Source organism: Suncus etruscus, chromosome 6 (genome assembly GCF_024139225.1).
Source record: "Suncus etruscus isolate mSunEtr1 chromosome 6, mSunEtr1.pri.cur, whole genome shotgun sequence".
Taxonomy (NCBI): domain Eukaryota; kingdom Metazoa; phylum Chordata; class Mammalia; order Eulipotyphla; family Soricidae; genus Suncus; species Suncus etruscus.
Window position 1 is genome coordinate 51055911 of NC_064853.1, and position 140911 is coordinate 51196821.

At 45.9% G+C, this 140911-nt stretch overlaps 8 protein-coding genes and 2 non-coding genes across 10 annotated transcripts; 3 read left to right on the top strand and 7 right to left on the bottom strand.

The window, feature by feature from the left end:
- Nucleotides 1-17348: 17348 nt before the first annotated feature.
- Nucleotides 17349-28921, bottom strand: CATSPER4 (cation channel sperm associated 4). The gene is made up of 11 exons (XM_049775548.1): nucleotides 28847-28921; nucleotides 28646-28720; nucleotides 27916-28059; nucleotides 26257-26358; nucleotides 24577-24674; nucleotides 24286-24406; nucleotides 23749-23882; nucleotides 20001-20175; nucleotides 19129-19340; nucleotides 18711-18867; nucleotides 17349-17399 (listed from the first exon to the last, which is right to left on the bottom strand). Exons 1-11 carry the CDS (start codon nucleotides 28919-28921, stop codon nucleotides 17349-17351), a joined length of 1344 nt encoding a protein of 447 aa, XP_049631505.1.
- Nucleotides 28922-29932: 1011 nt separating this feature from the next.
- On the bottom strand, nucleotides 29933-39971 carry CNKSR1 (connector enhancer of kinase suppressor of Ras 1). Its single transcript, XM_049775549.1, has 21 exons — nucleotides 39920-39971; nucleotides 36807-36964; nucleotides 36538-36719; nucleotides 35459-35543; nucleotides 35043-35084; nucleotides 34853-34957; nucleotides 34090-34149; nucleotides 33903-33971; nucleotides 33543-33644; nucleotides 33397-33464; nucleotides 33206-33279; nucleotides 32971-33077; nucleotides 32864-32894; nucleotides 32349-32521; nucleotides 31505-31578; nucleotides 31278-31349; nucleotides 30986-31059; nucleotides 30776-30837; nucleotides 30599-30698; nucleotides 30332-30513; nucleotides 29933-30202 (listed from the first exon to the last, which is right to left on the bottom strand). The coding sequence occupies exons 1-21, from the start codon at nucleotides 39969-39971 to the stop codon at nucleotides 29933-29935; spliced, it is 2142 nt and encodes a 713-aa protein (XP_049631506.1).
- A 3951-nt stretch (nucleotides 39972-43922) lies between these two features.
- ZNF593OS (ZNF593 opposite strand) lies at nucleotides 43923-45082 on the top strand. The gene is made up of 2 exons (XM_049775551.1): nucleotides 43923-43967; nucleotides 44900-45082. Exons 1-2 carry the CDS (start codon nucleotides 43923-43925, stop codon nucleotides 45080-45082), a joined length of 228 nt encoding a protein of 75 aa, XP_049631508.1.
- A 460-nt stretch (nucleotides 45083-45542) lies between these two features.
- On the bottom strand, nucleotides 45543-46536 carry ZNF593 (zinc finger protein 593). Its single transcript, XM_049775111.1, has 3 exons — nucleotides 46303-46536; nucleotides 45926-45988; nucleotides 45543-45832 (listed from the first exon to the last, which is right to left on the bottom strand). The coding sequence occupies exons 1-3, from the start codon at nucleotides 46500-46502 to the stop codon at nucleotides 45691-45693; spliced, it is 405 nt and encodes a 134-aa protein (XP_049631068.1). The 5' UTR covers nucleotides 46503-46536; the 3' UTR covers nucleotides 45543-45690.
- A 1345-nt stretch (nucleotides 46537-47881) lies between these two features.
- C6H1orf232 (chromosome 6 C1orf232 homolog) lies at nucleotides 47882-52946 on the top strand. The gene is made up of 4 exons (XM_049775078.1): nucleotides 47882-47965; nucleotides 50229-50312; nucleotides 50433-50530; nucleotides 52583-52946. The coding sequence occupies exons 1-4, from the start codon at nucleotides 47882-47884 to the stop codon at nucleotides 52890-52892; spliced, it is 576 nt and encodes a 191-aa protein (XP_049631035.1). The 3' UTR covers nucleotides 52893-52946.
- Nucleotides 48642-48749, bottom strand: LOC126012324 (U6 spliceosomal RNA). Its single transcript, XR_007496839.1, has one exon. It is a non-coding gene; the product is annotated as a U6 spliceosomal RNA (small nuclear RNA).
- A 1743-nt stretch (nucleotides 52947-54689) lies between the features above and the next one.
- On the bottom strand, nucleotides 54690-57764 carry FAM110D (family with sequence similarity 110 member D). The gene is made up of 2 exons (XM_049774993.1): nucleotides 57721-57764; nucleotides 54690-55611 (listed from the first exon to the last, which is right to left on the bottom strand). Exon 2 carries the CDS (start codon nucleotides 55515-55517, stop codon nucleotides 54690-54692), a length of 828 nt encoding a protein of 275 aa, XP_049630950.1. The 5' UTR covers nucleotides 55518-55611; nucleotides 57721-57764.
- Nucleotides 57765-80145: 22381 nt separating this feature from the next.
- PDIK1L (PDLIM1 interacting kinase 1 like) lies at nucleotides 80146-94450 on the bottom strand. The gene is made up of 3 exons (XM_049774928.1): nucleotides 94434-94450; nucleotides 92199-92500; nucleotides 80146-82107 (listed from the first exon to the last, which is right to left on the bottom strand). The coding sequence occupies exons 2-3, from the start codon at nucleotides 92481-92483 to the stop codon at nucleotides 81367-81369; spliced, it is 1026 nt and encodes a 341-aa protein (XP_049630885.1). The 5' UTR covers nucleotides 92484-92500; nucleotides 94434-94450; the 3' UTR covers nucleotides 80146-81366.
- On the top strand, nucleotides 88053-88159 carry LOC126012935 (U6 spliceosomal RNA). Its single transcript, XR_007497277.1, has one exon. It is a non-coding gene; the product is annotated as a U6 spliceosomal RNA (small nuclear RNA).
- Nucleotides 94451-116652: 22202 nt separating the features above from the next.
- On the bottom strand, nucleotides 116653-117049 carry LOC126011374 (small nuclear ribonucleoprotein G-like). Its single transcript, XM_049775139.1, is given in 1 exon segment — nucleotides 116653-117049. A coding segment is annotated over 1 exon segment (231 nt). The 5' UTR covers nucleotides 117020-117049; the 3' UTR covers nucleotides 116653-116788.
- Nucleotides 117050-140911: the final 23862 nt, after the last annotated feature.

Here is a 140911-nt window from a genome sequence, read left to right on the forward strand (position 1 = left end):
CCAGATTCTGGAATATGAATAGATAACAATAGCAAAGGAAGAGAAGGAAACAGGGGAAAAGGGAAACAAGATATAACTCAGAATGGAACTGAGAGATAGCACAGTGGGCAGGGCATTTGTATTTCATGCAGCCAATCTAGGTTCTATCCCTGGGACCCCATATGGTCCCTCAAGCCTTCCAAGAGTGATTTTTGCACACAGAGCCAGGAGTAATCTCTCAGTGCCACCAGATGTGGCCCCAAAACCAAAAAAGAAAACAAACATACCCCCCCAAAATGGGGGCCGGATAAACAGCACAGGGGTAAGGCATTTGCCTTGCAAGTAGCCGATCTAGGACGACCGGTGGGTGAAATCCCGGCATCCCATATGGTCCCCCTTGCCTGCCAGGAATGACTTCTGAGCACAGAGCTAGGAGTAACTCCTGAGTGCTGCCGGGTATGACCCAAAAACCAAACCAAAACAAAAAAGAAAAGAAACAAACAGAAAAACTCTCATATGGAGTGCTGTAAATTTGGTTGGGGAGGCACACCCAGTTCAGGGATCACTCCAGTCAGGTTTTGAGAGAACCATGTGGGATGCTGGGGATTGAATCCAGCAGATTGGCCACATGTCAGGCAAACACACTGTATTATCTCTGGCCCCAAGATTTAGCTAAATCATATATGTGAAGTGATTCAAATAGTGCCTCGCATGTTGTAAATACTATGTATTAGCTACTATTATCTATTGAATATATATCTGACATATAAGTAAATGTATAATAGTTGGAAATTTTAGTTGTTGGTTTTCTGTTTTGTTTTATTATTGTAAGCCCTCAATAATAGTTTAGAGAAAGAATAAACAGTATTGTTAAGTGGTTATAATCTTAAATGGGCCTTAATTGTCCTGTGCCTCAATTTGCTCATTGATAAAAGGGAATAATACTAAAATCTGGATTCACTCAACAGATAGTTTCCAGTGTTTATGCACCAGGGATATAAGAACAGTAGGTCTGAGTTCACTGCACCCCATACTTGGGCACTGTCTGGAGAATCCTGGTAAGCAGCAGACACTTACCTCTCTTTCACAAAGTGGTAAGTAGCCTTAATAGCTCCCATCCTGGAGATGTTGGTACTGGCAAAGACATCATTGACCACTAGGGCAAATCTATCTGGATCACTGCTTGTGGCTCTGAGGACAACATAGAGAGGTGTGCCAAGGGGAACGGGTCTGTTTTCAAGCGGAGATGATTGCTGAGGGTCTGTGAAGATGCCCAGGATGACAATGGTGTCTCCAGTGCCTGGAATGTGGATGATGCTATATCTAAGAGAGACAAGAGTGAGAGTCTCACCATGGATGTGGAAGAAGTGACACAAATTTACATTTGCCTTGCGCCCAGGATCTTAGAGCCCAGGAGACCACAGAGAGTAAGGGAAAGAGATAAGAAAATTGTTAACCTTTAGCCTGGGTCTCCTAAAAAGTGAAGGACCACCTCAGAGATCTCCAGACCTAGGAGCTTGAACCCATTTCACCCTTCAGAAACTTACATTAAAAACCCCATAATGAGGGCCCGGAGAGATAGCACAGTGGTGTTTGCCTTGCAAGCAGCTGATCCAGGACCAAAGGTGGTTGGTTCGAATCCCGGTATCCCATATGGTCCCCCGTGCCTGCCAGGAGCTATTTCTGAGCAGACAGCCAGGAGTAGCCCCTGAGCACCGCCGGGTGTGGCCCAAAAACCAACCAATCAAACAAACAAACAAAACAAAACAAAACAAAACAAAACAAAAAAAAACCCACCATAATGAGGGGCTAAAGTTATACTACAGTGATTTTCTTGTATATGGCTGACCCACGTTCAATCCCCTGCATCTCATATGATTCTCCAAGCCCACCAGGAGCAATTCCTGAGTGCAGAATCAAGAGTAGCCCACCAGGTGTGGCACCTCCCCCAAAAAATACTATAATGCATTATTTCAAATAAGTCTCTTTTTCCTTCCACCAATGATTTGAACCCCAATCTGAGGGCGTGACTCCTGCCCAGATTAGAGGTGATGTTTGAAAACTCAGGCATCTCCGCAGAGCCCAGCCTAAGAGGCAGCAGGCAGACCACAACTCACGGGAAAGAGACCACTGGGAAGGGCTGTATCTGGCTGACATTCACCATCAGAGGGTATACACAGCTGACTTTCAGCATCCTGGAGTCAGTGTGGGTAAAATCAGGGAGAATTTGAAAGAGCTCAACCTCCAGAGAGTAAAGAGCATGGCTGTTGTTGGTCTAGGAAAAAGAGAAACAACTGTTACTGTCATATCCCCAGGAGGACCTTCCACCTCATTAGCTACAAATTATTTAATTGGGGGTGGCATGGTATTCTGTGGTGCTCAGGGAACCCACATGCAAAGCACGCAAAGCATATGCTCTAGCATTTTGAGTCATCTCTCTGACCCAAGTGGCTTATTTATTGTTTCGTTGGTTGGTTGATTGATTGGTTAGTTGGTTGGCTGATTGGCAGGCTGATTGGTTAGTTGGTTGGTTGATTGGTTGGTTAGTTGGTTGGCTGGCTGGCTGATTGTTTAGTTAGTTGGTTGGCTGGCTGGCTGATTAGTTGGTTGGTTGGTTGGTTGGATTGGGGGCTACTTCCAGTGATACTCTGCTGTTCTCAATTCTGGGGAGAGTGATGTTTCTCTTAATAGTACCTAGGAAACTATGTAAGAGCTGGGGACTGAACTGAGGTACACTGCATGCAAAGAATGTGCTCCAGCTCTTTGAGTTATCACTTCAAACCCCAAATTGCTTATTTAAATGAAAGTGTGACTAAATTTCACTTACTATGTGCTGTTTTGCCAGGCTCTGTGTCCTGACCACAACTCTCTGAGAAGGGTTCTGATATTAGTCCCAATTTACAGAAAAACAAACAGGCTTAAGAAGTTGAACTTTGGGGCCCGGAAGGTGACGCTAGAGGGAAGGTGTCTGCCTTGCAAGCGCTAGGACGGACTGTGGTTCGATCCCCGGCGTCCCATATGGTTCCCCCAAGCCAGGGGCGATTTCTGAGCGCATAGCCAGGAGTAACTCCTGAACGTCAAACGGGTGTGGCCCAAAAACCAAAAAAAAAAAAAAGTTGAACTTGTCTAAAAAAGTAGCAGTCAGAATTCAACATCTCTGACTCCAAAGTTCATGCCTTAATCTCTGTGCCAATTGTTCTCATATTTCAGTGTGCATTTTAGAATCCCTTGGGACAAAAAGCTAAAATACTCGTCTTAAAAAGTGCTAAGTATAGGGACTGGAGAGATAGCATGAAGGTAAGGCGTTTGCCTTTTATGCAGAAGGTCATTGGCTCGAATCCTGGCATCCCATATGGTCCCTTGGACCTGCCAGGAGCGATTTCTGAGCATGGAGCCAGGAATAACCTCTGAGCACTGCCGGGTATGACCCAAAAACCAAAACCAAAAAAAAAAAAAAAAAAAAAAAAGTGCTAAGTATGGGCCAGAGCAATAGTACAGTGGGTAGCAAGCTGCTTGCTTTGCAAATGCAGCTGACCCAGGCTTGATCCCTGACACCATATATGGTCCTCAAAGGCAGCCAGGAGTAGTTCCTGAGTGCAGAGCCAAGAGTAGCCCTGAGCACTGCCAGGCACAAGCCCCAAGCCATTAAGTAAATAAAAATTAAAAAGTGATATATCTGTTGTAAACCATGGTGTGACAAATTTTAAAAAATGTAATACTAAATATTGATTCCTAATCCAAGATTCAAATACCTTTTTGTATTTTATTGTTTTTATAGGACTTTTGAAAAAGTAAAATTACTGCATTTTGTTGCTAAATAAAGCAGTTTGTTGAGAAACCAAACACAAATTGAGTTCTAGGGCCGTAGCCAAAGACTTTGCTATTCCACTGAAACTGCTGACTAGTCCATAACCTAGGCAATGGCCCCATAAATCTCTAGGTGGCTGAACTAGAGAAGCAGTAGACACTGCAATAAAGTAAATCACCTCATTTAAAACTATTGAGTTAAAGAGATAATACAGCTTCAGGGCCCTTAACTTGCCGGCCTATCTGGGATCAGTACCACATGGGATCCCTGAGTAAAAGAGCCAGGACAAGCTCTGAGCACCACTGGATGTGACTCAAAAATAAATTTAAAAAAATTTTATATGCTTTATCTCACTCAATTTTTATAAAAGTCTCAGGAGGTTTCCATTTTACTGATGAGAAATCTAAAGCTCAGATTCAAGAGGAAGTATATTCTGAGTTTCACAGCTAGTGAGGAAAGAGTTGGTGTGTGCTCCTAACTACTCAATACGATGCTGCTACCTTTATTTGTTTATTTATTTATTTGTTTGTTTAGGTTTGGGGCCACACCCAGCAATAGTCAGGGGTTTATTCCTGGCTCTGTGCTCAGGAATCAATCCTAGTAGTGCTCAGGGGACCATATGAAATGTTAAAATTGTCTAAAAGCTGAGACTTGCTTCCATTATGGAGAATTCCTTAATCTGATGGAGTCACCAATATCCAGTATACCAACCCTGCCACCTTCCCTTCATCCCTAGCTGGTGGTCACTCCCAGCTGGAGAGACCTACAGAGAGCTGGAGTCCACAAGAACCCTCTTTCTTATCCATCATGAAGCCTTGAACACGGTGGCCCTCTTCAATCTTGCTGATACTGGAGCATCCTGAGAAGGCATCATTCCTTAGGATCCACTGATGAGTCATCAGGAAGCAGGTCCTCAGAAGCACCTCTATTGTCTGTGGCTTGCAGTGAAGGGTCACCAACGCCTTGGACAATTCTATAGGAAAGCAAGTGTTAGAATGGGCACCTGCCAGGAGCGATTTCTGAGCAGAGAGCCAGGACTAACCCATTTGATGCTAGGGGTTACTCCTGGCTAAGCGCTTAGAAATTGCCCCTGGCTTGGGGGGACCATATGGGGATTGAACCGCGGTCCTTGCTTGGCTAAGGCTTGCAAGGCAGACACCTTACCTCTAGCGCCACCTCACCATCCCCAAGATTTTTAACTTTGGGGACTGAGAATTTAGCTCAGTAATAGAGTACTTGCCTTACTGAGTTCTATCTCCAGAGTCACAATAGAAATGTATTTAATTGACTTTTTGTTTGTTTGAGGGCCACGCCCAGATAATGCCTAGTGGTGCTCACAAACCATATGGGGAAAATCAGGGTCAAACTTGTGCAAAGAAAGTGTCCTGTCCTCAGTATTATACTCTAGCCCCTTTAATTTAACAGTGGAAAATTAAAAGCTCTGTAGACAAGAAATAGTTTGTTTTTGTTTTTGTTTTTTTGGTTTTTGGGTCACACCCAGCAGCGCTCATGAGTTACTCCTAACTCTATGCTCAGAAATCGCTCCTGGCAGGCTCAGGGGACCATATGGGATGCCAGGATTCGAACCACCGACCTTCTGATTGCAAGGCAAATGCCTTGCCTCCATGCTATCTCTCAAGCCCCAACAAGAAATAGTTTTGTTTAATATAGCATTTACAAATTTATTTGACAGGGGTTGGAGAGATAGCACAGCAGTGTTTGCCTTGCAAGCAACCGATGCAGGACCTAAGGTGGTTGGTTCGGATCCCGGCGTCCCATACGGTCCCCTGTGCCTGCCAGGAGCTATTTCTGAGCAGATAGCTTGGAGTAACCCCTGAGCACTGCTGGGTGTGGCAAAAAAACAAAAAAACAAAAACAAAAACAAATTTATTTGACAGCTAAACTCACAATTTTAGTGAAATTCTACTTTGATTAAAAGTGATTTTTGGGAGCCGGAGTGGTGGTGCTAGAGATAAGGCATCTGCCTTGCAAGTGCTAGCCTAGGATGAACCTTGGTTCAATTTCCGGGCATCCCATATGGTCTCCACAAGCCAGGAGTAATTTCTGAACACATAGCCAGGAGTAATCCCTGAGCATCAAATAGGTGTGGCCCCAAAAACAAAACAAGCAAAAAAAGTGATTTTGGGGGGCAGAATGATAGCACAATCAGAAGAAGGTGTTTAACTTGCACATGGTCAAACTGGGTTTGATTCCTGGCATCCCATATGGTACCCCAAGCCTGCCAGGAGTGATTCCTGAGTGCAGAGTCAGAAGTAACCCCTGAGCATTTCTGGATGTGGCCCAAAAGCAAAGAAAACAAAACAGAAACAGAAACAAAACAAAACAAAAACATAAAAAACAACAAAAACCAAAAAAGTGTTTCTACTGAAATCGTATAGCAATGGTGTCCTATAAAATATATTTTGAGAATCCAAAGAATTTGGGAAGCACAGAAGGTAAGGTTATTCAAACCTGGGTTCAGTCTGTTGGTACTATTTATGGTCCCCTGAGCTCAGCCAGCAGTCATCTCTGAGCACAGTGCTAGGAGTAAGCCCTCAGCACCACTAGGTGTGGCCCCCAAACCAAAACCAAACAAGCAAAAACATTTTGGGAGACTTGGGAAAAACTGAACAAGCTGCAAGACATACTTTGCATGCAGAAGACCTGGGTGTTATATCAGTAGGTTATGGTCTCCTGAGCACTGCCAGGAACAACCCTTGAACACTGAGCCAGGAGTAGCCCGCAAGCACTGCCAAGTATGACCTCCAAAATATTTTGGAAAATACTGGCCCCTAAGGTTAACGTGGTCTAGTTTTAAATATAACTGATGCTTCAGTACAATATTGGACTATTCAGCTATACCAATAGAATGATAAATAAATGTTTTAGGGGTTGGGCCACATCTGGTGGTGCTCAGGGGTTACCCCTGGCTCCTTGTTTAGGAATCACTCCTGGCACTGCTCAAGGAACCTTAAAGGATGCCAGGGATCAAACTCAGCTCAACCAAGTGCAAGGCAAAGCGCCTTACCCACAGTACTATCTCTCCAACCCTACAGAAATACTTTTTTTTAATAAGACTTGGATATTTTGAGAGGCCAGAGAGAAGTCCAAACATGAGAGTAAATTATGCCTTTGAGGGTGGTTTGTGAAAGATCTGCCTAGAATATATGCTACTTCTGACTCAGTTCCTCTACCAAGCTCTAGAAGACCTCTCTTGGGGCTCATGTTTACCTTTGTTATATCATCAGCCCCTTTTCTCAGGAAGGTATAATCTCTGACAAGTAGCTTGAATCTTGGGGGTTGGGGCTGACAGATTGTCTGTTCTACTTCTATTATAGATTGAATTTATGTGTCCTCTCCAATCCTTTTTTTTTAGATGTGCCCTTACTTATGCGTAAGGGCTATTTCTGGTAGTGCTCAGGGGACCATGTAGTATTGTAAACTGAACCTGGGGCTCTTACACGCAAAGCATGTACTCTAGTCCTTTGAGTTATTTACATCACCCTCCATTTTAAAAAACTGTTCCAGGGATTAAAGTCAGAGTCTCACATTCTACTACTGAGCCATGTCCCCTGCCTGAGGTGGAGACTTTAGGAAGGTGAGGATGATGTCCTTATAAATGGTGACCTTATAAAAGAGACCTCTGAGAGCTCCCTTATCACTTCCACCAGAGAGAATAACTGTCTATGAACCAGGAGTAGACTTTCCCTGACTACCAGCTACCAGTGCTCTCACTAGAATTGCCCCTATCCACAAGAACTCTTTAGACACTTAAATCTGGACAACTTTACTGGCTTTCTACTCTTTAGACATAAGTTTGTCTGGGCCTTTGCACAATTGTCCATTCTAACTCCCTCTACTCTTTTTTTGCTGAGCTGACATGAGTTCCTCAGACTTACCTACATGAGCATAGTAGTGCTGAATACACATGCAAATACCTCCGGTGGCTGGGAATTCATCCAGAGCACAAGCTCCTCCTACTTCAGAGCTACTGTTCTGGATGTTTTTAGGGGAAGTTTTACTAGCCCCAGTCATGGTAGAAGGTGTCATTGTCTCTGAGGAACTGGAGGCTGTTAAATGAACATCTGGACTGAGGGTTGATTCCACTGGGTGGAAAGACGTGTGTGTGGCTGGACTGTGAGATATTTCAGAGACTATAATGGCTGTTGTTGGGGCTGTAGTTTCTCCTTCCTGTACCCCAGACATAGGTGTTCCAAGAGCTGCTGTCCCTGGGGTGGGGTAGGTTTCTAAAACATCATGGGTTAATGCACTTGCTTTCATAGGTAGAGATACTGTCTCATTGGTACTTTTGTTCAGTCTTGGGACTATCCCTGTGGTTGATTTCTCAGAGATGGTGGTCTTCATGGGTCCTGATGAGATAAAGCCATTTCCCAATGTGTTTAATGCTGTTGGAACTGTGGTCATGGCTGATGTCTGAAAGTCAGTGGACTCTGATGATTTCCATCCATTGGCTATGGATCTTGATGTTACTCGGGCTAATGCTGGAGCTCTCAAACTTTGTTCTGTGGTTCTAGCCATGTCAGATGAGACTATGCTTCTAGATGGTTCTCCTCGATTCTTCAAGGTGGAATCTGACAACTCTAAAATAGCAGTTTCTAATGTCTTCTCCAGAATCTCATATCTTGAAGTGGTCTGATCATCTGACCCAGCAGAGCTATTGGTTCCAGGTAAAGTTAGAGGAGAAGTAGGTGTTGTTTGCTTCAGGGATTCAAATGTTATCTTCATAGTTGCAGGTGGAATCTGAAGGGAAACTACAGAGAGCTTGTTTCTCCTATTTTTGCACATAGTTGTTGAGGTTGAACATAGCTTAGTACCTTTAGGTTCAGAGTTGTTTGTAGAGACTGCTAATTCTGACTCAGATGCCCAGTTTGTCATAATGCCTATAAAACAAACAGAAATCAATTTATCTATCTCTCCACCCATCCAGAACTTTTAGATGTACATATGAGATTCAATAAAAATTAATATTAATAAAGTAAGCAGTCATATGTGAATTTAGGGCAGTTTTATTTTCAGGAAGTCATAAAATATTTTGGGAGACAATATATAATCTAAAGAGGAGCCACCAGTTTCAGACTCAGGACCCAGCCAAAATTTAAAAGATATAGTCTTTCAGGAGACAATTCACTAGCATGTTCAAAGGTCCTGATAAAAGCTCAGAGAATGAAGGATTATAGCTGAAGGAGTTCAAAGTCTTTTTATCTCAGCTAAAGTAGCTTGGAAAAATATAAAATCTAGAGGGGACAGAGAGTACACAGGTTAAGGCATTTGCCTTACAAGAGGTCATTCTCTAGTTTATTATTCATGTTTTGGGGCCACACCTGGTGGTTCTCAGGGCTTATGCCTAGCTCTGAATTTAGGGGTCACTCCTGGTGGACTCAGGGTATTATATGAGTTGCCAGGGATCAAATCCAGCAGTTGCTAGACCTGTATGGTCTGTGCAAGACAAGAACCCTACCAACTGTACTACCTCTTCAGCCCCATTGACCCTAAATTTAATCCCTAGCATTCTATAGGGTTTTGAGAATAATTTGAGTTAGATTTGAAAATTGGAGGTAGGGGAACCCTATATAATTAACTTCCCAAAAATGTAGCCAGTGGCTTTGTTGTTCAGCTGTGCAGATCACCCCCAATATATGAGACTCAGAAGAAGACATTAAAAGCAGCTATTACTAAGGTATATCAGATTACACCTTGAAGAAACGGGGAGGCCCACCCAGAAGCATAATCTCATCTAGCATAGCCACTGTAGCTAAACCATAGAAGGCTGAATTCCATTCTGGAGTTACTCACATACCGACTATGAGTGTGTAAAATCTTTTTCTTTTACTTTAAAGAATTCTCTCTCTGAAGAAGCTCAAGGGCTGACTTGCAACATAATGGCGCCCTGAACATGGATCTGAACTCTGGACCCAAGAGAACAGCAATCATGGTGAGATTCCTGCTTTTGAGTTTGATGTTGGCTCTTTTCAATTGCAGTCAGCCCAAAATTTTGGGCTACCACGTGAAACCATTTTCAAATATGGCTGACACCCCTTCCGGGGGCAGAAGAGCAACTGAAACATGGGAGGTGGAAGCTTGTATCACCCCTATCCCAGACCCAGGCCCAGGCCCAGGACTGAGACTTTGTTACAAGAAAAAAAACCCTTGGCCTCCTCAGAGACTGATGGAAAGCCTAGATTGGAAACAGACAAGAAAAAAGACTGTATTTAGAATGGACTGATTTACTGAATCCGACTTACAGCTTGAATTTGGATTTCAACTTTGAATTTCGGACTGGACTTTTAGTTTAAACCACTTTGAACTCTTTTTTTTTTTTTTTTTTTTTTGGTTTTTGGGTCACACCCGGTGACGCTCAGGGGTTACTCCTGGCTATGCGCTCAGAAGTCGCTCCTGGCTTGGGGGACCATATGGGACGCCGGGGGATCGAACCGCGGTCCGTCCTAGGCTAGCGCAGGCAAGACAGGCACCTTACCTCTAGCGCCACCGCCCGGCCCCCACTTTGAACTCTTAACATCCAGATGCGCCCTACGAAAAAAGCTGCGGACAAGTTGCGTTGCAGCATCTGTGGCAGTGGAGCCAGCTTCCAAAGTAATTTCTGGGAAAAAAGCTGCTGCGATCAGCAACAGAAAATCTGTCCTGTGGCAGATAAGCCGCAAAAAGCTATGGATAGGCCAAAAATGGCAACACGTGAGGCCTGGCTCAGCTCCGCTCAGCTCAGCTCTGCTCTGGTAAAGTTACGTGGAAACAGTGGCATGGAAGCGGCTTTTTGCAGCGAGCCTGGAATGCGCCCTCCAGATCAGGAGCATGAAATGGCTCAAGTTAACCCAGTTGAAACCCCATTGAAGAAAGCCACGTGGAGACATCAGCGTGAAAGAAGATCAGCGTCTGGACTAATGGTTTTTAGGTGAATGGATTAAGTGGGTAGCCACATATTTTATACATAGTTGGTGATGGGATAAGTTTTAGTTAGTGGTGTAAAAAATTAGTTAAAAAAGGGGAGAAATAACAGTAAAGCCCAAATGAACAATCTAATTTAAAAACTGCCGCATTTAACTTTGATTCAGGTGTAGCTCTTGATTAAGTCAGGTTCTTGCCAATTTAAATGTGTTTTATTGTTTTCCATAGTTAATATTTTCAATTGCAAAATGTTTTACTGTGATTTTAATGTATTAATCTGTTTTCAAAATGTATGTTCTGTATTTATGCTTTTGTGCTTGTGTGTAGGGAAGGTTAATAGGAACAAAAAGTTCCCAAAAATAGTTTAAAGATATAGGAACAAAAAGAAGTTCCAGAATAGTGCTTGGTAGAAAGCAGTGAAAAAAATTTAAGTTACAGGTGTATGGTATATTTTGCAGAAATGTTGTATTTTTGAAAAAGGCTAGTATGTTAATTTTCACTTTATTACGTTGTTGCTATGGAAATATTACCTGCCTTTGCCTAAAGGCGGAGCCAGGATTGCAAAAGCTTATTATCATTCACTTATATTAAGGGAGGGGCACCCTGTGTTTAGGTTAGAAATTTTTCTTTACATTTTCCTGTGATGCACTTATGCAAACAGCCCTCTTTTATTATTGACTAGTTTTTCCTTTAATAATTGTAGACAATATTGTTTGTTTACTAAAAACAAACGGGGGAATTGTTGTGTATGTAAATATTTTAGGGGGTTATTATGTTACTGACCCTATCCTGATCGGTGATTGTGCCTACCCTAGGGTTTTGGCATTCTGCCCCCACCTTAGGGTGGTACCTGATTCTGCTTCCACCATTGGGTGGTATCTGATCCCACCATTGGGTGGTACCTGATTCTGGGGGATAAAAACAAGAGTCTGTGGAAGGCAAGAGGCTTTTGGCTGGAACTTATGCTGAGTCTTTGGACTTCAGTCTTGTCCACCAAATAAAGCTAAAATTTCCACAAGCCTGACTGTCTTCGAGCTGTTTACCTGCCGTTTCACCTCAGAACCGTTGGCTGAACAGGGTAGCAGATGCGTGCTCTGAGCTGGAGGGGAAAGACCTCATCCTTCATCCCTCCATCAGTCAACCTCTTCAGGGGCTGACTTGCAACAGTTCATATTTTCACACTGTGCCAAGCTATCTTAGTTGAAGCAAGCCAGGGACAGGAATTTTATTTATTTATGGTGCCTTGGACTAGAAAGTACAGGGATAAAAGTACTAGCCTTGCATGCAGCCAACCACAGTTCAATTACCCACACTATAAATGGTCCCAGGCACTTCAAGTATGGACATCAAGTATGATCCAATTCCACTCCTACCCCCCTACTTATTTTTGGTTCTGGAGTTCAAAGCTTTATACCAATAGAGTCTAATATTCTATTTCTGAACCATATTCCTAATAGTATGGTTCAGTGTATTAGATTAATAGGCTGCCTTTTTAAAATTCTCTGTCCCCTCATCTCATTCTAGGAGAGCTAATTTATCTTCTTTGGTCTTTGGTATCTTTATTTATTTATTTTTTTGGTCTTTGGTATCTTGATGTTTTTTTTACATTTTTTATTTTAAAAGTCTTTTTTAGATTTTGTGCTACATCCAGCTGTGCTCATAACTTATTTCTGGTTCTGTGCTCAGGAATCACTCTTGGAGGTGCTCAGGAGACGATTTGGAATTCTGGGAATTGGATCTGGGTTGGCTGCATGCTAATCAAGTGCTTTAGCCCTTACCAGCTCCTTAATGTCTTTTTAAATTGTTATTTTATTCTTGGGTGACACTTGAAAGTTCTTGGGGTTATTCCTGGCCATGCTGGTGAGGAGTGGACATATGGTGCTGGGGATTGAACCTGGGCTTTCTGCACATAAAGTAGCCTCAGTCCATTGAGCTCTCTTTATGGTGCCCTGGATGACTGGATGACTTTTTTTTTTTTTTTTGCCCTGGATGACTTTTTGTTGTTCTTGTTGTTGTTATTTTTGGGCCACACCTGGCAATGTTCAGGGGTTATTTTTGTCTCCACACATAGAAATCACTCCTGGCAGGCTCAGGGGACCATATGGGATGCCAGAAATCAAATCTGGGTTGACCATGAGCTAGGCAAATGCCCTACCTGTTGTGCTATCACTCAGGCCCCCAAATGACTTTTTTGATGTGAGTTCCCTACTGTATGCATATAATCCTAACATTAAATACATATTTGAGTGGGAGTAGTGCCCTAGTGATACTCTTCAGTACCTGGCAGGGATGAAGTAGTACAGGCCATATTCAGAGGTATTGGGGAAGGGGGTTGTCTTGTGAATTGGATCCCTGGGGTTTTCACATCCAAGGTATATATTTCATCCTTTTTGAACTAGTTCTCTAGTCCCTAAAGAGTTGTAATTTTTTCTGGCTGGGAGGGAGGGATTGAACCACACCTGGTGTGCTGGTGTGCTGGGTATCAGATACAATTCCCAAGATAAAACATAGATGGCCTAGGTAGAGACATTACAGCAGGCAAGGTGATTTTCATGCAGCCAATCAGGGCTTCATCCCTGGAACTGCATATGAACATCTGAGCCCTGCCAAAAGTGATCTTTGAGCAGAGTCAGGAGGATGCCCTGAGCACTCCCACCACACCAGAGGAGAAAAAAATTAAAAGATTTAACCCCGGGGCCGGGAAGGTGGCGCTGGAGATAAGGTGTCTGCCTTGTAAGCGCTACCAAGGAACGGACCTCGGTTCGATCCCCCGGCGTCCCATATGGTCCCCCCAAGCCAGGGGCGATTTCTAAGCACATAGCCAGGAGTAACCCCTGAGCGTCAAACGGATGTGGCCCAAAAACCAAAAAAAAAAAAAAAAAAAAAGATTTAACCCCAATATTATCTTCCCAGTCTTGAGAAATAGCTTTTTCATACAACATCTTATTTATTGCAAATCATTTAATATCATTGCAGTTGGAATAGTTTGGATACGGTTTGCTTTTACCTTGTTCGAGTTAAGGTACTGGTCCAATACATTGAATCTTTTACAAGAACTGAGATATTAAAAACAAAACAAAACAAAACAAAACAGACTCAAACCAGTAAAGACCTCTATTCAAGGTCACAAAGTTGAAATATTGGGGACACACCATCTGATCCATCAGATCCCAGAGTTCAGTGTCTTCCCTACCACTTTGCGCTGCCCCTCCAAAAAAAGCTTTATTCTTATGACTGAGCCAGTCCACTCTTCAGTGAGCCTGATTCAGCTATGCTGAGAATCACCCTTTGGGAACCTTTCTCATTCTCCTGGGCAATGGGCAGAAACAAGGTCACTACTTGTTGCCTTGTCATTGCATTCTTGTCAGCTGGGAAGGGATTAATTCAGAATACTAGATGTGATCCAGCCCAGGTAATGGACTCATTCTTCCCACAATCTATCTTTTTTTGGGGGTCATACCCGGCAGTGCTCAGGGGTTCCTCCTGGTTCTATGCTCAGAAATCGCTCCTGGCAGGCTTTAGGGACCATATGGGATGCCGGGATTCGAACCACCGTCCTTCAGCGTCTAAGGCAAATGCCCTATCGCTGTGCCATCTCTCCAGCCCCCACAATCTATCTTTGAAGAAACACTCACTATTGTCTCCAGTCTTGCCCCCACCCCAGGTCCTTCTACACCTTTTCCTTTTACCTTGCTCACAGCTAAGGGGTCACAATTAAGGATGAGAGCTGGCTAGGATGCACAGAAAAGTCAGGGGCCACAGATCTAGACTTATCACTGACATTCTTGTGACACTCTTGGTTCCTCCAGGACCCTCCCTTCACACAGTAAGGTACTTAGGTTAATTCAGAGGAGCCCTCAAAACTTTAGTAATTATGCATGCATTTGCAACAAAAGCTCAGGTTAAAACAAATGGGGGCTTCAAGTAGTATTCAAGAGGTTTGGGAATCCCACAGTGATTTTTAGCCTTTGGGGTCAGGGGATCCCACCAGTGATTCTTGGCCAACTGGGACATTGGATCAGCACCAGAGCTTAAGGATGTGATAGTAGTTTGGCCCTAAAGAGCTAGGTATATCAGGGCACACCCAGCCCTCAGAGGTGCTGAGGGGGTTCAGGGCCACATAAAGCAATGCTCAGGATGATGTCAGGAGCAAATCCGGGTCAGGCTCTTGCTAGGTATGTGCCCTAAATAACCACTTTACAGTTTTCCAGCCCCTAAACAAAATTATTTTGAAGAGTACTCAGTGGTACTCAGGGCTTACTCCTAGCTCTGCTCAGAGATCACAACTAGTACTTGGGAGACCATCTGGGGTGCTGGGGGATTGAATCTGAATCAGTCACATGCAAGAAAATTGCCCTCTTTTTAGCCCCTATTGTGATATTTTCTTTATCACAGCTGTCTGAATCCATCTTATCTCTGATATCTGCTTCATTGATGTCACAAGAATTAAAGTTTGATGTCTATGAAGCACTGAGTGTATAGCTCATTAAACAGAACCTACTGTTAGTAATGATCATTCCCTTTTGCTTTTCTCATTGACATTAGTAACCCCTTTCTGGGTGCTTTGCAAAGGATGCTCTGTCTCTGGCAAAAGTCATGAATTTATAGGATAAGAAGACATGCCATTTCCCAATATCTCCCAATTTTGTTCCAAGATCTCAGAACTTGGGTCTATGCTCCTCACTCATGTTCAGTGAGACACTGAGGTGGAGAGTAGTCCCTTTTCTGGGTAGAAAGGGGAGAGTTCCAAGTCCCTGGAACTTCTGTTCTGGGTCAGTTTGGGAGAGAAATAGCCTATAGAAGTTCTAAGCTATTGGTCTGGTCCATTTGGGAAAATTTCAGTAAGAGAGAGACAGACAAAGGGAGAGGACAGAGAAGAGGGCATCTTGAAGAGGATGGATTAACAGATCCAGAAGCCCCTTGGAGGTCAACTCAACCTCATGGGATTTCCAAGGCCTTCAAAAAGCTCAGGGATGGTAAAGGTCATGACATTATAAGCTCATTCTGTAAACACTATCTCATTTTCCTCCTCTTCTGGCTAGCTAGAAAAGGATCTCTGGCAGCTTCCAAAAATATATAAATAAGGAATATGTGTGTACTCACCAGACAGATTGAAAGTTATATCTTCAGGAAATAGCAGAAGCAATAGCAAAAGCCACAAAGCCATGACCTTGCAGATGGTTCTCACAGGTACAAGGAATCCTGGCTCAAACAGGAATACAGTGGCTATGACAGCTAGGCACTCTGGTAAAAAAAAAACCTTCTATCTTATGAGTATAACACTCAGCCCTCATGGTCCCACACCTATTCCCAGGGGGATTTTCAGGACTGGAATTTATGCTTATGGGAGAGGTGGAAAGTTTCCCATCAACTGCAATCAATGGACCTTTGGGGACTCTCATTCCAATTGGTGGATCTCCCCGAGGCCCTCAAGGCTCAGTATTTGTCAAATAGCTGAGTAGAACTTCTATCTTTCTTCCTCCCAATTCCAAGAAACCATGACTGATCTCATCAGTGTCCCAACTTATTTGACTTCAGAGCTGGAGATCAATCTTACTCTCTTCCCATTGCACAGATAAGGAAAATTAGACCCAGAGACTTTTCCACCAATGAGAATCCAAAGCTATCCTCACCTCTTCCTTTATCCTATGACTATCTTTGCTTTGTGCTTGGCTCAGGAACCTCCAATGGCCCTTGACAATCTCTAGTGTGAAAGGCCTAAAGAGGCCTCACAGGTCCTGAGTTCCCCAACAGATTTCATTCATCAGACCCATAAACTTCCACAGTCATCTTCCAGCAAGCTTCAAAACTTCTTTCCTCCAGGAATTCTACCAGTTATTCTTCACTTTTCCAGGATGGAGCTGCTTGTGTCTCCATGACTTGGTGACCTCCATCAGACTAACCAAGAGCATTCTCATTCATCTTCAGCCAGAAAGAATTGTGTAGTCTCCTCATGATGAGACTGATCCTTATGTCTGATCCTCATAATGGGTTTTCCCATTATGAGGATCAGACATGCATCCCTCAAAATTTAGTACCCTAGGGGTTCAATATTTTTACACTAAGTCATAAATTTTCTACATTAAGTCATAAATGTTCTCTCCCATTATATTGGATGATTCTGGAGTGCAGACAGTAATCTTCACACTACATGAAGAGGCGTTTGAGGGACAAGATTTTGCTTATTCACTGAACATCAGAGGTGGGTCCAAGGACAAGTTTACCCCAGGGATTAGATAGTCACCATTCACACAGCTGACTGAAAAACAAAACACTTTATTATTAATATGTAGGTGCATGGCTTCACTGGCCTCACCTTTTTATTTTTGGTGCTTGAGCCCATTTAGGTCCCATCTAACTCTGAGATAGAGCAGAGGGTCAGGGGTACCCATCCTGGGACAAATCCTGGCTTCCTTGGCCAGCACTCTCTTTCTGCTGTCATCCTTGCTGCAAGAGCTTCTGCTCTCATCCAGTATCCTTCTTCATCCTGGCTTCTCTGGGCCTGACATTCAAAGGCACAAGCCCCATAGATGCCACCCAGGCCTCTCCTCAGGCCAGGCTATAGCAAGTCATGCTAAGGACGCAGGGAGCAGCAGTGCTGAATGTGTGCTTGCAGACCCTTTGGCTCTGTCTTTCCATCTCAGGGGTTGAACTTGTTTTTAAGGAGCATATTTGTTGCAGATTCTTGAACCTGCAAATCAAGAGGCCTTGTTAATCCCTTTCACCATCATTATCAATTCTTCCTGATTCTACTCTCCACCAGCTTCAACAGCTGCCATGCAGGCCTCTCAGGGATTTTGTTCATTTGTTTGTTTATGGGCTACACACGGAGGTGCTCAGGGGTTACTCCCAGCTTTGCACTCAGAAATAACTCCTGGCAGGCTCAGGGGACCATATGGGATGCTGGGGATTGAACCCTAGTCTATCCCAGGTCAATTGCCTAAAGGCAAATATTTGCCCTGCCACTGTGCTATAGATCCAACCCCAATAGGGATTTTTTAGGAGGAGGGGCTGGTGGTGCTCAGAGATTACTCCTAGTGGGACTTGGGGAACATATGCAGTATGTGGTTGCAGGGGATCAATCCTGGGTTGGTCACAAGCAGGGCAAACACCCTATCTACTATATTATCACTTGACTCCCTCTTAGGGAAATGTTTTAGAGGTCTACCCCAAGTCTTCCTAATACCCCTTCAAAATTTGAGAGTTCAGGTTGTAAATATTCACCAGGTTTGAAACTATTTTACACTTGTCAGTTGGTGTGGGAAGTGAAGAAAGAAATACAAACACCCTAGCTGGTGTTACTCTCTTGAAGCTCCATCCTCTATTCTTGATTACTCTTATTTGGAGGCTCAGACAACATGGTATGGTATTCAGAGGATCAAGCAGTGCCAGAATTTAAATATTGGGGTTCCCACCTGTAAAGCCTGCACTCCAGCCTTTTGAGCCATCTTTCCAACCCCAGAAGGATGTTTTTTTTTTTTTTTTTTTTGGTTTTGGTTTTTGGGTCACACCCGGCAACACTCAGGGGTTACTCCTGGCTCTATGCTCAGAAATCACCCCTGGCAGGTACGGAAGACCATATGAGATGCCAGGATTTGAACCGCTGTCCTTCTGCATGAAAGGCAAATGCCTTACCTCCATGTTATCTCTCTGGTCCCAGGAAGATATTCTTATGCTTCCTAGCCAGACCCAAATTCCCAGTATCTGCCACTAGTCATGAACTGTGTTTGTTCAAGCAACTTTTGGAATGGCTCGGTTTCAAGGCATAGAAGCTGGCATTGACTTTAAGCAGAGAGAGCTGAGAGAGGGAGGAATTGCTGGAGCAGGAAGGGCAGGACCTAGGCAGATTGGCAGGTATCTCTAGGGTAGATGGGAATCTAGGGGGACCAGATCTTACTAGAGGGAAATCTGAACTAATGAGTAGACCTTGGGGAAGGGGCAGGGGCAGAGCTATGCAGGGCAAAGAATGTGAATGTTTATTGGGCAGAAGAGGGAAGCGCACCTTTTCTATGTTGACGAGCGCAGTGATCAAGTCTTGCTGCTGTGTCATGTCATACAACGACCCGCTTTCCATCGACAATCTCACTGGCAAATGCCTACGAAGCATCTCTTCCTCCTGCTCCTGGTTGAAGCGGATGGAGCGTACTTCTTCCACTATACTGGGGGCAGAGGGAGAGGGTGTTCCAAACATTGGGGGTGGAGAGGGGAGGAAGAGAAGAAGACTGTTCTCCCACTTTTCCTAAATGCCCACCCTCCTCTTGCCTTCTGCTCTGAGAGAACTATATGCACAGGAGAGCTATAGGAGGAACAGGCAACTTAGATTACAGCTGCTGAAGCCTCTAGGGACCCTCCCTGGGTAAGTCATGTAACCTCTTTGGGTTCTAGGGAGCTCATTATAAAACGGGTCAGAATCCCCCTACTTGTTGAGCTTATTGCGAATCTCCTTGTACTGCCTCAAGTTTTCCTGGATTGCTTCCAGCACCAAGCAAAAGTTGTCGCACTGGTCTTCCGAGAGATTAGGCAGGGCACTTTTCTTGAGTGGGGTCTGAGGGTTGTTTGATTGCTCTGAGCGTACAAAATCACAGTGCACCAGCTGCAGCTCCTCATTTTCATCCTCTTCTATGTTACCTCCCTGGGGAGGGCAATGGGGAGAGAAAATAAAGGCTCAGATTCACACCTCCCCCAGATTTCCTGCTTGGCTTTGAGAAAAGTCTCTGCACACCTGGGTTCTAACATCCTTCCAGCTCCAACCCACCTTAGCCTTCTTACTTTGTCCAAGCTCCTCTCTCACTTCTTGGGAAATTCTCAGCCCCTTTAAGAACTTAGTCCCTGAATCCAGTCTCTATTCCCTCCTCACTCCATCAGTCCATTTCAGTAAACTTGTAAAGCTTTATCTACATTCAGGTTGTAGCCCACAGCCTAGTTTGGGAAATAGTCCTCTCCCCCCATCCCATCCTTTGAGAACTTCTACCCCTGCAAGAATCATACCAGAGTTTATATGTAATTGTGTTAGTATGTCAAGTGCCATCCACTCTCATAACTCCCATAATAAATCCCATGAGATTAAAGATTAACATTTCCCATTTTAACAGAAGAAATCAAGACTTTGTGAAATGCCCTAAAATACCTAGCTGTGACATCTAGAAAAGTCATACCCCTCAAAAGTCTTTTGGTGAGGGACACCACCCACAGGTGTCAGACCTTTTGAATATGTGAGCATAAGCTGACAAACCTACATGCACACTCAACTCAGAACTCTCCCTTCTCCCACCCAACTTCCCCATCTTCTCACCTCAGTGAAGATGATTTGCTGCTGCTGCTCATGCTCTCCTTCCTTCATCATATGCTCCAGATTGGTGATCACCACAACAATCAACAGGTTGATGCCAATAAAGCCACCAATGATAATGAAGATGGCAAAATAGATAGCACCACCAATCTCCATTATATACTCCCTCGTGTTCATCCTGAAGATGGCAGGCAGAGACCCTATTAACTCTCTGGCCCTTGAGACCTCAATTTTCTCATCTATGAAATGTTGACACTATTCTAAGATCAACTGGGAAGTTTTGTAATTTTGCTTATGGGGCCGGCAAGGTGGCCCTAGAGGTAAGGTGTCTGCCTTGCAAGCGCTAGCCAAGGAAAGGACCACGGTTTGATCTCCCGGCGCCCCATATGGTCCCCCCAAGCCAGGGGCAATTTCTGAGTGCATAGCCAGGAGTAACCCCTGAGCATCAAAAGGGTATGGCCCGAAAAACCAAAAAAAAAAAATTTTTTTTTTTTTTTTGGTTTTTGGGCCACACCCGGTGACACTCAGGGGTTACTCCTGGCTATGCGCTCAGAAGTTGCTCCTGGATTGGGGGACCATATGGGACGCTGGGGGATCGAACCGCGGTCTGTCCTAGGCTAGCGCAGGCAAGGCAGGCACCTTACTTCTAGCGCCACCGCCCGGCCCCAAAAAAATTTTTGCTTCTGTTGTGCAGATGGAATGATTACTTTGAATTTTCTCAGCAACTACTTTGTGTTTTTTGTTTCTTTGTTTGTTTTGGAGCAACACAATGATGCTCAGAGATTATTCCAGGCTCTGCACTCAGGAATCACTCATGGTGGTGCTCAAGGGATCATATGGGGTGCTGGGGATTGAACCATGTGCAAGGCAAATATCTTCCCCTCTATACTTTCTTTTACTGAGCATCTATTGAATTGCCAGACTTTAAACAGGACTTAAGCCAGCCTACAAGGTGGGGATTCTATATATCAGCAGTATCAATCAAGTTTAATTGGTAGGCTAAATTCAATTCATTGTTTTCTTATTATAAGTAATAATTCAAGCTCAATATAAAAAAAAGAAATATATAGGGTAAAAATGCCTATCACTGTTAATTCCATATTGTAAATCTCCCACAGAGCATTTTCCCAACTTGCTCTCTCTCTCTATATATATACATATATTTATATATGTATATTTATCTGTATATATGCCAATCTCTGTGCTAGATGATTTATATAGGGCTTCTATGTGGTTTTCACAGCAATCCATATATAGTTAATACTGCATTGTAATTCTCATTTGACAGAGAGAAAACTAAGGCACAAAAAAGAGTTGACATTTTACAGCAGGTAAAGGCATTTGCCTTTTTTGGGGTGGGGGGTCACACCCAGTGGTACTCAGGGGTTACTCCTGCCTCTGCACTCAGAAATTACTCCTGGATGCTCAGAAGACCATATAGAATACGAGGGGTAGAACCCAGGGTGGAAGTGTGCAAGGCAAACTCCCTTCCCAGTGTACTATCACTCTGGTCCCAAGGGCATTTGTCTGACATGCAGCTGACCCACATTCAATCTTCAGCACCACATATGGTCCTCCACCAGAAGGTGATCCCTGAGCATGAAGTCAGGAATAAGCACTGACCACTGCCAGGAGTAGCCCAAACAACAAATGAACAAGGTATAATGGGAAAAGAGACTAAGAACAGGGGCTTGAGAGATAGCACAGGATAGTACAGCAGGAAAGGTGCTTGCCTTCCATGAGGCTAACCTGGGAGTCTGGTACTGCATATGGTCCCCAAGCTCTACCAGGAGTGATCCTTGAGCAAAGTCAAAAATTAGCCCTGAGCACAGTTGGATGAAAGAAAGGAAAGGAAGAGGGGAGGGGAAGGGAAGAGAAAAAGGAGAGGAGAAGAGAGGAGAGGAGAGGAGAAGGGAGGGGAGGGGAGGAGGAGGGAGGAAAGGGAAGGAGAGGAGAGGAAAGGAGAGAAAAAGAGAGGGTAAGGCAGGGGAGAGGAGGAGAGGAGAAGGGAGGGGTGAGGAGGGGAGAGATGGAGAGGAGAGGGGAAGGGAGGGGAGGTAGGAGAAGGAAGGAAGGAAGGAAGAGAAAGAAAGAAAGAAAGAAAGAAAGAAAGAAAGAAAGAAAGAAAGAAAGAAAGAAAGAAAGAAAGAAAGAAAGAAAGAAAGAAAGAAAGAAAGAAAGAAAGAAAGAAAGAAAGAAAGGAAAGAAAGAGAGAAAGAAAGAAAGGAAAGAAAGAAAGAGAGAAAGAGAGAAAGAGAGAAAGAGAGAAAGAAAGAGAGAAAGAAAGAAAGAAAGAAAGAAAGAAAGAAAGAAAGAAAGAAAGAAAAAGAAGAAAAAGAAAGAAAGAAAGAAAAGTAGGTAGAAAAGAAAAGAAGGAAGAAAAGAAAGAGAAAGAAAAAAAGAAAGATAAAAAAGAAAGAGAAAGAGGGCCTGGAGAGATAGCACAGCAGCGTTTCCCTTGCAAGCAGCCGATCCAGGACCAAAGGTGGTTGGTTCAAATCCTGGTGTCCCATGTGGTCCCCCGTGCCTGCCAGGAGCTATTTCTGAGCAGACAGCCAGGAGTAACCCCTGAACATCACCAGGTGTGGCCCAAAAACAAACAAACAAAGAAAAAAAAAGAGAGAAAGAAAGAGAAGAGAAAGAAAGAAAGCACTGCCAGGTGTGACCCAAAAACAAAACGGAAGGAAGGAAGGAAGGAAGGAAGGAAGGAAGGAAGGAAGGAAGGAAGGAAGGAAGGAAGGAAGGAAGGAAGGAAGGAAGGAAGGAAGGAAGGAAGGAAGGAAGGAAGGAAGGAAGGGAGGAAGGAAAGAAGGGAGAGAAAGAGAAGAGAGAAAGAAAGAGAGAAAGAAAGAAAGAAAGAAAGAAAGGAAGGAAGGAAGGAAGGAAGGAAGGAAGGAAGGAAGGAAGGAAGGAAGGAAGGAAGGAAGGAAGGAAGGAAGGAAGGAAGGAAGGAAGGAAGGAAGAAAAGAGGCAAAAAATAGAACTCAGGGGCTGGAGAGTTGCCACAAGGGCTAATTGGAGGCCTGGGTTAAAATTCCTGGCACACATGGTCCCCTAAGCACTGCAGGACTGTATCGAGGAATCCCTGAACATGGTCAAGAGCAGCCCCAGAGCACCACCAGGTGTGGTCTCAAAATAAACAAAAGTACTACCAGATGTGGCTCCCAAAACAACAGAATCTAGCTGCAGCCATCTATAACAAAAGTGACCTTGGGTCGAAGAATTCATAAAATATTCTGAGGCAGTTTGTTGGACACCAGTATGGGCTTTTAGGCTACTCGGCAATCTCAGGTACAACCACAGTCCTGTCCATTTAAGATCTACCGACCAGATGAACCCAGGGAACCAGCTGGTGGGAGAAATCTCCATGAACAGGCCTGGGTGGGAAAGCATGTGCTTTCAAGGGAAACAAAGCCTCAAGTAGACCACAGTATGGAAGGCCCAAGTACAGGGGTTTTCTCTTTCCCACTAAAAGTGTCTGGTATTGGTTAGAATGTGGTTCAATGTTAGAGCACATGTTTCACATGTATAAAGCTCTGGATTCCATCCCTGGAATGGCAATAAAATAAAATAAAATAGAATAAAGGCAACCAGGTACCCCTTCTATGTTTAGCTGATCTCATTCCTGACCCTGGAACCTCACTACCATGGAAACCTTTTTCCCTCCCAAGTCTGTTTTCTGTCACATAAAAACCCCAGCCCCTCCTTTTTCCAGTTGTGCTGGAGGTCTGTAAGCCCCATGGGCACTCACTGAAAAGAATCGTAGATGTCCACCCAACCATCCTGGGTCAAACAGATGAAGAGAGTATGCAGGGCAATCCGTAGGTTCTGGAAATGCTGAGGCAGAAATGGACCAAAGAGAGTGACCCCAAACACAGCAAACACCTGCCAGAGAGACCAAAGACCATACCTGACTTTAACCAAAGGTCTAGGAGACAAGACATGCAGATATCATGCAAATGAGTTCTCCAAGGCAGTCAGAGGAACTGTGGCCTGAAGATCTTTTCACCTTGTGCCCCCAGTGAATCAGGGACTTTTTTTTTTTTTTTTTTTTTTTTTTGGTTTTTTGGGCCACACCCTGTGACGCTCAGGGGTTACTCCTGGCTATGCGCTCAGAAGTTGCTCCTGGCTTCTTGGGGGACCATATGGGACGCCGGGGGATCGAACCGCGGTCCGTCCTAGGCTAGTGCAGGCAAGGCAGGCACCTTACCTCCAGCGCCACCGCCCGGCCCCAAATCAGGGACCTTTTTCAAGTACTGGTACAATTGGATATGGGCAGGGCACTAACCAGCATGAAGAAGAGGATGAGAGCTATGATATTGGCCATGTCTGGCACCGACTGCAGGATGACGAGGATGATCCGGGCAAGGGGCTTCACAGCCATGCAAACAGGTAGCAGACGAAGGACCCTACGGCAGAGCTTCTCAGGTGAGCCCCTTGGCACTTCCCATACCCCTCCTCCTCACTACCCTACCCAGAACAAAAAGGCAGAACTGGTTCCCAACTGGTTACAACCCCCTCCCACATCTTTCCCAGGGTCCTGACAATGCCCCTCTTTTCTTCAGAGTTCCCAACTCACCTGAGGGTATAGGTAATACAGATGGAATTCAATTCATTAATGAAGAATCCCAGGAGTAAGATAAAGACGACAATAAAGTTGAGGATGTGCCAGCCGTCCTGGAGGAAGGGGCGGGCCAGTACGAGGTCCAGCCCATGGTGCATCCTGGGTCTGCCCTTCCTACATCCCAAGGATGGGGGACTCGGTGTTTCATTTTAAGCAGGGCGAGTCATTGCCACTCACTGCTGTGCTCCAAGCATGACAGTGTACTTACTGTTCCATGCATGGGGCAGTGGCCATTCTGATACACACAACTGGCACCCAAGCTGAGTGTCCACCCTGGTTGGCATACTGCTAAACAGAGGCCTGCCCTACAGCATGGTGATCTGAGAATGTTGGAATGTTCTAGCCTTTATATGTTGCACACTGTAGTTTATCAAGGAAGGGGCCAGGGCTGAAGTTCAGCAGTAAACACTTCCGTTGTATGTCCTAGGATTACTCCCTGGCACCACCAAAAGTTTAAAAAATAAATAGATAGTTCCAGAGGCATAGGCAAATCTTGCCAGCCCTTTGTCCAATAAGAGACAATCATATACAAGTGAGAATGGGGCCAGAAAGATAGTACAGGGGTTAGGACACTTGCCTTGCATGCAGCTGACCCCATTTCGATCCCTGGCACCACATACAGTTTCCAGAGCACCGCCAGGAGGAACCCCTGTATACAGGGCCAGGAGTAGACCCTGAGCACTGCTGGGTGTGACACAGGCCCCCCAAAAAATATGAGTAGAGGTGGGAGAAGGAAAGATATGAAAAGTTCAAGTAAAACTACAAAAGAGAGGCCACTTGCACAGTGAACAAACAATAGTGTTCCCTCTGGCCAGTGCTCTCTTCTAGCTGGCTAACCTAAGAGATTCTCTTGTACAAGTAAGAAGTGACATTGGCACAAGATTAAAAACAATCAAATTGTCTAACAAGTGGTCTCTGATTAAAAAAAAAATGACAGCACATTTATTTGAAGGCTACAAAGAGAAAGGAGAAGGGAATCAAGACAGAAAGGTTGCCAGGACTCATTAAGTGAGCAAACTAGTGTTCCCAGGATGCCACTACTACATTAGGAAAGACTAAAAACATATACATGTTTGTGCATGGTGACATGCACAATATACTATAAAGAGATATATAAAATAATATAAATATAATATAATATAATAAAGAGATCACTGAGAGGTAGGAGTGGGAAGGGAAAGTAGTAGAAGCAAGAGTTCTGTGTGCCTTTCTATACAGGTTGAACTTGTATCATCAAAAGGAAAATTCTTCCTGCATCTCCTTTCCTTCCCATTGCTGTTGTTGCAGTGTGTAGGAGTCATATATTTAGCTGCAGTGCTTGTCATGGTTTGCAAATTTTAGCAGTGGTGCTTGCGCACATTTTATTGCAGTGCCAGGGATTCTGAATGGCAGGGCCCAGTGTACTTGGCATGTGGGGCAGTGGGGCAATGTTAAGATGAACTCATTACCACTAGTCTGCAAGACAGGTACTTTACCACGGAATTAATTCCAGACCCAATAAATGATTTTGTGCTTGAAGTGGGCTCCCAATGTCCAGAGGGCCTAGTATCCTCTGAATAAGGGTTAGGGTGGGGCTAAATGGGTGCAGTCCCTATGGAGAACAGGGATGAAAATTAGGAGGGCCCAGGCTCTTACCTTCCAGTAAATCCAGAAGCCATTTAACAAGTTGAGAATAACCTCACAGATAAGGATTGTCAGCACAATGTCATCTATGATAGAGAACAACTCATAGTGTTTCTACATGGAAGACAGAGAAAAAGAGGATCAGAGAGGTCAATGGACATGACTGGGGAAGGGAACACCCTTATTCCTGCTGCTTTTCTTTTGGTTTTTGGGGCATACATGGCAGTGGCGCTCAGGAGTTAATCCTGGTTCTGCACTCAGAAATTGCTCCTGGCAGGTTCGGGGAACCATGTGGGATGCTGGGATTCGAACCTTCATTCGACCGCATGCAAGGCAAACACCCTACAACTGTGCTATCTCTCTGGCCCCTCCTGCTGCTTTTCATCCTCAGAATTTTTGTTAAAACACATGCCATGCCAACATTGGGCCAGAGAAATAATACAGCAGGTAGGGCATTTGCCTTTTACAAGACCAACCTGGGTTCAATCCCTGGCACCACTTATGGTCCCCCCGAGCCCTACCAGGAGTGATCCTGAGTTCAGAGCCAGGAGTAAGTCCTGAGAATACCCAGGTGTGACCCAAAAACAAACAAAAAATTTTAAAATATCAGGATGAGACCAAAGTTAGTAGGACACACAGTCTTGCTAATTGCTGTTTCTTTCCTTCAATACTCTTCCTGACCTTTCTCAAGCTGGTCAACCACTCATATTTTACTTTCTGCTCTCAAAGAAGCCTTCTCTGATCCCCAGACTAGGTTCAAAGTCTTTGAATTTCCATGTACTATGTATGTGTGACATCAAACACCTGTCATGCTATGCTTACTAAGTCTGACACCAAACTGAGTCTGTGTGGTTCATTTTTGGAACACTGTAGTGAACACTGTGCCTGTAACCCAGTGAGTCTCTCTGTGTATGCAAACAGCATGCCTGGGACTAAGGAGATAGCACAGCAGGTAGCCTTGAATGAGGCTGACCTGAGTTTCATCCCTGGTCCCACATGTGCCAGGAGTGATCCCTGAATAGAATGAGAAGCTTTGAGTACTGCCAGGTATAATCTCCAATTAAAAAAAAATATCCTGGGCCTGGAGAGATAACACAGCGGCCTTTGCCTTGCAAGCAGCTGATCCAGGACCAAAGGTGGTTGGTTCGAATCCCGGTGTCCCATATGGTCCCCCGAGCCTGCCAGGAGCTATTTCTGAGCAGATAGCCAGGAGTAACCCCTGAGCACCGCAGGGTGTGGCCCAAAAACCAAAAAAAAAAAAAAAAAAAAAAATCCTGGGGGCTGGAGATAACATGAAGGTAAGACGTTTGCCTTTCATGCAGAAGGTCATTGGTTCAAATCCCGGCATCCTATATGGTCCCCCGTGCCTGCCAGGGGCTATTTCTGAGCAGATAGCCAGGAGTAACCCCTGAGCACTGCCAGGTGTGACCCAAAAAAACAAGAAAAAAATAATCTATACCCTTCTCCTCAAAGTGCCCTTCTGCCTGCTTCTGTTCACACTATTTTCTCATGCCTTTCTCTACAAACTCAATTCATTCCTCAAGCTCTTCCCTTCAATCTCTAGATGCCTGTCAGAGCAGACAGGTAGATGAAGAGCTTGAGTCCCAGCCTGGCAAGGCCTTGTCCAAGTCTCAGGCCATAGTGGGGGCAAAGGTCAGGCTGGAATCCCACCTGGCTAAGGAAGGAGTTGGTACGTAGTCCAATAGTGATGGCATTGACCACCAGCAGAAAGGCCACCAGCAACTGGAAAGCTGGGTGTTGGAGCAGTTGCTTGACATACATTCGAGTGATGAACTCCTGTATGTCCCAGGCATCCTAGGAGAGGGTGGAGATCTATTTCAGGCCAGTGTCATTATAGGATATTTGCACTCAGTGAGCAGGAGTTGGGGGAACTTTTGAGGGTGAGAAATAACCTGGGCAGATATCAAGGAATGGGGCCATCAGCATAGCAGTCAACATGCCAGGTAACAGTGGGTCACTGCTGGGGAATCTGTGTCAGGTAGCTGCTGGTGAATGACTGCTACTCCATCAGGGTTCCAGAGTGGGTACAGCCAGGCAGTTACAAACACATATGAGGGGGTTCCAGGGGTTGACTGCTAGAAAAGCTCATCCTGGGTCTGGTTATAAGGCAGAGGGGGGTATTTCTTTTTATGGGGGGGATGGTCACACCCGGCAGTGCCCTGGGGCTATTCCTGGCTCTATGCTCAGAAATCTCTCCTGGCAGGCTTGGGGGACCATATGGGATGCCGGGATTCGAACTACCGACCTTCTGCATGCAAGGCAAATGCATTACCTCCATGCTATTTCTCCGATCAGAGGGGGTATTTCTGAGGACCTGCTGGGTCTGGGGCAAAAGGTCACTGTGGGGTGAGGATGGCTACAGCCCTTGGCTTGTCCTTACCTTCTGTCTCATGATGTCATGGCGATTGATGAGCACTTGCTCCTCTAGCCTATTGTAGTGCTGGGGAGTGGCCCTCTGCAAGGGGGAGGAGGGCTCATCAGTGCAGCCCCTGCCCCTCCAGGCTCCACGGGCCCTCAGATGCCTCACCTCTCATCCTGGGATGCCTGGTGTGGATGGTGCGGCCAGGCAGGGGCCACCTACCATGCTGGCAAGAGGTTTCATATAGGTATTGGCATCCGTCCATTCCTGCCACCAGGTCCTTTTATAATAGGTCATGGCTGGCTAAGTCTCCACCCTCTCTTCTTTTCAAGAAACAATCTTGTTCCAAGGAGTCCTGCTCCCCCTCGTGGTGATATCATAGAGGCCCCTATTACCCTACTGTCGACATTCCATCCAGGAATTCCAGCCCAGAGCCTTGGAACTCAGTTCCTCGCATTGACCCTCCTTGATACCTGGTACCCATGAAGGAAGTCAGAAGGAGAGGGGCTGGATAGGGGTCAGAGGTCAGAGTGTAGTGAACAAGTCAAACGAAGGTCTTAACTGGATGACAGGTTCTTGCCTGGGATCCAGGAGCTGAGGTGAGAAAGAAGAGACTCACCTCCAAGGACCTCCTCCTAACAGATGTAGGAGTTAGGAGGCACTTTTCCTCATCATCCATTCCCTCCCACCACCACCCCATCCTCCAGGTCCTCCCACCCTGCCCCTTCATGCAAGGGAGTTTACTACCAGCAAAAGCTGGTCTGTGTCTCATGTCTCCCCCAAGAGTAGGTCAAGAAAAACACTCTGGTCTCTAAAGGGCCAGGAAGAGACAAGTGTGAGTGGGAGCTAACTCTAGCCCTGAGCCATGCACCATCTTGTCAGGCACAGGACAAACTGGATGCCACACAGGAGACTGGATACTTGGGGTACTGACCTCTCTGAGACAAAACTCCACTCCAGTTCCCTGGGGGAGCAAAGTCCTGCTTCAGATAGGAAAGTCAAAGGCACACGGAGACTTCTTTATAGGAAACTTGATTTTATTTGACTTAAGTAACTCAGGAAGGGAGATGGGTGAATTTTGCCTCCACAGGTAAAAAGAGGTGGGACAGGGAGGCCTTCCTGCTGCTGCTTTGGCAAAGGAGATGGCAGCACTATTTAATTTCACTTAATCACATTCCAGGCAGAGAAGAAACAGCAGTATCTCCAATAAACGGATTTGGAGAGCCTGGATGCAGTCCTAGGATGCTCCGTTTTACATGTCAGAGGTGAGCACAGAGGCAGTCCTTGGAGTGAGGGTATTGGCCTGGGTCAGAGGTCAGGAAGTGGAATGTCGCTCTCCGAGGCTGGGAGACTAGAATGGGGGTGCTCCTCAGGGTCGGAGGTCAAGGAAGGGGAAGTATGTTCTCTGGAATCAGAGGTCAGGGCTTGGGCATTGCTCTCAGCTTGCCCTATTCCCCAGGATCCCAGGCCCTCGGAGTAAAGCTCCTGGTTCTGCTCCTTCCACCGCCGGAACTTCTCTGCTGTCAGTGCAGGGTCATCAAGCACCTCCTCCAGGGCCTGTAGCTCCTGCAGTTTTGCCTGTGGAAGAGGTGGGGCTCAGTGCCAGGATCACCCAGAGTGGGCAGAGCCCAGTGCTAGAGTGTGGGCCCCACACCTGGTTGAGAAAGTGGCCAGACCCAGGCTATGCCCAGTGCCCCCCCCAATGACCTTGAGTGTGCTCTGCAGTGCGCGAACACGGTGCGCCCGCTCATTGAGCTGGGGGTCTCGGTTGCGCCTCATGAAGGAGCTCCGCCATTGTTCATGAGTGAGAGGCTGCTGCTGGCCCAGGAGGGATACGCCACCCTGCTTCAGTCCCCGCACCATGCCTTCCAGTGCACCTTCACTGTTGTCTGGTGGGAGGTAGCACAGTGCAGGCTGAGCATGTGCCCAGCTGGTCCCTACCCTTCCTCTCAGCCCCCAAACCCAGTGCCACACCTGCTGAAGGGCCCAGAGAGTTCCGGGGGCTTCCCTGAGTGGGACTAGCAGCAGGGCCAGGGTCTCCAGGGAGCTCACTCCACATGTGTGCAGGGTTGGGCTGTGGCATGGTGGAAGGAGAGGAACTGTTAGTCTGAGCCTCATGCTTTGCCTGTCACCAGATGGCTCCCGACTCACCGAGTTTGAACGGGACCCAGTCTCATCATCAGGGTCTTCTGCTTCTGTTTCACTATAGCAATCTGGGGTGAGCAGGAGAAGCAGGGGGAGCCCACTAAGTTTATTTAGTTGGGAGAATGGAATGGGGCCTAAGAGTTCCCAGCCCCTCTCCCAGAAAAGGCAGAGGCTCAGGAGAGACACCTTTCTCCACCTCATGTGGTATACCCATACCTTCCTCTCGGTGCTGGGAGGCCTGGCTTAAGGACTGGTACTTGGAAATGCAGGTAATGAGATGGCGTACCCACCTATGGAAGGTCAAAGACTTCAGAGTGCTGCCATTATGGGCTGCCAGGGGCTTTAGCCCATGTCACCCTTCAACTGAATCCTCAGAGCTGCTCTGAGTCCATTTTGTAGATGACAAAACCGAGGCTGAGAGAAATAAGATCCCTGCCTAACAATGCTCAGAGAGCTGGGATTTGGGGCAAAACTCCCCGACATCCTTTGAGAATTGAGGGATACTCACATGCTCAGATCTGTCAGGGTGTCAGCAGCAAAGATGAAGGGTTTGTATACATTGTGGGTGAGCTGGAACACACTGACAGGGAAGACAAGGGTGTGCTCAGCCCTTGGAGTGGCATCCAGAACCCTGAGAGACTGTGCTAGGAGCCCAACCACTTGCTGAGCTATCACACACAATCTGTACCCCCACCTCTCTCCTTACCCCACCACCTGCCAGGCCCCACGACTCACTACTTTTTCTTTGAATCTTGCCCACTTTCCAAACTGTAGTTGGAGACATTGATGAGACCCTCAGCCTTCTCATCCTAGGGAGATCACAGGGTGAGGGTTAGATGGAAAATCCCACACTCTGGATGCCCTGGTGGGTAAAGGAGGTAAAGGGCATGTGCTGGACCCCCTAGCCACATCTATCAGCAGGAGTGGAATCAAGGCTATGATTTCTCAGGGAACCTTCCACTCCCCAAAGTGGTCACATCAGCACCTAAATGTTTGCACAATGAAGAATTCACTGAATGAATGGCCCAATGCCATTCACAAAAGCAGAAAAGGAAGGAAAAATGGGCAGAAGAAAGGACCTTACCCCTTCTGCCCCATCCTTTCCAGCTGTTTCTGCATGCAGAGGTCTCCTTTCTCAGCCCAATAGGTTCCAGTTTGACAGATGGGCCCAGATGGGAATAGATTTGTATCTATTTCTTTTTGTTTGTTCCTGGCTCTATACTCATATGTGGTGGTGCTCAGGGGACCATATGGAATGCCAGGGGTTGAACACAGGTTGGCCGAGTGTAAGGCAAATGCCCTACACACAGTGCTATCACTCCAGTCCCTCTATTTTTCTTTTCTGCGGACCATACACAGCAGGGCTTAGGGATTACTCCCATTTCTATGCTCAGGGATGATTTCTGGCAGTGCTCAGGGGAATATAAATGGTGCTGGGAATCGAACCTAGACTGTACATACAAGGCAAGTGCCTACCTTCTCTACCATCTCTTTAGCTCTCAAGACAGTGGATGTTTTTCTGAGGCAGGGCTGGGGCAGGAGGTGATTCACTTTCTTACCAGTGTGTGTAAAGTCTCACCTGGGGCTGGCGGTACCAGTAGAGCGTGTGTCCCTTGAGCACAAACCAGCATCGGCGCCAGCGGGGGCCCATGAAGCCCCCAGGTGCCTTGCGCAGCAGAAGCCAGCCATCACAGTCTGGCCGGCCCAACTCCCGGCATGATACCCGCCGGCGGCTCAGCCGAGTAGACATGCCTGCAGCAGTACAGCAAAGGCTTACTTAGCTGAGGGGCCCTCAAACCTAGACCCTGGGCTCCACAGGCAACCCAACTGACATTACAGAGCCCTGCTTTGTACTTGGAAGGGCCTATTTGTCAGCCCTCAAGAGGGGATGACCACCACTCTAGAGTGGAGCAAAGTGAATGGAATGGGTAGGGGAAAGATCTGGGTTTGTCAAAATTGAGCTGTTTCCAGGAGAAACTATGTGAAGTACATGTCAGGCTAGTGTAGTGGGTCTGGCCTTGATTTGTCTTGACTTCAAAGAATGCCTGATCTGGGAGACCCCCACCCTCCCCTCTACTCAGGCATGTCTCATACCTTTTGATTTCTTCCGACCAGGGACAGGACTCTGAAAGGTGGGGAAGAGGTCAGAGAAGCATCTGAGCAGAGCCACACACCCCTCCTCACTAAGTCCCAAAGCTTACCCTGTTAGGGGTTTTTGGGAGCCCCTGGGTCTCTGCTCCCTGTGCTGGGAATGAAGCTGAAGGCGAAGGAGAGATTAGCTGGTGTTGGGGGTCAGAACAGATTGAGTCTGTCAGGAGGCAGAAGGGAGAAGATTCATGAGTCCAATCTGAGGCCAATGGTGAGGGGGTGGGGGACAGGTCAGGTACCTTACATGACCTGCTTGAGGCATCTGCCTGGCTGGGGTTTTGAAATTACCTGTCCAGGCAGGGCTGGGCCCGGGACTCGGGTCTGAGGTCAAGTCAAAGGCAAAGACATTTTCGGACAGGGTGCTGGGGACAATAAAAGAGAGAAGAGCCCATGGCAATGCTGAGGATGATGTGATGGACACTTGGGCCTGGGCAGGGCCTCATGGACACTACAACCAAGATGCACTGGGGCAGGCTTACCTGGGAGAAGGAACTGCAGATGGAGATGGGCTCCTCAGGAATGGGGAGCTGAGGGTCTGATGGGGAGTCTAAGGAACAATCAGAAACAAGGTGACGGAACTGACAAGAAGATCTGTGAGCAGGCCAGAGAGGAGCAGAGGCAGTACCTGAGGGGGCGTCTCTGGCACTGGGACCTTCTTCAGCACCAGGCTGGACCCAGCTGGTTCCTGCAGTAGTTCTTTCATCACATTTTCATGAGACCAGCCTACCTGATGACAGGACTAGATGGTACCAGGTAGGAGGTCCTGAGGCAACCAGCTACCCTCCCACAAAGAGTCTCAGCCTCACCACATTCTCCAGGAAGACTCTCTACCTGAGCTCTGTTAAGCCCACTGACTTAGCTTGCAGGAGGCTGTTCCGACAAGACCAGGAGGCTGGTCTCTCCTAGGGAACCCTCCCTAACCTGAGCCCTGAGCTCTTCTCAGGATTTCTTTCCTTCCCACCATATCCCTCTCTTCCTCACTAACCACTACTTGCTCGTTGATCTGGACAATCTCGTCTCCAGGCAGAATCTGCAGCTGGGAATCAGTGGCAACCTGTTGTTGAAAGTGGGGATCAGAGGGTGCCCTTTCTTGGGCCTTCCAGTTGACTTAGGATGGCTGGTGAGGAGTTCTGGGGATGGGCAGTGCCATGGGAAGGAGGCAGGTCTCTCACCTGGGTGCCCACTTGAGATACAAAGTGCAGGCAGTTGCTGGTGGTGTGAACTTCTAGGCTCTGCCAAGGCACAGACTACGGTCACTGAATATGTAGAGGTGAGGGGCCAGTGGACAGGACCCCTGCGAGACATCAGAACTATAGGTGGGGACTAGGCCCTCATCTGGATCCAAGCTGCCACTTCTCCAAAGTGTTGCCCTCCAGAGAAGGCCAAAGGGAAGCTTTAATGATAACCTTAGAGGCATGAGTGGGACCAGGACAGGCTGAGGCCACACTTGGGCTCTGTTCTTCTCAAATGGTCAAAGATGAGGGGCCAGAGAGATAGAACAGCAGGTAGGGCATTTGCCTTGCATGCAGCTGACCTAAGTTCAGTCCCGGCAACCCATCAGGAGTGATCCTTGAGCATAGAGCCAGGAGTAAGCCCGGACCAGTGTCAGGTGTGGCCCCAAAACAAACAAAAACAATGGTCAAAGGTGAGAGCGTCAATGTTTCTGTCCTCTCTCTCCTTTCATCTTCCAAGTTGTGTCCCAAGTCTGAAATGTGTCACCTGAAAACCACACCAGCCACAGTCCCTCAGAACCAGAGAAGGCTCTAAAGGACAGTGAGTACCCAGTAGAACCTTCTGGACTTGTGAGGGTTGACCCAGCAGGTCCACCTTCACTGAGTATGGAACCAGGCCTTTGTGGGCCCCCAGAGCCTAGTGCAGGCACAGACGAGGCTGTTGAGAGGAGACAAAGTGAAAGAGGTGAGGGGATGGGCTCACCAGAGGGTCATCCAGTTGTACTCGCTGGAGAACAGCTCTCTGCTCCAGCAACTCCTCAGGGCTGCAGCTCAGAATGGTGTGGCAGATCCCAATTACATGGCTGCACTAGGGGAAGGAAGCAAAGAGTTCTAGCTTTAATCCCTGCCACCTCTCCATACCACCCCAAGGCCCTCTACCTTGCCCAGCTCACAATCTTCAGCACTCTTTTCTCCTTCTCAGCCGCGGGGTAATTCTGAAAGCAGAGTGAGAAAGCAGGGACTTACCCTAAGAAAAAAAGGTCTGTCTTCCCTAAAGGAGGGCTAAATTCTGAGCCCGCCTGAACCTCCTGACCCTGCCCCCTTCCAGAACTATAGAACCTCAGAGTTTTAGCTCCAGGAACTCACCCCACATTCCCAAAAATGCCCAGAAATCACTGCATATGCCTGCCCCACTTCCAGAGGACCTAATTTCCCAAGTTACCCCTGCCAGCTAGGAGGCCCCAGCAGCTCCATACCCAGCAGTAGGCCTTTGCACCTCCTCCAGTGCCTCTGCTGATTCACAGGTTATAAAAAGTTCTGGACTGATTTGGTCTCTATAGCCCAGCCAACTCTGGCCCAGTTCTCCTACCTCTTGCAAGACTTGGCTTATCTCCTTGCACAAATTCCCAATCTCCTGGCAGGCTGAGAAGTCATTTAACTGAGAGAAGAGGTACCTGTTAGGCAGAAGGATGGAGCACAGGTTATGGAACTATACTTTATTTACTGGTGTGTGTGTGTGTGTGTGTGTGTGTGTATGTGTATGTGTGTGGACTGTACTTTATTTACTGGGGTGTGTGTGTGTGTGTGTATGTGTGTGTGTGTGTCTGTGTGTGTGTGTAAACTTGGAGACCATATGATGGGAATTGAACTCAATTGTCCTACCAGATGTATTGTCTTTCTGGCCCAGGAACTGTGCTTTTATTTATTTTTTTTTTACTTATTTACTTATTTATTTATTGTTTTTGAGCCACACCCGGTGACACTCAGGGGTTACTCCTGGCTATGTGCTCAGAAATCACCCTTGGCTTGGGGAATTATATGAGACGCTGGGGGATGGAACCTCGGTTTGTCCTAGGCTAACACAGGTAAGGCAGAAGCCTTACTGCTTGTACCACCACTCTGGCCCCAGGAACTGTGCTTTAAAGTCAAGTCACAAGGTCATCTGAGACTTGGGGTTTTTTGCTTTGATGGATTTAATTTGGGGGCAAAGGAGATGCTTGACATGGATAACAAATTAACACAGGATTAAATTATGTCAGGTGCCTAGTATGTGCCAGGGCCTGTTATGGGAAAACAGACATAAAATACCTAATTATACCAGTAATGATTTCTTTAATCATTTCTTTAATCACTGTGAAATGGAGAAAGTTTTTGGTGTGTAGCAGAGAAGGCTTCCTTAAGGAGGCAACATTTGAACTAGAACCAGTAAAATAGACAGCAGCCAGTGAAGGGAGTGAAGAAACTTCCTTGTTAGTGTTGATCTGACTTATCACAGTTTTGGATTGAGGGGGGATCTTAGGTGTCTCAGTGTCCTTGTCCAGACTCAATTAACTTCTGACCTAATTTACTACTTGTAAATGAGAGTTCAGTTCTGATTTTCTCTCCCAGGACCTGGAGAAGGCCAATGATGAGAAGGTTCCCCAAAGCCCTGGGAGGAGCACAAGATACCTGTTGAGCCAGGAGAGAAGGGTCTGGGCCGCATGTACTAGCTCCACAGCTGCGCTGAGGATGTCAGCGGGGGTCTCAGCACAATCATCCAGGCGGTCTTGCACTAAGCTCTGGAAAGTCTGTGTCCTTTCTAGTAGCCCCTGGGTCAGGCTTTGCAGGTTCTCTGTCTGCAGCCCCAAGCTCTATCCCAGAGAGAGGGCAGTCACGTCTTTCTCAGCAGCAGCTCTATAGGCAACTCCCAGGGATGTTTAAGGGGTCCAAACACTTACCAGGGCCCGGAGCTGTTCTACCCCATCCAGGATAAGCTCCTGGTGGCCTAGAGGCCACACAGTCAGAGCCTCAAGGCTGCGGGGGCAGAGTTGAAGCAGGTACTTTCCAGGCAATTTCCAGTCCTCAAAGGGATAGTCCTGCAGGCAGTCATCAAGGCCTGAAGGAGAAGAGAGCAGGGTTGGAAGTGAGAAGGAATTTTGAGGCCAGTTCTTCATCTTGCCTCTCCATTTGTTCCTAATAGCAATCCTGAGACCAAGGCTATGGGCCCAAAGGCCCATTTTACAGATGAGGTTACTGAATTAAATAGAATATTAGGGTTAGAGAGGTCATCCAAAGGGCTAACATTGTTTGATCCCTGACTCTGCATGGTTCCCAGAGCACTGGGAGTTGAACTGAGAGTTGCTTCCATCACCACCAGATATAACTCAAAATAAAAACAAAAATAGGAGAGGGCCATGAATGTGGCTCAGTGGTAAAGCACATACCTAGCACATATGAGTCCTAGTGTGTTCCTCAGCATCACAAAGTTTTTTTTTTTTAAAGTGGAGAATAGTCTGCTCTTAATGGGTAGTCCCATAGCAGCACACTCACTACATTTGTTAGGAATACAGTCTTTTTCTGAGCAGGTGAAACTTGGAAGTGCTCAGGGCTTACTTCTGGTTCTGCACTCAAGGAATATTCCTGACTTACTTCTGGCAGGGCTCAGGGAACCATCTTGGGTACCAGGGATTGAACCCAAATTAGTTGCTTGTAAGACAAGTGCCTTACCCACTGTACTATCTCTCCAGCCCAGGAATACAAATTCTTGACTCCACCTCATATCCTCTGAATCAGTACTCAGTCACAGGCAGAGCTCAGTAATCTGTGTTTTAACAACTCCCTCAGCTATTCTGCCACTAGTGAAGCATCAGACAACTATGGATATGAAGATTAAGGGTCAGGGCTTTGAAGACAAGGAAACCCGAATAATAGCATTGAGCAAAGAAGCTAATTGATGTGCTTCAGTATCTTCACCTATAAAATGGAGACAAATAACTCCCCCTTCTTATCATCTGTATATATTAAATAACCCAACACACAACAAGCACATAGCTCATTGCCTGGTTCAATTCAGATGGTCAGTAATAAACATGTTATTATTCCTTAAGTCTTTTTTTTTTTTTTTTTTGTGGTTTTTGGGTCACACCCGGCAGTGCTCAGGGATTATTCCTGGCTCCAGGCTCAGAAATTGTTCCTGGCAGGCACGGGGGACCATATGGGACGCCGGGATTCGAACCGATGACCTCCTGCATGAAAGGCAAACGCCTTACCTCCATGCTATCTCTCCGGCCCCTATTCCTTAAGTCTTAACTAGGTCACCACTTGCCCCTCATTTCATCTGAGCTCAGACCTCAGCCTTCAGACTCTAGGTGCAAATGTTCAGCTGTGGACACTCTTGTCAGAGTCCAAGCATGTACCCTTCCATCTGTGCTGCTCTTTTAGTTCCTTCACTCCCTCATCTCTTACTTCCTCCACAAATGCCTCTACAACTCCCCAGAAACTAGGCTGGAGTCTCTTTCATAGTCTCCCCTATGCACACTGTGCCTCTGTAATCCATAAGCATCAGTAGACACAATAGAATTTTTTTTTTTTTTTTGGTTTTTGGGTCACACCCGGCAGTGCTCAGGAGTTACTCCTGGCTCTACGATCAGAAATCACTCCTGGCAGGCTTGGGGGGGGGGGGGATACTGGGATTTGAACCACTGTCCTGCATGCAAAGCAAATGCCTTATCTCCATGCTATCTCTCCAACCCGACACAATAGAATGTTTATGATGTATTTAAGGGGTTTGTGGATAATAACACATTTCAGCCTCACTGCTAGGAGTTAGGGAAGATAGTTATCCCCATTTTACAGATGAGAAAACTGATACAAAGAGGTTAAGTAGCCTGTTCACTAGGTTGTTTATATAATACATCTGCAGTGCTCAGGACACCAGTAGTGCCAGGAAGTGAACACAGGCCTTCCCCATGCAAAGCAAGTGCTCTAGCCCTTTGAATTATTTCTCTCGATCAAACTTTTCTTTTTTTTTTTATTTTCAATGCAGGGATCAAACTCAGGGTTCCAGAACTACAAGGCAAATGCAATGCTCTGGTACCAAGTTGCATACCAGGCTCCTTACTCACTCTTCAGAGGAATCCTTTTTCTTCTAAGCCAGGTTCCTTCAATAGGAAAGTACGTGTGAGCAAGAGCTTCCACATCCTCCTGGTGTGCCATAAAGAGCACTGGAATGGGAATTCGCTAACCTATTTACTCCAAGGTTAAGGCATTTAAGCAACTCCTTTCAAGTACAACATACTGTGCTACTCTCTCAGAAAAGGCCCCACACTGAAGGAGACACACAGGATACCTGCCATGGTGGCCTTGTTTTCTTTACAAGTGTAGTCACTTCTCATTCTATGGGGAGGGAAACCTGGTCTGATGCCTGCCCAAAGTCCTGCCTCACCAGGCTTAGCAGAGCCTGCTCTGGCAGACTCTCTGTCCCTCTGGGAGGAATGCCTCATTACCCTCCCCTTCCAGCTGCTGGCCAGGTCCTGCTTTCTTGAGTAGTTTGGGCTGTTTCATGCCTTCTTCCCCTGCCCCAATCTGGGCACCAGAGCTTGAAATATCTCTTTTGGAGACTTAGGTAGGTCTATCCAAGCCCTTGGTTGGGGTTTGAGTTTTGGGGTCAGGCTCTCATTGAGAGTCTAGGCTCCACAGGCTGTCAGGTTCCAAGGTCTGGGTAAGCCACAACTAGGCCTGTGTTTCAGTACCTGCTTCCAAAATAGAATTGTAACAACCCACTGGGCCCTGGGGCTGAAGGAAGATGAAGGCGATTAAGTGGGCGTGGGTCCCTCTGTTACACAACTGCTCCGTCCCTATCGCTCTTCAGTTTCTTGAGATGCTAGTGTGATAAGGGACCCTCCTCGGTTAGGTTTTCTGGATCAATTTTTTCTTTCTTCCTAGCACCATGACAGGCGCTTATAAACATTTGTTGCTGACTAACCAACCGATTAAGTCGGCAGATCCATTTTCCTTTTCTTTTGCCCCGTCCCAGCTCCCCTCCAGCCCAGCTCCGCCACGGCCCACCCACCTCTTAGCCAAGCTGCCACCTTCGTGGGGGTCCAGGTCGCCACTGGCTCCATAGCCAAGTTCGGCCGGCCTCCGGGAAGGGCTCCGTCGGTCCCGCTGGCGTAGGAATTTCCGCTCCCGGAGCCCAGCCTGGGCGGGGCGGGCTGGGCCCTGGGCGGAGCCACTGGCCTACCTGGGTTACGTAACTGGCCAGGTAAGACTCGAAGACAGCCATTGGCCCAGTACCTGTCCGCCTCCTGCCCCGCCCTCAGCATCCCAAGGAAGCCGGTGGCCTCGCCTCTGGGCGGCACCATTCCTGTATGACCCAGGCGACCTCACAGATAGCCTGGGATTCCACTCAGGAATTGCCTCAAGGGGCAGGGCAAAACCCTGACCTTCAATATCCTCGAAAGAGGGGCCACAGGGCCAGACATAGTACTGAGGATAAGGAGCTTGCTTTATTTGCAACTGATAGGATAGGATTGGATCTCCAGCCACAGTGCCCCTTCCATCCCCCTAACAGAATAACCCCTGAACATAGCGGGCTATGGCTCAAACACCTAAGACCTCCCACCCCCCACGAACAGAATGAGCAGTGAATGCAAGCAGCAGAGATTAGGGAGCTAGAGCAGGAGGTATAAATCCCAGCACTGTTACAGCTCATTACCTGTGTGACCAGGGCTTTCTGCCTGAATCTGGCTTTCTTGTCTATACGAGTATTTGTGTCTATCTCAGGTTGCACACTACAGAGTACCCAAGGTAGCAGCTTACAACCTTTAGAATAGGGCTTTCAGTCCCTGTGATTTTGAACCATCGTTCCTTCCGGCAGTCTGGAGAGGCCTCCAGACTCGTTCTCAGAAGATTTTCATTTTACTAATCAGTCTGGCTTTTGGAACCACAACCAGCAGTGTTTGGAGGTTTGTTCCTGGTACTATTGGAGATTAAACCAGGAGATTCCACATGCAGAGCACGTATTCTGCCTGTAGAGATTATCTTCCTGGCTGTCAACATTTTAAAGTACAAATTTATGATATAGTAATGTGTCTTTTTTGTTTGCTTGTTTTTGTTTTTGTGTCACAGCTGGCAGTGCTCAGGGCTCTAAGCTCTGGCTCTAAGCTCAGAAATCGCCCTGGCAGGCTCGGGGGACCATATGGGATGCCGGGATTCGAACCACCGTCCTTCTGCATGCAAGGCAAATGCTATCTCTCCGGCCCCAGTAATGTCTTTTAACATTAAATAAGATTAGCAAGCTAAATTCTTCTTCCCCAATATCAGTGTGCTGACATTCATCTTTAACTCAGTTATCACTGAGGAGTTACTACTGGCCATGTTGGAGGACCATATCTGGTGCCAGTGATCAAATCTATACCATGTCTCTAGCCCCCAAACCAAGGGTCAGGTGATGCCCTAAATTCTGAACTGCAGTTAAGACTTTATCTTGGAACAAGATTTACAGTACTGCTAATAATATTTATAGTTATTGCTAATAATGTCATTCTTGGACACAGAACTGGCAGGAATTCGAAATCAAGCAGGCCAAATCTTGTTGTAAGTCTAACTCTTATATCTCTCTGAAACTTTTCCTTTATAAGGGTCACACTTAGCCCTCAAAGCTGTGAGGGCAGCCTTAAGTATTTTGATAGCAATTGCTTCAAAGAGATCAAGAACGTCTTCCCAGAGCCTCCACCCCCAGACCTTTCTGTATTATCTAGCTCAGAATGACAACCAGCATCTGAGGATCCAGCCTTCGAGCTCTACTGCCATCTTTCCTATAGACCAGAGATTCAAAGTCTAAATTGGGAAGCTGGAGAGATAACTCCAGGGGTTTTGCATGCAGGAGGCACTCAGGGTTCAGTTCCAGCCACTACAGAATCCTAGAGTACCTCCAAGAGTGACCCTGAAGCAGAACCAGTAAAGTGCGGCCTGCATGAGAAGTTTGGAGCCTGCTGCTTAACAAATGAAGAAGCAAGGGCAGCTAGCTGGTTATCTAGGTTCTTGTTGATGACTGAATGGGATCTCCAGAACTGGCTAAATGCCAGAGGACCCAATTTATATACAAAATAATGAAACCTAATTGCAGGGACATTTGTAAACTGAATTCAGATCGAAGGGGGTAGTTTTGATGGGGAGAGCCATTTTCTTGGTTTTGGCTCCTATCATGCCTTCCTTACATTGTGTCCCTCTAGCCTGCTCCGCCAACACTTTGCCTCTTCTTGCAATTCCCTGTGGCCTTCCAGAAAAGTCCAGTACAGACCTGTTTCCACTACACTTATCTTATCAAATGTTACCTTGCGTTGGCACAAGATTTAATGATGAGAACCCAGCCTCTGCCCTCCCAGAATGCTCAGTTCCACAGGGGAGAAAGATTAGAACTCAGGCATTCTACTAAGGGGATTGGGACCCAACAATAACAAGCTTCTACTCTGTGCCCAGCACCTGAAAGGGCAAGGAGTCAGTAAATGCTGCAATCTAAAAGGGAGATGGTTATCAAAGTTTTTTTCCCCATTTGCTGTGAAATTCTCAGAGGTGGGGCCCGGAGAGATAGCACAGCAGCGTTTGCCTTGCAAGCAGCCGATCCAGGACCAAAGGTAGTTGGTTCGAATCCCAGTGTCCCATATGGTCCCCCGTGCCTGCCAGGAGCTATTTCTGAGCAGACAGCCAGGAGTAACCCCTGAGCACCACCGGGTGTGGCCCAAAAACCAAAAACCAAAAAAAAAAAAAAAAAAAAAAAAGAAGAAAATCTCAGAGGAAGCAATAGGTCACTAAAGAAAGGAGGCCATATCCTACTCACAGCATGTCCTTATTCTATTCCCAGTAGGCTGCTGCCAAGTTTGGGGGTGTTTTTCCATTCTCTGTACTTTACACACTATTCACCATGTTTTATTTTCCCTTTGGAGACATCCAATACCAAATGGAATAATTCATATCAATTGTTTAAAATGGGGGCCAGAGAGATAGCACAGCGGTGTTTGTCTTGCAAGCAGCCGATCCAGGACCTAAGGTGGTTGGTTCGAATCCTGGAGTCCCATATGGTCCCCCGTGCCTGCCAGGAGCTATTTCTGAGCAAATAGCCAGGAGTAACCCCTGAGCATAGCTGGGTAGCTGGGTGTGGCCCAAAAACCAAAAAAAAAAAAAAAAAAAAGTTTAAAATGATACCTGAACAGCTACTATATTTCATGGACAACCCCTCCTCCCCAGCTTGGTGCTGGAACTCTGCTAGTGTCAGCCATGTCAAGCATGAGTTCAGCCACTGACCTACATTCTTAGCCCACGTAGCTTTCTTAATCAGCATGTGCAGATCACCTTTTATTACTATCCTCAAGGATTGAGAGGAACTATCTACCGGAGCTCCATGTTAGGTTAAGTAGTAAAATATAAAAATCAGGAAGCATCACTAAGGGCTACAGCACATATTTTGCAGGCCTAGGTTTTATACCTGACATTATCTGGCCCTCCAAAAACTTCTGGGAGTGACCCCTAAACACAAAAGGAGTAGCTCCTGAGCATCACTGGGTGTAGCCTCAAACAAAAATGAGATGCCCCAAGGTAGAAGTGATTGGTAATATAGAAACCAGGTTAAAATGGCACTGTTTGGAGGGGTGGGCTAAAAAAGCACTCTCCTAATCCTTGCTGAGCCATCAGGACATTCAATAGAGATGGGGATAGAACCAGGCTAAGCTGTAGAACCCTGCCTGATCTCATTGGCTGCTGCCAGGCAAGGCTTCCCCTGCATCTCCAGACTGGCATCCAGTGCATGGGGGGAGGCGCTGCTCAGGCCTGATGCTGATTTCTCCTGACAGCTGCTCCTGAGGCCAGCAGGATGAGTGAGAGAGGGGGAGGAACCATATTTAAAGGTCCCACTGTCCCGCCTCCTACCAGACCTGGAAGGGCTGGCACTGGTAAGCATCCTGAGGCCGTGGCTCTCACGCCGATGCAGGCAACCACCTTAGTACCTCATTTCAGCTTTTGTAACTAGAAACACCCTGTTCTCTTTCCTTCTAGCCAGGAGTCTCGTGCCACCAACCATGCGTTTTCGATGCTTCACCCCTGGCTACTTCCGGGTACTCCAGGTAAGTACCTCTAAACAGTGCAAGAGGGGCTGGAGAGATAGCACAGCGGTAGGGCGTTTGCCTCACATGCAGCCAATCCAGGGCAGACGGTGGTTCGAATCATGGCATCCCATATGGTTACCCGTGCCTGCCAGGAGCGATTTTTGAGCACAGAGCCAGGAGTAACCAAGTGCTGCTGGGTGTGACACCCTCCCCCACAAAAAAAAAAAAACTAAAATAAACAAGACCAGACATAGTATGGGAGGTAAGGTACCTGTTTCGCCCATGACCAACCATAGTTTGATCCCCAGCACCGCATAATTTCCCCTGAGTACTGCCAGGAGTAACTTTTGAGCACCACTGGGTATGACCCCAAAACAAAAACAAAATACCCAGGACTAAAGAGATACTATAGTGGGTAAGGTATTTGCCTTGTACACCACTAATTCGATCTATGGCATCCTGTATGCTCCTGGCCAGGAGCAAGCCCTGAGCACAATTGGATTCAGCTCCAAAACCAACAACAAAATGTCTCTAAGTAAAAGTACCCCTAACTGAAAGGTTCAGGCACGGACCTGTTTTGTTTTGTTTTTGGGCCACACCCGACAGCAGCACTCAAGGGTTATTCCTGGCTCTGTGTCCCCGGTCATCTGCATGCAAGGCAAATGCCCTTCTGCTGTACTGTCACTCTGGCCCTCTGGCCCTCTGGCATGGACCCTTTTATCCCTCTACTAGAGTGGGGTTGGCATCCCACAACAGCGAGGCTGTCACATTCTCTGCCGCCTGAGCAGCCAAGGCCTAGATAGGCAGTGAAGCGAGAGGGATTGGGGTGGCATCTCCCTGGGGCACAATGGCATTCATATCTCCTTCACAAAGCCTGTACCTTTAACCGTTCCCATCCCCGACTTCACTGGTTTCAACTGATCTCTCAAGTGCACTCTGTGTACCCCCAGATGCAAGTAGATGGGGAGCTAAAGGCAGAGCCCCGGCGGCCATTGGCTGGAGTGATGGCTACACTGCTAGCTGTGTTCGGGCTGAGCAGCTCCTGCTATGCCGTCTGGAAGATGATAGAACAGCAGCAACAGTCAGAGGCCCACAATGATTTGGGCAGCCGCTCACCTGGGCTCTGGTGGTAGGTGACTCAGAGGGGATGAATCTGGGGAATTCCCTTCTTTTCTGAAGCCAGTCCCTGTCTTTATAAAAAGCTGATGAGTATTTGAGTATTCATTTTCCCTCTCCTCCATCCCCATATAGCTCCCAGCTTAGATGCCAGGATCCCCACTTCTGAAAAGGCAAAGAGGTAGATCCAAAGCTGGACTAATGGAGAGTAAAAGCCCTTGAACCCTGTAGTCCCATAACTCAAAGGAGCTGGAGTTTAGGGCAGTAATCATTTTGTTGTTGTTGTTGTTGTTATTTGGGGGGGTTACACCGGTGGAGTTCAGAAGTTACTACTGGCTCTGCGCTCAGAAATCGCTCCTCTCAGGCACAGAGGATCGATCATATAGGATGCTGGGTTTTAAACACCCTACCACTGTGCTATCTCTTCAGCACCTAGGGCAGTAATCTGGAGTTTTCAGTCAGAGACCAGTCAGCAGCTGGTTTCATCCAGTTCCTTTATTGGTGGGGAGTGCACGCAGAAAGGAGAACCACTCTCCAAATCCAGAGTCAAGAGGTTGACAAGTCTCTCCAGCCACTAGCACCACTGTTCATGAGCAAATTCTGTGCCCTGTATCCCCAGGCCATGTCAGGAAGATGTATCCATTTCTGGGATATCAGTGGACACTTCTGTGGGCACGGCTAGTCGTTGGGGGGGTATATAGGAACCCATACCCGCTGCCCTCTCTGCTTCTTCTTGACTGTAGGGTTCCACACTCAACTGCTTCAGCCTGCAAGAAAGAATAGGAATTGGAGGCTGACCAGATGAGAGCTCTGCTTGCCTGTCCCCATCCATTCATTAATCCTCTCCTACTCCTACAAACCTTTTCTTGTGGTCTTTGGATCGGAAGTGGGTCTTCAGGTTGGCAGAATCGACGAAATACCTCCTGTAAGGATGGGTGGTAAGGAGAGTGAGGAGGTGATGCCCCTCAGGTGTGCCCACCTCCCTACAATTATCTAACTTAATTCCTCGATGACACGCCCCCATCAGAAGGGATGGAAAGAGGTCAGACCCATGAGGTAAGACCTCGCTTGCCCCAGGACCTGGATATCAATCACATCCCAAGTCCGTCGCACAGACCCTTCTCTGGCTGGGTCTGGCTGGGTCTGGCTGGGTCTGGCTGGGTCTAGCTGGGTCTAGCTGGGGCTGTCTGTCTGGGTCTGGCTAGATCTGGCTGGGTCTCGCTGGGCGAAAACTCACGCGCAGGCCAGACAGCGATGGAGACCGTCCCCTGGCAGGTCCGGGTCGGGCACAGCTGCCGGATCTGGCCGAGTTCGTGTAGGAGCCTGGGGCCGCAGCTCGCGGTGAATCTCATCCAGGTCCGGCCGCCGCCGCTTCGCCTTCATCTGGCGGGCCAGGGAGTGCGCTCGGTGCCCTCCTGTGCGGCGGGAGCGACCCATGATCAAGAGCGCCCGCCGGGACGTAGAACGCCAAGCCGCGTGCACACGCGTCGACTCTTCCGGGGTCGTCGATTCGTCGATGACGCCACGGACAGCTCGGCCCGACCGCCTCTGATGACGTCACTGGCGCGCCGTGCCTTGAGCGCCACCAGGCGGCCGTCGGAGTTAGTGCCGGAGCGGGTTGGGGTGGGGGCGACTACTCGCCCTTGGGCAAGCTCTTGGGGCCACCCAGCGTCGCTGGACTCTGCTCCTTGTCCCTTTTCCTGGTTCCTGGTTCCTGAATCTTAGATAGACCCCCGAGGTGGAGATGGGGGGTGGGGGAGAACATGCTTTATCTGGAATTATTTGTGGGAAGCGCTGAAAACGTGATGTGAATAAATTTCAAAGGGAAGGAGAGTGAACGAGTTTGGAATGTTGGCACCCATAGACCTTTCCGAGACTTTTCTGAGAAAACCATCATCACCTTACTCCTCAGTGCCCCTGTTACTACTGTGGCTATCCTGTCTCCAGCCATCCCTGGCTACCTCTGTGAGGGGACCTGTCCAGAGGTCAGGTGCACAGACAACCTGCATTCAGCTCCTCGTTCGTCTTGCAGGCCGCTGCACCCCACAGAACAGACCCTTTTATCTTTGTTCCACGGTCACTGATTGCAAGGGTAGAGATCATGGGGGGGAAGAACCAGACTGTCTTTCCTCATCCTCGGGAACCTGGGCCCTTGCATGCTGTCCAGAGGGGCTCAGCAATAATTCAGGGCCTCCAACTCCCTGGAACCTGTTGCCAGGAAACAGGGAGGCTGGCACGTGCATCCCTGGGGAGAGGAATCAGTTTCCAGCCCAGACAAAGCCATGAAATGTAAGCCCACAGCACACAGAGGGTCTGGGGACCTCCCACGCTGATTCCCACAGTTGAGTAAGGACATGGGGTGGGAACTTGCTAGAGTACAGCTGGTATGACTAGTCATAGGACCATTGGTATGCGTCATGAGTTCAAAGGCTCTGTAAATGCATGTTGTGAATGGAAGATAAATTTTTCTGGAATCTTTCCAAGAGATCAAATTCAAGTACTTCTAGGTCCAGGAAGGAGGCCTGTGGAGAGGTTTTCATTATTAGTGGCCTATATATGGGTCAAGGCAAGGGACAGTGGCAGCAAAAGCTTGCTCTACCCTCCCTCTTCTCTCCCAGACTGCTTAGGATTGGGTTTACCTGTTGGGCACTATGCCAGCTGGGAAGGCTGGTGCATTTTTAATGAAGTGACCTGATCCTTGGAACAAGCTCTGGGCCTCACCAAGTTCCCAGAGGCAGAACTACTGCCTCTACCTCAGAACTACTGAGTGCCTCTACCTTTCAGCACCTGGGTGTCAGGCCATTTCCCTGGCAGCCATGAACCAAGCCTTCTGGAAAACCTACAAGTCCAAAGTGCTACAGACCCTGAGTGGGGAATCTGATGAGGACCTGGCAGAGGAGGTGGGTATCATCCACACTTGGGTGGAGCATGGGCAGAGGGACAGCAGATAATGACAGCTATAAAGGGCCCAGCAAGAGCACAGGATATGGAGAGGCATATTGATGTGGAAGAAGAGGGCACATTCAGGGATGACAAATGGCATGTTGTGCTATCAGTAAGCAGGAGAATTGAGAAAACTGGGAAGATTGGAAAGTCCCAGAGACACATTCCTGCTTTCCATGGATCTCAAGCGTAGCCTCCTGGAAGGTACCTTAGAACCAGAGGGCAGTAGCCACAGGGGTACACTAACAAACTTTTTGTTTGTTTGTTTTTTGGGTCACACCCGGCAGTGCTCAGGGGTTACTCCTGGCTCTATGCTAAGAAATATCTCCTGGCAGGCTCGGGGGACCATATGGGATGCCGGATTTGAACCACTGTCCTTATGCATGCAAGGCAAATGCCCTACCTCCATGCTATCTCTCTGGGCCCTAAACTTTCTTTCTTTTTTTTTTTTTTTTTTTGGTTTTTGGGTCACACCTGGCTGTGCTCAGGGGTTACTCCTGGCTGTCTGCTCAGAAATAGCTCCTGGCAGGCACGGGGGACCATATGGGACACCGGGATTCGAACCAACCACCTTTGGTCCTGGATTGGCTGCTTGCAAGGCAAACGCCGCTGTGCTATCTCTCCGGGCCCCCTAAACATTTTTTTTTTATTAACGCTTCACGAATTTGTGTGTCATCCTTGGGCCATGCTAATCTTCTCTGTATTGTTCCAATTTTAGTATATGTGCTGCCAAGTGAGCACCCCTAAACTTTTTAATAGTCCATGCTGAGCAGAAATGGGGTGCCTTGCTTTGCCTTGGGAGAAAATGAGCCTCCTGGTACCAATGGGAGGGAAATGGCACCTATACTCAGGGTCACTGTAGCAGCATCAGATCAGAGTGATCCTGCCTGGGACTGACTAGATAGTTCAGAAGGTAGGGAGTATGTCTTGAATGCAGCCTATTAGGGTTCAATTCCTGGAATCCCATATGGTTCCTCAAGCCCTGCCAGAAGTGAGCCCTGCATTCAGAGCCATGAGTAAGGCCTGAACATAGCTGTGTGTGACCCCCAGAGTGGTCTCTTCCATTGTGTTTGTCTTGACATAACAATGGAAAAGCCTCCAGATAGATATGGCCAGGGTAGGCACTAGGGTGTGTGTGTGTGTGTGTGTGTGTGTGTGTGTGTGTGTGTGTGTCTGTCTGTCTGTCTGTCTGTCTGTCTGTCTATCTGTCTAGACAAGCAGTGTCTAGGTTGGGCTTATGCAAAAGTATCTGTGGGTCATATTTGATTGGAATCTGGCCTATGTGGGATCCCAGGAAGGTATGTATGCAGGTGTGAATTGCTCATAAGTGTGTGATGTATGCGCATGTGGGCCAAAGTCAATGCCTCTGTGAAAGCATGAACTGGTGCTGTGCTAGTGGTGACTGGTAGAGGTTTTATGTGCTGTGGTGGGCCTCTATGCAGGTATCTGAAGTTGTGCAGGTCTGAGTGGCTATGTATGGTTCTTCACAGTACAAATATTTGTAAAGGGAAAGAGCTGTAATTAAATGGAGGCATGAACTCATTACAGGTTTGTCTACATCAGTAGGTCTGTTTGTTTTGGGGGATGTGGGGAGCAGTGTGATAGGCTGGTATTGTTTTCAGGGAAGCCTATAGGTCCTTACTGAGGAGTTAATTAGACTGACAGCCTTATGTACAGGTATACCTTTGTTGTGGTGGTTTCATTTTTTTGTTTCTTTTTCCTTTCTTCCATCCTTCTTTCTTTCCTTTCTTCTTCTTCTTGCTCAAAAATCGCTCCTGGCTTGGGGGACCATATGGAACATGGGGGATTGAACTGTGGTCCATCCTAGGTCAGCCGTGTGCAAGGCAAATGCCCTACTGCTGTGCCACCACTCTTGTCCTATCTTCCTTCCCTCTTTCTTTCCTTCCTACCTTCCCAGTGTTCAGGGCTTATCCCTGATTCTATGATCAGAGATCATTCCTGGTGGGGCTCAGGGGACCATATGAGGGTGCCAGGGATCAAACTCAAATTGCCCACATGCAAGGCAGATGACCTACTGTATATCATTCCAGTCCCTATTCAGCTATACACATATGTGGAGGGTTAAAGGGAACTACTTGTGTGCTTAGTTTTGTGGAAGTTGGGATGCTGGAGGGTTATAATTGAGCTAGCATTGGGGAATGGGAAGGAAAGGTTCATTTCTCTGGGTCCCCTCTCATATGGGGTGGGATCATGTCCTAGAGGGAGAGCCCAGCATTAGTGGAACCTGAGACAGCAGAACCTGCTGAAGAGGCCTTCAGTCCCATGTCACAGCTGGCCCGCAGGGTAAGTTCTTTCCATCCTCTATGCTACAATTCAAGGCCTGGATGAGACTACTGTGAATCCTAGGGTAGGGGGTGGGGGGGAGGTTGGAGGGCTCCTTTCCTGACTCATAGTTTCTCCTAGGTTCAAGGTGTTGGGGTGAAAGGTTGGCTGACAATGTCATCTCTGTTCAACAAAGAAGATGAGGACAAGCTGCTACCACCAGAGTCCTGTGCTGACCAGTATGTATGTGCATGGGGGGAGATGGGAGTTTGGTATAGACCTAAGGGCCACCCTTCTCCTAAATTCTTTCCACTTGGCTTGCTCTTTCTTTTCTTTTCTTTCTTTCTTTTGTGTGTGTGTGTGTGTGTGTGTGTTTTGTTGTTTTGGGGCCACCCCTGGTGATGCTTAAGGGTTACACCAAGCTCTGTTCTCAGGAATTACTCATGGAGAGTAAATCATAAGGGATGGTAGGGATCAAATCCCAGTTGGCCACGTACAAGGCAAATGTCCTATCCCCTCTACTATCAATCCAGCCCTTGTTTTCTGTCTTTTTTAATCAGAGGAAGTGGGTAGAACCAGGCTTCCAAGCTTTCTGTTTTATGAAAGAGGCCAAATCAGAAAATCTGAGAGATTAGGTGGACGGGATCATCTCCCTAGATAGAACAATGAATAAACTAGAAAATCTGTAGGAGTTTGAAGGAGAGGGTGCTTAGGGTTAGTGATTTCTTTTTTTTTTTTTTTTTTTTTTTTTGTGGTTTTTGGGTCACACCCGGCAGTGCTCAGGGGTTATTCCTGGCTCCAGGCTCAGAAATTGCTCCTGGCAGGCATGGGGGACCATATGGGGCGCCAGGATTCGAACCGATGACCTCCTGCATGAAAGGCAAACGCCTTACCTCCATGCTATCTCTCCGGCCCCTGGGTTAGTGATTTCTAAGTACAGGTCTATATCCTATCCTCCAGGACCAACCTTCACAGGCAGGTGCAGGCTGAATCTGTACTTGCAGAGTAAATGCCCCAGTTTAGGAACTAACCACTAGGGCTGGGGCAAGGACCTGTCTTCCTCCAAGTTCCACTCCTACACCCTCTCCCCCTCTATCTTTCTTTCCTAGATTTCAACAAACCTTTATTTTGGGGGGCACACCTGGTGGTGCTCAGGGGTTCCTATTGGCTCTGTATTCAGAAATCACTCCTGGCATGCAGGAGTGGGATGCCGGAGATTGAATCTAGGTCAACAGCGTGCAAGACTCATTGTACTATCGTTCAGGCCCCATCTTTCAACAAATCTTCAGACCTTCATCCTCCAATATCTTGGCTCTTCCTTCGTTGCCCTTTCTCTCCCCCATATCTCCTTTCCTCCCCCCCCCCATATCACTCCATCTCCCATTTTCCTGGTCTCCTTTTTGCTCCTTAAGAGTCGGTGCAGTGCCCAACCCACCTCGCTTCTCCCTGGCACCGTCCTGGACACAGGATTCCATACCCCTCGTGGCTCTGCTCTCCCACGCTGTTGCATTTCGCCCTTAGGATGGGCTTGGATGGAGAAGGATGGAGGCCTTTATTCTTAGGCCATGGCCACGTGGCTTCATCCCCCATCAACCGGCGGGTCTGGGGTCCAGGAAAGCGACAAGTATTGAACTCACTCACAGGCAGGCTTCAGGAAGCATCAACTTTATTCATGCCCTATCCACCACATGTGTGGCCTATATCATAACCTTTTAAGTATTCAGCCATTCTTAGCTAGCCCTGCATCTTAACTCCTTTCAGCCATCTTCCCTTTGACCTCCATGCTGGCAAAAGACCAAAAAGCCAAAAAGGGCCCTCATCCCCTCTGGTCAAAACCTTAACTACCCTTTCCAAGACCCTTCCCAGGAAATGGGCGGGGTCTTGTAGGTATGGTCAAGTTACCTAGGAAGAATAGGTGGGGGGGGGGGGGGATGAGGCTTCACCACGCCTCCCCCTGTGCTTCCAACCCACCCCTACAACCCAGTTTCCTAGTCTCGGATCTCGGGTTTCGCTACTCCTCCCAGCTAGCTCAGCTCCACTAATCCCCAGACCTCTCTCCATCTCCAGCCACTCTCGCCCCTAATCCTCCCAGATGTCGTCCCATCCCTCCAGGAAGCCCTGACCAGCAGCTGCAGTTGCTCCCACCAGCTCCTCTAGTATCCCGGACCCGACTGACCTCTCTAGGGTTCCCTGGACCCCAGTCCTGCTCGCCCCCGACCCCACCTCCTCTCCCTCGCCCCTTGCGCGGCCTGCTTGGGGGCAGACCCCTGACTCGCCCTGTTTTCCCGCAGCCCGCTGGCGGCGCGGCCCGCCCCGCAGGCAGCAGAGGTGCCGGAGGCCGAGGCTCGCGGGCCGGGCTTCTGGGACGCGTTCGCCAGTAGGTGGCAACAGCAGCAGCAGGCGGCGGCGTCCATGTTGCGCGGCGCCGAGCCAGCGGCCGAGCGGGACCCCGAAGGGAGCGAGGCGGCGGCGGCGGCGGCGGAGGCGGCTGCGGAGCACCAGGAGCCGCGGGAGGCCGACCCCGCCGCCGGCTTCAAGTGGGGCTTCCTCACCCACAAACTGGCCGAGATGAGGGTGAAGGCTGCACCCAAGGGCGACTAGCGGGCCACCGGCGGAACTGGGCACCCTTCCCCCCGTAAAACACCTTGGCCCACATTCCGTGTGACCGTGTGTTTTTGTCGAGACGATAATGGAAGGCTGTTTTTTGGGGGGAGACAACCTCAGGACGGGGTCCATCCGGAGGGGTCCTCGTCTCTCCCCCTAATAAATGTATAGGGAGAAAATGGCCAAAGACTGCCCAGATGTCAGTTTGATCGGGCGTACAGCTTTTTATCAGGAAGCAGGGAGCCCCAGTAGGATGTCCGTCCACCTCAATTAGAGATGTGACATTAGTGTGTGAGCTGCCCAGCAGATCTCACACCAGATGACAGGCCAGACACAAAACTGTGGCTTTATTTGGGATATGAGAAGGTGAGGGCAACCCCGGTAGAGGAATCCTTAGGAGAATGAACGTACATCTATAGTCGTCATCGAAGGAGTGAAGAGAAAGGGACAGCGAATGTGCGGGTGTTCCATGTGAGGCGAGGAAGGTGGGGGTCTTGGGTGTGAAGCAAAGGAAGCTAGTGGAAAGTTATGAGGCTCCAGGCTCCGGGTTTGGTTGGTAAAATCCTGGATTAACCTGCCCCTTTATACTGTCCTCGCTCAACCATTTATACCGAAAGGGGGCAGCAAACCTCCAGAAATTAGGGGAGTTTTAGGGCCCCAGATTTCTTTACTTTTTTTTTTTTTTTTTTTTTTTGGTTTTTGGGCCACACCCTGTGACGCTCAGGGGTTACTCCTGGCTATGCGCTCAGAAGTTGCTCCTGGCTTCTTGGGGGACCATATGGGACGCCGGGGGATCGAACCGCGGTCCGTCCTAGGCTAGCGCAGGCAAGGCAGGCACCTTACCTCCAGCGCCACCGCCCGGCCCCTTCTTTACTTTTTTTACTTTTTTGTTTGTTTTTGGGCCACACCCGGCTCTGCGTTCAGAAATCGCTCCTGGCAAGCTCGGGGGACCCTTGGGGATGCTGGGGATCGATCCCGGGTCGGCCGTGTGCAAGGCAAATGCGCTACTCGCTGTGCAATCACTCTGGCCCCAAGGCCCCAGATTTCTGAAACTCCCCTCCAAATTACTCAAACGCCAGGTTCCCGCTGCCCAGAGTCAGTGGCGCAGACCTTAAGAACCGCGTAAGTATTGAATGGACCGACAGTGACCATAACGGCTGCCATTTCTCTAGCACTTCTGTTGCTGGCTCTGTGCCACGAGTTTTACGGTTTTCTCCAACATTTTGATTCGATGGGTGCAGCTGCCCTTCAAAACCCAGCGCCCTTGCCTTGCACTAGGCCAACACAGGGCGGACCCCTGTTCGATTCCTGGCGTCCCATAGGGTCCCCCGGAGCCTGCCAGGAGAGATTTCTGAGCGTAGAGCCAGGAGTATAATCCCTGAGCGCCTCCGGGTGTGACCCCAAACAAACCCAGCGCACGCCCACCCAACCCAGTCCGCAACGTCTCCAACAATCTCCCGAAACTTCAAGAATACCTTGACTTTATTCAGCAGGTTTTTCAACCTTCCCGGCGCAGTTTTCACTCATCCGACCCGGCCACAACGGCGAGGTGTGGAGACCTTCCCCTCCCGCTGCATAGTCTGTGCCTGGAGCTCTGTTCTCAGGCATCACTCGTGGAGGAAAAACTCGGGGTGTGGAGAGTTTGGTCTCTTGGCCCGGAAAGCCGCGCGCGAGCCAGAGCGAATATGGCCCAGAGGCCCCCGGTGCCTCCGAAGGGGCCGTCCCATCCGCGCCCGCTCCCGCCCCGGACACCCCAGGCGTCTCCGCAGGGCCCGGGCTCCCCGCCTGCGACCCTCACACCTCCGACTCGCGCGGCGAGCCCCGGGCGCGCTGGCATCGATAGAGCCACTGGATGACGCGCGCGTTGCGCTCCACCACCGACACCTGGGGCCGCCCGTCCCGCGCCGAGCCCGCCGCCTCCGAGCCGCCGCCGCCGCCTCCGTCCGCGCCGTCGGGCCGGTCGGTCCAGCCGTCGCTGGAAGAAGACCAGTCGCTGGCGTCCTGGGAATCCGGCGGCGGCGGCGTCCCGGGCTGGGGGCCGGGCTCGGCGCCCCAGCTCTGCGGAGAGAAGCGCTCGGCGCCGAGCACCTCGACCAGCGCGCGCTCCAGGCCGCAGTAGTTGAAGAAGCGCTCCTTCTCCGACAGGGGCAGCGAACACGTGGGGCACAGCGCCCGTTTCCCCACCACCCCTTCAGGGGGCTCTTGGGGCGCGACCCAGTCTCTGGGAGCCGCGGGGCGCTCGGCTGGGCTCGGGGTGCTGGAGGCGGCGTCTCTAGGAGAGCCCAGGAAGAGGCGCCGCACCAGGCCCTGGCCCTTGGCGTTCTCTTTGTTCACCGACGCCTTGCAGTCCCGCTTCTGGCGGTAGAAGATGAGGGAGTCGGGTCTCGGCAGCCTCCGGCCACTGCCCCGGCGGGCGGGTCTGGGCGTCCTGGGCGATGCGGGGGGTCCCAGCTCATTGCAGGGGTGCGGAGTGAGCGGTCTGGGACTCCCTCGCAGGGCCGGCTCCTGGCGTCGCGCTATCAGCTGGTGCGTTTTGACATACTTGGCTTTGTCGGCCTCTAACCTCTCCACAGCGCTAGGGGTGCGTCCTCTGGATGGGGTGTAGGGAGAGGCCATCAGCATCTTAGTGAAGCTGGACGGGATAGCGCCCCATAAGCCGCCGGCTTTAAGGAGCTAGTTGAGGAGCCAATAACAGTTGGCTGAGGTTCTCTGGGATCTGCAGGGAAGTGAGAATGGTCAGGAGGAGAGTAAATGTTTTTGCACCATTCTTGCAGGTGCAAGAACTCTTCATTTTCCATCCACTTCTACCAGTCAGCCCATCTCTTGCCCAGAACAGAGGCTGGGTTTTTCCTCACCCCCTCAAAGACATTGGAGAGAGCTCCTGACTACTCAGAAACATTCCCCCTTTGAGGGTGCCCTTATCACGCCTCAGGGCCATGCTGGGCATGCAGGGCATTTGGAAAAGGAAATGGCACTGGTCCTGCTCAATTCTCGAAAATGACTTCTACCGGAAAAAATACTTCTTCCCAAGCAAGCAACTTGGAGTCCAAGACAAGGAGGAGGTTTCCCCCGACACAGGCTGGTTCCAGCAGGGCCCACCCTTCCCGCCCCCAGCACTGAGGTCAGGGACAGAACCACAGGGTAGCAGTCTCCAGTAATTGCAGCCAACAGTCCTGCCCAGACTCAGCAGAGTCATCAAGGAAGGAGGGGGTGACTGTCACCAGGTCACCACGTCTGTCTGCTACCTGCCACTGGCACTGTCCCTGCCTTGAGAATTCCAAAATGCCCAACTGAAGACCCCACATTATCAATTTCTGCATTTCCATTTCGCAGAAGAAGCGAGGACCCAGAAAATAGGGGATCTCCTCAGGTTTCTTCCTCAGGGAGAAGGGGACAGAGCTGGAACCCATGTCTTTTGTATCACAGTTCACAGCTGGTTCAGCTCAGTTCTCTCCCCTGTCTGTAAGATCTTCCCTCTGACGTTTGGTATCTATTCCTGCTATCCTAAAACCAAGCTTTTTTTTTTTTTTTTTTGTTAGAGATGCGTCCTAAAAGTTCTCCCATAAATGGTCCTCAATAAGCAGAACTGCCAGGAAGCAGGGAGATAAATCAAGTGGTGGAGCACTTGACTAACTTGCACTTTGAGTTTGATCCCAGCACTTTTATATCCTCCAAACAAGGCTGGGTGCAGCCCTGTACCATCAGGTAGGTGTTACGCTGATAGTTGATGATTGACCTAAGCAGCATTGATTGTCACAAGGAGCACCAAACCATGAGTACCCTCCTCAAACATCTGGGATGGCTCTATGAGAAAAAAACAAACAAACAAACACCAATCTATGCTCCCAAGAATCTACCCTCAGGGTCCTGCTCTCTTCTTCTGAGACCCTTCAATCCTGTTCCCCTCCCCCTTCTGCTGAGAAAGCTGTAAATCAGGAGCTGACAGGACAACAACAGAAGGGGCCACCCACATGGCTCAGCACACCTCACCCTATCCTTGCCCTCCGGTCCCCTATTCACTATTCAGCTGATTAGATGAGGGGCACACATAGGAACAGAACATCAGAAGCTAAGGGGACCCAGATTTGGATTCAGAAGCAATGAAGGAACAGAATTTCCCCAGGATGAGGAAGGGGTGTGCCATGAAAGCCTGAGGGCTAAGATTTTGCCAACCCTGCCCCCAGCTCACCCTGTTCAGCCTCTCTCTGTACACACACACACACACACACACACACACACACACACACACACACACACACACACACACACGCAGGCACAGGCACACACACACACAGACACGCACACACACACACACAGACACACACAGACACCCCCCCCACACACACACCCCAGTCCTCTTCCCCCTCCACACACATACCCATTTGGTGCACAGACAGTTAGTGATGAGAAACCCAAGCAGCCCAGATATCCTGTGCCTTCCTCCTGGCTCCACAGTACCAGGCAGGCTAACTGGTCAGAGGCCAAGGTTTGAGGAGGGCACTGAGCTTGACTGACCTCATAGTACCCTCTTATTCCCTCCTCCTTTCCCCAGTCTTGAGCAGGGATGCTATAAAAAGTCCCTAAACACAGGGACCAAAATAGCCCACTGTCCTGTCTCCTCCCACCCCAGCTTGCTCTGATCCCAACCACCCTCTGATCAGGTCTGGCAAACCTCCTTTGCCCTCTCTTTCTTGCCCACTTTCTTCTAGTCCTGGACGAATGGTCTGAACCTAGCCCCAGACCCTAACTATGAAAGTGGGCCGAGGGACTCTGTAACCCCCAGCCTCAGCCCCCTCGGCACTGGGCTCCAGTGTTCCATGCTCACCTCTGCAGGAGGTTAAAAGCTGGGCTCCATGGGTAGGGCCAGACTGAGGGTGGCAGGGACAGCAGGGACCAGAAGTAACTTCTGTGGCTGCCTAACCTCACTCTCCACAGGAAAAGGCCAGAGTGCCTCCACCCCCCCCCCCCCAGATTAACCCTTGCCTTCCTGACCCGTGCTGCCCTGCCGGTTAACTCCTTCCTGATTTGCCTCTGTGCCAGAAGATCTTTGGGCCTGGGCCAGCAACTCTATTTCACACATGGTCACACAGGCCCTGACAAGCTCAATGATCTATCAGGAGGCACACTGAAATGGGGTCACAACTAGGACCCCTAACTAGGGGTCAGAACTAGGGGTCAGAAACCTGGGGTGCGGACAAGGGTCAGGGCAGATAAACTCAGCAGGTTGGCTCCTTGGAGAGAAGGGGAAGCAGAACACGGTTCTATCTGCTGGGCTTTTTGCTGGATCACAAGTTTTGACCTGTTTGGGTTCCAGGAGTGGAGTGCCAGATCTGCCCTTCCTAGGGATGAAGCCAGGAATTGATCCCTCCAGGCAGAGGTGTGGTGATGCCTGGAAGTGCACAGGCCAGCCTACCTCAGGTCTTGACATGAGGTATCCCCAGAACCCATTGGAGGATCCTCTGCCCACGTCCTGTGGTTGTGTGAGTGTGTGTGTGTGTGTGTGTGTGTGTGTGTATGTGTGTGTGTGTCAATGGAACTGGCTGGGAAAGGGGATGAGGGAGACTGAGCCCCCAATCTCCTGTGCCCTCACTGGGGACTTCTAGAGCTGGCCATTACTTATCCACAGTATCTTGCACCTCCCCTCTCTGTAAAAGGAAAAGGCCAACACTCAATGCTCATAGAGCAATACCAAAGGGCAACCCTCTCCCCTTCCTTCCTTTCTAGCTCTTTTTTTTTTTTTTTTTTTTTTTTTTGGTTTTTCGGGCCACACCCGTTTGATGCTCAGGGGTTACTCCTGGCTAAGCGCTCAGAAATCGCCCATGGCTTGGGGGGACCATATGGGATGCCAGGGGATCGAACTGCGGTCCTTCCTTGGCTAGCACTTGCAAGGCAGACACCTTACCTCTACGCCACCTCGCCGGCCCCCCTTCTTGCTCTTTTTATTTCCTTGGAGTACTGGGGAGAGATTCCAACATTTCATGCATTTGATGCAAGCACTTTATGATTGGGTCCCAACTTCTTTCTAGCTCAAGTTCATTTTCATTTCTGACTTAATTTTTTTAAAAGACAGGTAACCAGGTGGCAGGTTGGAAGGTAGCTGGATGTACTCAAAGCAACAGTCTCTTCTAGCCCTTTTTTAAAAGGCCCTTTTAAATATATGCAAAACACACTAATGGCTGTGATCTCTTGACTTCTCTCACACCACTCCTTTGACTCTTCCAAAAACCCTAGACAGAAAGTCCAGGAGCCCACCCCCAGGTTCACTCTAACTATGCACCCTCTGCCTGTCAAGTACTGACTTTAAAAGTCAGAAAGTCTATCTATTCCTAAAAGATTTCTATATATTTTTTTAATTGGGGGTAGGGAAATTTAGAACTACACCCAGCAGTGCTTAGGTGCTATTCCCAGTTCCGTGCTTAAGAAGTCATTCCTGACAGTGCTCAGAGTGGGGTCCTCCTGCTTGTTTTGCTGGCACGCAAGCTGTTGAGTATCTTTCCTTCCTAAAATATTGCTTTTATTTATTTACTTATATCGATTTTTAGAGGACTACACCTAGCAGGGCTCATGGCTGACTCTTGGCTGCGTGCTCAGTGATCACTCCTGGCAGTGCTCTGGGGACCATATAAGGTATTGGAGACTGAACCTAGGTTGACTGCTTGTAAGGCAAGCACCCTACACATTGTACTATTTCTCTGACTCCTGTTTTTATTAATTAATTTATTTATTTTGGTTTTGGAACCATACCTGACAGTGCTCAAAGGTTACTCCTGGCTCTATGCTCAGGAATTACTCCTGGCAGGCTCAGGGGAACCATATGGGATGCTAAGAATTAAGCCAGGTCTGCTGTAGGCAAGGCAAGCACCTATGCTATCGCACCAGTCTCTAAAAGTTGATTTTAGAGAGGTGACTCTGAGACCACTCTTGACAGTTCTTTGGGGGCCATGGTGCTAGAGATGGAATCCAGGACCTCACACATGCCAGGCATATGCTTTACCACTTGAGCAGTTTTCCTACCCGTTGGAAACTTTTATTTCCTAGATAAAGGGAGCCATTTCTCTGATAGTTTCATATTGTGTTGTTATAGACAGAACCTTACACAATGCTTTTATGTACCTTATCACAAAAACTACCTTGGGGGAGCAGTTTTTTTTTTCCCATTTAAAGAAATGGACACTCAGCAAAGGTGAAATAATTTCTCCATGCTCACACAATGTATAACAATATCAGCTAACTTCTATTGAGAGATTAATATATTCTAGGTGCTGTTCTGATGGACATCCTCCAAACAAGCCCATGGAAATAGGCTCTTTTGTTCTCTTAATTTGATAGAGGATAGTTGGAGTTTGCTGGTGGTAACCTGGGGTCTGGCCACAAGGGGTTAAAGCAGAGAGTCTGGGCAGGGCCAAGCTGGGATGCTGTCAATGACAGGAAACCTGGCCTGCAAGGAGGGGGAGGATAGGGCTGTTGTGTCTGAATTGATACAACCCCCATCCCTTTGATTTTAAAAGAGCATCCGGGCTTGGCTCTGTGGAAGAGCCTGCTTGTGGCTCCTTCTTAGACTTTTGCTAGGAGTCAAAGTCAGATACTGGGTTCTAGTAAGAGGGGATTCTGTTGCCTCTCGGCAGTCCCTGATCTGATGAGAAGTGTCCTCAGGAGCACTCAGAGATGGAAAGTGTTGGTAGAAGTGCCCCACAGCTTCAGTGCCAGGGATATAGCCTTTCTCTGCTAGCAGAGCAGAGATATGGAAAGCAGCCTTGGCGGTGGGTGGATGGGGGAGAGGTGAGGAGGTGATGAGGGAGCACTACAGTCCTGGGTCTCTTGTTTTCATGTGTGGCACCAGATCATTTTCATCTTTCTGTTCCTGGTTCTCTAGAGATCCTTTAAGTGATTCTTCCAGGCCCAGGTCCAGACAAGGGAGGAGGCCAAATCTAAGGAATGTTTCCTTCCTATTTCCCAGCTCATTCCCATCCACCTTGAGGATAGATTGGAAGGAACCTGAGTCAGAACCTAGTTTTTCCAGAAGTTGGGGGAGGACGAGGAGTAAAGGGAACAAGGAATCATTTCTGGTCAGTGTGGGGATGGTTAGCCAGACTCTTCAGATCAGTTTCAGAACTAGCCCCACACTTGGCACCTGAAGAAATGTGTGTACCCCTCCATCTCCAGTCAGCTAGGACTGCCACACCTGGGTTGGGGAGAGGCCTGGTTTGTTTTGTTTTGTTTTGTTTTTTTGGGTCACACCCCGTAGTGCTCAGGGTTACTCTGAGCTCAGAAATCGCTCCTGGCAGGCTAGGGGGGCCAAATGGGATGCTGGGATTCGAAACACCGACCTTCTGCATGCAAGGCAAACGTCTTACCTCCATGCTATCTCTGGGGCCCCAAGAGAGAGGGCTGGTTTTAAAATATATTCAAACAGGGGGCCTCAAGCAAGAGTTAAGGCTCTGCTTAAAATAGACAACAGCTTTGTATCAGCTTTGGTGAGGCACAAAGTGGCTGAAACTACCTGGGTTTGAGGGCAAATGTTAGAGAAGTGGGTGAGCCTCCCTCTAGCAGGACCCCTAACACCTTACATTTAAATCTTTTCTTTTCACCCCTGCAGTCAATCTTTTGTTCTCAACCCTACTGTCTCACTCTCAGCTGCCTTCAGCAAATCACCCTGGACACAGGGTCAGCAGATAGGTCAAATGCAGTTTGGCTCAAGAGACTCATCTGGGGGTGGGGTTCTGGAAGGGGTGTCGATTTGAAGGAAGATCACAATTCCTGTGGGAGCAGAGCTGACATGACAGGAACAGAGCATGAATTCTGGGGAGAGGATATTTCCGGGTCTGGCCAGTAGATGTGGGGGGGGGGGGGGGAGAGGGAGGTGGCAGGCAGGCAGGCAGGCAGGGGCTTTCAAACAGGAAGAGTTCTCCAAGCTAGACCTGGAAGGGATTTGGGGGTGTGGCTTGGAGGACAGCTTGATGACTGAAGAGCAGTGGGGGGACAAATAGTGGGAGTAGCAGAATCCAGGAGTCACTAAGGGACTCGGGTAGGGGCTGTTGAGGCGGGGAGATAGATGCTTGGGAGGGTGGAGAGCGACTTAAGAAGAAGATAGAGGGGCCGGAGAGATAGCATGGAGGTAAGGCGTTTGCCTCTCATGCAGGAGGTCATCGGTTCGAATCCCGGCGTCCCATATATGGTCCTCCCGTGCCTGCCAGGAGCAATTTCTGAGCCTGGAGCCAGGAATAACCCCTGAGCACTGCCGGGTGTGACCCAAAAACCACAAAAAAAAAAAAAAAAAAAAAAAAAAAAAAAAAAAAAAAGAAGAAGATAGAGTGCTGGGAAGGAAGGGGTTTTGAGAAGAGATGGCCTCGGTGAGGTCTTGGGGACCCTGAGGAAAGGCAGACTCAGAGATAAAAGGGCTCCAGGGGCTGGGGAGAGGGGGCGGTTTCAGGGGCCGGTTCCCCAGCTACCCCGCAGAGATTAGAGCGACTCAGCTCGCGTTTGGCGCTTTCCGGTTCGGAAAGAATCTCAGCACAACAATAGCCGGACTCCTGTGCCCTCTGGCTCCGCCGGGTGTGGTCTGGGCCCGCGGGCGCCCTGCACCCCCTGCCCAGCCCGCACTGGTGGGGGGCGGAGCGGGGAGCTGAGAGCACGAGGTCACCGACCACTTTTTCCTGAGCACCCTTAGGTTGCTGCGGAACTCCGGAGGCTGATGTTTCCTGGCCCCGGGGCCCGTAGCTGGCTGCCGCAGATGTGGGTGCCCAGTTCCGGTGCCCGCTCCGCCCGTTCTCAGCGCGCAGTGCTCAGCCCGCGGGTTCAGGCGGCCCGGGGACAGGCGCGCAGCCCGAACGCGCAGCCCGCTCGCCTTGAGCCCGCGCCAAGCTGGGCGCTCGGCCAGCTTCGACGGCGCTACCAGGCCCTCGCCGCCTGTGGCCCGCCCTTTGTCCGGCCTGTGGGCTCGGTGCAACCCAAACAGAAGCCTGGCCTGGAAGGGCAGCCCCCCACGCCTGCCTAGCCCTCGTCTGGTCGCCATCAGTGCCCCTGCCACCCGGCAACAAAAACCACCGGTGTAGATGGAATCAAGTAGGGGACAAGGGGCCAGAACAGCGGATTAGGTGTTTGTTTACCTTGCACTCAGTCGCCGGGGGTCCATCTTTGGCACCCCACATGGTCGATCCACTGAGCCCTCCAGAGTGATCCCTGAGCGAAGATCCAGGAGTAAGCCCTAAGTACTGCCGGCTGTGGTCCCCCAAAACATTCAAGACAAAACTGACTGTGTTGGGGGACATAGGGGCTTCTCATGGAACCTCTTTGTCCTGACAAAATATACTGATATTTTTGTTAAAGGGCTAGCGGTATTTTTAAAGAAGACGGTAAAGATTTGAAAATGTGGGGACCCGAGCGATAGTATAGTGGGGAGGGTGCTTGATTGCTTGTGGGCGGACTAGGGTTCAATCCTTAGCACCCCATAAGGTTCCTGAGCTCAACAGAAGTAAACCCTGAGCACTGGCAGCTGTGGGCCACAAAACAAACAAAAAACGATCAGAAAATGTTATAAACTGTGTTTTTATTCCATAATGTCTGTTTTTCTCATTTTGATTTTAGCAAAATGACTAATTATGTTTACACTTCGAAGTGATTTGTTGCACTGCTAGTAATACCTAATTAGACGATCTCTTTTGGGGCCGTGTTTTTGTTTTGTTTTGTTTGAGCCACACCCAGTGATGTTCAGGGGTTACTCCTGGCTATGCGCTCAGAAATCACTCCTGGTTCAGGGGACTCTATGGGACGGTGATAGAACCCAAGTCCGTCCTGGGCAGCCATGTGCAAGGCAAACACCCTACTGCTGTGCTATCGCTCGGGCCCCAAGGCCGGTTATTTTTAATTTGGTTTGGAAAATGTTCAGTTTAGTGAAACTGCTTCCTTGAAGTAATGGCAACTGGAATTAAAAAACAAAAACAAAAAAACCCGGGGTGTGGGGCCGGAGAGATAGCATGGAGGTAAGGCCTCCTTTCATGCAGGAGGTCATCGGTTCGAATCTCGGTGCCCCATATGGTCCCCGTGCCTGCCAGGAGCAATTTCTGAGCTTGGAGCCAGAAATAACCCCTGAGCACTGCCAGGTGTGACCCCCCCCAAAAAAAAAACCCCAAAAAACAAACAAACAGACAAAAAACCTCAGGGTGGTGGTGGCTGGAGCAAAAATACAGTGGGTAGGGAACTTGCTTTGCACGTGGCCAACTCAGTGCTGAGCCCCAGCATCCTATATGTTCCCTTAGCACTGCCAGGAATGATTCCTGAATGTAGAGCCAGGAATAACCCCTGATTATAGTTGGGTATGGACCTAAACACAAAAAAATATTGGGGTTTCCATAGTGGTTTAGGAGATCAATTAGGATATACCCCGAAGTGCTAAGGGATTCATAAGGTACAGGGCATCTGGGAATCAAGCTTAGGGGCCTGTGCTTGCCAAGTTTGTGTTTCAGCCCTTTGAACTATATCATTGGCTTCTGAAAATAAGATTTATAAAACAATAGTTAAATTTGGAAACTAACTGGAAATGTTACTTTATATCTTCCAACATTTAAATGTGAGTGGATGTATACTCTTATTAACACAGAAAAATTAGAAATTTCTGGATTTTTTTCTTTTTTTGGTTTTTCGGCCACACCCTGTGACACTCAGGAGTTACTCCTGGCTATTCACTCAGAAATCACTCCTGGCTTGGGGGACCATATGGAAAGCCAGGGGATGGAGCCTCGGTTTGTCCTAGACTAGCATGCACAAGGCAGATGCCTTATGTCCTGTGCCACCGCTCCGGCCCCCTGGATATTTATTTTATAAAAAAATTTTGGGCCTTTTGGGGCCACACCTGGCTGTCTGTGCTCAGGCTTATCTGACTCTACACTCAGGGATCACTCCTAGAGGGCTCAGGCATCATCAGACATCAAATCCAGATCAGCCTCAGACAAGACAAGCACTTTACCTCATCTGGCAGTATATTTAATGGAAAATGTAAATCCTATGTCATAATTCACCATCTCATAATGCAGAATATTCCTGAATGTTCCTCAGTCTTCTGATACTGCTAATACACTGCTAGAGATAGGACCAGGAAAACGGCTTTCAGCATTTTCTTATCCATGAATCTGTTGCATTCATGCACTGAAACGAGGAGTTTGACAAGTTAATTATATTTTTCTCTTTCCTGAGTGCTCTCACCAGTCTTTACACACACCAATATCAGCAGCCAGGAGCATTGTAAAGCTTCCTGGCATTTGACTGGAGTCTTTTGTTTGGAAGACATGGGAGATGTGGAGATGTTTCCTGGGGGTGAAAAGTGCTGAGTGTTAGAGCAGCTGCTGAGGGTCACAGCCAACAGAACACCAATGCACATATAGTGTTTAATAAATTATTTAACTAAATTATTTTAATTTATTAAACATTAGTAGAAATTCTGAGGGTGCTTTTGACACAGGGGGTCTTTCTGGCCTGTTCTCAAGTTGGCAATAAACTATGATTAGGGCGGTGCTGTATCTCATTGGACACATCCTACAGTGGGGATCTTCCTTGCATAATGATGGGGGAAATTTCAGAAAAGAGGAAAAGAGGGAGGTGAAGGGCTATGAAGACTTGCTCCAAATTGGGCATTATCACCCACGTCCCTAATACCGTTGTGGTATTATAACTAGTGCCCTCATTTTCCTAGCACTGTGCCAAACAGAACCCCTTGTCTTCTAGTCGATTTACCCTTCTAGGCAATTTATTTTATTTTTTATTTTATTTTTTTTGTTTTTTTTTGGGCCACACCCGGCATTGCTCAGGGGTTACTCCTGGCTGTCTTCTCAGAAATAGCTCCTGGCAGGCACGGGGGACCATATGGGACACCGGGATTCGAACCAACCACCTTTGGTCCTGGATCGGCTGCTTGCAAGGCAAACGCCGCTGTGCTATCTCTCCGGGCCCCTTCTAGACAATTTAACCATCTTTCTCTGTCAGAAGGCTTCTGCTTAACTCAGAGGGAGGTATTTGATCAAGGGCTCTACCAAAAAGGCTGCCACCTGTCTCTGGCTGGAGCACTTTCACATATAGATGGTCATTTAACTTGGTTATCCAGAGTTTTTTGGTTTTGTTTGTTTTTTGCTTTTTGGGCCACACCCTGTGACACTCAAGGTTACTCCTGGCTATGTGCTCAGAAATCGCACCTGACTTGGGGGATCATATGGGACATGGGGGGATTGAACCTTGGTCTGTCCTAGGTTAGCGCATGCAAGGCAAATGGCCAACTGCTGTGCTATCACTCCGGCCCCTATCTAGTGTCTTTGACTGGGACTGCTGAGACCAAGCTTCTCTCTCTCCTCCTGTTTAAAATTAATTAACTAACTAATGGGGGCCACACCTGTTGATGCTCAGGGGATACTCTTGACTCTTGCTGGGGGACCATATAGGATGCCAGCTGCTTACAAGGAAAACATCCTATCCACAGTACTATCTATTGCTCTCTTCCAGTGGCTTGCTTCCTGCCTGATAAGAATGTGAGAAGACATTGCCTGAGGAGCTGGAGGACAGGGGCAGAAGCACCCCAGGGATTGTGTGAAGAGCTGTCTTGTGATGAAGGCAGTGTTAGATTGGCTCACACTGAAAACAAACCTGTAAGTCATCACAGCTGAGGTAGCCAACACATTTCCTCCTGGGTTGCCTTTTCCAGATACTTAGAAACAAACAAACTGGAAGGAAAAATAATAATTTTCTCCCAAAACCGGATCATCTTCATCATAGCAGTGTTGATTTATCTCCATTTTGACCATCTTTCTACTAATTTCTCAGGTATGGAGATCAAAATACTTCCAGTTTGGGGCAAGGTTGTCCTGAAAGAGCAGTGACTATCATAAAGAGGTAGGAGACCAAAGCTCTGGTCTGACTTTATCAGGAACTCACTTTTGAGTTGGGGAATTCACTAACCCTGGGGCTTCAAGTTCTAATCTGTTATGAGGAAAGAAGCTTAGACCAGGGGTTTCCAACTGTTATACTTCGAATACATTTCAGTGGCTACATAAAATTTACAACTGGGGTCCTTGTCTCCTGCTTGGAAAACCTAATTTAATAGGCCTGGGGTGGATTAATGAAGACTTCTCTTCCATAAAATGGTAGTGCTAGTAGGAATATTGGAGACAGTCCATCCCATGAAGTTATATTTGCCCCTAATCCCACCAAATATATTTCTCTGAACTGTTTATGGGAAAATAGATTCGAGCAGAGCAGGGACATTTTGGGAGATCCCAGTTTTGAAGGAAGGAGAAGCTGCCTGTCTGTGGCAAAGCAGTCAGGAGTCAGCGAGAAGAAAGGCAGCAGTCATCTGGTAGCTTCTGAGGCTCAGTGTTCCTTACAGCCCACAGCTTCCAGGGCAGACTCTCAGGTGTCTAGAGAAGCCTGATGCAGGGCATTGATTTAACAAACCCAGTGCCAGGTTGGAGTAGTGAGGTTTTACAATCTCTGCATCTCAATTCAACTGGGGAGAGGTTTTACTCAGATAATACAAAGTGTATCTGGGATGGGGCCTAAGAATAGTATGGTGAAGAAAAAAAAAAAAAGAGTAGTATGGTGGATAGGGCACTTGCCTTGCACCAGGCCAATTCCTGTCACTCCACTCTATGCCATCCCCCAAGTCTCACCAGCAGTGATCCCCAAGTATGGAGCCAGGGGTAAGTCCTGAGTACAAAAAAAGGAAGGAAGGAAGGAAGGAAGGAAGGAAGGAAGGAAGGAAGGAAGGAAGGAAGGAAGGAAGGAGGGAGGGAGGGAGGGAGGGAGGGAGGGAGGAAGGAAGGAAGGAAGGAAGAGAAAAAACAAAAAGGAAAGAAGGAAAAAGGGGAAGAAAGAAAAAGGAAGGAAGAATAGGAAAGAGAGGGGAGAGAGAAAAAGAGGGAGAGAGAGAGAGAAAGAGAGAGAGAGAGAGACAGAGACAGAGACAGAGACAGAGACAGAGATGTGGGTGGCTCACCTAGGACATACCGCTGTTTGATCCTGCAGCATCCGATATCGATATGGGGATATGGTCCCCCAAGCCAGGAGCAATTTCTGAGTGCATAGCCAAGAGTAAACCCTAAATGTCACCGGGTGTGGCCCAGAAACCAAAAGAAAATAGAGAAAGGAAAGAAGGAAGAAAGGAAGAAGGAAGGGAGGGAGGGAGGTAAAAAGAAAAAAAGTCTATGCAGGTTTGAGCAAGCTATTTCAATTATATCCACCAGGGGGCAAGCGTCACCCTTCAAAAAAACCTCTTGGGGGGGGAGGGGGAGGGGGCGGGGGGCCACAAAGTAACACTGGAAAGGTAAGATGCTTTCTTTTCATAGGTCCATCTGGCACCCCATATGGCTTCCTTGAGCCCTACAAGGGGAGTTCCTGGAGTGCAGAGTTAGGAGGAAATCTTGAGCACTTCTGGATGTGCCCCCCAAACAAAACAAACAAAACACAAAGAAACCCTCCAAACAAAACTACACATTCTCTTTTGAGTATTCTTAGAGCCAACTGCCTAGGGGTCCACACTACTGGGCCTCACTAGACACTTCCTGGACATTCTTAGTGCTGCTGGCCCACCTGGTATCTGCTCCAATGGCTATTTACCTTAACACTTGGGGCTTTATAATACCAGTTAGCAGGAAAGCAGCAATTTCCTCATTTATATTATTCCTGTAGCTTATGAAACATATTCACACACATTCTCATTTGGTTTGCTAAACATCTTCATGTTTTAAATCAATATATATATATAAATTTTAATGTCCAAATGTTGGGTGAGGCCTTCCTCAGCAAGGTGCCTCTAGGCTAGGCCCTTTGGCCATCGGGTTTGAAGATGTAGGATAACAATGGAGAAATAATTACAATCAGTCAGTTAAAGTTTCATTGAAAAACTAAACAAAACAAACAAACAAAAAAACTTCGGGCCAGAGAGATAACATGGAGGTAAGGTGTTTGCCTTGCATGGAGAAGGATGGTGGTTCAAATCCCAGCATCCCATATGGTCCCCCAAGCCTGCCAGGAGCGATTTCTGAGCACAGATCCAGGAGTAACACATGAGCGCCACTGGGTGTGACCCAAAAAACAAACAAACAAACAAAATTATGTATTATTATTTAAAAATTCTACTTCTCGGGCCAGAGAAATAGCATGTTGGGTTACTTATCCTACCCTAATCAATACATTAACTTATATTAAGACAATAATAGCACAGTGTAGGGCATTTGCCTTGCAGGCAGCCAATCCAGGACCCATGATGGTTCAAATCCCAGCATCCCATATGGTCCCTCACACCTGCCAGGAGCGACTTATGAGCGCAGAGCCAGGAGTAACCCCTGAGTGCTGTTGGGTGTGACCCCAAAACAAAAAACAAACAAAAAAATCCCACTTCTCTCTGTTGATACTGTTGCAATACCAGGGAGTGATACACATCAGTCAATGGTGTGCATTTGGTTGTGGTGCTTACCCAGTCTCATGTCTTTAATTACGAGTGGTTGCACACATGCTTGCAGGTGGTCGCTCTCTACTGTGTTTATCCACATTCCAATGGTAGTGCTTTCTGGGGCTCACTTTCCTGGTTGTAATGTTCACACATATTTTTGTTTATTAATTTTTTACTTGCCACACCTGGTGGTGTTCAGGCTTTATTCCTGGTGGAGTTCAATGGAACATATGGGGGTTTTAGGGATTGAACCTGAATCAGATATGTGCAAGGAAAATATCCTGACACTGTATTATCTCCTTGGCACTTCACACATCTTTTTAGTTCTAGTGTTCATACATATCCAGTTACAGAGAAGCTACAAATTATTTGTAGTGGGAGGATTGCAAAAGTAGAGGAGTTACCAGCATTGTGCTTGGTGCATGGGGCACAGAAGCACTGGGATCAAAATCATGGCTTCAGGTTGGCAGGACAGGCACTTTAGCCACTGAGCCACTAATTGGCCCCCTATTATTAATGCCTAATGTCAGTCTCAGTAATATGCGACTGGACACACTGAACTCAGGAAAGTGCTAAGTTCACAATCAGTTTATTTTGTGTGTGGTGTGCTTGTTATTATTTTGGGGTGCTCAGGGATTACTTCTGGTTCTGCACTCAGAAATTACTCCTGGTGGGCTTGGGTGACAATGTAGGATGCCGGGGATTGAACTCAGGTGGGTTGTGTGCAAGGCAAGTGCCCTACCCACTGTAATATCACTCTGGCCTCCACAATAATAGTTTCATATCACGAAAATATACAAATTAGAACTTGTCCTTCTAGAATTATAAGCAAGGATAGAGCCACACAGGGAATAGACTATGAACACTCCAAAGGCAAAATTTCTTTACTCTTCAGATTTTTTTTTTTTTTTTGGCCACAGCTGGCTGTGCTCAGGTTACTCAGGGCTCTGTGCTCAGAAATCACTCCTGACAGGTTTGGGGACCACATGGGATGTCGGGGATTGAATCTGGGTTGGCTGTATGCAAGGCAAACATCCTACCCACCGTGCCATTGTTTTGGTCCCCTCCTCAGATTTTTACCCTCAAACCTCAAGAGTAAAACCACTGGGCCCGGAGAGATAGCACAGCGGCGTTTGCCTTGCAAGCAGCTGATCCAGGACCAAAGGTGGTTGGTTCGAATCCCGGTGTCCCATATGGTCCCCCGTGCCTGCCAGGAGCTATTTCTGAGCAGACAGCCAGGAGTAACCCCTGAGCACCGCCGGGTGTGGCCCAAAAACAAAAACAACAACAACAACAACAACAACAAAAAAGAGTAAAACCACTAGGAAGCTCCCCTGAGCTTTGTTGGATAAAATCTGGTTGGGAGTGGGTTATCTTTCAAGTCACACTGGTGAACTCTTCTACTTCTCCTGAAGCTAGGAAAAATACCTTTTCACTTCAGAGATCCAGTTCTTATCAGAACTTTTCAGATTTTTCAGTAGTCTATGAGAGAGAGAGAGAGAACAGAAATTTAGAAGTATTGTCAACCCTGTGGCCAGCTAACAAAAACAAAAAAAAAAAAGGAAAAAAAATGGGCACTTTTAGTTAAGATCAAACCCATGGGACTGGAGTGATAGTACAGTGAGTAGGGTGCTTACCTTGCACATGGTCGATCCAGGTTCAATCCTCAGCATCCCATATAGACCCCAAGGACTGACAGGAATAATTCCTGAATGCAGGCAGGCAGAGACAGGAGTAACCCTGAGCACAGCCAGCTGTAGCCCAAAAAACAAAACAAAACTAAACAAACAAAAAAACCCAACCAGACCCCCCCCCCCCATCTATACCCATGAAGCTTTTACAGGACAAAGAATCAGGCAAAACTTCATGTTCAAATTGTGGGAATTTAAAAAAAGCTCAGTCATTCCCTTTAAGACCTCCCAAGAGAATGGGGAACAATGCTGAGGTGAGTGAACCCTGACATTATTTGGAGGCTGTAGCTTAGGCCACACCCAGTGGTTCTCTGGGGCTACTCCTATTTGTACTCAGGGTTCATTCTTGGGGTGAAGACTGTATACAAGTGCTATAGCTTTGTACTATGTTCAGATCCTGGCCCAATACTTTCTACAGTATTATTCCACTTCATCTCCTCAGTGTTTGAGTCAGGGATTCTGTCTATTTTGTATCTGTGAGAAACTATGGATTAAGATGTTAGGGAACTCAAGAATGTCACACAGCTAGTAAGAGGTAAGTGGTGTCTGACTTCAAAGTCTGTGTCTTATCTGTTTCTGACAACAGCAATTTCCAGCCCTGCTGCACTCAAATATATGTGTATTTATATACATATATACACAGAATCCAGGAGTCACTAATTGTTTAACTGTTATTTAAGTTTTTTTTTTTTTTTTTTTTTTTGGTTTTTGGGCCACACCCGTTTGACGCTCAGGGGTTACTCCTGGCTATGTGCTCAGAAATCGCCCCTGGCTTGGGGGGACCATATGGGACGCCGGGGGATCGAACCGCGGTCCTTCCTTGGCTAGCGCTTGCAAGGCAGACACCTTACCTCCAGCGCCACCTACCCGGCCCCAAGTTTTTTAAATTAAGTATAAAAACCTAGAGAAAAGTATACTCTTTTTTGGGGGGTAGGGTGGGGGGATGGGTTAGGTCACACCCTGTGGTGGCCAGACATCTGGCTCTGCTCTGAAATCACTCCTGGCAGGCTCAAGGAATACTGGGAAATAAACCCAGGTCAGCTTACTGACTATATTATTTCTACAGCTCCACTTTTTTAAATGGTGAATCAAATTTAGGATTGCATACTTGTAAAACACACATTTTATCACTGAACTACATGCCCAGAAAATACTGAGAAAAATTTAAATGCAGCAGCTTGACTTCCCCCTCTTCTCAATCCCCACCCCCACTTTGTAGGCCATATCTAGAAATACTGGGAGTGCCATGGATTGAACTAATGGATTTTATATGTAAATTAGCTTTACCCTTTTATACTATCTCCCCAACCCAGTCTGACATTTTAGTTTTTGGAGGGGAGCCATAACTGTGGGAATCAGAGCTACTTCTGGTTCAGTGCCGGGTGGGTTTGGGAACTCATTCCTACTGGTACTCGGGGGACCATGTGGTGTAAGGGACAGAACTCAGGCCTCTTGCCTGAAAAACATGTTTCAGTCCTTAGAGCTAACTCTCTGGCCCAGCTTGATGAACTTTTACAAAGTAAACACACCAGTTTAACCAGCACCCAGATTAAGAAACAAAATACCGTAACAGGCGTGGGGGAATATCCGTCTTTCAAATTGTATAGCGCTCACAAAATCATGTGGTCTGTCCCTGGTACATGACAGGACATATACTTGCTAGTAGTCTGCCAGAATTGTATGGCCTAGGAATGAATATCCCAAATTCCAAATATCCAAATGGGGAGCCTGAGAAATAATACTGTGGATAAGGCATTTGCCTTGCATGTGGGCAAACCAGATTTGATTCCCAGCAGCCCAGGTGGTCCCCCAACCCCACCCAGTGATCCCTAAGTACAGAACAAAGGGATCAGCCCTGGGGACCGTGGGTTATGGCACAGCACCCCTCCTCTCTATTTTTTTTGGGGGGAAAACCCCCAAAAGTTGACTGCTCCTACCTTAAAAGTCTCAATGATGGCCCATTTTTGAATTAGCAGTTTTAGTATAGATACACTCAGTTATGGTGTTCCACAGGCAAAAGTCCAACCCTGGGAAACCTGGGTTGCTGATGGAAATAAACCAGGCCAAGCTTGAGAGGGTGAAACATGCATGGTCTGGCAACCTCATGGAGGGAGAGAGCTGTCCATCAAACCATTCAATCCACCCCCAAGCTGAGGGTGGGTCCAGTAAGACAAAGTACCTAAATGGAGCTAATGCAATTTAGGTGGATTTTTACATTTTTATTTATTTTGTTTTTTTTGGGTCACACCCGGCAGTGCTCAGGGGTTACTCCTGGCTCTATGCTCAGAAATCGCTCCTGGTAGGCTCAGGGGACTGTATGGGATGCTGGGATTCAAACCACCGACCTTCTGCATGCAAGGTAAATGCCTTACCTCCATGCTATCTCTCCGGCCCTGGATTTTTACATTTTATAAAGCTTTAGGTTTAGGTGAAGGGTAGAGGCAGCTAGGGTGGAAGTCTTTGTATAGGAATAAAATAAGGGAGTGGCCTAAAACTGTGGACCTTACAGTTCATTATCTCCTAACTTGGGGGGGGGGGGGATGTGAGCTTCCATACCCTCTTGAAACATTTTCCTAAAGAGAGGATGCAATGCCTTCATCAGATTATTTTAAAGATTTAAAGCTATAACCAAAGAGGAATTTTTTGAGAATCTTTCCATTCATTCATTCAACATATCAAAATCAATATAATGTCTGTCATTTGGGAACTTTTTTTTTTTTTTTTTTTTGTGGTTTTTGGGTCACACCCGGCAGTGCTCAGGGATTATTCCTGGCTCCAGGCTCAGAAATTGCTCCTGGCAGGCATGGGGGACCATATGGGACGCCGGGATTCGAACCGATGACCTCCTGCATGAAAGGCAAACGTCTTACCTCCATGCTATCTCTCCGGCCCCATTTGGGAACTTCTTGTGCCAGATACTAGACCAGAACTTGTTATGTATTATTTCTTATCTTTACAAAAGCCCTGCAATAGGGAGCAAGAGGTTAAAACACTTGTCTTACTTATGGCTGTGGCCAAGGCAATAATTTGAATCCTGGCCTTGTATGTGGTCTCCTGAGCACTGTCAGGTGCAGCCTCTGAATACATAATCAGGAATGGACTCTGAATGCTGCTGTATATGCTGCACTGCTGCTCTCCAAAGCCCAAAAACTCCCAAACAATAAAAGTTCCCACAATGTAAAAATCCCCATCTTCGTTTTGTACAGATATGGGATTTGAGGCTCAGAATAAAATGACTTGCTCAATGCCATATATTAAATAGATTTTTGTGACTCTAGTCCTGCCACGAAAAAGGCGGTGCTTCTGCTGCTAGAACAAGGTGCCTCTGGTATAATTAAGTTGCATAATTTCTGTACAAAATGAGCTCAGCTTGAAATACCAGGTTAGAAAGGAAATGAATTTACGAATCCAAGCAATTCCACGGCCCCCACAATTCTCTCTGACCAATGAAAATCATTGCAAACCGAAAGAACTGCTTTTAAAAGAGGCACCTTGCCCTCAAGAGGTGTGGCTGAAAGTTTCCTCAAGTGCAGTTCCTGTGGTATTATCTAACCACAAACCAACTGTCATTACGTGGCACTTTAGAGGACGTTTATGATTGGTTGGCCAAGAGAGCAACATTTGAATTTAAAGAAAAGACCAAAACATGAAGGGTCATTACTTCCTCGAGACAGATAAAGTTTTGTTATTAGATAAAACTACAACTGGAGTCAGAGATTAGTTACTAAAGCCCTGTTCTAGGGGGAAAAAAAACATCTGTTAACAGGTGTTTTCACTGTTAATTTTCTCAAACAACTGAAACAATATGTTTAAGTCATGTGAAAGCATTTTGTAAATTATAATTACAAAAAGGCTAGTAAATACAAATTATTTAGTTTGACTCATGTTAAAAAACATTTAAATAAAAGCAAAATATACCATCCCTTAAGGACTATATTAGAAAGTGGCAGAAAAAGCAGCCACAGACTTGCCCTCTCAAGCCCATTCTCCCTTGATCATGTATTCTTGTTTGTTTTTGATTTTTGGGCTGCACCCAGCGGCACTCAGGGGTTACTCCTGGCTCTTCGCTCAGAAATCGCTCCTGGCAGGCATGAGACCATGTGGAATGCCAGGATTTGAACCGCCATTGGTCCTGGGTCCACTGCTTGCAAGGCAAATGCCCTACCACTGTGCTATCTCTCTGGCCCTAGAGCATGTATTCTTTCTTTTGCTCCCTTCTCTTCCTAAGTAAATTCCATTCAATAAAAACTGTTCACAGAGGCCGGAGAGATAGCATGGAGGTAAGGTGTTTGCCTTGCATGCAGAAGATCGGTGGTTCGAATCCAGGCATCCCATATGGTCCCCTGAGCCTGCCAGGAGCAATTTCTGAGCATAGAGCCAGGAGTAACCCCTGAGCGTTGCCAGGTGTGACCCCAAAACAAACAAAAACAAAACAAAACAAAAAAACCCCAACAACTTCATACACAAAAAGGCAGTCACACAATTCCTGATATTTAAACCCCCCCCCATTGTTGTTCTGCTGTTTCACTGAACCACTACGTCCATGCTACCTATGGAGAAGGCATACATAAACCCAATAAAAAAGTGTCAGCTGACTTTGAGGGATCTTACTTGGTACCAGAAATTAAATTAAATCTGGGTCATCCACATGAAGATGAGTGCCTTACCCACTGTACCATCACTCTAGCCTCCAGGTCTCTCTCTCTCTCTCTCTCTCTCTCTCTCTCTCTCTCTCTCTCTCTCTCTCTCTCTCTCTCTCTCTCTCTCTCTCTCTCTCTCTCTCTGTCTCTCACACACACACACACACAAATTTTTTTTGGGGGGTGGTCATACCCGGCAGCGCTCAGGGGTTACTTCTGGCTCTATGCTCAGAAATCACTCCTGGTAGGCTTGGGAGACCATATGGGATGCTGGAATTTGAACCAGCGTCCTTCTTCTGCTTTCAAGGCAAAACGCCTTACCTCATGCTATCTCTCCAGCCCCCCTAATTTTTTTTTAAAAGAGAAAAGGCCCATGATTTCAAATTAGATTGAAAAACTATACTCAATATACTTAAATCTGAGTCTGCGATGCATCCTCAGTTAAAAAAAAAACAAACCAGTACCTGGGGGCTGGAGAGCAGTAGGGTGTTTGTCTTGCACAAAGCCGATCCAGGATGGACCCTCGTGCCTGCCAGGAGCGATTTCTGAGCACAGAGCCAGGAGTAACCCGAGTGCTGCCTGGTGTGATCCAAAAAACCAAACCAAACCAAACCAAAATGGTACCTTCCCCTCCCCCCCAACAAACCAAACAGAAGGGGCTTGAATGATAGTAGAGCAGGCAGGGTGATTGCCTTGCCAGCTTTTTTTTTTGGGGGGGGGGGGCACTCCCAGCTGCACTTAGGGGGTTACTCCTGGTTCTATGCTCAGAAATCAATCCTGGCAGTCTTGGGGAACTATATGGGATGCCGAGGATCAAAACTGTTGGCCATGTGCAAGGCCAATGCCTTACCCACTGTGCTATCACTCAGGACCCTTTTATTTTTTTTGGTTTTGGCCTTGCATGCCAACCACCTGGGTTTGATCTCTGGTATCATCTCTAACACTCCATATGGTCCCAGAGCACTGCAATGAGCAGAGCCAGGAGTTAGTCCTGAGAACTGTGGGATGTGGCTCCAAAACAACAAAAATACTGAAAGAGGGACCAGAGTGGTGGCACAAGCGGTAAGGCGTCTGCCTTGCACGTGCTAGCCTAGGACAGACCACGGTTCGATTCCCCAGCGTCCCATATGGTCCCCCAAGCCAGGAGTGATTTCTGAGCGCATAGCCAAGAAAAGGAGTAACCACTGAGCTTCACCACCAGATGTGGTCCAAATACCAAAAAAAAAAAATACAGAAAGATAAATGTATAAATTTTATTTTAGGCAATGCAAGTTCTTTTGACATACAGAATACATTAAAATGTGGGGCCAGAGAGATAGCATGGAGGTTCGACATTTGCCTTGCATGCAAAAGGATGGTGGTTCGAATCCTGGCATCCCATATGGTTCCCCGAGCCTGCCAGGAGTGATTTCTGAGCATAGAGCCAGGAGTAACCCCTGCCAGGTGTGACCCAAAACCAAAAAAAAAAAAAAAAAAAAAAAAAAAAAATTGAGAATTTGAAATGTGAAAACTCCCTATTCAATCATGTTCCTTAGGAGAATCTTGTTGGTTTTATTTCATAGAAAAGGCGATAGCCTGAGAGATAGCATGGAGGTAAAGTGTTTGCCTTGCATGCAGAAGGTCGGTGGTTCGAATCCTGTTATCTCATATGGTCCCCCGAGGCTGCCAGGAGCGATTTCTGAGTACAGAGCCAGGAGTAACTCCTGAGCGCTGCCGGGTGTGAACCCCTCCCCCCCCAAAAGGCTATAAATGACATTTTTCCAGGTTTTTTTTTTTTTTGTTGTTGTTGTTTTTTGTGCCACACCCGTTGATGCTCAAGAGTTACTCTTGGGCCCAGAGAGATAGCACAGCGGCGTTTGCCGTGCAAGCAGCCAATCCAGGACCTAAGGTGGTTGGTTCGAATCCTGGTGTCCCATATGGTCCCCCGTGCCTGCCAGGAGCTATTTCTGAGCAGACAGCCAGGAGTAACCCCTGAGCAATGCCGGGTGTGGCCCAAAAACCAAAAAAAAAAAAAAGTTACTCCTGGCTATAGGCTTAGAAATTGCTCCTGGGGACACACACACACACACACACACACACACACACACACACACACACACAAGAAATCACTCCTGGCTTGAGGGACCATATGGGATGCCAGGGGATTGAACCGCAGTCCATCCTAGGCTAGCACTTGCAAGGCAGATGCCTTATTTACCTTTAATACCACCGCACTGGCCTCTTTTTCTTTTTTTTTTTGGTTTTTGGGTCACACCCGGCGGTGCTCAGGGGTTACTCCTGGCTTTCTGCTCAGAAATAGCTCCTGGCAGGTACGGGGGACCATATGGGACACCGGGATTCGAACCAACCACCTTTGGTCCTGGATCGGCTGCTTGCAAGGCAAATGCTGCTGTGCTATCTCTCCGGGCCCTCTCTTTTTCTTTTTTTGCCACAACACTAGGAATTACTCCTGGCAATGCACTCAGGAATTACTTCTTGTGGTGCTCAGTGCACCACATGGTGTTGGGGACTGAACCCAGGTCAGATGAAAGCAAAGCAAGCATCTTACCTGCTGTACGTTCAACACTGTTCAAATTTTATACCCGCTATTTTACGAACTAAGAGCCATGAAAACATCAATGTAAAATTATGATTTTTTGAAACTCACTTTATTAAAAAAAAGTCATGAACAATAAATTACAATCATTTTCCCCTTTATAAATTCTTCATAAAATATATCTGACAATTTTAAAAGAAAATTTCAAAAGTTGCTTTCATTTTTGAAGTGGTGATGACATTTTGACCATTTTGTCATGCTGGTGAATTATTTTGTAGCTGCTACAATAGTTGGATTGATAAACATTTTACAATTAAAACATCAACAACAGCAACAATGAGAAAAAACAGACCAGAAGGAAGAACTATTCAGTGTGCTATTTATCTGACACTTAACACTTTATCATAACGACAAAGTATCCCTTAGCACCAAAAATCTACAGGAACCCCATCTAGTGACAACTAGTGCAAAATAACATTCTAGGAACTAACTGTACAATCTCAATTTTAACTGGCCACAGCCGCCTATATTAAGCTTATTTGAAATATTTGGTCTTTTTCAATTAAGACAAATTTCATTACAATATAGATCATGGCAAGACTCTGAGGAATAATTGTTTATTGAGTACCTATTATGAGCAAGGCACTATGCATAAATTCTTGCTTTTATTTTCCTCTAGCAAATGCCTAAGAATTTCCAAAAATCATGCCTCATCTTTTCTTCCTCCCCCACCCCCCTGGTCTTTGGGCCACACCCAGCAGTGCTCAGGGATTACTCCTGGGTCTGCTTTTAGGAATTACTCCTGGTGATGCTCGGGGGACCATGGGATTGCTGGGGATCAAACCCTGGTCAGCAGTGCAAAGCCAGGAGCCCTAACTGCTATATCATCATCAATCTAGTCCCTCATCTTTTATTTTTTACTCCCAAAAAGAAAAGGCAGGTGGCTAGATTTTATTTATTGTCATTTTTTCAACTGTTAGTGCTAAGCACAGAGTAGGTACTTAATAAATACCTCCCAACTGAAAGAACACAAAAAGACAAAAAAAATAATTACTATCATTTTACTTGGTATTTATAGGTTATTTTAAAATACAAGAACTTGAGAAAGTTTCAGAAGCTTCCTGATTACCTCATACTCTACTGCTAGAGAAACATCTTTCAAAATAAATAATCGTTAACTATTTAAATGAGGCAAGACCAAAAACTATGAATGTCGGAAACCATAACTCCAAGCACAGGGCTATTTGGAAGGCAAATGAAGCACTGGGGCACTGTTACCTGAATCATGACTCTTGGCTGAAGTGTTACAGCTATTGACAAGACATTATAAAGACACTATTTCTAGTAAAGTCAATCTCTTAGCCAACTCTGCCACATCACTATACATAATATAAAGGGTCAATTATCATGAGGAGCCAGTATATTTCCACTTCTAAAAGATTCCTTATATTAGCTTGAAAGTAATGTCAAAGTATATATTTTTTCAGCTTAAAAGGCTTTAATAAAACATTTCAATCTAGACTGAAAATTCATTAAGTAATGTGGTCTAAAATTTCTCCCCTTTTTTGTGCTTTTTTCCCAACTATCTTACCTTCCTTGAACACATTTTAATTGAGGACAAAATCTGATTGCAATATTCCAAAAATTGTGAAAGTTCAAAATAGCTGAGGAGACTATGCAAACTATCAACAATTTCAGTATTCTAATCTTTTCCCACCCCTTACTTTTGTCCAGAGTCTAGTATTTTATAAAAATTAAACTAGATACAATGGTCTTAAAGTTAATGTTCTATTTTAGAAAATCTTTCCTTAGATTTTTAATTATATGCATTTTCAGGAAAACATATTGGAGAAAACCAATTAGCGTTAAAGTCAAATTGATTTCAAGAATGATTTGTTTTTTAAAGACAATATTTAGTGATTATATAAAATGGTTATCTTTTTCCTTGAAAGAATATAGTTGATATATTTTACCCACTTGCTAAAAACTGGATAGTATCATCTCTTAACTTTTTAGAAGAAGGTGATGAGCATGTAATATAACCAAATCACTACTATTTGTCTCAACTTAGACAAAACATTAATGTCAAAATGAAAGAAATTCCAGTGAATAAACAAGAGATCATTCCAGGGTAGGCAATATGGAGTTCATTTAGTTTCTTAATGTTCTTTAGTTTCTTATGCTGAAACTTTAAGTCTTAAAATAAAAAATTGATTATCAAGTATCATATACAGCAAAGTTTTCAGAAACATAAGACTTCTATGTTCAGATTTATACCAGATTGCAGATGTGTAGGTAAGTACTGAAGCAGTGGTTAATTGACTACCTGAATATTTGGTTACTTACCTAAAGAAGATCTGACTGAATCATCAATATCTGGCTACCACATATGCATGACTAATTCAACTCCTGCAGCTATAGGGCAATGGAGAGTGCAAACATACTTCAGCAGCTCTGAACCACTCAGTTTCATTTGTTTAACTGGATAGTTTTAGCCCCTTCAAATTGATGTCTTAAAAAAAGAGCTGTATATTACAAAAATAAAAAAAAACTAAGCATGATTTTATTAGAGGGAGGACCTGTGTTAAGAAAATGAGGGAAGGTTCTTTTATTTTTTAATCACTGATTTCACCAGCAAATTTCATAAAACCAAATCTACACCAAATAATTTAAACAGAAGTGGCATTTTTCATGTGGAATGCAAAATGCACACATTCACATACTTACATATACATAAATATATACATATATGTTTCTTTTACAAAGCTTTAAAGGTCGCATTACCAGCATGCAAACCTCTTCTTTCCATGGAAATTCCTAATACTGACAAGGAATGACTAAAATACTTAGAGACATATTTCCAGAAACTGTACTCTCTTCTCTTCTTGGCTCATAAGAGAATTTTCCTGCCAAACTTCTACTAATGATCATAAAAAAAATTACAACCACAGTGGTAATGCACACTTAAAACATACTAACAAAATGGCCATCTTGGACTTAAAAAAAAAAAAAAAAAAAAAAAAACGAGCAGAAAAAAAAATCTACCCCACATTATAATCCAAACCCTTTGAAGGTGGAATTCAGTTTTTGATATTCATTTTCAGCCACATTTTGTTGCATCACTGTTTAAACAGAAGCAGCATATTATCCAAGATATTGGCAAATAAACTGTGTGTCACGTTTCCCAGCTACTATCTTTAAATGCAATTTGTACTAATCTGAGTTCTAGTTCAAAAGCATCTGGACGATCCTGAGGGTTTGCAGCCAACATTTCCTTAATCAGCTGTTTCATTCGCCCATTCATAGTCTTTTTCTTCACAGGAATGAGAAGTTCCATTTTGGGATTTTCCAGAAGTGCCTCCCCAACAGGCACAATCTCAGTTCCTTGCTTTACATAACTCCCCAAGAGTTCTTTTTTTGTCTCAGTGTCTATGAAAGTTATTCTTTCCAGCATCGCCCAAATGATAATCCCCAGAGCAAAGATGTCAGCCTTTGCTGTGTAATGTCCCTCCCATACTTCAGGAGCCATGTAGAAATCTGTGCCACATGCTGTGGAAAGGAAACACTTGTTTACACTGACAGGTTCTTCTGGGTTCTGCCCAGAGGCTGAACAAACTTTACTTAGACCAAAATCAGCCACCTTTAGTGTGGGTTCCAAGTCACTGGTATCTAACCGGCTTTGCGAAATCAGGATGTTATCAGGCTTTAGATCTCGATGAATGATCTGGTTTTTATGTAAGAAAGCCAGGGCACTGCTCAGCTGAAGCATAAAGCTGGTATTAGTTTTACGACTGGGTTTCCTGGACAACAGATACTCATTCATATCTCCTCCATCACAAAAATCCATCACAAACCACAAGTAATAGGCGCTTCTGGGATCAAAGGCAATCTCTCCTTTTAATGAAGTCTCTACAAGCTATAAGAAGGGGAAAGAAAGATTACAATCATCTGCTAGTTTATACAGTCCAGTACTTAGAAAAGGTAAACTGACTAAATTAGTCTCCAATTTAAGTGGTAATTTTAACATTTTATTTGTACAGCGCTCTTTCACTTGAACATTTTATCTTAAACTTCAGTACTTCAAACTGTCACTGTCTCTGACATAAACATATGCTAAATGTCCAAGTCAAGAAAAAAAGGGATTTAAAGTAAATTTGTTCTAAAAAGTGTCCAACAGACGTCATGTTTTCTGCACTTGTCATGAAATCAGTTATCCATCTAGCTAACTTCATGAAATGATCCAAGTATCAGTAGCTAGGGCTGAGAGATTGCAAACTGAGGTATAAACATCAACTAGAAAATTCTATTCAATGAAACTGCCTGAAAACATACTTCTTATTGCTAATAAATCAGGATAAAACGGATATGGAACAACTTGTTACAGAAATAAACTGCTCCTGCAAACAATGATACAGTAAAGATTAGTACTTCATAAACTTCTACAGACAGTATGTAAATATCTTGGTTATTCCTATCTGTTGATAAGTTCTACAAGAGTTTATGCAAATAAAACTTGCATTCATATATAAAAATTCAACCCCATGATTTTTCCATTGATATAAACTAAAAATTTAGAATGTATCATTGCTTGTTATTAATTATAACTGTCTTTTTGGGGGAACAAGGGGTATACCTAGTGGTGCTCAGGGCTTATTCCTGGCACTGCACTCAATGATCACTCCAGTGGGGCTTAAGGGACCATATGGGGTACTAAGTATTGACCCATGCCTGGGTCAGGCATGTACAAGACAAGTATTTTACTCATTGTATTTTCTCTGATCCATATAATTGTCTTTTAACCCAACCTAGAACTCAAGAATATTACTTAACTGAATATAAACCAAAATTCTAAAATAAGGGCCCGGAGAGATAGCACAGCGGCGTTTGTCTTGCAAGCAGCTGATCCAGGACCTAAGGTGTTTGGTTCGAATCCCGGTGTCCCATATGGTCCCCCGTGCCTGCTAGGAGCTATTTCTGAGCAGATAGCCAGGAGTAACCCCTGAGCACCGCCGGGTGTGACCCAAAAACCAAAAAAAAAAAAAAAAAAAAAAAAAAATATATATATATATATATATATATATATAGGTAAAAACATTTGTTGTATGTTGTTCTTTTCAGACCCAAGAATTAAACAGAAACTCAGTAAGAAACCAGAGTATCTGAATTGCTAATTTTACATTTAAGTTTATCAGGACTTCCCACTCATTTTAGTGGGCAAAAGAACACCTCTAAGGGACCCAGAGAGACAGCTTAGTGGCGTTTGCCTTGCAAACAGCCGATCCAGGACCAAAGGTGTTTGGTTCGAATCCCGGTGTCCCATATGGTCCCCCGTGCCTGCTAGGAGCTATTTCTGAGCAGATAGCCAGGAGTAACCTCTGAGCACCGCCGGGTGTGGCCCAAAAACCAAAAACCAAAACCAAACCAAAACAAAACAAAAAGAACACCTCTAAGTCATCTTCCGTTGTGACAAATAAATGATTGCTAAGCATGTCTTTTTTTTTGGGGGGGGGGGGCCCACACCTGGCAGCGCTTAAGGTTTATTCCTGGCTCTGTGTTCAGATATCGCTCCTGGCAGGCACAGGGAACAATATGGGATTTCAGGATTCCAACCAATGTCAGTCCTGGGACAGCCGCTGTGCTATCTCTCTGGCCTCCAAGCATAGGTCTTATTTTACAGGTTGCATATTCGCCAGTGAGATACAGAAAATTAAAGAGCAGGGGCCAGAGTCATGGTACAGTGGGTAGGGCATTTGCCTCGCATGCAGCTATCTCGGGTTTGATTTCTAGCAACCCATATAATCCCCTGAGCACAGCCAGGACTAATTTCTGAATGTAGAGCCAAAGTCATCTCTGAGCATTTCCAGTGTAGTCTCCAAATAAATAAACAAAAAAAAAAAAAAAAAAAAAAAAGAAGAAGAAGAAGAAAAATTTAAAGAACAATTACGGGGCCGGAGAGATAGCATGGAGGTAAGGCGTTTGCCTTTCATGCAGAAGGTCAGTGGTTTGAATCCTGGCATCCCATATGATACCCTGAGCCTGCCAGGAGTGAATTCTGAGCTTAGAGCCAGGAGTAACCCCTGAGTGTTGCTGGGTGTGACTGAAAAACCAAAAAAAAAAAAGAACAATTACACCATTTTTTAAACCAGGTACAGTTACTTAATTACAACCAGAACCCTCTCTCTTCATTTCCTCTTGTCTTTTTTTTTTTTTTTTTTTGGTTTTTGGGCCACACCCGGCATTGCTCAGGGGTTATTCCTGGCTGTCTGCTCAGAAATCGCTCCTGGCAGGCACGGGGGACCATATGGGACACCGGGATTCGAACCAACCACCTTAGGTTCTGGATCGGCTGCTTGCAAGGCAAACACCGCGGTGCTATCTCTCCGGGCCCACATTTCCTCTTGTCTTTATGTGTAAAAGAAAACTTTTTAAATATCTTTGAGCAATGTAGACTGGTTTAGAATAAGGCCAACGAGTAAATATTTTGGGTCTGACAAGCCACAATGGTGTCTTAAAATTTCAATGTATTTTTCAGAGCATCTGACCTTAAGACTACAGTTTCAGGGTCCCCTGGTTGAGAGCTATAAAGCCTAATCTGCTTTCATGTGTAAAGAATTGATTCTCTGGCCTAAAGCCTTTCAATAACTTCCATGTTCTCTCTCTCGGTTCTTTTTATTTTTGGACTACACCCGGCGGCACTCAGGTTCTGCTAGCTCTGAGCACAGAAAGTACTTCTGGCAGGCTGCATAGAAGGCAAATGCCCTACCCACTGTACTAGCTTTCAGGCTCAACTTCTCTATTTTCTTAAAATACAGTCTAAGCTTGTTTTTTTTTTTTTTTTTGGCCCACACCTAGTGACGCTCAGGGGTTACTCCTGGCTATGTGCTCAGAAATCGCCCCTGACTTGGAGGACCATATGGGATGTCGGGAATAAAACCACGGTCCGTCCTAGGCTAGTGCATGCAAGGCAGATGCTTGCGCCACCGCTCTGGCCCCAGTCTAAGCTTTTTGACATGGGCAAATGGGAATCTCTTAACTTTGATCACTGCTAATCTAGCTCAATTTAAAACAATTTTCATCATACATCTTATTATCTTCTTCCCAGAAAGTTTTCTAATTTGCATGGCTAACTTTTCTTCATCCTATATATTTGTTTACATACTTGTTTCTAAATCCTGAGTTCCAAGATTATGTCAGGTTCCCTATTATATGCTCCTGTACCAAGAGCCTTCTATTAATGATAATCTTCACTAGTATAGCCTACAACATTTCTAAGCATGAGACTGTCTAGTTTAATTTTTGTTGTTATTGCTGTTGTTTCTTGGGCCACAACCTGTAGTGCTCAGGGATCACTCCTGGTGGGGCTCAGGGGTCTATATGTGGTAAGCAGAGATTGAACCTAGGCTGGCCTCATGCAAGGCAAGCATTCTATCCACTATACTATCTCTCTGCCTTCATTTTTTCTGCCTCTTTTTAAATTTATTTTTTTAAGGTCAGGATTTCTGCTCTTTGGAACTAATTTAATGATTTCAACTGATAATAAAAAAGGTCTGAAAAAACAACGGAGAAAAATGTTTTTACTGAGAACTGGAAAACACAGGGACTGTGGTTACAAAGACTTAAGAAATGTGAATTATGGGCCCGGAGAGATAGCACAGCGGCGTTTGCCTTGCAAGCAGCCGATCCAGGACCTAAGGTGGTTGGTTCAAATCCCGGTGTCCCATATGGTCCCCCGTGCCTGCCAGGAGCTATTTCTGAGCAGACAGCCAGGAGTAACCCCTGAGCACTGCCAGGTGTGACCCCCCCCCCCAAAAAAAAACTAAAAAAAAAGAAAAAAAAAAGAAATGTGAATTTCCAGCCCGGAGAGATAGCACAGCGGTGTTTGCCTTGCAAGCAGCCGATCCAGGACCTAAGGTGGTTGGTTCGAATCCCGGTGTCCCATATGGTCCCCCGTGCCTGCCAGGAGCTATTTCTGAGCAGACAGCCAGGAGTAACCCCTGAGCATCGCCAGGTGTGGCCCCAAAACAAAAACAAACAAACAAAAAAGAAATGTGAATTTCGAGAAGGCACTTTCTAATAAATATTGTTAATAAATGTCTAGTTAAGTAGGTCCTTAGTAGAAATCATCTTGGGGGTGCGGATGGGAACACACTCTGGGGCTCAGAGCTTACTCCTGAGTCTGTGTGTAGGGATCATTCTTGGCAGGCCTAAATGACCATATGTGTTGCACCACCAGCAGGCTGCTTGCAAGACAATGACCACACCTGCTGTACATGGTCAAGTTCAGAAAAAAATCATTTTAATAATCAGTTACTGAGTTCTTCCTACTTGTCAAGGGCTTATCTGTATCGCCACTAGTTTTGACAACACCAAATGATTTGTACCTTCTATAGGTTTTTTTCTGGGGGGGTTGGCCACACCCAGTGGCACTCAGGAGTTACTCCTGGCTCTGCACTCAGAAATTGCTCCTGGGGCTGGAGAGATAGCATGGAGGTAGGGCGTTTGCCTTTCATGCAGAAGGACGGTGGTTCGAATTCCAGCATCCCATATGGTCCCCCGAGTCTGCCAGGAGCAATTTCTGAGTGTAGAGCAGGGGTCTCAAACTCAATTTACCTGGGGGCCACAGAAGGCAAAGTCGGGGTGAGGCAGGGCCGCATAAGGGATTTCGCTTACTGAATATTTGCAATAAAAAATCGTATCAGTAAGAAAAAAAAAATCGCATCAAACATTTGCATACCCCGAATGGAACTGCTTGGGGTATGCGAATGTTTAATTTGATTATTTACTTTTTTGGTTTTTGGGCCACACCCGGGGTGCTCAGGGGTTACTCCTAGCTGTCTGCTCAGAAATAGCTCCTGGCAGGCACGGGGGACCATATGGGACACCGGGATTCGAACCAACTACCTTTGGTCCTGGATAGGCTGCTTGCAAGGCAAACGCCGCTGTGCTATCTCTCTGGGCCCGCGATTTTTTTCTTACTAATGCGATTTTTATTACGATTATTCGGTAAGTGAATAATCGCGAATACTGCGATATCTGAAGGCCGGCCGCGGGCCACAAAATGCTGTATGGAGGGCCGCAAACGGCCCGAAGGCCGCGAGTTTGAGACCCCTGGTGTAGAGCCAGGAGTAACCTGAGCGCGTCCAGGTGTGACCCAAAAGCCAAAAAAAAGAAAAAAGAAAAAGAAATTACTCCTGGCAGGCTCAGGGGGGACCATATGGGATGCCTGGAATTCAACCTGGGTCTGTCCTGGGTTGTCTGCATGCAAGGCAAATGCCCTACCGCTTTGCTATCGCTCTGGCCACTCTTCTATAGCTTTTTTTGGGGGGGTGGGTGGGTGGGCATACCTGTAGATGTTCAGGAGTTAGTCCTGGTTAGAGCACTCAGAAATCGCTCTTGGCCTGGTGGGACCATATGGGACGCGGGGGGTGGGGATGGAACCACAGTCCGTACTAGGCTAACACTTACAAGGCAGACGCCTTACCTCTAGCACCACCACTCTGGCCCCTTCTATAGCTTTTAAAGGAACAGGAGATTGGGCTATACCTGGCTATACTGGTAGCTGGGGGTCCTCTCCTGACAGAACCTGGGCCTTTGTGTTGTTTGTTTTTGGACTATACCCAACTGTGCTTAGTGGTTCCTCCTGACAGTGCTTAAGGGACCATATTAGGGTGTGGGGGATAAAACCCAGCTGGCTGCATGCAGAGCAAACACCTCACTCACAGTACTACACTCTGATCCAAATCCTGGCCTTTGCATGTAAAGCATGCACCTAACCCACAGAGCTATATTTTTGGTCCCTATTATTCCTATCTATATATAAAAATAGATGTTAGGGAAAGTTGCTTCATCCAAAGCCATACAGTGCTCGCTTCAGCTGCACATATACTAAAATTGGAACGATACAGAGAAAATTAGCATGGCCCCTGCGCAAGGATGACACACAAATTCGTGAAGCATTCCATATTTTTAGTTCAATAAATATTAAAAAAAAAAGCCATACACTAATATAGTAAAAAGCACTGAAAGCTGAACACGTCTATCATGATGGGGAGGGAGCAAATAGTATGGCAAGTAGGACATTTGCCTTGTATGCAGGCGACCCAGATTTAATCTCCTGCATCCCATTATAATCCCCTAATCCTGCCAGGAATGATTCCAGAGTGTAGAACCAGAAGTAACCTCTGAGCACTGATGGGTGTGGGCCCACGACAAAAACAAACACAAGATGACAAATTGTGTTAAAGAGAAAGATGCTTTAGGGCAAAGTTTAGACCCCTAGGCCCTTAGTACTGCTGGATAAGACCTCCCAAACTAAAACAAAAAGGTGTTTATCTTAAAAACAAAAGTAAACAACTGAATCAAATCTACAAGTACTCAACAACATATTAAACACTTGAAAATGCAGCTAATAGAGCTGAAGAGATACAGCTCCTAGGGTATATGCCTTGCAATGTGGACAACCCCGGATTTAATCCTTAGCATCCCATATGATCTCCTGAGCCTGCAAAGAGTGATTCCTGAGTAACCCTTGAGCACCACCAAGAGTGGCTCAAACCTTCACACACCCTCTACCATAGTTAGATTAATACTTTGTTTTGGGGTTACACCTGGTAGTGTTCAGAACTTATTCTTGCTCTAAATAGATTCCAGGTAGTTCTCAGGTAATGATATAGGGATTTAGCCAGGGTCAGCTGCATGCAAGGCAAGAGCCTTACTCATTATACTATTTCTTAGTGCCCCCCACACTAGATTTAAGAATACTATTGGTATTGGGCAGGAACAATAGTACAGAGGGCAAAATGCTTGCCTTGGACATGGCCGACCAGGTTCAATTCCTAGCATTCCATATGGTCCCCTGAGAGATCCCTGAGCAGAGCTAGGAGTAATCCCTGAGCACTGCCCCCCCCCCACAAAAAAAAAACAAAAAAGAAAACTATTAGCATTATAGGTTATTATATGTTTTTGCTTTTCATCTACAAAAGATACATGCATCTTAGCCTCCTTATTTCAACACAAAATGCAAAGCTCAGAAAGGTTCTATCAAATTAAAAGAATTAGTAAAAATGCTTCCAATACTTTCATTCAGTGAAATTTACTAGTAAACTCATTCAAAAAACAATAAATGAGTAGAGGCAAACAGTTGTATTTTATCTTTATTCTCTTTTGTTTGGGTTTTTGGGCCCTGCATGGAGATATTCAATAACTCAGCATTCTGTTTAGGTTGCTCTAAGTATGTTCAGATGACTAGGAAGTGCATAGGATCAAACCAACATCTACTTCATCATGCAAATCATGTGCTCCAATCTGTTAAATCATCTTCTTAACCCTTGTATTTACTATCCTAAGATTAAAAACTTCATGCAGTTTATAGTGCTTATTAAAACTGCAATTTTATATTTGTTCATCTTATGGTGAAACTTTGAATTTCTATTTACAAAGCTTAATGTTGGTGTTTTCCTCTTGTTCCCACTCCAAAGGTTTTGTTTTAAAAATACTTTATCATAGCCAGAGCGCAAGTGGTAAGGCATCTGTCTGCCTTGCCCGAGCTAGCCTAGGATGGACCATGGTTTGAAAACCCCCCACCCCAATCCCATATGGTCCTCCAAGCCAGGAGCGATATCTGAGCGCATAGCCAGGAATGAGCGGCACCGGGTGTGACCCCTCCCCCACCCAAAGAAACCTTTATTATCTGGATGGTAAGTAAATTCTGGATTTATACATATTCACGGAAGCATTCTCATCTTCTTTCCCAAGGATAATAGAATTAAAAATGGTGTTGTGGGGGGGTGAAAAGATAATAAAAGTGGGTAGGGTACTTGCCTTGAATGTGACTGACCCAGGTAAAATCCCTAGTACCACCCTCCGAGTACCCCCAGGGGATACTAAGTAAAGTCAGGAATAAAATCTGAGCACCATCAGATATAGGATTTCCAAAAGAGAAACTGCTCTGGGTTTTAAGTGGTTATTTTTTGTTTTTTGTTTTTTGGGCCACACCCGGCGGTGCTCAGGGGTTACTCCTGGCTGTCTGCTCAGAAATAGCTCCTGGCAGGCATGGGGGACCATATGGGACACCGGGATTTGAACCAACCACCTTTGGTCCTGGATCGGCTGCTTGCAAGGCAAACACCTCTGTGCTATCTCTCCGGGCCCTTAAGTGGTTATTTTTGTTTGTTTGATTTTGGGCCACAACTGGATATGATCAGAGTGTACTTTTTTGTTTTTGGTTCTTGGGCCATACCTATGGCACTTAGAAATCACTCCTGGCAAACTTGGGGGACCATATGAGATGCAGGGGATTGAACCTGAGTAGCCTTTGTGCAAGGCAACTACCTTACCTTCTGTACTACCACTCCGGCCCCCAGAGTTTACTTCTGATTCTGCACTCAAGGAAAGTGCCTTACCCACTGTACTATCTCGCCAGCTCCTAACTGGCTATGCCTTTTTTTTTTTTTTTTGGTTTTTGGGTCACACCCAACAGCGCTCAGGGGTCACTCCTGGCTCTACGCTCAGAAATCGCTCCTGGCAGGCTCGGGGGACCATATGGGGTGCCAGGATTTGAACCAATGACCTTCTGCATGAAAGGCAAACACCTGGGGCCAGCTAGATAGCATGAAGGTAAGGCATTTGCCTTTCATGCAGAAGGTTATTGGTTTGAATCCCGGTGTCCCATATGGTCCCCCGAGCCTGCCAGGAGTGATTTCTGAGCATAGAGCCAGGAGTAACCCCTGAGCGCTGTCGGGTGTGACCCAAAAACCTAAAAAAAAAAAAAAAAAGGCAAACACCTTACCTCCATGCTATCTCTCAGGTCCTAACTGGTTAGGTCTTAAGTATCTTTTCTTATTAGTGATTATAGAGCTAAAAGATATTCTGCTCAATGGCAGAAGCAGAAGCCTTCTTCAAAAACAGTGACAACTTTCTGTTTTCCTATGTTAGTCTTTTCCACAGGTTTACAAAAGAATAACCTGAAGGTGAAAAGTAATTTAGAGGTTAAGAGAACACACATATTAGCTGACAGATATTCTTAGGTTCAGGTCCCAATTCTGTCATGAGCTAATTCCTTATCTATTCTAAGCCTCAGTTTCTTCATTTGTAATGATGATAATAATAGTACTTCTCTCATCTGCTTGTTCTGAGCAACTGCCTTTAAAGCACTTAGCACAGAATATGTAATTGAATAGTAACCTAATGTTAGCTAGTAGTACTGTTAATGATAGTCAAATGCTAAATTTTGAATTAACTAAAACTGTATAGTAAAAAAACCCAAAGACAGATTTTATGTTCAAACAGGGATTTATAATGCTCAATTGCATATGATGTTACTACAGGCTGTAGAATTTTTCTTCCTTTAGCCTTCTATTTCAAAAAATACTTTAAAATAAGTGAACTAGTAGTGTCTATTTTTGATCACTTTTCTACCTCACATGCACCATTCTGGTGCAGACAGACTTATCAAGTATCATGGCAAAATATGTGGTTTATGTTATTTTTAAGTATTTATATCACAGATTTAAGTAAACTGTTTTAAAGCATCTACTTATTCTTAACCCTTAACACATAAACCCCTAGAGAAACACCTGTTTTTATCTTTATTTTTGGACCATATTAGTGATGCTCAGGGGTTTCTCCTGGCTGTCACTCAGGGTACCATATGGAACACCAGGACTCAAGCCCGACTCAAGTACGTGCAAGGCAAGTGTCTCATCCAATGTATTATTGCTCTAACCTGCCTTTAAAGGTAGCTCATCTGGCCCTTTGAATCCTCTCTTGCTTATCAATTTATGCTAAATCACTTCTTTTTGGGAGGTGGGTTGGGTCACACTGGCAACACTCAGGGGCTACTCCTGGCTCTGTGCTCAGAAATCGATCCTGGCAGGCTCGGGGGACTATATGGGATGCTAGGATCAAACCTGGGTCCTTCCTAGGTCTGCCATATGGCAAGGCAAACATCCTATACTATGCTGTTGCTGTGAACCCCAAATCATGTCTATTTCTTATTTATTTACATACCTGTAAATAAAGAGAAGAATTAGAGCCGTGAGACATCTTCTGCACCATCCCATCTTTTTGCAGGATGCATTCTTCCAAGTGTATCACATTTGGATGTTGGCTCTTGATACTGCTTAGTGCCCAGAACTCACGCAGGGCTAGTTCAACATTTTCAGGTGCATGGCATCGAATTTTCTTCACAGCCACCCTTGCAGAGGTCTTTCTGATTACTGCTTCATACACAACACCGTAACTACCTCGACCTACCTCCCGTATTAGATCGTACTTTGGCTGGCTACTCACCATCTTCAATGTCAAGGTTTCTGAAAAAAAATCAACAAAGTGCTATGTTGAAATTAAGTATATCTACCGGTTTGTATTTCTTCTTAGGTATGGTTTGGTAATCATTTGCCTCATTGTTGGCCATAATTGAAAGTAGCTAACACTGAGATAATACCATGATCAAGACTGCTCCACTTTATAATAGTCATTCAATCATCAAGTGTTATGAAGTAGATACTACTGTGATTTTATCATAGGTTAAATGACTGTTTAGCTAGTGACTGGGGGACTGGGACTTAAAAACAAGATAGCTGGTTCTGACATATTTTCTCCCTTTTTCTTGGGGAGAGGGGTGTTACATCGGGGGTTACTCCTTGCTCTGTACTAAGGATCATATTCCTGGCCTTGCTTAGGAAACCATATTGGATGCTGGAATTGACCGTGGGTAGACTGAGTGCAAGGCAAGTGCCCTACCAGCTGTACTACTGCTTTAGCCCTTAACATCCGTAATTGTAACCACTCTTGTCTCTACTACAAATCGCTTCAAAACATTGTTATCAATTAAATAAAAAAACACTTTGGCCCTATTTACTGATCATGAAAAAGCCATGAAAACTCCAGCTTCTTTACAGAAATGATACACTTATAAAAGCTTCCAAGAGCAGCAGAACCTCCAACCCAAAACCCTTCAGTTAGAAAGGTAAACCCTTGTGTGTGTGTGTGTGTGTGTGTGTGTGTGTGTGTGTGTTATACTTTGGCAAAATGAACCAAAGGCCTGTATAAAACTAAAAAAATGATTCGCTGTTCTTACTATTCAAGAAGTTGGTGACCAAGCTTGAACTTGGTTCCTTTATGTAAAATGCCTCATAAAACCAAATGGCAATAAATACTCCAGAGAAATGTTCTTTAAAAACAGAGTGGCTTGGGAAATGTGGTTAACCTTTCTGTTCTATTTAGACAGACCTGGGTCACTTTGGCCAACAATAAAACTGTGTTACGTATGGAGAATGTGGAAATCCACTGAACCAATCATTCATTTAGGAACAGATATCCAGGTCCGAGAAGGAAATACGGGGGCACAGAATCCAGGTAACATTGAGGCGCCTCCTCATCCCCCCAAAGGCCGGTCCCCAAAGGCTCCGAGCACCAGAAGGGGGGGAGGGCAGAGACAGTTCTCACAAGTAGTAGCCCCCAAAACCAGGGAGAGCAACCAGAGGCTGCACCATCTTCACATCACTTGATACCTCGAGGAGCAGCCCAAACCCCTCGCTCCAGGGGCTGGGTAATTTGGGGGTACAGCGGCTTGGCTGCCCCCAGGGAGGGTCTCCAGGAGGCCACTGGAAGCTCCAGGCAGAGGAGCAGCTTCCTGCTCCCACTTCCTCTCCTGTGGCGGGACAGCCCGCCAGCCCGCAAACTTCTACCGTAGTTGCGCCTGTGCGCGGCCCCGCCGGAGAGAAGCACGCCCCACAATCGGGGATCCCCAATTCCGGCTGCGCTTTGGGGGTGGTTCTCTTTAGGGAGTCCCCTCGGCGCTCAGGAGAGGGCCCGGGCCCGAAGGGGGTGGGGGCGTGGCAGGAAATCCCGGGGCTGCCGCGCTTGGGGGGCGGCCTCGGCCTCGGCCAGCTGAGGGGGCGCCCGGAAGGGCCAGCGGGGGTCGAGCAGAGGTGCAGCCGACGCGGCGCCTCAGGGCCGCGCTCATTGGCCGACCTCCGGCCCAGCCCGGTGGGGCACGCCGCGAGGCCCCGCAGCCGAGGAGCCCGGCCCGGCCCGGCCCGCAGCGGCGCCGGCTCCTCAGGGCGGGCGGCGGAGGCGCGACAGGAGGCCGCGGCGGGGGGCGAGTGGCCCGAGAGGGGCGGCGCGGCCTTTCTCCCCTCAGGAGAGGGCTGACGGGCGCTGCCAGGGCCGTGACAGGCCTCCCGGCGCGCGCGCAGAGGACCCTGGGCGTCGCTGCTCGGGCCGCCGGGCCGGATTTACCTCAGGCTAAGCGCCGCCGCTTCTCCCTCTCACGGGCTCTGCAGGCCGCCATTATCGGGCTGGAGCGAGCTCGCGCCGCACAGCCGCCGCCGCAGCCTCCAGTCAGAGGCCGGCGCGCGCCCCCGTGGTGCGCCGGACACACCCCCGGACGCCGCGGGACACGCCCACTTCCGGCGGCCGTCGCGCGTGGCGGACGCGCCTTCCCATTGGCCGCGCGCGCGCGCCCTCGTGCTCGCGGCCGGTCGGCGCCGGCTGGCTCCTCCGGCAGCTGTGACGGGAGTGAGTTCGCGGGAGGAAAGGAGGGACGGAGGCGCGGAGGCTCCGGGCGGCACGCTCCGCTCGGTCAAGCTCGGGGGCGCTCCCGCTCCAACCATATATGGTCAGATCCCGCCTTCTCCGCGACTCGCGGGCTGAATTGAGCGCGCGGCTGAGGGGACGGGCGGATGCGCGTGCGCGTGCGCGGCGCGGCCTCATCCCTCTGCCCCGCCCCCTGCCCACCTCCCGCGCTCCGGGCAGCTGTGTGTGTGTGTGTAGGTCGCCGTGGTGTGTGTGTGTGTGTGTGTGTGTGTGTGTGTGTGTGTGTGTGTGTGTGTGTGTGTGTGTGTGTGTGTGTGTGTGTGTGTGTGTAGGTCGCCGCGCCTCGCCGGGGTGCGTGGTCCTCCTCGGCGTGGGCCGGGGTACCTGAGGGGGACGCGCAGCTCTTTGGCGGATTCACGGGGAGACGGGACGGATGGAGTAGGGGAGCCTGGCTCGCACCTTTTGTCACACTCTGAGCCCTGTTTGCTGGCAGCGCTGTCCCTGAGGCGGCGGCTGCGGCGCGCGCGGGACCCGGTGCATCTTCTGGGAAGACGCTGTCCCCTGCCCGTCGGCGCGGTGGTATCTCCCTCCCTTAAAGAAGCCGGGGCCCATTGTCCTCGGGCGAAGGAAGACCCCCTGTCTGAGTCGGGGCGCCCCGCGGGCGTGAGCGAGAAAGCGGCTGCCGACGCCGCATCTGGCCGCTGCTCCCCCCACACCCCTGCGCGGCGCTCGTCAGGGCTCTTTGGGCGCGAGAACTGCGAGCTCGTCGAGGCCAATGGTTAGCGATCCAAGCTTCGACGCCAGTGGTTCCGAGGGACTGGCACCCCACTTAGTTGTTACCCCGATATGAAAACCAGCACCTAACGCACCGATTAACTTTGCACCCACTTTGCCAGCCAAGCAGCCACCGCCCTCCCCGGGTTCTGTAAGGCATGAGGAATCCCTGGCGTAGAGCTCAGTTCTAGCGATCAGCCGTTCTCTACTTTGCCCTCCCTTTCCAGCTTCATTTAAATCGCCTCCTCCGTCCTAGAAGCTGGAAGGGTAGTTTATTCTTTGAGATTTTTTTGGTTTTTGGGTCACACCCGGCAGCGCTCAGGGGTTCCTCCTGGCTCTGCGCTCAGAAATCGCTCCTGGCTGGCTCGGGGGACCATATGAGATGCCGGGATTCGAACCACTGACCATTCTGCATGCAAGGCAAACGCCTTACCTCCATGCTATCTCTCCGGCCCCAGCTTATTCTTAAAGAGTGAAGAAGCACACATCTACTCTAAATGAAAAAGCCTTAGGGGGTTGCTTGCCTTGAGTCCCACTGACCTGGAATAAAAGACACCTCCTCCATTCCCAGCCAGTCTCTCAGTAATCTCTGTCCTGGTGCCAGATTACAGGTTTCAGAAATCTGGGGGATACAGAAAAACAGTTTTTGAGGTCTACCCTTGAAAGTCAAAGGGGATGGGTGGAGGAGAGCTGTGTAGGCAGCCGGCTACAGAGGGGGTCGTCTATCAGAGAGGCTTCTTTTCATTTTTATCTCTTGAAATATTTTAGAATCATTCTTTTCAGGCACACTGCAGAACTTGGACTGGAAAATACGCTTCCACAAATATAGATTGACTATAATTGGCTATGATTGTCTATGGGGTGGTAAAAAAAATTGTGTTGTCTTCATCTTTAGATCATCACCATCCCAGGACCATATTGTTGGGCACAAGGACAGGGTCTCTGTAAAGAAAGCTCAGAAAAATTTTTTTCAGGGTAAAAGTGCCCATACTTATTACATTATATCACTATTCAACTCTGTGCCTGATGCTAGACTGAATTTCTTAGGGACAGAACCTTGTCAGTGATTCATCTTTTCAGCCTCGATCTAATACAGTATCAAACTACACCTGAGGATAGCATTTTCATATACTGTTCGTGGGAAGACTGAATAATGTAACCAAGGAATAATACTATAGCCAGTTAAAAATAGCAATGTATAATTTTCAGAGACAAAAGAGAGGAGGGCTGGAAGTTACTTCATGAACCTCACCACAAAGAGTGATGAGTTTAGTTAGAGAAATAACTACATTGTGAACTATCCTAACAATGAGAATGTATGAGGGAAATAGAAAGCCTGTCTAGAGTACAGGTAGGGGCACGATGGGGAGGAGGGATATTTGGGACATTGGTGGTGGGAATGTTGCACTGGTGATAGGGGTGTCCTCTTCTATGACTGAAACCCAACTGCGACCATGGTTGTAGCCAAGGTGTTTAAAAAAAAAAAAAAGCAATGTAACCAATAAACTAACCAAGGAAATGTGGCAATACATAACCAGGTTAATATATATTCCTCCTTTTCCTTCACTGTAGTTGTGGTGATGGGCTGGCTCAACTGCCGAATTCTGGTTCTTGTCTGCATTCTGCTTTTAAAGTTCATCTTGGGTTGTACTGTCCAAATTCTGCTTGGAATGTTTTTCAGGGCTTTCTATGGTGCTTGTATGTTGACCAGAGATAGAAACTAATCTCAGGAGATCTTGGAGTGCCCGTTATCTAACCTTCTGCAGTCAAAGCATGCACTTAAGCCCTTTGAGCTATCTCCCTGGCCTTGCTAACACCTTTTGCTTTGTTTTTATTTTGGGGCCACACCCAGTGGCCATCAGGGGTTACTCCCGGCTCTACTCAGAAAGTACTTCTGGTAGGCTTGGGACCTATATAGAATGCCAGGGATCAAACCTGGGCGGGTTGCATGCAAAGCAAATGCACTACCAACCATTGTGCTGTCACTCTGACCCTCAGCTGACACATTTTTAATCATGTAATTCTCCAAAGTCTACACCCTTTAGTTATGTTTATACACTCCTGCCTGTGGGTCTCAGATGGTAGAGCTGCTAGGAAAAACAGAAATGTGTACTCGGCAGATGTAGTGGCAGCCAGGATTGAACTCTGGAGAAGATATGTTCTAAACTAGGGCTTTTTTTTTTTTTTTTTTTTGGTTTTTGGGCCACACCTGGCGGCACCCTGGAGTTACTCCTGGCACTATGCTCAGAAATTGCTCCTGGCTCTGGGGACCATATGGGATGCCAGGGATCAAACGTTGTCCATCCTGGGTCAGCCATGTGCAAGGCAAACGCCCTACCCCTGTGCTATCAAAACTAGGGCTTCACTTACAGTTCATATTAGCTCAGTGCTTCTCAATTATTTTCTGTCATGCCCCCCAGGAAGAAAACATTTTTTGCACCCCCTGCAGGACTGTAAATAGTGTCTTTATTTAAAAACTTTAACCTGGGGCCGGGCGGTGGCGCTAAAGGTAAGGTGCCTGCCTTGCCTGCGCTAACCTTGGACGGACTGCAGTTCGATCCCCCGGTGTCCCATATGGTCCCCCAAGCCAGGAGCAACTTCTGAGCACATAGCCAGGAGTAACCCCTGAGCGTTACTGGGTGTGGCCCAAAAACCAAAAAAAAAAAAAACTTTAACCTGCAAAACAAAAAAAATTTTTTTTTGTTTTTTGGGCCACACCCGGCAGTGCTTAGGGGTTACTCCTGGCTCTCTGCTCAGAAATAGCTCCTGGCAGGCATGGGAGACCATATTGGACACCAGGATTCGAACCAACCACCTTAGGTCCTGGATCGGCTGCTTGCAAGGCAAACACCGCTGTGCTATCTCTCCGGGCCCTGAGCTGATTTTTTAATCAGAGGTGATGTCTGGATTAATGGCTACAATGAGCACGTTTTGCAATGCATAGCTTTTCGAAGCGAGGTTTGAAGCAGGACACAGCAACTCTCAGCTCCAGAGACATACAGAGACATAAACATGGGGCTTAGCTTGTTATGACAGTGTTTGCCGAGGTCAAACGTGCCCCCCTTTATGGAGCCCAGGGGGGTGCCCCATTTTTTGAGAAGCATTTGTTTTAGCTTGAGGTATACAGCAGAGAGAATGCTGCCAGAAATACCATAGAATTGTTACAGGTTTGATTTTAAATTTTGGTTGCTGTACATTCAGAAACCTATTATTGTCGCCTTTTTTTTTTTTTTTTTTTGGGGGGGGGGACACACCCGGTTGCTTTTAGGAGTTGGTCCTTGGCAGGCGCAAGGACCATGTGGGATGTCAGAGATTAAGCCCAGGTTGGCCATGTGTACAAGGCTATATACCTGCTGTGCTATATTGCTTCAGCCCTGTTGCCATTTTCTTTTCTTTTCTTTTTTTTGTTTTTTGGGCCACACTTGTTTGATGCTCAGGGGTTACTCCTGGCTATGCGCTCAGAAATCGCTCCTGGCTTGAGGGGACCATATAGGATGCTGAGGGATTGAACTGGGGTCCGTCCTAGGCTAATACACGCAAGGCAGACGCCTTATCTCTAGTTCCACCTCTCCGGCCCCATGTGGCCATTTTTCTTGAGCCCCATGTTCAAGTTTCTTGGCCCCATATGTTATCTGCAGCTTAAGAAACTAGGCTCTAAGCCACTGATCACCTACACATTTTCTTTTTCTTAGTATTCATAATCAGATCCCAATTCTCTAAAATCTGTCTAAATGATGAATTGGTGAAAGAGCAAAAGGTGTATGCCCAGGTTACTTATTAAGCTTTTATTGTTTTGTTTTTGTTTTTTGGGCCACACCCGGTGATGCTTGGGTTGCTCCTGGCTATGCGCTCAGAATCGCCCCTGGCTTGGGGGACCATATGGGACACCAGAGGATCAAACCTAGGTTAGCACACGCAAGGCAGACACCTTATCACAGGCTCATTTATTAAGCTTTTGGGTCACATACAGCAGCGCCCAGGGCTTAAGTCCTGACTATTTTTGGGAGGGGGTCACACCTGGTGGTGCTCAGGGGCTGCTCCTGGCTTTGCACTCAGCAATAGCCCTTGGCAGGCAGAGAGGACCATATGGGATGCCGAGATTTGAACCACCATACATGCTGGGTTGGTTGCGTGCAAGGCAAACGCCCTACCGCTGTGCTATCTCTCTGGTCCCCTCCTGACTAAGGGATCACACCTGGTTGGGTTTGAGTGATTGATCATATGTGGTGCCAGGATTGAACTGGGTTTGGCTGCCTGCAAGGCAAGCAACTTACAGCTGTACTTTTTGCCCCCCTGGCCCCTATGAAAGTAATTTATCGTAAGAGGGGAAGTTCCAAATATTAATAAAGAACTGTATGAGTAAATTATATACATATAAAGGGTAGTGGTATGCAGCTAGTAGCAGCTACATGCAACTTTTTGTTTATTTAAAGTGGGGCCACACCCGGCGGTGTTCAGGAGTTACTTAAGGCTCTGCACTCAGAAATTTCCCCTGGTAGTCTGTGAGACCATATGGGATGTGGGGATTGAACCCAGGTCGTTTGCATGCAGGCAAATACCTTACCTGCTGTGCTTTCGCTCTGGCCCCATGCAACTTTTTTTGTTTTGTTTTGTTTTATTTTAGGTTCACACCTGGCAGCGCTCAGGGGTTGCCCCTGGCTCTATGCTCAGAAATCGCTCCTGGCAGGCTTGGGAGCCATATGGGATGCCAGGATTCGAACCACCGTCCTTCTGCATGCAAGGCAAATGCCCTACCTCCATACTATCTCTCCGGCCTCCCACACAACATTTTTTATACTAGTAAACATAAGATGACTTAATATAATTTAAGTGAGATAAGCAAAATACTACTGGTGTTTATAATGTGTTATCTTCTGTGCAAAGTACTGGGAAGACTAATATGCGTTGATTACTTATGTTTAAAAATAAATAGTGGAAGAATAAATTCCAAGTTTTGACAAATGTTTCTTGGCTGCAATGATAGCATGACGGGTAGGGCACTTGCCTTGCATGTGACCAACTTGGCTTTTATCTCTGCTATCCTATATGGTCCCCAAGCTCATGAGGAATGATTCCTGAGTGCAAAGCCAGAGTAAGTCTGAGCACTGCTTGTTATGGCCCAAAAAGAAAGAGAAAAAATGTTTCTTACATGGGATGGAGAGGACAGGGATGAGATTTTTTTGTTTTGTTTTGTTTTTTTGGGTCACACTCGGCAGTGCTCGAGTTACTCCTGGCTCTATATTTCCACACACATAGGGGGGCATGCACCAGACGTGGCTTTTGCCTTCCTGGTGCAGTGTCTAATTTTTCCTCCCAAGAATTATTTGTCAAAAGGCCCGTTCAGAGAAGTCAATTATTGACCCTTTACGTGAATTATTGGCTATAATTCTATGACATTACATTTTCTCTTTATTTGAATTTTGTTCCTTGTACAGAAATTCGGCTTTAGCTTCTCTTCACTCACAAAGGAATTTCAGTACCAAAGCCCACCAAAAGCTCCCCTCTGGCTAGTCTATTTGTGAATCATATTTCTAGTATAACCTGGCATCAGCAATTTGTTTTTCTGAGTCTAGCTCTATGATGGTAAACAATTATTTCTGTCCCCCCAAAAATCTATTTTCCGGTAACTATATAAACATAATAAATATTTCTGTTTCTCTCCTCCTGGTTTCTTGTTAAACCTGTTTTCTGCTTACCCAAAAACACTTCCACCACCAACCTCCAGCAGGGCTCTTCCTCACCTATAGGATAGTCATTTTGATATGTAGATTCTAGGCCTGGTCCCCATTGTGCTGCTTCTCCTACTCTTTGTTTTCCCTGACAACACCCTGCAGACCAGAGCCCGTGCTTAAAATGTCATCAGCTGAAAAATAAATTTGTCTCTTGTCCCTTGGACATGGATCCTCATATAATGCACTTTTTGTGGTCTCATTTATTTCATTATTTCATATTTCATATTTGTACGCTTCATGTTTCCCGCCTATTTCTAGTGGGAATTTATCTAACCCACTAAGGATTTTTTTGCTTAGGGACGCTAACATGTCTGCAGCAGCTCTATGCTCAGACATATATGCTCGCTCCTGGCAGGCTCGGGGGACCATATGGGATGCTGGGATTCGAACCACCATCCCTCTGCATGCAAGGCAAACTCACTACCTCCTTCTATCTCTCCGTCCCAGGGATGAGATTTTTTTTTTTTTTTTTTTTTTTTTTTTGGTTTTTGGGCCACACCCGTTTGACGCTCAGGGGTTACTCCTGGCTATGCGCTCAGAAATCGCCCTGGCTCGGGGGACCATATGGGACGCCGGGGGATCGAATCGCGGTCCGTCCTACGCTAGCGCTTGCAAGGCAGACACCTTAACTCTAGCGCCACCTTCCCGGCCCCAGGGATGAGATTTTTATGCATGAAGCCTATATACTGCTTTGGAACCTTATGTTTTGTTTCATATTTATAAAACTAATGAAAAGAACAAACCACTCATAAAATGTAAAACAAATGAGCCATCTGTATAACAGATTGGCACACTACCTACACAGAGAAAATAATTTCAAGTTTCTTTGTAAGTATTATGACTGCATTTCCCTGATCAACCATAAAAAGCTAGAATTGCATGCAAATATTAAATTGCATTGATTAGACTTGTTAGTAGTAATATTGATACTGCTTTTTTGGAAACTGATTAAGTATCAGCTTAAGATAAAGCAAATAAGTATATTAATGGCATAAGAAATGAAGATTTTCCATACTTGAGAAAAAAGTTATGACGAGCTAGAGAGATAGTAAGGCACTTGGGTAAGGCCTTGCAGGTAACCAAGCCAGAATCAATCCTGAACACCTAATGTTTCCTGAGCCTGATAGGCATGAACTGAGTGCAGAGCCAGGAATAAGCCCTGAGCACAGTCAGGTGTGGCTCCCAAACAAAAAACAAAACAAGTTACAAGTATTAAAGAAGTTCAGGATCATCTTAGACCTAGTAGTAATATGAAGTATCTTTTTTCCCCCTATGATGTCTTTTTTGTTTCCCTTGGGGAGGGGGCAATCACTGATGGTGCACAGAGCCTATTCCCAATTTGATTGTCATTCCTGGTGGTCATTTTGGGGGTCATGCTGTGCTTGCATAGGGTTTGAATATTGGCCTCCAGCATGCAAAGAATGCACTCAGCCACTATCTTGTAGGCCTTATATTTTCTGTTGATAAAAGGGCCTAGAAACCATAATTAATTCAATAACAAGAGCATCCTTAATGTATAAATGTGGTCTCTAAATACTATTTTATTATTAAATTTTTCTTTTTTTACAAAAAGAAATTCAAAGAACCTTTGATAAGTGACTATTCTAGATCTGGATTAGGAAAATAGAAAAAAATAAGTTTGGGTCATCTTAAACCTTGAAATCAGGAGGCAATCAAGAATGATTGGGAAACACAGTCGTCATATCTGCATGGGGTAAGCTCCATAAACTCACTCTGTTCTCAAAAGAGATATAAACCAGGACATGGAAAATCCTGGGTACATTGGCAGAGCAGCTAAAAGCTGACAATCGGGAGGAGGAGAGGGCAAGCCAACCCCCACACCCTACCGAAGCCACACCTGCCCTATCCATCACCCATAATCGCCACATCACCTATGGCCCTGTTTCACCACTCTACAATTGTCTGCAGAGACACCAATCTGATCAAACTCCAGGTATGCTGTTATTTTGGCTGATATCACCAGGACTTTTGTTTTGGGGCCACACCTGGGGTGCTCAGGAATTACTCCTGGCTCTGTGCTTTGAAATCAGTCCTGGTAGGCTCAGGGGAGCATATGGGATGATGGCGATCAAACCTGGGTCAGCAGCATGCAAGGCAAATGCCCTATCCACTGTGCTATCACTCCAACCCCTCACCAGGACGTTTTTAGGTTGAGTGTAGAAAACCCCTACCTTCTCATGTTTTGGGGAGACCTGGCAGTTGGAGACACCCTCACAAAAGCAGTATCAGTATTAGTGCCATACCATGTGGCCACAAATGAAACCATGTGACAACTTCATTTGTTTATATCTGTCATCCCCATAAGAACACACCAATTTAGATGGCAATATGTAGCTGAAGTCACTTAATATTCAGAAAAATGAAATAATTGCAACAAAAGCGCACTAAACCCTCTGCCAATGACAATAATTTTATTGGTGATACAATGATTTTAGCAATTTTTTTTCACTGTACTTTTTTTCTTTTCTTTTGACTTTCTATTCTTTTTTTCCTTAATAATTTGCTTTCAGGGCTGGACAGACCTGGGTTCGATCTCCGGCACCCCATATGGTCCCTCAAGCCAGCCAGGAGTGATTTTTAAAAATTTTTTTATTTTGGGGCCACACCCGGTGATGCTCAGGGGTTACTCCTGGCTGTGTACTCAGAAATTACTCCTGGCTTGGGACACTGGGGATTGACCCAGGTCTGTCCTGGATCAGCCACATGCAAGGCAAACGTCCTATGCTGCATTATCACTCAAGCCCCTAAAATAGATCATTTTTTAGATTATATTTTGGTTTTAGGACCACACCTAGCATCTAGCTCTGTGCTGTGGGATCACTCTTTGTGGAGCTCAGGGTACTGTATGTTATGTCTGGGATTCAACTCTGGAATTCTCATGCATGCCAAGCATCTTACCTATCTACTTTCTTTGTGGACCATCTAAGAAGTTTTATAAGGAATCAACTAATTACTGTGAATAATGATAAAGGAGAATAATCACTTATATTGGGTTTTCCTTGGATTATATTCCAGGTAACCAAATATAGGTCAGATCCCCTTTCCTTTCCTGTCCTTCCGCTTTTGTGGCTGTGATGAACTGGGATCACTCCTGACTTAGTACATGTAAAGCATGTTCTTGACACTGAGCTGTCTTGTCCACACTCTTTACCCAGTTTTAGGGATGACTGACCAAACCAACTAGTGATTATTAGGGGGTAGGAGGCAATTCTAACTTTGTTACAATAGAATTTCTTTCTTTTTTTCTCAAGTACAGCCTCTTTATTATTTAGTAAAGCAGGGGAAAAGGTCCACTGACAGTGACAAACCAAGTGGGGACAAGGGGGGGGGGGAAGGCAACAGGGTTGCATAGGCTGGGGATAAACAAGTATGTTAGGGAGCACAAGCTGCATGACAGGAACGAACCCTGGGAAGACAGTAGGTACAGCAACAGGCAGCACTGGGTAGGGAGATGGGAGGCCTGGTGGGTAGGCAGGAGAAAGCACGGGCACTAAAGGCATCATCAGAGGCAGAATGGAATGTGGCACTACTACGGGCACTTGACTGGGCATCAGAATCAGCATGGGCACTGCACTGAGCACTGGGACCACAGGCACTTGATTGGGCATTGGGACCACGGGCCCTTGATTGGGCATCCGGACCATGGGGACTTCATTGGGTCTGGGCCCTTGACTTGGGCATTGGGGCCACGGGCACTTGATTGGGCCTGGGACCTTGACTGGGCCTCATCTGTGTTTGGTCTGGTGACTGAGACTCCTCAGTTTCTCCCCAAATTGCCGATGACGCGATTGCTCTGGCTCCTGGAGTAAGGCATGATTCTCAGTCTTCTCAGCTTGGAACAGCGGTGCCTAAACCAGATCTCAGTTCTTCCGTCAGTCACATTCATAATTCTTGCAAGGTCATTGTGCATGACCAAGCAGGGATACGGAGTTTGTTCAAAGATACTTTCCAGTTCTTTCAGCTGTTCTAGAGTGAAGCGCTGCCTGTTTGGGGTGCTTTCCTGGGTTTGGGTTTTCTGCTGCTGAACCCCTGTCATGGCCCTGTTGTATTGTCGTCATCATTCTTAGAATATTTGCCTTCCTCTTTCATCTGCTGAACCCCAGCCATGGACATGGCCTCGCTGTATTTGTCATCCTTCTTAATGGAATACTTGCTTTTCCTCTTTCATCTGCTGTTCCTCTGGACGTCGGTTGTAGCTATGCTCCACTTTAAGATTATCACCGTCATCTCGGCGGTCTGCCACTTGCCTGCAGAATCATCTTCTGGTGCTGGGTCTGGGGACGTGGATTGGGGTCCAGCGCTGCTTTGGCCCCACTGCCATGTCCGTCACCTTGCATTGCTGATTCCTCTTCCTCCCCTTTGTCTTCAAAACCGACATTGCGAAGTATCTGCTTCTCCAACTGCTCATACTGGGCGTTGTAGTTAGGGCCACCTTTCTCTGAGTGGTCGGGGGCTTCCTCGGTTTGGAACTCTGCTGCGGCCGCCGCCGCGCAGCCCCCTTCGTCATGCTGTGGCTGGAACCAGGACATCCGAGTCAGGGACATGTGACCTGTGGCAGTGGCAAGAGAAAGCCTAGAATTTATTCCTTTATTTATTTATTTATTTATTTATTTATTTATTTATTTATTTTTTGTTTTGGGCCACACCTGATGGGGGCACTCGGGTTACTCCTGGCTCTGTGCTCCGAAATCGTTCCTGAGAGGGTTGGGGGACCATATAGGGTGCTAGAGATCAAACCTGGGTTTGCCTCGTGAAGGCAAACGCCCTGATCATTGTGCTATGGCTAGGCCCTTAACGTAGAATTTCTATCTCTGGTCTCTACTCTCCTTCCCCAGCTGGGGGAGCCCTAGCCCCATCTTGGCGATAAAGAACCTCCATACGGAGGTCCCAGCTCTGGCAATAATATGCTTTGTAACCTTGAACAGGTCTCTTAGCTGTGACTCCAGATCGCCCCATTTGCTTAATGAGGCTGAGAAGCTCTTTGATAAAGATCTTATGAACTCTTATACACTGATTCTTTAAATTTCCAATATTGGGGAGCCAGAGTGATGTTAGAGTTGTAGGGTGCTTGCTTTGCATAAGTTGACCCAGTTTGATCCCTGATGTCCCATGTGGTCCCCAGAGCCCTGTAGGAGTGATCCTTGAGCCTAGAACCAGAAAAAAAGTAAACCTGGAGCACCACTGGGTGTGCCCCCCTCCAAAAAAATTCTCCAATATCTACTACGACGACGACGACGATAGAAATGTTCTTTTGTTTTGGGGTCATACCCGGTAGTAATCAGGATAATTCTGGCCTGCACTCAAGGATCACTCCTGAAGGTGCTTGGGGGACCAATAGGGAAGCTGGAGATCTAACCCAGGTTGACACGTGCAAGGCCAATGCTCTACCCACTGCACCCCCCTTTAAAAATATATACAACTTACAGTTTATTTTTTTGGGTTATAGCTGGTTATGTTCAAGAAACATTTCGTGCTTTGTGCTCAGGAATCACTCCCAGTGGGTTCAGGGATCTGTGTGGGACGCTAGGGATCAAACCCTGCTTGACAAGGTTTACCTTGCATGCTTACCATGCATGCAAGGTAAATGCCTTATGCACTATACTATCTTTCTGGCCACCTGAAGATTGAAGTTTTTGATCCAGGCCACAGAGAAGTGATTCAGAGGGCCATGAAGGTCACATGCTAGATACAGTTTTAATTGTTTTGCCTTTGGGTACAAGGTATCTCCTTGAGTACCTAGAAAATCTTGGTAGTTAAGACCTAGCTTCTTATCCTCAATCTTGGTGTTGAGAGCTATTGCTTGGGAAAACAAGGTCCTGAGAGCATTTCAAAATGAGGATTCACTCAGTTCTCCAGCAGGAACTGAGATGTTGAAGCTCAGTTAGGCCACTTTGTTTCTTCTGTCCTCTTCTAGAAGCTTCAATTACAAGAGCAGAAGTCCTGGGGCCGGAGAGATAGCATGGAGGTAAGGCGTTTGCCTTTCATGCAGAAGGTCATCAGTTCGAATCCTGCTTCCCATATGGTCCCCTGTGCATACCAGGAGCAATTTCTAAGCATGGAGCCAGGAGTTTCCCCTGAGTACTGCCGGGTGGGACCCAAAAACCACACACACACACAAAAAGTAAAACAAGAGCAGAAGTCCAGTTCAAACTGACTACAAGAGAATGATTGACTCCAATACTTGAAAAGAATGAAGAGGGGCCGGGCGGTGGCGCTCGAGGTAAGGTGCCTGCCTTACCTGCGCTAGCCTAGGAGACGGACTGCGGTTCGATCCCCCGGCGTCCCATATGGTCCCCCAAGCCAGGAGCGACTTCTGAGCGCATAGCCAGGAGTAACCCCTGAGTGTCACCGGGTGTGGCCCAAAAACCAAAAAAAAAAAAAAAAAAAAGAAAAGAATGAAGATATAAAGTCTAACTTCAGGAAAGTTTTGATTCAGCAGCTCTCATATCACTAAAGGCTCAACTATCTTTTTTTTTTTTGTTTTGTTTTGTTTTTGGGCCACACCCGTTTGACGCTCAAGGGTTACTCCTGGCTATGTGCTCAGAAATCGCCCCTGGCTTGGGGGGGACCATATGGGACGCCGGGGGATCGAACCGCGGTCCTTCCTTGGCTAGCGCTTGCAAGGCAGACACCTTACCTCCAGCGCCACCTACCCGGCCCCTCAACTATCTTTTTTAACCTTGCACGATTTTTCTATATGCTGACTCATGGGCACAAGTGGTCAACATTGTTCTGTGGATTTCGCCTCATGAGTTTGCATCTCATGCAACAAGAAGGTCAGCTTCTCCATGCCTCAAGCAACAGTCTGTGATCTTGTTTTGCTTGTCTAGGGTCATGAGTCCTGTATTGACTCAGTGCCATGCCTCGAGAGTATGATGCTTATTGACTTTGTTTAAACAAAGAGACTGAAAGACAGCTAGCACACCTTGCTTCATATTCTTCTCCATTTAGCTAGAGCCTGTCAACATGCTGGGTACCTAATTCAAGTCAAGGACTATTTAGTGACTATGCATGAAGCTGTGCTAACTGCTGATGTAAAAGTAGTGAACAAAACAGGATTCCTGTCTCTCCTACTCTAGTAGTGAGGACACACTGGAACAATAGCTGAAAAATAAGATTTATGCCAGGAGAGATTCTATGAATTCAGAGAAGGGGACTCTAAACTGTTCTTACATGAAGGGAAATGAAAGGATTGAAGTGACACATTAAATGGGACTGGAGCCATAGAACAATAGTTGGTAAGGCACTTGCCTTGTCATAGGTTCATATCTCTGATGTCCTACATGTGGCCAGCACAGCCTAGAAGTTCAGTTGTTAAACTTGGCAGCCCTACTATCTGAAATCCCTGAAACTTCCAGCATTTTCTGGTTCCACCATAGCCAAATGTAAGTACGTAAGTATCTTAATAATGGGGTGCAATTGTAGTGAGTCTTCAATTAAAAAAAAAAGATGTGTCAGTACCACAGCCAGACATACAAGTCCTAGTGAGTGTATGTGTGAAAACCACAGTGATCCCTTGTATCCTCAGCAAGCACCACAACTAAAACTTTTGTGCCTAAACTAACAGGTGACACCTTTCAAATACCACAACTAAAGGAGCACCCTGATGATTATCATGACTACGAGTGTAGAAGCACTGCAGTCCACTGTGTGGTCTCCAGCAAGCACCAGATGAAGCCTGTACGAACCACAGTAAGTTATATGATGATTGCTACAGTAACATCCACAACTACTAAGGGAAGAGGGGGAGACAAAGAAATAAATCTTTCTTAGGGAATAAAAGTATTTAAAATTCTTTAGTGAGGGGGCAGAGAAGTGACCCAATGGACCCATGCCTCACATGCAGAAAGCCCCAGGTCTATACCTGGCAATGCATGGCCCACCAGGGAGCAACCCCTGAGCACAGAATTGGAAGGACCCCCAAGATCGCAGTGTGGCACAAAATGGAAAAAAAAAAAAAGACTGGGGTCAGAGAGATAGCACAGCAGTGTTTGCCTTGCAAGCAGCCGATCCAGAACTTAAGGTAGTTGGTTCGAATCCTGGCGTCTCATATGGTCCCCTGGGCCTGCCAGGAGTATTTCTGAGCAGATAGCCAGGAGTAACCCCTGACCACTGCCAGGTGTGGCCCAAAAATCAAAAAAGACTGTAGTCATGAAAGGATGAATGGGTAAGCAAAATGTGGACTATAAACACAATCTATGATCACCCAATAATTTTTTCATTTTTAAAAATGAAGGGGGAACGGGAGCTGGAGAGATAGCACAGTGGTATGCAGCTGATCCAGGATGGACTGTGGTTCGAATTCTGGCATCCCATATGGTCCCCCGTGCCTGCCAGAAGTACTTTCTGAGTGCAGAGCCAGGAGTAATCTCTGAGTGCCTCTGGTTGTGACCAAACAAACAAACAAAAACAACAAAAGAAAAAAAAAGAAGAGGAAGAAGAAGGCCAAAAAGAGCCTTATGTGTGATCCCTCGTAAATGATTCCCAAGGACCAAGCCATGAGTAACCCATGACCACCATGAAGTGTGGTCTAAAAAAAAGAAAAAGAAAATATTCTAATCTATGATATAAACATGTTAACTATGGATGCACCTTAAAGAAGGAAATTGAACACAAAAGGACAAATATTGTATGAGTTTTTCCTGTTATGTGTGTTACCTAGACTTGGCAAATTCATAGACAGAAAGTAGAGCAGTGATTGCCAGGGACCCAAAGGAAGGAGTGGGGAATTATTACTTCAGAGTTTCAGTTTAGAATAAGAAAGTTCTGAAGATTGATGTGCAGCAATATGAATGTACTTAATGCCATTGCTCACCATACACTTTAATATGATTAAGCCTTGGGCTTGATTAATTTGCTATAGTGGCTCATAGAATTTAGGAAAATACTTAACACACAGCATCTAGTCTACTGAAGGACAGGAAAAATGAAACAGATGAATGAGAACAAAGAACTACAGAGGGCAAGGCTGAGTTGGATCCTGAGTGCCCCAGCTGCTCTTCATGTGGAGCTGAGCTGTATCGTCCTCCCAATGTGGATGTATTTTACCATCTGGAAGATTTCCAAACCTGATACTATTGAGAGTTTTATCCAGGTTTTCTCAAGTAGGCACAATCAATCATTAATTTCATTTTAGGTCTTCTTTAGTTCCGAGAGAAGGCTGGGGTCAGGGTTGCCATTTCCAAGCTTCTAATCATGTGTGGTCCAGTGGGTGACCCAACTTTTTTTTTTAATAATATATTTATTTAAACACCATGATTAGTGACCCAACTCTTTTGTGAACTTTAGTAGCCCACCTAGAGTTGTTTATGTAGAACAAATATATTCCAATCTTTCAGGAAATTATCAGAACCTTTTCTCAGGAAAGGGAGTGAAAGATCAAATATTAGAACAAGAGATTCTCATAGTGTTCTTTTATTTGTTTGGTTTAGTTTTGGGGACACACCCAGCAGTGCTCAGAGGTTGTTCCTAGCACTGCACTCAGGAATCAATCCTGGTAGTGCTTAGGAGACCATATGAGTTGCCATAATAGAACCCAGGTCTGTGATGTGGAAAGCAAGCATGCTCACCACTGTACTATCACTCCAGCCCCTCTTATCCCCTAAGAAATTACTAGTTTTAGGAGTTCTTTGCCAGGAACTAGAGGCAGAGACCAATATAGATTTTTCTATTATCTAACAAAATTCTTGTTGAAATTCTAGTGACATTCTAGGTGATTCTAGTGAAGGCAAGTAATTGTGTGGAGTCTAGACTGTCTTCCCGTAGTTTGCAGATGGATATTTTTAGTTTAGTTTATGTTTTTTTTTTTTTTTTGGGCCACACCCGGCGTTGCTCAGGGGTTACTCCTGGCTGTCTGCTCAGAAATAGCTCCTGGCAGGCATGAGGAACCATATGGGACACCGGGATTCGAACCAGCCACCTTTGGTCCTGGATTGGCTGCTTGCAAGGCAAACACCGCTGTGCTATCTCTCCGGGCCCTGATCTTTTTAGTATATCGTTTTCCCCCTTTAATCTTTTTTTTTTTTTTTTTTGTGGTTTTTGGGTCACACCCGGCAGTGCTCAGGGGTTATTCCTGGCTCCAGGCTCAGAAATTGCTCCTGGCAGGCACGGGAGGACCATATATGGGACGCCGGGATTCGAACCGATGACCTCCTGCATGAGAGGCAAACGCCTTACCTCCATGCTATCTCTCCGGCCCCCCCCTTTAATCTTTTTAGGAAAGCAATTTATGTCACTGTTTATCAAGGACCCTCTGTCCATCTTCTGAATCTAGACTAAGGAGACAACTTTACAATGTGGTGTTGGAGCTGAAGAGATAGCACAGTGGTAGGGTGTTTGTCTTGCACGCGGCCAACCTGGGGTTGGACCTGGGTTCAATATCTGGCCTCTCAGATGGTCCCCCGAGCCTGCCATGAGTGATTTCTGAGCACAGAGCCAGGAGTAACCCCTGAGCGCTGTCCCCGCCAGGTATGCTCCAAAAAACAAACAAACAAACAAACAAATAAATAAATAAAATGTGGTGCTCACAGGGCTGGAGTGATAGTATAGTGGATAAGGATGTGGTGTTCAGTGTTGGCATGGATGTGGAGATAAATGAACCCCATCCATTGCTGATGAGAATGTTGATTGGTTAACAATATAAGTATTTAAAAAAAAAAGAATTGAACTTCATATGATACAAGAATTATACTTCTTAGCATCTATCTTAGGTCCCAAAAAAACTCTTTTTTTTTTTTTTTTTTTTTGCTTTTTGGGCCACACCCAGTGACGCTCAGGGGTTACTCCTGGCTATGCGCTCAGAAGTTGCTCCTGGCTTGGGGGACCATATGGGACGCCGGGGGATCAAACCGTGGTCCGTCCAAGGCTAGCACAGGCAAGGCAGGCACCTTACCTCTAGTGCCACCGCCCGGCCCCCCAAAAAAAACTTTTTAAAAAAGATATTTGTGCTGGGGCTGGAACTGTGGCGTAAGTGGTAGAGTGCTTGCCTTGTACATGCTAACCTACCACGGACAGCAGTTCAATCCCTTGGCATTTCATATGGTCCCTGAGGCCAGGAGCAATTTCTGAGCGCATAGCCAGGAGTAACCCCTGAGCATCACCGGGTGTGCCCCCCTCAAAAAAAAAAAAAGAAAAGAAAAGAAAAGGTATTTGTGCTCCTTTGTTCTTTGCATCCCTATCCAAAATAGCCTAGTTATGGAAACAACCTTGTCCAAGAGCAGATGAACTGGATAAGGGAACTCAACTTTAAATATACACAAAAGAATACTACTTGACTATAAGAAAGAGTGAAAACATGCAATTTGCTGCACATTTAGTGAAGTGAGTCAGAAGGAGAGGGACAGACACAGAATGATCTCTTTCATACATGAACTATAGGAGAGTGATAACAAATGGCCAAAGACAATGGCATCTGAGAACTGGCCTACAGAATTGAACTTACAGTGGTGAAGGACAGGGTGGTGGTGGAGAAGGTAGTAGGGATTTATTTGAGTGGGGATATATTATGGTGGAGGACTTAGTGTTGGAATACCATATGTATGAAACCTTATTAATGGTATTGTAAAGTATGGTGCCTAAACATTCTGTAAATATGGTACTGTAGTACTGTATAGTACTGGAAGCAAAATATATGTACAACCTATATCATGGAATGGAATATTCTTTGATCATAAAAACGGAGGGAAGCTAAATTAGCTCCATGAGCTAAATGCATGCTTTGCACTTTCTTGGTATGGTTACTTGAGCACAAAGCTAGGAGTTGCTACTGAGTATCACTAGATACTGCTCCCAAACCACCACCACCACCACCACCAAAGAATAAAAGTATCCTCAAAAGAATGGATCCTGGGTGGATCCTGGGGCTGGAGAGAGTATAGTGGTTAGGCTGCTTGTCTTGCATGTAGCCAACCCAGGTTCAATCCTTGGCACCCCATATGGTGTCCTGAGTACCATCAGGAGCAATTTCTGAGGGCAGAGCCAGGAATAACTCCTGAACACCACTGGTGTGGCCCCAAAACAAACAAAAGAATGGACCCTGTTCTTAAACATGTGAAACTAATATATGTTAGAGGCCAAAAGGCTTTTTTTGTTGTTGTTTGTTTGTTTTTGGGTCACACCCGGCAGCACTCAGGGCTACTCCTGACTCTGTGCTCAGAAATCTGCCCCAGCAAGCTTGGGGAACCATATAGGATGCCGGGATTCGAACCACTGTCCTTCTGCATGCAAGGCAAACACCTTACCACTGTGCTATCTCTCCGGCTCCAAGAAGGCTTTTTTTTTTTTTTGGAGGAGGGAGGATGAGGGTGGGTTTTTTTGTTTTTTTGTTGTTGTTGTTGTTTTTTGTTTTTGTTGTTGTTTTTGGGCCACACCCGGCGGTGCTCAGGGGTTACTCCTGGCTCTCTGCTCAGAAATAGCTCCTGGCAGGCACGGGGGACCATATGGGACACCGGGATTCGAACCAACCACCTTTGATCCTGGATCTGCTGCTTGCAAGGCAAACACCGCTGTGCTATCTCTCCGGGCCCGAAAGGGTGGTTTTTGAAAGGTAGATGAATCCTCTGGAATGATGGAAATGTTCTGGATCTGAACCCATGTGGCTATTACATGGGTGAATCTATATGTAAAGTTTTACTTAACTCCTTCCTTCATGTTGTACTTCTGTTGGAAATGAGATGTGAGGAAAAGAGAGTATGTTCTAAAGATAAGTTAGTGATACCATAGAATAGAAACCCTAGAATGAAGAGGTTTCCCTATATTGCTAGCTACTACCCTCTAGAACCTAGACCCAGTTTTTGCATATAGGGAGCCCTGTAAACCTATGGAGTGACTATTGAGAATACTCAAGATAAAAATTAAAATCATCCACATGCCCTGGGCTGGAGAGATAGCACAGTGGTAGGGCATTTGCCTTGCATGCAGAAGGATGGTGGTTCAAATCCTGGCATCCCATATGGTCCCCCAGCCTGCTGGGGGTGATTTCTGAGCCTAGAACCAGGAGTAGCCCTGAGCTCTGCCGGATGTGACCCAAAAATCAAACCAAACAAAAAGAAAACATCCACTTGTCCTATATCCAACTCCAGATGAATGAGTTTAAAGCAGAGTCACTGCACGAAATAATCCAGACCAGGCTGAGGCTGAAACACAGATATTCTGGCAGTCTTCTACCTCATGTCAAAAGCGAGTTGCCTGCCAGAATGGTCGTTTTTATTGAGTACAGAGACCACCTCAGGTGGGTGACTAAGAACAGATAGCTCAGGCTATCCTAAGCCTATTCTGCCTAGGTTTATATATAAGACAATCCCTGTTTGAGGGTAAAACCAAGTTGTTAATAAATAGATACAAAGAAATCAGAGATGATCTTTGTTTTAGGTAAAACAAGGTATTAATTACATGGTTGAATCTATATATAAACTTTCATGGGACTCCTTACTTCATATTTTACTTCTGCTGGAAATGAGATATGAGGAAAAGAGAGTAAGTTCTAAAGATAAATTAGTGGGGCTGGAGAGATAGCACAGCGGTAGGGCATTAGCCTTTCACACGGCCGATCTAGGAGGGATGGTAGTTCGAATCCCATATAGTCCCCTGTGCCTGTCAGGAGTGATTTCTGAGTGCAGAGCCAGGAGTAACCCCTGAGTGTCTCTAGGTGTGACCCCCCAAAAAAAAAGATTAATAATGATAAAGATAAGTTAGTGATACCATAGAATGGAAGCCCTAGAATCAAGATGTTTGCCTATGTTGCTAGCTGCTGCCCCCTAGAGTCTAGAACCCAGCTTGCATATAGGGAGCCACTGTGTAAACCTATGGAGTGGCTATTGAGAACACTCAAAATAAAATGTTAAATGAGAACCAGAGCCAAAGTTGCATCTTTGAAATGCATCCTGATGACAGTGTTGTAAGAATAATGGGAAAAATTAGAAAGAAATTAAGTTAAATGGTGTTGAGTGGTTGTGTTGAATGAGGGGTTCCAGATCATTTATGAAAATTTTCTCAATGAATGTCTTTCCCCCACTCCCCATTATGATTTGCTATGTAACATTTGGAAATAGCAGCTAACATTGATTTGAGTGTTTGAAAGCTAATTTTGATTCAGTGTCAGGCCTCATATCTACAGAAAAGTATACTTTATCTTTATAATGGAATCTTTTACTTTTTTAAATTAAAACTTTTGTTATTTACGTTAAAGAACATGTATCATATACTTGATATAGTTGACCAAAATACATTTGTTTCCAGATAAGTGAGAGTAAAGTTATTTAAAAAAAAAAAAGAATAGCAAGATGGGGCTAGAGTGATAGTACAGTGGGTAGGATGTTTGCTTTTGACCATATGGAATTCCATATGGTCTCTTAAGCTACCATGAGCACAGCCAGGAGTAACCCCTGAACACTGGCAGGTGTGCTCCCCCCAAAAAGAATAGAAAGGGAAAAATGAAAAGAAATAAAATAAAAAAAAGAAGTATAGTGACAAGCAAATTTGTTAAAAGTATTGTATCTCCAATGAGCTTATTAAGGCATTGGCAGAGGGTTTTATAAGCTCTTGTTGCTAGCTGACCATTCTGTTATTATTATTATTATTATTGGGCCACATCCGGCAGTGCTCAGGGGTTACTCCTGGCTGTCTGCTCAGAAATAGCTCTTGGCAGGCACGGGGGACCACATGGGATGCCGGGATTTGAACCAATCACCTTAGGTCCTGGATCGGCTGCTTGCAAGGCAAACACCACTGTGCTATCTCTCCGGCCCCTGACCATTCTGTTAATTTATTTGTTTCTAAACATTAAGTGACCTCAGTTGCACATTGTCATCTAAATTGGTGTGTTCTTATGGGATGACAGCATCAAACAAATACTCAGGCTTTTGTGGGGTGTGTTCTCAGAAGCCAGTTCTCCTGGAAGTAGTAGAAAGTGGTATAGGGAGGGTGCCCACATTCAATCGAAAAAAGCCCTGGTAATATCAGTCAAAATACAGCATACTTGGGGCCCGGAGAGATAGCACAGTGGCATTTGCCTTACAAGCAGCCAATCCAGGACAAAGGTTGTTGGTTTGAATCCCGGTTCCCATATGGTCCCCCATGCCTGCCAGGAGCTATTTCTGAGCAGACAGCCAGGAGTAATCCCTGAGCAATGCCAGGTGTGGCCCAAAAACCAAAAAAAAAAAAAATACAGCATACTTAAAATTTGGTCAGATTGGTGTCTGTGCAGAGAGTTGTAGAGGAGTAGTGAAGCAGGGCTATAGGCAAAGTGGCAATTATGGGTAATGGATGCAGCAGATGTGGCTTTATCAGGGCAGGGCTTGACCTACTCTCTCCTCCCAAGATTCCCAGTTTTCAGCTGTGTACTGGAGTACTCATGATTTTTCATGGCTTGGTTTACATCTCTTTTGAGAAAAGAGTGATTCTTTTTTTTTTTTTGACTGTTATAAAAATTTACTTAACAAAAACATTCAAAAAACGTACACAACCCAATTTTATATCATAGAAAGATACAATGAAGAACATATGAAAGCATTTTGACTTCTGAACAACCGCTGTCTATACTCGTTCCAAGGCTTCTAACATGATGATACTATTTCCCCGTATTACCACCATTCTAATATTATTCTGTTGTCCACTTGTTGCCATCTCCACACATTCATCTATCACAAGATTCATAAAGGGATCAAATCCTCACAGTATTCCTTGGACATGTCTGCCACCATTCAATTTCAATGATAACTTCTTGTCCATAAATTTCTTCAGCTCCGGGGGGTGAGCCTTGCTCATGGCGGCGACTCGGCGGCTTCACGATCACGTCCAGACCGAGAAAAGAGTGATTCTACGGAGCTGGTCCTATGCAAAAATGCTGACTGAATTTATGGACCTGTACTCGTTCACTTTTTACAAATCCCTTTGAAGTAGTCATTGAACCCTATTTTACAGATAAGAAAACTGAGACTCAGAGGAGCATGTAAGGCATATTTTCAAAGCTATAGCTATGAGTGGCAGATCTGGAAGGGAGATCCAGCAGTAGTGAGTCTTCAAGAGTTACAGACTTAATCACCACCCTGATTGTCTCTCAAAAACCATGTAAAAAAGCAACTAATACTGGTAGTTCCTGGGAAAATGGTTCCGTTTGCTCTCCTTTCTCTGTAACTGACCCTGTAATCTGGAAAGGCTCCAAATAGATACCTCAAAAGGATGTCATGGTGAAGGATGGAGATGAAGAGGAAAAGAAAAGAGGTGATCAGAGTCTTTGAGGCCTCCTCCAAGCAGAACCATGTTCCCTTGGGCAGGAGCAGATGTTCCAGACAGACACTTGACTCCCCACTACAGAAGCTCAGGGAGTGGCCTCTCGAAGGCTGGCTCTGTCTCTGCCCCCTGGGGCTGTCACCTGGCCTAGGCCAAGAAACCTGGTCCTGCCTCCATGGGAAAGTCAGCTTCCTGGAAGTTCAGGCCCTCCCCTGAACCATCCCAGTTCATTCTGTTCCTGGAAATGAAAGAAACTGGGACACTGTTTACTGTGTAGGAGAGCAAGTCTGTGTTTTCTTTCCTCTATAGGACTCTATAGTCCTCATAGGACTGCAGATTAGCAGAGAGAATTGAAATTCTTACTATTATGTGGCCTGGGGCAAGTTGTCTGCTTATGTGCCTCAATTTCCTCATATAGAAGATAGAAACACTAAAAATATCTGAAGGGATTAAATGGGGCTTTTATGTGTGATATAAGGCCTAACCCCTGGTAACTCCAGATTGGATGGCATAGCTATTGCTCTAATTAGGACCCCATCACCCTCAAAATCACTCCAGGGTTATGGGAGGCTGGGAGATAGGCAGAAAAAGCATCCAAATGTTGTGACTGCCAGGAGGGAATGTCATTTTAATCAGCAAGAACTTCAAAGCTCAGTTATTAATACCCACCAGCTCTTTCAGCTCCTGATTTATCATGTGGACCATGAGGTCCAGAGGTAAGGAGGAGTGGGCTGGGAAATAAATGGCTGAAGTCTGGGAATGGGACTCAGCAGATAGCACTTGACCTTTTCTCCCGCCAGACTCCGAATCTGCAGTAGAGGTCCGGGAAAGGTGTGAAATTCTGTTTCACGGTGTTTGAGTCTCTCAAAGCACAGCACTAAATGTCTGTTCAGGGATCTCAAGGATCTCCCAATTGGGCACTCAGTCGAGACAAATCAACTCATGGAACAGTGACATATGGAAGGTAGAAGGGGCCTTAGAAAGACACAACTGGAAAAAAAAAAAGACACAACTGGAGGCCGGAGAGATAGCATGGAGGTAGGGCATTTGCCTTGCATGCAGAAGGATAGTGGTTCAATTCCTGGCATTCCATATGGTCCCCCAAGCCTGCCAGGAATAATTTCTGAGCGTAGAGCAAGGAGTAACCCCTGAGTACTGCCACGTATGACCCCCCCAAAAAAAAACAAAAAAAATAAAAATAAAAAAGAAAGATACACTGGTTCCGGAGAGCTCAGATGGACTATTGTAACTAGGAAAATCTAGGTCCCTCAGCCTCAGTTTCCCTAGCTGTTAACTAAGAAGATTTTCAACTGTCCATGTCATATCAATGATTTTTGTTTGGTAGCTGCAAAAAACAAATTAAATATTTCCTATAGACACAGGATTACAGGTCCTTCCCCCCCTTCCCATGTGAGTGGTGTCAGACTATTTTTTTTTTTTTTTTTGGTTTTTGGGCCACACCCTGCAGTGCTCAGGAGTTACTCCTGGCTGTCTGCTCAGAAATAGCTCCTGGCAGGCACAGGGGACCATATGGGACATCGGGATTCGAACCAATCACCTTTGGTCCTGGATCGGCTGCTTGCAAGGCAAACGCCGCTGTGCTATCTCTCCGGGCCCCTATTTTTTTTTTTTTAAGGAAAAGAGATATTCTAGGAATTTCCATTCCTCTTTTAATATAACAATCATGCCAGACAATTCTGCTTTGTCTTTTTTTTTTTAATTCTGCTTTGTTTTACTTACTTTTTTTTTTAATAAAATAAAAGCATTTTTAGGGGCCAAAGAGATAACATGGAGGTGAGGCATTTGCCTTGCATGCAGAAGGACGATGGTTTAAATCCTGGCATCCTATATGGTCCCCTGAGCCTGCCAGGATCAATTTCTGAGCGTAGAGCCAGGAGTAACCCTTGAGCGCTGCTGGGTGTGACCCAAAAAAACAAAAACAAAACAAAACAAAAAAATTAAAGCATTTTTAGATTCACAGAAAAATTGAGCAGAAAATTAGAGTGCCACCCTACCTGCTATCTCCACATCATTAGCCTCCCTATCACTAACATCCTGCACCATTATATTTGTCCCAAACAATAAAGTACAATTGACATGTCTCCCAAAGTCTACAGTTTATACAAGGGATCTCTCTTTGTGTCCTATATTTTATGAGTTTGGATAAACACACATTGACATATACCTGCTATTATGGTAGCATATAGAATATTTACACTGATCTAAAATTTTCCTGTGCTCCCCAATTAATCTCTCCACCTCAAATCAACTTTAGCAAATGCATTCCAATACTTTTGCCCTTTTCTAGAATGTCATATAAAGTTAGAATTAGATAGTGGCTAGTCATGGTGTGTGTGTGTGTGTGTGTGTGTGTGTGTGTGTGTGTGTGTGTGTGTGTGCGCGCCTGCCACATCAGCAGTTCTCAGGAGTTATTTCTGACTTTGCACTTGGGAATCACTGCAGGGGATTCCTTGAAATTAAGATATGCCAGGAATTAAATTCAGGTAGGCTGATTGCAAGATAAATGCCCTACTTGATTGCTTGGCCCTTGACTAGATTTTTTTTTTTTTTTTTTTTGGTTTTTGGGTCACACCCGGCAGTGCTCAAGGGTTACTCCTGGCTCTGTGGTCAGAAATCGCCCCTGGCAGGCACGGGGGAACATATGGGATGCTGGGATTCGAACCACTGTCCTTCCACATGGAAGGCAGACGTCTTACCTCCAGGCTATCTCTCTGGTCCCTTGACTAGATATTTTAGATGGACCTTTTTTACTTGATAATATATATTTATCTGTTAGATTATACCTTGTTTTACCCAAAACAAGATCATCTCTTGTTCCTTTGTATCTGTTTGTTTACAATTTGGTTTTACCCAAATACAGAGATTGTCTCACATGCAAAACTCAGGATAGCCTGAGCTACCTGATCTTACTCTGTCCTTTCTCTCTCTAAGGGTGGTCTCTGTACTCAATAAAAACACAGATCTGGGTGGCAGCTCCATCTTGATAGGAGATAGAAGATCCCCAGATTACACGTTTCACCCTTAGCCTGTTTTGGATTATTTGGAATGGCAACCCTGCTTTAGATCTGCTTCCCTTTTCCTTTCAGAATTGGAGTGTGAGGTATTATCTACATCTATTTCCCTTTTTTTTTGTTTTTATTTTTGTTTTTGAGCCACACCTGGTGGTGCTCAGGGGTTACTCCTGAATCTGTCTCTGCACTCAGGAATTACCCCTGGCAAAATTGGGGGACTATATGGGATTCCAGGGATTGGACCTGGGTAGTTCGCATGCAAGGCAAATGCCTTACCTGTATTTACCTGTTTTACTCTTGTTCTGGCCCCTCCTCCATGTTTTTATGTGGCTTGATAGCTCTTTGTTTTTCAAGTGTTGAATACTATTCCACTGTATGGCTGTACTATAGTTTATTTATCCATTACTTAAGAACATCTTGGTTGCTTCTAAATGTTGGCAATTATGAATAAAGCTGAATAAATATACACATGCATTTTTTGGAGAACGTAACTTTCAACTCATTTGGGTAAATGGGAAAGAACATAGCTATGGTAAAATCATATTTAGTTTTGTGAGAAAATACTGTTTTTCCAAGTAGCTGTATCACTTTTTAATTTAATGAATGATATTTTCTTTCGTTTTTTTTTTTTTTTTTTTTTGGTTTTTGGGCCACACCCGGCGGTGCTCAGGGGTTACTCCTGGCTATCTGCTCAGAAATAGCTCCTGGCAGGCACGGGGGACCATGTGGGACACCGGGATTCGAACCAACCACCTTTGGTCCTGGATCGGCTGCTTGCAAGGCAAACACCGCTGCGCTATCTCTCCGGGCCCATATTTTCTTTTTTTTAAAAGTTTATTTAAAGAAAATGCATCACATAGTTAACATAACTGATCATAATACATATGTTTTAGGAAGACGAAAAGTAACATGATTTTAAAAATAAAAGATTTGGGCCAGAGGCTGGAGAGATAGCATGAAGGAAAGGCATTTGCTTTGCATGCAGAAGGACGGTGGTTTGAATCCTGGCATCCCATATGGTTCCCTGAGCCTGCCAGGAGCGATTTCTGAGCGTAGAGCCAGGAATAATCCCTGAGCACTGCCGGGTGAGACTCAAAAGCCAAAAAGAAAAAAAAGAAAAAGAAAAATTGGGCCGGAGAGATAGCATGGAGGTAAGGCATTTGCCTTATATGCAGAAGGACGGTGGTTCTTATCCCATTATCCCATATGGTCCCCCGAGCCTGCCCAGAGCGATTTCTGAGCATAGAGTCAGGAGCAATCCCTGAACACTGTCAGGTGTGACCCAAAAACAAACAAAGAAAAATATAGAAAATTTAAAGATAAATTAAAGAGATGAGAGAGAAATGAAAAAAGAAAAAGTTCAGTAGTAAGTATATTTTTGAAAATTATTGAATCATCAATGAACTCATTAAAGCACTAGCAGAAAGTTTAGTAAGCTCTTTTTTTTTTTTTAAAGATAAGAGTTAAAAAATACAATAATAATGGTGTGAGTGTGGCAATTGTTTGCATAGGCCCAGCAAAATATGGGGGAAATGGAAAGGAAAAGTCATGGCCTAAATACAAGGAGACCTTACCCCTGAAGTTTTCTGGCATAAGACCAACTCTGGGCTCCAGGCATACTAGGTTGTCCAACCCCTGAATCATTCTCTGTGGTCCCGGTGAAATTTTTCACACATAAGATGTTATTTGTATTAGGTTTCTGTAGTTAAAGATTCTGGTTTCTGTGCATCTCCTTCATTGAAGTCAGGATGATGTGGAGCATCCTCTAGTTTCACCTCACCATTAGGTATAGAGAGCCCTGCCCTGTAAGAGGTTGTTGCTGTTGCTAAGTCGTCTGGGTGTTAAGAGAGCACTCTTTGGAGTAAGTCAATGCCAGGGCAGTGGTAGGGTCTTCTCTGGTAGAGGTTTGCCTGGTGATGTTATAAATCATTGTGGTTGTTTTCGTAGATGGTATTCAAGGTTCAGGGCTGTATGACCAATGCCTGTTCTTTTGAGGCCTGAGCCAAGTAATTATGCCAGTGTTCAGGGTATAAGGCCCAATTGCATTACAAAATTTGTGTTTCTATCTCTATTAGATGAGAATTTGTTTGCATATGTAATGTTTTCCCATTTTAATGCACCTATGCAAAAGAGGAACAAGGCCATGAGGTATATTGGTGCATCTGGGGCCTAGGGAACAAGTCCAACAGTCCCCGTAACTTGGTTCTAACATGAACTCTAAACAGAGAGACTCTTCTACCAGAATTCCTTATTGAATAGATAACAAAGGAAAAAAAAAGTGGGCAAAATTGTCACATATAGGAGGATATTCAATAAGACTTATAGCTGTTAAGGGAATACATCTAAGATATTCAAAGGAGATATACATGTCCCTTTTATGTCTTTAGAAATAGTTGGGGGAGGGTGTTGAATCCGGGACACCACTTTGGTCTGAGATTTGGCCTTGTGGAGTCTGCAAAACAACTCCCAGCAGTCCCATACCAGGAAATGTCTTTGAGTGGGGACTTCTCAGAAACCGAGTATGGTAGCAAGCACATGTACACAGTGAAGGGAGATGGAAGACAGGAGGCCATTGAGAGTAGATAAATAGGAACAGAGTATTGGTTTCTTCTCAGACTGAGAGTCTATTTTTTTACTTTGGGAGCTGGTTGGAATCTGGCTTGAGTGGGGATAATTATCTGCTTCATGAGGAGCTAAGAACTGAGAGTTTTAAAAAGGATTAAATGTGGGGTAATAGGAGGTGGGGGTGAGAGAGCAAAGGACTAGAAATGAGCTTGTAAGGTGGTGAGCTAATAGGGGAAGGACAGTATACAACATAGACATTCTGTATATTGCAAACATAAATTAAAATCTATGATATCCTATTAAGCTATCTAGCACCCCAGCGCGATTTGAGAATAGACTCTGGTGGGAAGGAAAGTTGCCAGCGACTATCTCAAGCCAGCCCCTCTTGTACTAGGTGAGGGTTGGGGAAAGCATGGGGTCCCCTTTAAACTCCTCCTTGGCACCCACCTCACTGGCCCCTGGGTGTGCGCCCAGGGATAGTCCCAGAGTCCAGGAGGTAGGAGAGGGAAGGTTATTGAGGCAGTCTGAGCCCCACAGCCCCCCTTCCCCAGCTTGGTAGAAAGGCCTTCGGCATGGACCCTTGCCATTTCCCATGCTGGCAAAAGCTTCCAACTCCCAGAACAGGAAATAGTTCGTTATTGAACTAGAAGCCAGAAGTTCACCAGCCTCCTCCCCCTAACTCACCCCTCTTGTGCAGGGTAGGGGTTGGGGAAAGGCCTGGGGTCCTCTTTACTTCTCCTCAGCACCCACCTTGTTAGCCACTGGGTGTGCACTCAGGGATAGCCCAGAGTCCAGGAGGAAGGAGAGGGAAGGCTGTTGGGGGCAACCCGAGCCCCGCAGACACCCTCCCCAAGCTTGGTAGAAAGGTCTTTGGCATGGAGCCTTACCATTCCCCATGCTGGCATAAGCTTTCAGCCTGAATAATATTTTCTGTTGGTACATGCTCACAAAGCATTTGGTGTTGTCAGTGTTCTGGATTTTAACCACTCTAATGGGTCTGTGTGGTGTTTCCTTGTTGCTTTAATTTGAAATTCACAAATGACATATAATGTTGTATATCTTTTCACATGCTTATTTTCCTGACATAGATTTCTTCTTTTGTTTTGTCTTGCTTTGTTTTGGGGCTACACCTGGTTACTCAGGTGTCAGAGTCAGAGTTACTCCTGACTTTATGCTCAGAAATTACTCCTGGCAGGCTTGGAGGACCATATGGGATGTTGAGGAAACAAACCTGGGTTGTGACTGAAATCCAACTACAAACATGCTTGTAATCATGGTGCTTAAATAAAGATATATATATTTTAAAAAAATTACTTTTCAAGTGGGGAAGGCAGCACAGCAGCAGTTCAGGTATAGTCTGAACATGCATCCTATCCAGTACCAAAAGATCTCCTGAATGCCAAAAGGATGTGGCCCAGGTAGCCCAGCACTACAGGGCCTGAGACCTACTATATCTTCAGGAGCCTGCAATAACCTATCAGCCTGTTTAGCTGAGAATCACAGGTGGGGTCACACGGAACTCTTGAGCAGTTTGGATACATAATACTAACCTCCACTACCTCCTGCTCCAATGAATTACTTCCAAACTACAGATGCTGCATTTATGGTAAATAAAACAGAATAAAATACATTCCAAGTATGCTATTAAAATAAAAAACCTGGGTGGCCACATGTAAAGCAAATGCCCTCTCCATTGTTGTCCTCTGGGCCTAGATTTCTTTTTTTGAAGAATAAATTAATTCAAATCTTTTATTCATGTTTTAATTGGGCTGTTCATTTTCTTTTTTGGTTTTTGGGCCATACCTGGTGATACTCAGGAGTTACTCCTGGCTATGCACTCAGAAATTGTTCCTGGCTTTGGGGGACCATATGGGATGCCAGAGATTGAACCCAGGTCTGTCCTGGATCAGCCGTGTGCAAGGCAAATGCACTACTGCTACGCTATTGCTTCAATCCCTCATTTTCTTCTTGTTGAGTTTTTTTTTATTTTGGTTGTTGTTTTGTTTTGTTTTGGGGTCACACCCAGCAGTGCTCAGGGGTTACTTCTGGCTCTACACTCAGAAATCGCTCCTGGCAGGCTCGGGGGACCATGTGGGATGCTGGGATTCGAACCACTGTCCTTCTGCATGCAAGCGGAAGCATGCTATCTCTTCAGTCCTCTTGTTGAGTTGTATAATCTTTTTGTATATACTGGATAATAGTACTTTATTAGCTAAGTCTTTTGCAAATATTTTTCCCTTATGTGGCTTATCTATTCATTCTCCTGAATGATTTTTGTTAATGACTCAATATTTCTTTTCCTGTTGTTCAAACACAGTATTATTAGACCTAAGAGATGATAGCTCAGCAAGCTTGATCACATACTTTGCATGCAAGTGATCTGGGTTCAAACTCCGGTGCAGGGTATGGTCTCCCAAGAACTGTCAGCTGTGACCCCTGATAACAGCCAAGAACAGCTCCTGAGCACTGTCAAGGGTGGCTATCTCCCACCGATAAAACCCTAGACATATTATTATTATATTTATTATATGTGTCACAGGAATAACAGATAGGCTTGCCTTTGCCTGTATCTTCATCTATGAGGTCTCTCACTTTTGATATGTATGCCAGGAAAAGTGACATTATTTTTTTTTAATTTTTTAAATTTATTTTTATTGTTTTGAAAAGTGGCATTCTGCCTATTTAGCATTGTGGGCCAGAAAGCAAAAGTGACTCGCTTGAAAGACTACACAGCATGTTCATTTAGGTAGTCCATTCATCTCACCTGCTTTACTTCCATAGTACTCTGATAACAGTCTGATTTGATCTATATGAGAATGCCAGAATTGTTTTTCTTTTGGGATTTGGGATCATACCTGGTGCTCTGTGCTTACTTTTGGATCTTTACCCAGGGACTATTTTAGGCAAGCTCAGGGGACCATATGGCGTGTTGGGGTTGAACCCAGGTTGGTGTGTACAAGGCAAAAGCCCTATCTGCTAGATTATCTCATTTATTTTTTCTTAACTTTTACAAAATTGTGAAAGTTGAGACATTGTGGGAACAACATCACAACAACACCCCTCCCTTTTGTTCTTCACCCAGATGTGTTCAGAGTTTATTCCTGATTGTGCTTGGGGGACTATATTTGGGGCTGGGGGATGAACCTGGATCAGCCACATGCAAAGCAATTGCCTTACTTGCTGTACTATTTTTTATATTTTTGCCTATCAGATATTGTTTGAAGGGAAAATATGGAAAAGCATCCCTTTCCCCCAGAACACCACATCATATACTGTTTTTCTTCTTAAAACATTTGGTCAGTTTGGCAACGATGGGGATAAAGTATTCATAGTTATTGTAAAAGTTCTCCTCTTGCATGTATTGTACCTTATTTTCTCTTTTTCCATGATTTAGCTATTCAAACAATATTTTAGAGGAGGCTGTAGTATTCTGTACATTCAGACGTATCTAGTCAGATTTGTTGAAGTTCTGTCTAGCATGTGTTTCCCCTACAGTTTCATGCACTGGCTTCTCCAAGTCTTTCAGCTCCATCAGTCATTCAGATCAGCTCCTGACGGCCCTTCGTTGACTATTTTATCTAAAGAAGTTCACTTGTGGGCCCGGAGAGATAGCACAGCGGCGTTTGCCTTGCAAGCAGCCGATCCAGGACCAAAGGTGGTTGGTTCGAATCCCGGTGTCCCATATGGTCCCCCGTGCCTGCCAGGAGCTCTTTCTGAGCAGACAGCCAGGAGTAACCCCTGAGCACCGTTGGGTGTGGCCCCCCCCAAAAAAAAAAAAGAAGTTCACTTGATGGAGCCAGAGAGATAGCATGGAGGCAAGGCATTTGCCTTGCATGCAGAAGGTCGGTGGTTCGAATCCCGGCACCCCATATGGTCCTCTGAGCCTGCCAGGAGCAATTTCTGAGCATAGATCCAGGAGTAACCCCTGAGCACTGTCGAGTGTGACTCAAAAACAAACAAACAAAAAAAGTTTACTTGATGGCAAGTCTCCCTCTGTCTCCATCACCTTTAAAAAAATTACCTCTTCTGGGCGAGAGAGATAGTGCAGAGGGTAAAGTATTTGCCATTCATGTGGCTGACCCAAGTTTGATTCCTAGCAAGTAATGTGGTCCCCTGAGCCCATCAGGAATGATCTCTAAGCTCAGAGCCAGGAGTTAACCCTGAGCATTTCTGGGTGTAGCTCCAAAACAAACAAACAAACAAGTCCTTTCTCTTTTCTCTTGTTCTTGTTAGGTTGGCTGAGAGTTATACATATGCCTGATTACAATGTTCCCACATTCTTAGTCGTGGTGCTCCTGGGGTTATACAACATGCCGTGGTGCTTGCACATCAGCCATGGTACTACAGAGGTTTGGGCTCCTTTGGTTGTGTTGTTTGGTTAAACATTAAAATTAGTTATTTTTAAAAAATTAATTAAAATAATTTAATTGGTTTTTGTCTGTAATTTTCTTTTTTCTTTCTTTTTTTTTTTTTTTTTTGATTTTTGGTTTAGGGGCCACACTCAGCAGTGCTCAGGGCTTACTCCTGGTTCTGAGCTCAGAAATCACTCAGGGAAGGCTGGGGACCATATAGGATGCCAGGGATTGAACCCAGATCGATTCTGGGTTGGCCATGTGCAAGGCAAACACCCTACCCACTGTGCTATTGTTCTGGCCCCTATTATCTGTAAATTATCCATTTTATATCTATTTTTATACCTGTGGTCATGTAAAATTTTTTTAAATGAAAAGAGGTCAGAAGTGGAACAAGTTTAAAAAATGTTGCTCTCCTGCCAGGAGCGATTTCTGAGCATAGGTCCAGGAGTGGCCCCTGAGCACTGCTGGGTGTCACCCAAAAACCAAAATAAACAAAAAAATGTTGTTCAAGACTCTGCCCCCAAATTCCTATTGCCAAGTGACAGTGCAGCTATCATGGTGTTATAGTGTTTCACCTAGGCAGTAGCTTCCTAGAATTTTAGTTCACTGTGTATCTTTTTTGGGAGGGATGGCTAGAGGGACCACACTCAATGATGCTTAGGGTTTATTCTTAACTCTGCTCTGGGAATTACTTCTGGCATTGCTTGGAAGACTATATGAGGTTTTTGATCTCTAGATCAAATCCAGGTCAGCTGTGCACATGGCAAGAATCCTACCCCCTGTACTATCTCTCTAGTCTTACCACTACATCTTTTGATAGCATAATTTTCCTTGTCATTGAGCTCATCTTGTGTAATGTTTGTTCTTCTTTGCTCACAATAGTCTCTAAGTATACAAGACTTGCAATTAATATTTGACTTTTTTTTTCTTTTCAGTTTTTGGGCTATCCCCAGTGATACTCAGGGGTTACTTGGGCTCTGCACTCAGGAATCACTCCTGGCAGTGCTCAGGGGACTATTTGGGATGCTGAGGATTGAACCCTGGCCAACCATGTGCAAGGCAAATGAGTTACCTACTGTACTATCACTCTGACCATCCTGCAATTAATGTTGTATTTATACAATGACAAATCATTAATGACACGTTTCTTAGAATATATTTGTGTTGTTAAGTGGCATATGACTGTATTGATTTATTTAACTAAAATATTTGGAAGACCATGCCAAGTTGTCTACCTAATTTTGGTCTTATTAGTTGATGTGGCAATATATATCTTGGGATTTGGTGTGCCCAGGATCATGGAAAGGAATTTTGATCAAAGATTTGGGGTTTTCTCTCACCTCCACCAGCTACAAAGTCTGTGATGTTGGCCAGTACATTTCACTTATCTGAGCCATGATTTTCTTCTTGAATTAGAGGTAATTGTTGTGCCTACCTCAAAGACTTACTTGTCTCTTTAAATATAAATATAACCAAGTGTTTAGCACAATGCCCATGAAATGCAGCACAAGTAATTTTAGCCATCTGCTTCTGACACTTTCAGGAAGCATGACTTTAAGTCTTTACAGCTATTTTCTCCTGTAAGCCTCAAAGCTGCTCCATTTGCTGTTACAAGACCACATTTATTCTATGAAAACTGTTAAGCTTCACAGTTATTTGTTACTCTTCTGTATTTGTTTTATACTTCATAAGAGCTTGCTTGGACAAGGGCACTTGCCTTGCACATTATCAATTCAGGTTCAGGTATAATTTGTGATACCCTATATGGTCTACCAAGACCTACCAGGAATGATTACTGTGGGCAGAGCCAGGAAAAAGCCCTTGGTGTGGCTGTGAGTACCCCACACCCCACGAAAAAAGAAAAAGACCCTGGTAAACAATTACAAAAGCTCTATTAGGTAGCAACTTTTATCATCTTCATCTTACAGATGAGGAGACTGAAGCTCAAAGAAGTAAAATATGGGCTGGAGCGGTGGCACTAGAGGTAAAGCCTTGCAAGCACTAGCCTAGGACGGACTTGCAGTTCATTTGATCTTCTGGCGTCCTATATAGTCCCCCAAGCCAGAAGCAATTTCTGAGCGAATAGCCAGGTCAATGGGTGTGGCCCTAAAATAAAACAAAAACAAAATAAAAAGGAAAATACGGGTTAGGAACATGGTTCAGGGGGTAGAGCATGTGCCTGGCATAGATACAGACTTGGGTTCCGTCCTTGACACTACATGATGCTCAGATCTGGTTCTAGTGGCCCCGAATACCGACAGATGTGTGCACACACACAGACACACACCACAAACACAGACACACACACACACACACACACACACACATACCCTCACACACAAATAGATTTAAACCATTAGCTCAAGATCACAAAGTAAGTGGGGAGACCAAGGTTTTTGTTCTGTTTTGTTTTTGGGTCACACTGGCAGCGCTCAGGGGTTACTCCTGGCTCTGTGCTCAGAAGTCACTCCTAGCATGCTCGGGGAACCATATGGGATGCAGGGAATGGAACTGGAGTCTGTTCGAGGTTGGCCACATGCAAGGCAAACACCCTACTTTGTGCTATTGCTCTGGCCCTGAGACCAAGTTTTTGAAGCTTGTGGTGTTAGCCATAGCTCTTATTAAAACTGCTCTTTCTAGTTTAAAATTTTCTTCTATTTTAATATTCCAGAACATATCTTTGGATATTTATGGCTTTTATATACTTTTTAATTATTTCCCTTGAGATATAATCCCAAAGATAAAAATAACCAGAAGACCTGGAGCATAGACTCAGGTGACACTTGCTCAAGGCCTCAAACTAGTGGTACTTGAGCCAGAAACATACCTTAGGGGTCAGGGTTGCGTGCTATGCTTGTGCTGGATCCCACTTTGGTCCTCAGCACCATATGGTATATGCACTTTAGCACTACCAGGTATAGCTCTGAAGTTCCCTGAGCTCTGAAGTTCCAGGATGACTCTGTTGGCCCCAACCTATTGCATACCATGGGACCTGAGAGAACACTTTATCTCTGACCCCAGTATTGAACCATCTAGCCTAATAGGCCATGCATCACTGGAAAAGGACTTTTGGCCCCTGGTCATTGCTTAGAAGGCCATTCAATTCCCCAAAAGGAATGATGTTTAGAGCAGGGCCCTCAAATATATTTATGTAGGCTCTTCACTGCACTTGACCCTTGGTCCAATTGGATCTGGACAAGAATTAAATAGGCAGATGGGCCAAAGTGATAGTACAGCATGTAGGGCACTTGCCTTGCATGAGGCCAACCCAAGTTCAACCCATATGGTGTCCTGAGCCCCACTACCAGAAGTGATTGATGAGTGCAGAACCAAGAGTAAGTCCTGAGAGTTGCTGGGTGTGGGCAAAAACCAAAAACAAAGGGCAAAGGAGAGCAGGCATTCCAAATGGAGAGGTAAATAAGAGGAACCTATCCCAAAAGGACAGAAAATTTTATTATTTTTGGTTTAATTTTGACAAGTGCTCAGGAATTACCCCTGGGTCTGTTCTTAGGAATTACTCTGGCTGGTTTAGGGAATCATATGGGTTACCTGGGATAAGTTGGCCTTGTGCCTTGCTGTATTATTACTCTAACCCTAGAGAGAATATTATAAAGGATTCTAGTAGAAGGTGGTAAGTCTAGATGATTCATTCCACAAATATTTTCTAGGCTTCTGCTTATGCCAGTAATATGGGTCAAGTAGTAAGTAAGGGAACGGTGAGTTGATTCCTCTACTCATGGAACAGATAATTTTTGGGGTTGGGAGATAGGGACAGATAGTTGACAATAAAATGAAATAAAATTATACATTATGATAAATGTTAAGAACTAATTAGGGGGCCGGGAAGGTGGCGCTAGAGGTAAGGTGTCTACCTTACAAGCGCTAGCGTAGGACGGACTGCGGTTCGATCCCCCGGCGTCCCATATGGTCCCCCCAAGCCAGGGGCGATTTCTGAGTGCATAGCCAGGAGTAACCCCTGAGCGTCAAACGAGTGTGGCCCAAAAAAACCAAAAAAAAAAAAAAAAAAAAGAACTAATTAGGGGGGCTGGTGAGGTGGCGCTAGAGGTAAGGTGTCTGCCTTGCAAGCGTTAGCCAAGGAAAGACCACGGTTCGATCCCCAGCGTCCCATATGGTCCCCCCAAGCCAGGGGCAATTTCTGAGCGCTTAGCCAGGAGTAACTCCTGAGCATCAAACGGGTGTGGCCCGAAAAACAAAACAAAACAAAAAACAACAAAAAAAGAAAAAACTAATAGGAACAAAGGATTCTCTTCAACAGATGGTACTGGGAAAACTGGATACCAGGTACAAAAGAATAAAACTTGACTCTTACTTTATACAAAGATTAACTCGGGGCCAGAGTGATAGCATGGAGATAAGGCGTTTGCCTTGCATACAGAAGGATGGTGGTTCAAATCCTGGCATCTCGTATGGTCCCCCGAGCCTGCCAGGAGTGATTTCTGCGCGTAGAGCCAGGAGTAACCCCTAAGTTTTTGGGTGTAACCCCCCCCAAAAAAAAAGATTAACTCAAAATAGATTAAGGACGCCAATATCAAGTCTATTTATATAAGATACACCAAAAAAGTGATAAGCAGGAATATCCAAAATTTATCTCAGAGGAGTCTTAAGTGATACCACCTCATTGGTAAATAAAATAAAAGCATATAAACAAATGGACTGCATCAAATTATAAAAATTTATCACTGCCAAAAAGAAATAAAGCCTGAAATCAGCCCCTGGACTTGGAGAAAATACTTGCACATCAAAGAGCCAATACCCAAAATATTTAAAGAACTACAAAGCTAACCAATAAAAAGCAATTTAAAAAATCACAAAATGGGCAGAGATGAGCAGACATTTTCTCAAAGATAGCCAACAGGCATATGAAAATGTTCATCATCACTGATTATCAGGGAAATCAAAGTCACGAGGACAATGAGGTATCACCTAAAACCAGCAAGAATGGTCTATATAAAAAGCCTAAAAATAATAAAAACAATAAAATTATTAATATATTTTATTTTATTTATATTATATTTTGAGACATACAAATATATAAATTTAGGTCTACAAATATATAAAATATATAACCATATAAATATAATATATAATAAACATATTTTAAAATACAATTTATTTATATTTAAATAAATTAAATATGATTTTAATTATATTAAATTACATAATAAAATACTTTTAAAAGTCTGAAAGTGTTGGCAGGGATGTGGCTATAAAAAACCTCTGTTTTGTTTTGTTTTGGGGTCACACCTGGCGGTGCTCAGCTCAGGGGTTACTCCTGGCTCTGTGCTCAGAAATCCCCCCTGGCAGGCTTGGGGGATCATATGGGATGCTAGGATTCAAACCGCCATCCATCCTGTGTTGGTTGCGTGCAAGGCAAACACTTTACGGCTGTTCTATCACTCCAGCCTCTAAAAAGAAACTCTTTTTTTTTTGTTTGTTTGTTTCTGGGCTACACCCGGCGGTGCTCAGGGGTTATTCCTGGCTGTCTGCTCAGAAAGAGCTCCTGGCAGGCACGGGGGACCATATGGGACACCGGGATTCGAACCAACCACCTTTGGTCCTGGATCGGCTGCTTGCAAGGCAAACGCCACTGTGCTATCTCTCCGGGCCCTAAAAAGAAACTCTTAAACTCTTTTTTTTTTTTTCACTGATCATGGGACTATTGCTTAGTTCAGTCTGTTTGAAAAATAGTTTGGAGATTTCTCAACACACTATGAATAGAATTTATGTATGACCCTGAATTCTGCTCCTGGGCATCTACCCTAAGAACACAAAAACTTTAATCTGAATGGATATATGCACACCTGTGTTCACTGCAGCATTATTTACAATAGTCACGATCTGGAAACAACCCATATGTCCATCAGTAGATGAGTGGATAAAGAAAAAAGTTGTGGTATAGGGGGCCTGAGAGATAGCATGGAGGTTAGGTGTTTGCCTTGCATGCAGAAGGATGGTGGTTCAAATCTCAGCATCCCATATGGTCCCCCAAGCCTGCCAGGAGTGATTTCTGAGAATAGAGCCAGGAGTAATCCCTGAGTGCTGCCAAGGGTGACCCAAAAACTAAGGGAAAAAAAAAAAGAAGTTGTGGTATAGGAGTCAGAAAGGTAATAGGGGTTAGGGCACTTGCTTTACACTTGACCAACCCTGGTTCAGTCTCTAGCACTGCAAATAGTTCCCTGAGCACAGAGCCAGGAATAAGTTCAGAAGATGTCTAGCTGTAGCCAAACCCCCTTCCAAAAATAAAAAGCATGAAAAAAATTACTGAGATGTATTCCATTGTGTATATATACACACAGTGAGAAAAGATGAAATTTTGCAGTTGCTGCTAATTGGGTAGAATTGAGGGTGTATGTTAAGTAAAATGAGACAGGAAGAAAAAGACAAATACCAGATGATGTCACTTATATGGAATATAAAGAAACAAAGCAAGCAGTTAGACTATCCAAAAGGAAACAATCCTGAATTACAGTCAATAGAATTGTGATCAGAAGATGCTAGTATGGATGGATGTTGCATAGCTGGGAAGGTGTTTGTCCTGCAAGTGGCCTACCTGGGTTTGATCCTGAGCACTGCCAGGAATGACTCCTGAACACATTGCCAGGAGTAACACCTGAGCACCACCAAACCAACAAACAAACAAAAATCATTTAGACAAAGGGTGTAACTTAGAAGTAGAGCACTAACATTGTATGTGAGGCATGCACTTCAAAATCATCAGTTGTCACCAACAGTTCCGTCTCTCCAAATGGACTGCGCTCCCAGACCATTGCCAAGCTCCTTGATTCTTCCTTCCTCATTCTTTCCCAGCTGTTCCTTCTCCACTCACTTTCCTGGACGAGGGAGACAGTCAAGTACTGTGGTGGCATTTTACTGGGATGGTTGGGGTACGATGTTGGTGTGAGCTACACATGGTACTCATTCTGAGGCTCAAATCCTAGCCCTGCCACTTAGCTACTGTCACAGTGCCTCAAATTCCGATCAGTAAAGGGTACTTCTTCCTTGCTGTGGGATAAGGTATCCAATGTGGGATGATCTGAGCGATAGTAGCTGGCATAGGTAGGTGTTTAATAAGGGACTAAGTCTTGCCCTTCTCTTGCAACCTTGGGAAACTAACTCTGAAGAAACACCTAGTAAGCAGAGAGTGATATAGGTATAAGACAACCATTGGCTCCCTAAATTTCTCTTAGTGGGAACCAAAAATCACAAATATCCACTTTCTGGGCCCGGAGAGATAGCACAGCGGCGTTTGCCTTGCAAGCAGCCGATCCAGGACCAAAGGTGGTTGGTTCGAATCCCGGTGTCCCATATGGTCCCCTGTGCCTGCCAGGAGCTATTTCTGAGCAGACAGCCAGGAGTAACCCCTGAGCACTGCCGGGTGTGACCCAAAAACCAAAAAACAAAACAAAAAAAACCCCAAAAAAACAAATATCCACTTTCCAAAGTATTTCAAACAAAATTTAATTTGGGGCCAGAATGATAATACAGTGGGTAGGGTTTTTGCCTTGCACAAATTTGACCTGGGCTTTATCTTTGGCATTCTTTTTTTTTGTTTTTTGTTTGCTTGAGCAGTGCTCAGGGATTTCTCCTGGCTCTATGCTTAGAAACCGCTCCTGGCAGGCTCAGAGGACCATATGGGATGCCAGAATTCGAACCACTGTCCTTTTGCATGCAAGACAAACGCCTTACCTCCATGCTATCTCTCCGGTCCCTATCCTTGGCATTCTATATGATTCCCCCAGCACTACTGGGAGTAATTCCTGAGAGCAGAATCAGGAGTAACCCTGAGCATCGTCATATGTGCCCTCCCAAAATACAAAGAAACAATACCCGCAAAAGACAGGTGAAAGACATAGCACAGCAGGTAAAGCATTTGCCTTACAAGTGGCCAACTAGAGTTTGAACCTCAGCATCTCATAAGATCCCCCAAACCTGCCAGGAGTAATTTCTTTTATCTATTTTTTGGGGGGGCACATCCGGTAGCACTCAGGGGTTACTCCTGACTCTGTACTCAGAAATCGCTCCTGGTAGGAACGGGGAACCATATGGGATGCTGGGATTTGAATCAGTGTTGGTCCTGGGTCAGCCACTTGCAAGGCAAAAACCCTAACACTGTGCTATCTCTCCAGCCCCAGGAGTAATTTCTGAGTGAAGAGCCAGGAGTAACACTGAGCATCCTAGATGTAGCCCCAAACCAAACTGAAAACAAACAATAAAGCCAAAAGTTAGTTTGGAACAAATGCCCACCAGGAATGGAGGACTTGCTCCTGACGTGCCACTACTGTGCTGAGTGCCTCAAAAATGTGCTCTCAAAAAAAAAAGAAAGAAAGAAAGAAAGAAAGAAAGAAAGAAAGAAAGAAAGAAAGAAAGAAAGAAAGAAAGAGAGAGAGAGAGAGAGAGAGAGAGAGAAAGAAAGAAAGAAAGAAAGAAAGAAAGAAAGAAAGAAAGAAAGAAAGAAAGAAAGAAAGAAAGAAAGAAAGAAAGAAAGAAAGAAAGAAAGAAAGAAAGAAAGAAAGAAAGAAAAAAGAAATGTGCTCTCATCCTTATGACCATCCTATGAAAACATTTCCATTTCTATTATTTCCACCTTATAGTTCAGGAAACTGAGATGTAGAAGGTGAAGTGTCTGGCATAAAGGCACATAGCTAACCCAGGGTAGGAAACTGAGACTTGAGCCCATGTTTTTATGGAACCCAAACCTGTGTACCCAACCCCTCAGCTGTCCTGCCTCAACACTAATCTGATACCATGTTTCATTTCCTGAATGACAGGCAGCCAAGAGAGAAGTGGCAGATTTTCTCACCATTCCATATGAACTAGACCTAAAGTCAGGCTGTGACCTGACCCCACTCCCCAAAATTGTCCCAGTGGATCCAACTAGGAGGTCTGAGAACTTAGGGTGGCTCAGACGTTCCTGCCTGTGCTGAAACAGCTTCCCAGAGCAACAGAACCATAAACACAAGCAAGTCTCTTAACAGGACAGTGAGCCTGAGTCATGTAATATTTATAGATGGGCCCCCACTCTTCTCAGCTTTGCCAGAATTTATCAAGTTCACTTGGGGCTTGGAGGGTGACAACCTGTTTATCATCCAAGGTGCCCAAACAGGCTATTGGGACATCCTCCAAGAACGAGGTCTGGAGGCCTGCCTGTGTTTAGACCTGACCTGACCCCCCACAGACTGAAGCAACACTAACCAGCCAGTTTTCCATCTTCCAAATACCCACAAGTCTCCACCCTCACATCCCCACCACCCAGTCAGATTAAAATGGGACAGATAAATTGTTTCTTCCAGGAAGACCTTTTGGATTAATCTGGGAAGGTTTCTTTCTCTAGCATCACTGCTTTCAGGGAATAAGTTTTTTAATTGCTCAGATATATTAATTAATCACAGTAACTTGGCTAAAAAAAGTCTATGTACCAGATAGCATGCCAAAACCTTTATTTTTGCCTTTTTAAAATCTTCATAATAATTTTGTTAAATGACTATTAATTTAATGTCATCTTCATAGGTGAGGAAACTGAGGTTTACAGAAGAAATGTGACTTTCCCAAGATCACACTGCCAATAGTTAGAGCAGACCCAGGCTCAAAATCTTGATTGGTCTGGTTCTAAGGTAAAATCTCTGGGTGATATCAGCAAGTTACTTCCCCGATGAACCTCAGTTTTTTTGTTTTTGTTTTTGTTTTTGTGTTTGGGCCATACCCGGTGTTGCTCAGGGGTTACTCCTGGCTGTCTGCTCAGAAATAGCTCCTGGCAGGCACGGGAGACCATATGGGACACCGGGATTCGAACCAACCACCTTTGGTCCTGGATCGGCTGCTTGCAAGGCAAATGCCGCTGTGCTATCTCTCCGGGCCCTGAACCTCAGTTTCTTAATCTGTAAAACAGAGACACTAATCTTTGCCTTTGACAGTTTTGAGGACTGAATAAAACTTACAGAAATAGTATACTTCCACCTGATCACTGTAGCCCTTCACCCTGAAGCCCCTACACTTGGTAAACGAAGTTGTTCTGGTCTTAGGGAAATAGTACTTTGGGTAGGGCATTTGCCTTGTATGTGACCAACCTGGTTTTGATCCTTGATACCCAAAACAGGGGTCTCAAACTCACGGCCCTCCATACAACATTTTGTGGCCCTGCCCTAGAGGAATCTTTTTTTTTGTTTTGTTTTAGTTGTTTGGGTCACCCCCCCCCCCAATGTTCAAGGCTTACTACTGACTTTGCACTCAAGAATCACCCTGACTTTGCCTCCTGTGGCCCCAGGTAAATTGAGTTTGAGACCCCTGCTCCTATATGGTCCTTCAAGCTGCCAGGAGTAGTATAGTAGCCAGGAGTAACCCCTGAACATCCTTGGGTATGGCCCAAAACATTAAAAAAATAAACTTGGGAGCTTGAGTGATAGCACAGTGGGAGGATGTTTGCCTTGCATGCAGCCAACCCAGGTTCAATCCCTGACATTCCATATGGTCCCCTGAGCACCGATAGGAATGATCCTTGAGCACAGAGCCAGGTGTGATCCCCCCTAAAAAAAAAAAACAAAAAACAAAAATCAACTTGTTTTAAGCTGTGTAAGAACATCAGCAGTTCCAGAGACTTGAATCCAGGACCCATACTAGAACTACCACCCCTGCCCCAGGGCTGCACCCTTTGTGCGGCTCCCCAATAGTCAATCTTCCGGTCCCCAGTGAGTCAGAACCCAGAGGCGAGACTGTGAGGGGTGGAGAGGGAGCAGGTGGTTCAGGAGGGGGCTGTGGAGCAGAGGCCAGTTGAATGACCAGGCTTGCCCTCTTGGGATCTATTTTGGATGGTGCCAGCTCAGGCTGCTGACAGCTGGATCCTGAGGTGTCAGTGCTGAGTTCACAGAGGGGCCCTGGGGCCAGATTTAGTGACTGAGCTCTGACCCCATTTGTGTGGCCCTGTTGCAGGCCTTGGGCAGAAGCTGAGCTTGTGATTCCTGGTAGGTTGGAGGCTCAAGGACCCCGAGTCCTGTGAAGATTGGGGCTGGGTTTCTGAGTGTTTCCCTGGGGTAGGCTGCTTCTCTCTGCTTTCTCCTTCCTCAGTCAGCTCCAAAATGGAGCTTCAGATAAATTTGGGTTCAAGGTCATGTTACCGTATATACTTCTGTGACATTGAATACAGTATTCACCTTCATTACTTCATTACACCTAATCTAGAAAGGGAGATTATCATACCTACTACCTAGCATAGTGATGATTAAATGGGATCTGGATATAGCTAAATCCCTCATTTTATCCCACCTATACTAGGTTCAAATCCTTGTAGTGGTAGCTTAGTTTTATACTGAGCTTTGTTAAAGATTTTCAGAACAAACCCCAGCTTCTTAAATTATAACCCATAGAACAGTGCCCTTTTTATGGGGGGTCACACCTGGCAGTGCTCAGGGGTTACTTCTGGCTCTATGCTCAGAAATCACTCCTGGCAGGCTCGGGGGACCATATGGGATGCTAGGATTCGAACCACCAACCTTCTGCATGCAAGGTTGCATGCAAATGCCTTACCTCCATGCTATCTCTCCGGCCCCCAGAACAGTGCCCTTTTAATTAATAATTTAGTTAGTTTTGGAATCAAATCCAGGGCCTCACATTCAATGTTAGTGCACTATTTCTAAGTTAGATCCTAGGTCTAAGTGACTTTGTTTGTTTGGCAGTGCTCAGGTGTTACTCCTGGCTCTGTGCTCAGGAATCATCCCTGGCAGTGCTCAGGGGACCGAACTCAGATAGGCCACTTGCAAGACAAACCCTCTCAGCTATGCTATCACTCTGGCACTAAGTGGCTTTTTAACAGTAGGGACTTCTTCCCAGGATTTTTTCTATGCCTAAACTTTTTGTTGTTGTGTTGTTATTGTTGTTTGGGGTGGTACTCAGGAGTTACTTCTGGCTCTGCACTCAGGAATTACCATGGTGGTGCTCAGGGGGTCATGTGCGATGCTGAAATTGAAACAGGGTAAGTCTTCTGCAAAGCAAATGCCCTATTCACTGTACCATCACTTTGGTCCTTTTCAGGGAGTTCTAGGTTGATCCTCAGCACTGCCTGGTCCTGTGAGCACTGTTAGGAGCTGTTAGGAATGACCCCCTGAGCACTGCCTTGTGTGATCTTCAGAGGACCACCCCAAACCAAAACAAACAAAACAAATTATACACACAGGCCTTACATTTGATTTTGTCAAATTATACCCATTCCCCTAAATGGGTACAAGAGAAATGACAGCATCCATTGTATCAAGTTTATTGTTTGATTCTTTTTTTTTTTTTTTTTTTTTTTTGGTTTTTGGGCCACACCCTGTGAGGCTCAGGGGTTACTCCTGGCTATGCGCTCAGAAGTTGCTCCTGGCTTCTTGGGGGACCATATGGGACGCCGGGGGATCGAACCGCGGTCCGTCCTAGGTTAGCGCAGGCAAGGCAGGCACCTTACCTCCAGCGCCACCGCCCGGCCCCTATTGTTTGATTCTTAGTGTTTTCCTTTAATCTGATAGAAGAAAAATTTTTATTGTTGTTTTAATGATAATTTTTTTTTTTTGTGGTTTTTGGGTCACACCCGGCAGTGCTCAGGGGTTACTCCTGGCTCCATGCTCAGAAATTGCTCCTGGCAGGCACGGGGGACCATATGGGACGCTGGGATTCGAACCGATGACCTCTTGCATGAAAGGCAAACGCCTTACCTCCATGCTATCTCTCCAGCCCCTAATGATAATTTTTTAAAGATAGTGCGGTACCTATAGTCTTTGATTTGGGAGAAGGAGAATTGACTTATATTTTTCTTTGTGAATAGCCTTTTTGTATCCTTTTGTTTTTAAAGTTTCATAGATTGTGGGTCTGTGCTGGGTTCTTACTGTTTTTTCCAAGTCACTGTCTTTTCACTTTGGTTATGGAGCAACTGCAGTTTAAATATAGTTTGTTTTCCTCCTGCCCACTGTTTGTGATCTAGATAGACCCAAGGGTACAGGTGGCAAACCCTAGGCTCAAGTTAGTGGGGGTAGGAAGCAGCAGGCCAGGTAGGATGAGCTGCTGGCCCCCAAGACTGTCGCTGTGGGATACAAGCACAAGCATATCTGGGTTAGTACAGAGCCCTGAGCTTGCCATGTAACTTCTACCACACCTCCCCCCTTCTAAGTTTTCCCCTTGCTGTGACCAGGGGCCATATTATTAGTAAAAAGAGTCTTCCCCAGCCCAAGGGACAGGGCTAGATGGGCCAATGTCATTGTGGCAGTAGATGGGAGACAGTTTCTTTATTGTGTTTTATTTTGGTTTGGGGACTATACCTCGTAGATGTTGGGTAAGGGTGTGGTGCTTGGGATCAGTGCAAATTATGCACTCAGCTCATTGAGTTGTCTCTCTGGCCAGAGAAATTTTTTGCCATTATTTATATATTTATTTTGGCATTGGAGCCACAGGCTGGTGATTTTCATTTTATTTTATTCCAGGCTCTATGTTCAGGG

What these genes read in the sequence shown, in the direction of transcription:
- CATSPER4 (XM_049775548.1), bottom strand. Translation starts at nt 28,921, where the DNA reads ATGACCTATTATAAAAGGACCTGGTGGCAGGAATGGACGGATGCCAAT. An exon ending in TCATCCTCTTCTTCATGCTG is followed by an intron (nt 23,883 to 24,285) that starts GTTAGTGCCCTG and finishes TCTCTCTGGCAG; the next exon opens with GTGTTTGCTGTGTTTGGGGT. An exon ending in ATTCGCAATAAGCTCAACAA is followed by an intron (nt 18,868 to 19,128) that starts GTAGGGGGATTC and finishes CTCTGCCCCCAG; the next exon opens with TATAGTGGAAGAAGTACGCT.
- CNKSR1 (XM_049775549.1), bottom strand. Translation starts at nt 39,971, where the DNA reads ATGGAGCCAGTGGCGACCTGGACCCCCACGAAGGTGGCAGCTTGGCTA. An exon ending in TACAACTGGATGACCCTCTG is followed by an intron (nt 34,150 to 34,852) that starts GTGAGCCCATCC and finishes GTGCCTTGGCAG; the next exon opens with AGCCTAGAAGTTCACACCAC. An exon ending in CTCCCAGCACCGAGAGGAAG is followed by an intron (nt 30,838 to 30,985) that starts GTATGGGTATAC and finishes TGCTCACCCCAG; the next exon opens with ATTGCTATAGTGAAACAGAA.
- ZNF593OS (XM_049775551.1), top strand. Translation starts at nt 43,923, where the DNA reads ATGCGTTTTCGATGCTTCACCCCTGGCTACTTCCGGGTACTCCAG. An exon ending in GCTACTTCCGGGTACTCCAG is followed by an intron (nt 43,968 to 44,899) that starts GTAAGTACCTCT and finishes GTGTACCCCCAG; the next exon opens with ATGCAAGTAGATGGGGAGCT.
- ZNF593 (XM_049775111.1), bottom strand. Translation starts at nt 46,502, where the DNA reads ATGGGTCGCTCCCGCCGCACAGGAGGGCACCGAGCGCACTCCCTGGCC. An exon ending in CATCGCTGTCTGGCCTGCGC is followed by an intron (nt 45,989 to 46,302) that starts GTGAGTTTTCGC and finishes CCATCCTTACAG; the next exon opens with GAGGTATTTCGTCGATTCTG. An exon ending in TCCAAAGACCACAAGAAAAG is followed by an intron (nt 45,833 to 45,925) that starts GTTTGTAGGAGT and finishes TCTTTCTTGCAG; the next exon opens with GCTGAAGCAGTTGAGTGTGG.
- C6H1orf232 (XM_049775078.1), top strand. Translation starts at nt 47,882, where the DNA reads ATGAACCAAGCCTTCTGGAAAACCTACAAGTCCAAAGTGCTACAGACC. An exon ending in TGTCACAGCTGGCCCGCAGG is followed by an intron (nt 50,313 to 50,432) that starts GTAAGTTCTTTC and finishes AGTTTCTCCTAG; the next exon opens with GTTCAAGGTGTTGGGGTGAA. An exon ending in CCAGAGTCCTGTGCTGACCA is followed by an intron (nt 50,531 to 52,582) that starts GTATGTATGTGC and finishes GTTTTCCCGCAG; the next exon opens with CCCGCTGGCGGCGCGGCCCG.
- FAM110D (XM_049774993.1), bottom strand. Translation starts at nt 55,517, where the DNA reads ATGCTGATGGCCTCTCCCTACACCCCATCCAGAGGACGCACCCCTAGC.
- PDIK1L (XM_049774928.1), bottom strand. Translation starts at nt 92,483, where the DNA reads ATGGTGAGTAGCCAGCCAAAGTACGATCTAATACGGGAGGTAGGTCGA. An exon ending in ATTCTTCTCTTTATTTACAG is followed by an intron (nt 82,108 to 92,198) that starts GTATGTAAATAA and finishes CCCTTCTTATAG; the next exon opens with CTTGTAGAGACTTCATTAAA.